Raw genomic sequence first — 144179 nt, 5'->3', positions numbered from 1 at the left:
TTCCTATAAATCAGTCGGATCTTGCAATATAAATCCCTGTGGATTTAAAAAACTAAAAAAACTTGGAGCAATGGGCGTAAAAAGATCAAAATACTTTTGAAAAATGCAAAAAATTATACTATTCAAATTTCATTTAAACATAAAAAGGGCTATTGTGTAAACAACAACTTTCTTAATTATAATTTCCTTGCTGACTGTTACCACTGAAAACTTTGTTTACAATGAGAATTAGACTTTTACTCTGATCGTTTCTGTTAATTTCAATGATTTTCTTGTACAATAATTACGCATACGTAACTGTAACCGGTTGGTTTGAATTTATATGATGAAGAAATTAATCACTGAGACAGATTTATTTTTGAATAAAATTGAGCATTTCAAGGGATTTTTGTATAAGATTTAACTTTTTTCTTGTTGCTGTAAACGTTCAGAAATGGTTATTTTACATTCTTTGAGGTCAAGTTCTGACAAAATACGATTGGGATGAGAGTCTTTTCCTTACAATGCTATGTTATGGTCCGTACGCTTGAAATGCCAAGATTATAATAATCATAATAATGTAAAAAATGTAATTAAGTAAACACACATTATTCGCGATTCACTTTTGTCACGTTTATTTCTGAGGTCTTCGATGTTTAATGAAAGATTTCTCTGTGCAAAACAAACTTAATGGGATGGACGTAGATATTTCAAAATATGTAAATTTTTTTACAAAACTTCACACATTTTATTTAAACTTAAAAATAAGGAGACGTACTGTCAATTTTGTAATCGACAAAGACTTTGGAACTAAAAATTTGTATTTGAGCTTTATTAATGTAGCCATTTGTTTTTACAATGAGAATTACACTTTAAATCTGATTGCTTCTGTTCATTCCAACGATTTTCATGTGCAATGAGTAACGCATACTTAACTGTCACTGGTTGGTTTGAATTTATATAATGAAGAAATTGATGAAATGAGTCCGATATATTTTGAAACCCTGTTGGGTCTCAAAAATTGAGCATTTACAGCATCAATTGAGAAATTGAGCAATACATCTTTTGTGTAAAATTTATTTTGATCTGCTGTTGCATGCTTGTATGGGTTACTGAAAACACTGAAAAGTACCATTACAAAGCACTGGTTCTGAGCACCAGAGACTAAACTAGAGAGTGTAATCTAGAGACAGGGCAGTAGAGACGGGCGGCGGCCGCCCCATGTTATGTCAACACGCCGACGCCAACAACAAGCCTGCCAATTAGCTCGAGGTGTCAATTGTGACTGGATTTGCATTTGAATGCCACCAATATTTACAAATAATGCCGGCCGTGGGGAGCCCGACAGCTGCATATAGACGTCAGATCTGCAGCTTCGTGGTGCTGCTGGTCCCTGGGGCATTGTCTTTGCCCGGGGCCCCGCACACATGCCCCGGTGTCCCGTTGCAGTCCTGGGGTGCCCCACACAGGGTCCTGGAACTCCTGACTCAGCTACAATTGTTGTAGGAAGAACTAGTTCAGTAATCCAGGCAACACATTGGAACTTCCAAGAGCTTTTAAGAAGATATTGAGTTCGCTTGTAATATAGAATCGATGTTGATACTATGTTTTACTATTAGCTCAAAGTTACCGTCTTTATAGACCTAAAAATGGGACCGTGTATTAGTAATATGTATGTTATTTCCAAATGAGCGAAGTAAATGAGTGAAATAGCCTTCTTTCAAATACTCAACACTGCGCTGGATGGCCATCGAAAGAAAACAGTTTCAATCCATTTTTTGAGTGTTAACTATTGAAGAATCGGCCAATTAAACATAGTTCTTGTCTATAAGAATAAATATTACCGAGGTTCAAAAATTGAACCTTTCTGAAAACAAGTGCTTTAAAATCTCTCATAGAAACTTCCGAATCAGAAATAATAATAAAAAGATAATGAGATTGTCAATAAATAAGAACATAATGTTACAGAACTTTATCTTTGGCCAAAGCGAAGAAATTAAATACTTTTCAGATACCAGAAAGTGTCAAGATAAATCATGGCGTAATTAAGGAGGGCCAAAACATCGTGATACCAACTATTCAGTCTGAATTGGCATTCTTCTGTCTTGGTGATATTAGAACGATTTAACAAAATTTAAGAAGTCAAAAGTAAGGCATTTTTAGAAACCAAGAATTTATTATACTTTGTGAAAACGAAGATAATACTATCAAGCCTACTAATAAAAATGAATCACTGTTAATTTTATATTTGGCTTTAATTATTAATTACTATAAAAAAATATTAACGGCTAACTTTGAAAATACTTTCTAAGTTTTATACCTCGTCATCAAGCCTTTCGCTTACATGTTTGCCGCAAATTCCTACAATATTTTTGTTTAATCGTACTGGTACCATGCATGCAGTAGTAGGGTTGCACTGTCCCCGTAGTCCTACATCGATCGTTCTTTTGTTTTTGTGAAAGCTACTATGTGGTCTAATTTATCTCATCGTCATCTTCTAATGTTTCCTATTTATTTGTCAGCAGAAAGAATTTCAATTTCTTTGCTCGGTGTGAGGGAGACTCTTACCAGTATTAACGGCTATCAATGTCGCGTTCAACGAAAGAAATCCCTTAAAACCCCAAAACCATTAAACATAAAACGGCTTAATGTCAAGCGACTCGGCGAGCGCGGCGACATCCTGCGACAACCAGCGTGGATGAAGACATGTCCTGGTAATCCTGGCGGCTGTATTTGCCGACAACACGGGCTGTACAAAGAGTCCCATAATCCGATAACCTGGGCAAACAGCGACAACCCCGCTACGAACAGAACACGCTTGCAAATATTGACAGCACCTAGGCTCTCCCCTTGGGGCCAGGTGGGGTCTCTACCCCTGACGGGGGTAATTTACGGAAATAACATGCGAATTGGCCATTCACTTTTGGGACGGTTTGTGGGAAAACGACGAAATAGGGGCGAAATGTGTCAACAGATATGTCCTACTAGAGGATTTACATGACAGTGGATCCTGATTTAGGGATCCTATTTAACCCACTTCAGGTACAAATGGATAAATACCTGTCAAGAGTTTTTTTTCGGAACTGAAAATTTTAAATGAGGTAATCTTTCTAATATTGCAGCCACATAGAAATTGTATTTAGTTTGAAAATTTAACGTTCCGAAGACTAACAATTCAAACTTTTAAAATATCTTCTAATATTATATATTGATCTCAGTAAGAGGAGGATGTAATAAGTTTATTACTTCAAGTTTCGCAACTTCATACTGACAGACTTCTCACTTATACTTAAATCTTACAAAGCTGATGGGAGAGGAAAGGCCAAGATCGATCCACCAGGCTAACCCACCCAAAGACAATCCAAATCTCATGTTGATAATATATGAGACTAGTCAACCGAATTCAATAATTGGATTTAAAAATTTGTTAATAGATTTCACTAGGTACGCCTACAATATGTCTTCAGCATCAAACATTTTTCTTTTAATTTTTTTCTTCAAATATTACGTCAATGATAACACTGGGACTGGCCGCCGGATCGCGGTGTAAACCGTTCTGATTGTAGACCTCCGTGTGGTTGATGGACATTGGAACATTCATTCGGGGATCGTTACAGCGGCGCGGCGCGGCGTGCACGAGGTGGCTGTCAGCGCTGTAAAGGAGATTAGCGAAGAAGACAACGGTTGTGATTGTAGACCTCCGTGTGGTTGATGGACTATGGAACATTCACTCGGGGATCGTTACAGCGGCGCGGCGCGGCGTGCACGAGGTGGCTGTCAGCGCTGTAAAGGAGATTAGCGAAGAAGACAACGGTTGTGATTGTAGACCTCCGTGTGGTTGATGGACTTTGGAACATTCACTCGGGGATCGTTACAGCGGCGCGGCGCGGCGTGCACGAGGTGGCTGTCAGCGCTGTAAAGGAGATTAGCGAAGACAACGGTTGTGATTGTAGACCTTCGTGTGGTTGTTGGACTTTGGAACATTCACTCGGGGATCGTTACAGCGGCGCGGCGCGGCGTGCACGAGGTGGCTGTCAGCGTTGTAAAGGAGATTAGCGAAGACAACGGTTGTGATTGTAGACCTCCGTGTGGTTGATGGACTTTGGAACATTCACTCGGGGATCGTTACAGCGGCGCGGCGCGGCGTGCACGAGGTGGCTGTCAGCGCTGTAAAGGAGATTAGCGAAGACAACGGTTGTGATTGTAGACCTCCGTGTGGTTGATGGAGCGGGGAAGGGGTATGTTTACAGGAGGGGGTGGCAAATATTGTGTTAGGCTGAATGGGGCTGATCGGGGTATGCGGGCTACCGACTATGGGGGCTATAGGGTTACTGTCACGGGGCCTCGCGTACAATACGCTGCGGTGGTCCTCGGTACCGCGGGCGTACCAGCGCTGTGTTCCGCTATATCGATTCTACATTTATTGCCAAATGTTCACACAATAGGTTTGAATTGAATTTCTAGGTTGTTAGTATTTATTTAAGTTTCAGTAACTAAGCTGTAAAAATGCGGGTAGAAGTAAACCCGCTGAATGACGTAGGTGAGGAGAAAAAGGATCAGAATAGCCGAGGAAATGTTAGGATGAAAAATGCACTGCAATCCTACATTTGACGCCTCATCATTTTATTTCATTTCATACATGGGAATTTTTAGAATTCTATACAATCCTGATTACCTGCAAAATTATAGATCATGCTACTTCGCTTATTCTGGACAATGTTACTCTGCTCGAAACGTCAGTGAACAGTGGTGATTTAATTACATACGATCTGATGTTTATTGTAATTTAAGGGCTGTGTTATTAGGAGGTTTTCTCTAGGTAGACTTTCAATTAAATATAATGTTCTATCTTAAATTGAGTAAGGTTTGAGCTTTGCAGATATGAATTTCTAACTTTATATATCACAATAAATATAGTATAAATTCAATATTTAAAGTATATAACATTTCCATTTACACCTTTAGAAAGCTTGTCACTTCCAACATATGTAATGCATGTACATTTTTTATGTAAATGACAAGATTTTACTGTTTTCAGTGAATTTGTCAAAACTTTGAAGCCGCCCCTAACGAGAGTAGGTGATACTTCCTTATCAATAATTTCACAGTTATTAAAATATTCCGTGAGCTAATATCTTAGGAGTATAAAATAAATACGGCTACATTTTAAATTACAATTCTTTCTCTTAATGTTGACTGGTTAAAAAATAACAATAAAGAATTACGTAATAAAAGGTTGTCTTGTTTAAATTTCATACTTGGATGGAAAGAAGCCACTGAAAATCCCCTTACTGAAAATACCTCAACGTCGATATAGAATTTCAAAATTTAAAAAATCGTAAAGTTGACATGAGAAAGACACTTACCGTCTACATTGGTGAATTCTGAGAGAAATTACAGAATTGAGTCATAGAGTAGACCACCTAAATAGAACTAAATTGTCACTTGAGCTAAATAAAAATAAATAATAATAAGAACAAGCTAATAAGAGGTTGCAGAAACTAAAACTTTTTCCATAATTTTTATCCTTCCAAGCAGTTTGAACAATTGTAAACCTGCAATGGAGAGTCGTGTAGGCCAGATTTCAAAAATCTGAAACTGTTGACATTACCTAGCCTCTACATCTTGGAAACGTGTTTTTTTTTCAAATCCAAACGCGAACACGTAAGAGGTAGTTCTTATGCAACTAGAGGCAGGGACGACTACCGAACTGGGAGACACAGGACGTTCGCTCACGAGCCTCTGACAGGAGCTCGAATTGTCAACTTGCCGAACTAGATCAAAAGTGTTCCCATGCTGAAAGCATTTAAAACTCGTCTAAAAACAACGTTGACTACACATGCGTTCTACAGTATAGACGGGTTTGTGGCACACAATTGGGAGACCTCTCAATGGGTTGACTGACTGGGGAAGTGGTGGAAAAAATTCAAATGAATGAGAGAGTAGAGAGTGAACGCAAAAATTGTACGTTTGAAGGGGACTTTGATTCTATAATAAATAGACAAATTTAGCTAAACAACTTTGACGATTGCTAGAACATATTAAAATTCATGAAACTAACAAATTTTCCTCCAGGAAATATTAAACCCTAGATAGGATATTTTAATTGTTGAAACTGATATGTATAACTTTGATTGAATTTTTAATTTTGAAGGAACAATGTATTAATCTAAGTAGCATAACGTTGTTTAAAAACTAACCATTAGTTAATAGGAGAGTTTATTAGATTAGGGTGCATGAACTAATCAACGATGCCGATTTCTTGGTATTCTGTTGTGTCACTTTCCCTGGAAGTCAACCCTACTGGATTTACTCTGGACATGTTATTTCAGCATGAAGCTGTAGAAGTGTACCCTGATTGGCAGTTCCGCAGTTCCGCCCAATGTTTGGACAACTGGTACAGTTTTAACCCTTCGGTTCCTGGCAGCAAGACGCACGGATTTGAGCACAGAATGTACTATCAACCACAGTGACGTCATAGTTAACCTTTGTTAAATCAACATCTCAAACATTAATGGCGTAAATGACTGTCATTCGAGGGTACCCTATTTCGAGAATCACTCCCGAATCGTTAAATGTGGGCAAAGAATTAGAACAGTGAATATTTGTACCACAGACTGTATGTAGGATTTAGGTTAGTGAACAATTAATAATATAAATAATGTCTGAAAATTACATTTCCTTAGCATTTTATTATATTTCATAGTTTATAGCTTCCAGGATCAGTCTGATGAAGACTAAGAATTATTTAGTGAGCACCTATTCGGCAATATGTGTGTTTATACAATATTCCTTGACGTGTAGGTAACTTGTAGTTTATGAAAACTCATATTGCAACAAATAGTGACATTCAATAAAATGAAAATGTATCTTTATTTGCCACTGACACCCACGTTGACTGACTGACATAAAAAAAACTTCTGTAATAGCCTAATTATTTACATTGTGCACTCTCCAAGAGAAAAAGCTCGCTATTATTTATTAGTACAATAATAATACGAAATTTCATAAGTATATTTTATTATTGTTTTACAACCCCTTTAGTTATGTTTGAGTAAATCTGAGAATTATTTATTTTCAGTTTTCATTGAAAATTGAATACTATAGTGGGTGGATACACATAGAAAAGTCTGTAAAAATGAGTGAGAGTCTTGGTTGTCGATTAGTTAGTTTTTTTGTCTTTAAGAGATAGGAGATGATTTACCATAAGGGTCACTCTTACACACTTAAAGTACAAAGTCGGCTAAACCGATAAAATGGGCATCTCTTCAGACCAGCAGAGATGTCTTTCGGAAGCTCTACATTCCTTGTATTTAAAATACTAAATTAGTTCTCAACACATCTACTGCTCTCCCTACCTTGACTTTTGGACGGCTATTTCAGGTTCTATTCAGCACGGATATCCGCATGTACATTCTACGGAATAACGTTAACTTGGAATAGGTATTAAGCTAATTCTCTTTTAGCCGGGTTTTTAAAGATCATAAACGTGACACGGCTACTCTACACTTCTTATAAATATCGATTTGAACGTAAAAATAACATGTATGAAGTTTTTATGGAATGGATTTTACTAAAGCATAGTTATTTTGTATTTTAGGAACTATGGGTTGGGATCTCAAGTCAATATACTCTCTTCCACACAAATACCATAAGGTTCCATGCATTTCTCAAAATGAACAAAAAGTGTTATGAACGTAGAGATTGTAGAGTTTTTCAAGCTACAGTGTGCGAATGTTGTCTATGAAGGCTGCTCAAGATAAAAAAAAAAAAAAAAAAAAAAAAAAAAAAAAAAAAAAAAAAAAAAAAAAAAAAAAAAAAAAAAAAAAAAACCGCTAATAAGGTCAGAGATAGAGTAATATAATTTTATCTATGGTAATTCTTCAATGAGGTTATGCTTTGGAGCCGTGAAAACTACACCCATATCGGTAATGTATCAATAAGGACGCAGTGATATCTCTGGGATTGGGAAGACGATAACTAGCTGGGAAATTAGCTATACAAATTAGCACATCGCCCGGCTTATAAAAATTAGCTTGAAATAAACATCACCAAGGTAATCACCATCCTTACTTTGAACACAAAAAGCGCGTTTGATTGTAAAAAGTTCCAATAATATCCAAGAATACACAATATTTCAGGGAAAGCGAAGGACTCTCATTATTCCGATTAACTAATCCTATATTTGTACACCTGACAGATGTTGAAGTATTTGCAATCTTAAATTTACATTTAATAACACACTGCACAATTAAACAGGTGGATTAAAGATTGGATCATTAGTTTGGATTAGTACGATGCAAAGAACAACACAAAAATTGGCATGAAATTACATCACCACCATAAATTACTGCAGAATAGTATGTAATGAAGTTGATAAGCGGCTCGGTCAGAAAACAGAACTGCCGCTCCAAGAATATTCTCTGTTGAACGTTGTTTTCCACAACAGGAGGCTTGTGAAGGAAACAGGACTTTTCAGACATTTGCCATCGTTCAGTGACACAAAAGAATAGGAAAACTACGTTTCGAGATCGCACTCTGATCTCTTCCTCAGGTAAATAATTAACGTAACACATGATTACAACCTAAGTTAAAATAAATAAAGCATACCAGAGCGTTGTGACACGCGTAATCACAACAAACAAGTTGGAGTGTTAACTCCATGAGCAATACATCTGAAAAAATACACTTAATAAACAAAAAATTAATTATTGAAGCCAAAATAAAGGTTTCAATAGACCTGCACTGAATGACAGATAACTTAAATTCTTTTCAACTGTTGATATAAAATGTATTGTGAAGACAAAGCCTAAGTAAATTGCCTCATATTTCTAAACGTGTACCTACTCGTATGTATGGCTAAAATTTCAATCTCTATTTATTTCAAAGAGGTTGATAAAGACTGTAATGAATGTTATTTCCGAGTACTCTGATTAGTTTAGACTGAGATTATTTGTTGGTCATACATCTAAGGTCAGAAACTCACCATTGTAACCCTTGCAATACATAACCTCACTAAATTCAAATGCTTATGTAATAACAGGTTTTGTAAATATATATGAATGCTTCTGGGCAAGCCATAGATAATTACTTTTCAATGACACAGCATAATAAAGTTACTAAACATATTTTAGCAACATCAGGTAATAAACTAACTATTATTCTGAGACAGTAGTATATTATAATACAAAAATCATCAATTCTACGTCACAACATATAACTTGTTTTACGTTTTGACGTGACAACGTCTTAAATTAGGTTGCGGCTCGGAGTCACTCATGAAAAAGTGTAACACCCGGTAACGTTACGATGCCCGTCCAGTGGGTCCGCCGCACGGGATCCGCACGGGATAAAGCAGATAAACTGTGGGTCCGCCGCACGGGATAAAGCAGATAACTATGTTTATTCGTGAAAATGTGGAGTGCTTAGATTCGTCATTTACAACAACTACAACAATAAAGGTAAATAATTGTACACTGATATTTCATTATCGTAAACTATGATTGATTGATTAATTGTTAGATTGACACAAAAGTTGAGAAACTGAGTTTATAGGTTATGTCATACTATTGACAAATGTTGATAGTGTTAAGTAAATTATTAGTTTAAATCACTCTGCAATCAATCGTAATTCAGTCGATTGAGAAGAAACAGCGCGTATTGCTAGTCAAACATTTAAAATAACAAATTATAACCTCTAACCTGTCATAACAGTGCGACCAAACAAACGAACTAAACCGACCAATCACCACGCGCGGAGTTAGAATTTAACTGTGTTTAGCAAGAATTTCAAATTCCAATTTTAGTAAATGTTTTATTCAACTTTACCATTTACAATAACAAATTTTAATTAATTTCAAATTATGTACAATGTTTTAGTAAACAAAATATATTTCTATAGTTAAAATTTGTGCAATTCTTATTTTCATTCAATTCCTTGTTCCTATTGTGCAATTTAATAATATTCATATCAATAAATATTCTACCGAGAAAAAGACGTTGTCACGTAAAATCTTCGCCCGTAAAACCGACTTTACAGGCAACCATAATTTTTTTTTTGCAAGAAATAATATCATATATTTCAGGGTCAATGGTAAATATCCCCCCCCCCTAAATTCCTGAATCCGCCCTTTTGTATATATGATACAAATAAAGTCATTTGAATTTGAATATACTCAAGAAACCGAACCACCAACATTATTGGTAGGTAAGACAAAACAGGAATTGTTGAAACTATTATTTCACACGTGGTATTAGTATCGATATACCTCGAGAATTAGAGAAAATAACGCTATCGTGGGTTATTTTTAACTACGAAAAAATGTTTTAAATTTATCGCAGACAAAATAAAATTTGTATTAGCCTAGAACTGTTTAAAAAATATTATAACAAAATCATAGAAATATTTGAAAATGATAAGAAGCAAGATAGTCCAAGAAATAAAATTGTCAGACAGAGAATTAATACAAGGCGAGGTTATTTTAAATCGAAACTTTTAGTAAAAAGTAAAATTGGTGATGGTTTACGTTACCTCCTGCTTATTCCCTTCAACGTACTCTCCTCCCCTCTCGAACCCCGCTGCATTCGTATTTTTCACTGGTGGAAGTCATGTTTTGAGAGAACCCTCAACACTCGTAACGCATTCTGTTTCACCTCTTATGTCCTATAGATGTTTTTGTCGGTAGTTGAAGTGCACGCGCGACCGAGATGCCCGTCATCTCCCACATTTTCTCGGCCTTCACGAAACCGTTTCTTGCCATTTACAAACGTTCGCCCGCGACATAGTAAAGTTACCGATCACTTCATTCAACATATTCCAACACTCGGCAGCTGAAGTTTTGACGTTTAACCAGAAACGTAATCACAACACCCTGCTCAATCTTTGCACTGATCATTTTCCCGGCAAACGATTTTCACTCGATGCACTTTTAACGACAGTTGTGACCAGACTACTGGACTGAGCGATGTTGTTATGATATCTACGGATTTATCAGTAACTGAGGAGATAATCAGTGCCCTATTTACTCGCTTATCAGCTCGCAGGTTGCAGAGATGAAGATCATCTCTTTTTCAAATAACCACGTCTGTTATGTTTAATCACTGGTATTTGCATTGTGGATTATATTCTTTTATTTGAAAATTACAACAAAATCGGGAATAGTAAGTATTTTTGCTTGTCCAATATTTATAAAATACCCTACTCATTAATGGTTCCAATTTTAACAATTTTTGAAAGGACAGTCTAAAATAGAGTTTAAACCCTTAGGGCATCATTTCTCCTACCCATGGCGTGGTTTTATGGTATGGCTATTTAAAGCATGAATTGTTCTTTTAAAGCATGCATTGTTTTTAAATCATGAATTGTTTTTTAAAGCAAGGATTGTTTTTTAAAGCCTGAATTGTTTTATAAAGCATGAAATGTTCTTTTAAAGCATGAATTGTTTTGAAAGCATGCATTGTTTTTAAAGCATGAATTGTTTTTTAAAGCAAGGATTTTTTTTAAAGCCTGAATTGTTTTATAAAGCATGAATTGTTTTTAAAGCATGAATTTCATTCACGAGATGTGATAACCGTTAGAGGCACACGATTTGCACCACTTAACAAATCTTGCTTGGATGTGAACTGTATTAATCTTTCTTTCTAACGAAACTACTAGTTTATCCCAAACTGAAAATGGTGTGAGTTATTATGTAAACATTTTGCAGTTTAAAGAATATTTTTGTGACAAGTAAGATAACTTAGGATTAAAAACTATCACCCAGAAAATGTTTATCTGTTTATTGTAGGGATTCATGTGGATTTATTCATTTTTGTACTTGAAGACTTCACCAAAATTGTTTATTATTTCAATTTTACTTTTCATAATGGTATAGAGTAATTCTATTTATTTAGGAGCTTCACCTTTTATCAGAAGAGAAGGGTGGTTTCAGTTTAATCCTGCAATGGTACCCTTTATGTTCATATATAATGGTCCCGTACATTAGTTTTAGGTGCAGTGTTTGTGTTTATGTTTTTTAGTTAGTGTAACCAGTGTTTTGGTTGAATAATATTTTTAATGTCATAGTTACGGATTGTTATGATTATGTCTATGAAAACAGAAAACATATTTTTAATAGCTCTCCACGGTAATGAAAGAGTTTTGAGAATACTCAAAAGAAATCCCCTGAAAATATAAATAGTTTGCAGTAAGTTTATAGATTATAGAATGACTTGATTTTTTTAATAAGATAGACATCACTTATACATCCTAATCCTAATAACATTATAAATTTGAAAGTTTCTTTGTTTGTTTTCCGTTCACGTGTAAACTATTCAACCGTTTGTACTGGAATTTTACATGAACATTCTTAGGGCCCCTGGTATGAATACAGCCCTATTCTTATTTCTTATTTCGGGTTACTCCCCACCGATCTCTAAAGTAGCAAAAATTCCCATCTTGGTCTCTAAAATTTTGAAATATTAATTAAAAGGGTCTGCTAAATGCAAGCAACAGTTCTGAGTAAACATTGTTTTATGACAGCACACTCGTGTGTATAATTAAGGCAACCATTATTTCAAGGTGTTTATAGTGAAGAAGCATAGAGTAACTTGATAGTAACAATACTTCTTTTTCAATCTTTTCTACAACTGCTATTAAAAAAATATCAAGAAAAAACAGTTTTAGTAAACATTTAGTTTTAACTCTAACTCTACATTTGAGCAAATATTAAATATTGGATATGAAAAACAAAGGCACTATCTAACTTTTACTATAAATTTAAAGACTATTATAAAACCCATCTTTGTTGTTTTTGCCATAAGTAGGCTTCTCAGAGCTGTGTGGGTGAATATATTTTCTTGATCGGGAAAAAGGCATTATCATCATGGTACAAAAAATACTAAGGTCGGAGTAAATGATAACGAAAAAAATATACACTTTTCGCCAGCTTTTCATGATCCTCGCAACAAGGCAAACTGAACGCAGGCGTCGGAAATGCAGTTCACCCAAACCAGCTGTGCCTATACACGTGTAAAACCGCGGGTAACTGCTAGTACTAAAAACATATAATTCTCTTTTATAATTTTGTAAACACAGTGTAAAAATGCATATATTGGGCTGTTTTTCCTTGGGGCGATTTTAATATAGTTGAATTTACTATCTTATACGCTGCAGATATTTCAACCATGGTATTTTTCACATTTTTCGTATCTGGCATGTATCCTAAAGATCTATGTCTGTAAAAGTTCAAAAATTAATGCAACCAAAAGATTTATTGCACTGCTTCAAGTACTGAAACGGAATATGGTGATTTTCAAAACTTCGGGAGCTACAATGATATACAATTAACGCTGTTGCGAGGGTTAAACAAGGAACTTTGATAAGGTTATATCAAATATCTTTCATTGTCAGACCATGTTTCACAGACTGTATCATTTCAAATCTTCGTCACTTGTAAAAACACAAAAGGTTTCTGGAACCCGCAGTCTATCTCTTCTCCCCAGCTTCCTGAGGCTTAGCAAGGAGCAAAAACTCTTGTAAATTTAAATTTCTAAATTACCTCAGTGTTAATTCAAATCAAATCTCACGCATTATCTCGAGTGTTATTAATGCCTTTGTGAAGAGAGACAGAGTATCGACCGCAAGGGTGCTAATTGTGGACATCTTGTCTAGAGGGACGTTGCGCTTCTTAATTTATGCTACAGTCTACGACGTCTATAATAAAGGCCTGAGACTGGTTCGATAAGACGTTTCATTTACAATATATTTATACAGGGTGTAAATTAAGTCCTGATACGCCCGGATATATTCCAAACGGATTGAGATATCGATGTACAACCATTCCTTACCTATTAAAATACTTTTTTGGATTTTTTGAATGATACAAAAATTATCTCCGCCATTTTAAAAAGGGAATCCGGGGGTTAACTTTAAATTTTCTAATTGCAACCCCTATCTTGTGACATGTCATTTTAAAGGTCTATTTAATAGAAACACAATGACACTAAGAAAACATTTCTACGGCGTTTCTAGTCAAAGTTATGGGTAAATAACGCAAAAAAATAATAATCTGTAGGGATAATGCTAATGTCTCGCTCATTACAACACAATGTATGCGTGATATCTTTTAGTACGACTTTGAGGTGCCCAGCTCATCCCTTTACGTAGCACTAATGTTTCTGGTGTGCATAGTTTTGGTTCTTAAATTCTTGCATGGTTTGTTTTTGGTATCTTTTTCTAGGTAGCATTACAATGTAAGGGGTTATTTGCCCATAACTTTTGCTAGGATCGTCGTAGTGATGTTTTGTTCGTGTCATTGCTTTTCGATTGAATATATCTTTAAAATGACATGTCACAAGATAGGGGTTGCAGTTTGAAATTATAAAGATACCCCCCGTACCACTCTTTGAAAACGGAGGGGGGGAATATTTATCATTCAAAAAATCTAAAAAAGAAAGTATTATAATAAGTATGGTGAACGTTGTACATCGATATCTCAATCCGTTTGAAATATATGCAGGCTTATCAGGGCTTAATTTACACCCTGTATATGAACTCTATCTCCTTCAAAGTAGTTCCCTTTTGAAGCCACATATCGCTTCATTATGTTTTCCCACTCCTCGTAGCAATGCTGGAAGTCCGAAACTGGAGTGTCTTTTATATTTTTCCAAAATGATGACCTTTGAGGTAAGTCAGGAGAGTATAGGAATGACAGGAATGTTTCTTCTGGTCAAAAACTCAGTAATTGAGAGTACAATGTGGCAAGGCGCTTTGCCATGATGGAGCATCCAGTTGTCCTTGATGGCTGGTCTCAAACGTATGACTATTTTCCGTAGTCTTTCAAGGACTTCGCGATAAACGTATTGATTTAAAGTGTCCTTCAGGCTAAAACTTATTATGGACAATGCCATCTGAATCAAGGGAAGAAATCAGATTGCTTTTGACTTTGGATTTGCTCATTCTTGCCTTTTTTGGAAGAGGTGAATTTGAAGTATGCCATTCATTCACTCTGACGTTTGGTTTTTGGGTCGAACTCAAAAATCCAAGATTCCTCACCGATGATGACGTGTTTTTGAAAATTCAGCATCTCTTTCAATCCGTTCCGAAATACCTCGATAAACTTCCATTCTGTTGTCTCTCTCACTTTTGGAACCCAAAACAAAAACTTTTTTGCTAGAAGTTTGTTGACCCCACAGACTATTGTAGAACTCACATGACAATCAATAATAGACTAATGAAATTAATACTCAATGTTTTTTTTTCTCATTTAATCATCGGCGTCTTAGCTACCTCCCCGGGATTTGACCCGTGTTCTCTCGGTTAGAGAGCCGAGACTATAACCATTAGTCTACGGAGGAGGACTTACTCAATGTTGATCATCTTTTTAGCTAAACATATGACTAATTGTCAGAATGACAGTATTTAATGACCAATTTAGAAGCAAAAACTCAGTCTCATTACTTTAATTACTGACTTTGTATGCTCTGTATTTATTAGTTTGAATAGGTAAAATAACAATGATGGTTTAGAATTACCGTCATGTTGAATTACCATGCTGTAAAAATTATAGAAGAACCGGAACTTGATAGTTTCATGTGTGTAACAGGTAACCAATTTCTATTCAACCAAATAAAACTTCAAAACATCATAGTTTATTTGACATTTGATTATACAGTATAATATTGTGTAAATGAGCAAATTTAGATCTCGTAATGTATACGACGTAAAATAAAAGTAATAAGTGGATAAATCAGAATTGTTTGGTTTTTTTTAATTTGAACTTCCATTCTGCCAGTATACAATTGCATAGGATTACATAACATACAGAATGTCTTTTTAGATACACGTGTGCAAAAATGTTTTACTTACTCTTATTTTACTTACTTTTATTTACTCAACTCTCAACTGAACCGTTATGCATTTTGTTAAAGAATATTATTTTATCAACAAGAAACAGAAGTTAGACAGAGATCACTACATTATTCCATATTTAAAAATTCTGCTGCCGGAAAAGTTATTGTAGTCCTTCATCAGTTTATGTCAAGCCACGGGAATGCTGTGCAAGAATGTCATAAGTATCTAGAACGTAGTGTAAGTATATTAGTTTATGTCCATAATTTCCTTTCAATCAAAATTTACAAGTTATTTTACGCAAATTAAATCATTCCGGGGAGTGCTATGAAATTTTGGGAATATCATACTGAATTTTAAGAATAATAAAAGTATTACTTTATTTTAAATGCTATGTGATTCGGGCAGTGAATCGGCATTTTCTGAGCTTATTGTACTATAAAAAATAATGAAAAAATATTATTCTATAAACATAGGTCTGTTTCTGAGTAAAGGCCAACAAAAGAGTTCGCCCAAAATTTAGTACCCGAGGTTAAATGATCATTTGCTGGGAGTTTGGGAAGAGGGATTTAGAGACGAATGCATATTTTTCTAATGGTTTTGGACATGATAAATTGAATAAAGTTTGTTCCATAATTGTATCACTCTTATTGTTTAAGATTTACTTTGTAAAAAAACAAAAAGAGCATTCGAGAAACGATTTTTTATGTTTAACGTATACTTAATTTGTTCAATAGGTAATAAAAAAACATAGATTTTTACAGAGAAACTTGTAGAAAATGTAATGCTGAAGAAAATTATATATAATAAGGCAATTACAAGTTTTATTTCGGTAAGTGCCACAGACTGAGTAAAAAATAAAATCAATTTCTTTGTTGCGTGCGGTAAAAAACATAGTTATTTGTGGTTGCGCTACGATCTGTATACTTACTCTATTTAGTTCGGCTCCAACATAGAAGATAAATACATATTTCTGGAGCGGAACCGCCCCATATTGTAACAATCCGGCGATCGGTAGCTCGGCAGCAGGCAGGGCGTGGCCCACATAAACCGGAAGGCACGGAAACTGCGGCCCTAAAAATCCCACTAATTGAACCCTTTCACACCCATATTTATTTCCATTTACGGGGCGATAAAACGGCTCGTCTATTTATCAAAAATCGACACGGGGCGGGCTGAGAACCGAGGCCAATATCGGCGGATGAAATATTTGGGGTAACGCCAATCACGAGCCCATTGTAGCCGACATTATTGAAAACCGTTTTGTAAAAACGGAATAAATTCCGTCCCCACAAAAGGCAGCCGGGCCATAAATTCTGTTTAATATTGTACGAGGACGCGGCGAGAGTAACCGGTTGTGCTGATGTCTTGATTTAGGGGAGCATTTGCGTGGGCGAGGGGAGAGGGGGCAGGTACCCCGGCGGTACAGATGTCACCGATATTGATCTACAAACGGCGATTTACATTAGATGGCCGTGAGTGCCCGACAACAACGATGGTGTCAGGGACACGGATATCTGCTCCGGCAGCCAGTGTCCTGAAGGGGTGCCTTGGGGATGGAGTTCAGGGGTCTGTCAGGTGGCCATACGATTTTGACACAGTATAAAATTTCCAAAGCGTCAGCAAGTTGGGAAATTGGGAATTAACACATTAATAACCACGAGTTTATTCACTCCGCCCAGACACTTCTTATGTAAGGTTCAATATGACAAAATATCATTTTAATGTAATTACAATTCACCGAAACCATCTGCCATGTTATCCGACCAGAATGTTTTTCTACTGAAATATTCTAGATTTCCACAAAGTTTACATTTTATGTATTTGTTATAATAGAATATTATTCTATATTTTTCAGTTAGTAAATGTATCACTTAAAAATCATAAACAAGAATGTATAATGAAAAGTCACCAAAGTAAACATTGTTGTTCTATACGTATTGTTTGCTTTGGAGTAAACATTCCACCAAACGATGTAATCGCTGATCAGATAGGTCTTCGCAGTCTGATAGTACAGGGTGTTATATTGAACAGCGTACAAGGGGTAGACTGAAGGCCTCTACTGTGCGAGTAGATTGAAAGTTAATTATTTCAAGTGAAAAAGATAGTAAAAAACAACTTATATGTAACTACATATATTTAAAATTTACAATTCGTTAAATAAATTAAAATTTTACAGTTAGGAAATGGAGTACGGGTTAACTTTATATGAATAAAATTTATTTAAAGTAATGATAGCTTTTTTATTGGGAAATAACAAAGATTGTAGATTTTAATCACGTTTTTTTTTAAGTTTTGGAAGAACTTGTATTAAAGAAATCGGTCTATAAATTGTATGATTGAGCATCGTTAACTAGTACGTACAATTTGAACATTTACCGTTGAATTTCGTCGATCGCCAAATATTGGTTAACTTTATATGAATGCAATTGATATAAAGTAATGGTAGTCTTTATTTTTGTTAAATAACAAAGAATATAGATTCTAATCACGTTTTTTTAAAGTTTTGGAAGAATTTGTATTAAAGAAATCGGTCTATAATTAATTGCATGCTTGAGCTTCGTTAACTATTACGTACAATTTTAACATTTACCGTTGAATTTTGTTAATCGCCAAATATTAGTTAACTTTATATAAATATAATGGTCGCCTTTATTTTTGAAAAGTAACAAAGATTGTGGATTTTAATCACTTTTTCAAAGTTTTGGAAGAACTTGTATTAGAGAAATAGGTCTATAGTTGTCGGTCTATGATTCAGCTCCGTATTTTAACTTTAGCCGACTATTGAATATATAGAGAAAATTGCTAAACTATTACACACTATAAGCTTAATCGAATCACGTTGTCAGGCCTGACTCCTGTAATGAGGGACCGGCCGCGCCGGCACAACACTCCTAGCCGTCGCCGGTTTGTTGTAGCCGAACACACGCAAATCCAGCTGACAAAATACATGTAATAGGCGAGCCCAGCCGCACCAGCGAGTGGAGCCACTCACCTTTGGCGCTCCTCCGCTGACAGACGCCTCCATTCTCGCGCCAGTTTTTGTTTCCACTTGAAGGCTAAATTAATTATTATCAGAGATGCTCTGACAGGTACCGTTTTGCAACCGCCGCCACAAAGACCATTGTCGGAGATATGACCGCCACAATTTGGCCATTGTTCGACTCAACGCCTCGACTACCGACAAAGGTTATGTCGACTTTCTTTTTAATTCGCAGAGTGATTCCTCTCCGCTCGTGTGGGAATCTCCGACCGATTCCGCGCCTTTTGTCCACTTGCCGACTTTCTTTAACTTTATCCAGTGAAGGAATATTCAATTCTACTTGATCGAAGTTCGAAGAATAATTCCAAAAATTTAGAGATTTATGGATGGAAACGCTTCCCACTTCCCGAAGAGCTTTAAAAATAAAAAAAAGTTCGTACAGTAACAATCTAGCGTGTTTGGAATAGGGTAGTTATTGAAATTTATTCCAAACCCCTGGTGAGGTGTGCTTTTCAATTACATTCAAAAAAGCTCTACAATCCAAAAACCCTGTTCTAGTGACGCTACTGAAACAGTTTTGAAAGAGTAGTACTAACACATTCACAATCCATACACCACATTGTTGGTATACCTTTAATATACGTTCCTTGAAGTATTAAAGCATGCAACAGCATTGACGGGGGAAAAGATGAATGACTATAATTCCGGAATAATACCGCATCAGAACAGTAATTAGTTATGATCTTGAGCTATTAAGATATCGCTCTGCGAATCTCACAACAATGTTATAGTGAGATTGATAATGGTGTTCATAATGTACTGACTGACATGTTTGATATCAGACCTTCTACCTTAATATATAATGCACAAGACTCAATATATCCTGGAATTTAAACCTTTCATTGAAGTGAATACGATTTAGCATTGTATTCTTTTCATTGCCTTGATAGGCTTGACACATTTGCCTGATACCATTCTGTTTCTGAAGTTTTTATAAGTCCTTTATATATACATGAGGGTTCTATAATCAAGGGTTGAGGTTTTATATGTAAAAAAAATACGTAAAAAAAAAAAAAAAAAAAAAAAAAAAAAAAAAAAAAACAGCAAACTCTGTGTTAATCTTTTTAATTTTTGGGTTCCCAGAACACCTCATTAGAAAACCAACCATCTCAAACTATAACTTTTGGTTGTTATACATAACAGCGACAATAACAACCAAAAGTTATTGTGTGTATGTATGTGTAAAATCTATCCTCTTAATTTATTTATTTTAGTGTTTGTTCTATTAATTATCATTTGCCAATATCAATTATTCATTGTTTAAATTTTCATCTGCATTGTTAATTAATGGTTAGGGTTTTTTTGCATATTAAACAATATCATAATCTATTGTACATATTTATATACGTTTTTAATGCTTTGTCCATACTGTATAAACGGAGATTTCCCTTGGAATGTAAAATAAAATAAAATGAAACCAATGATTAACAAAACAAACATAACTCCAACCAATAATAATATAACAAAAATAACTTTTCAATCAGCTGTGTATAGAATATTTGTTAATTTTAATATTGAAATGAAATTTTATTTAAAAGAAGAAAAAGGGAATCATCTTACGTTTAACCCGTCCGGTTGCCTTGATTTTAAAACTAAATGCGCGATTTCAAAATTTCATGAATCAGATTAGTATTGAGATTGGGATTTGGCTATAAATTGTAAATTCCTTTTAGGCTGAATCAATTTTCAAGTTGATTTTGATTGTGTTGAATTGTATGTGCAAATATTGGTCATTGATAATTTTTATGAACGACATCAAATCAATGAATGACCATTCTTATTCGTAATAGAGTGATGGTTTTAACGATTTAAGTTAAATTGCGTTTTTGTGGTGCAATCAATGTCACCTTTAATTGGATATATTTTTCCCATTGTACTGCTTTTAAAAAATTTAGAATTTATCTTACAAATGCCGCATCTTGGCTTGTTACAGGGGTTGTACTCGTATTTGATGTTATGAACTCTTTAATTGCCTTCATAGTTTAATTTCGGTCAGGAAGAATGTTTTGTAAACTGGGAGGTCTTTTAAAGATTTCTTTAAGGGGCTTAGAAAATAAATTTCTAGTCTCGAGTAAAGATTCCAAAATGGGGAAGAACACCTTCAGAATTTAGTTGATCTTATGAAGACAAGGGAAATATTGAATATTAAGTTTAGAATCACTACGATTAAAAAACACTGTACTTGTTTTTGATGCTCTGAGTTGTTTATCTACACAATTCTTTTGCTACCCCCTTTCAAAAAGGACATTAGAAAGTCTATTCATATTTTATGAAAATCAGATTATATTTGCTGATAAGTGAAGGATACATATACCAATAAGAATTATTTCTTAATTACATCGTTTTGGTGATACAAACATGGATTGATTATATGAATAAAATTTTGGCTTGGAGATTATTTTGCATCTGTGAACACGACCCGAGAAACTAGTTTAAACAGTAGATTAGTAACCCTGTAATAGCTTACTAGTAGTATCCGTGTTATCTCCAGGTCTTTGAACGGGACCCTAATACCTTTGTTGCGTTATTTAGAGCACCGCAACTAAGAAAAAAAGCTCTTACGGTTTTTAAGCGGGGCCTGCGGCAGCCAAAGACTTGCAAATGAAGCACAATGGCCCGTGACACCGTAAGTGCTCGAACGTTTGTAATCCGAGCCCCGTGGCCGCTGCGAGGCTACAATTGAAGATTAAATGGCCCGAAGAGCGAAGATCGGACCGCGAGATAGGCCTACGGCCTCTTCTGGAGAAGGGTTGTCCGGAGGAGAAAAAAGCCAGATTGTTGTTGAAGATAGGTATCACTGTTTTGAATTTGTAAAAATTTGTTTGCAGGGGTGCGTTTTGTTGTGTTGTATGAATGAACCTGCAACTGTTGTAGCTACCTATCTGATACAGGGATCGGGTTAAGGAGGGATCGAGAGCGAAAGTGCCAATTCGGTGCTCCGCTTTCAACTGCTGGGTGTAAACTTGTGTAACTCTATCAGCGAAGACAGCTGAAAGGGTTGAACAAATATTATTGAAGTTCTGTTTTTTTTTAATTATAAATTTCTAAAATAATTTGTTTCGCTACAGAAAAATTGCTACATTTCACACATTTAAAACTAAACTGCCTCTGATACATATCCTAATATAACGATGTAGTAAATATATAATTTATGTTTGACCAAACTATTGTTATGTAAATAAATTTATATGTAACTTTAAAATTTGTGTATATAAATAAACAATCGATTTTTAAATTTTAAATATCAAATTGTCATAGATTTTAGTCAGATCTATGAACACAAAAACAAATTGCCTATTGTTGTGTTTAAAAAATAATGTAATGCCAGTGATCTCCTTTTTATCATGCTGCAAACAATTTAAACATGTTTTTAGAACAGATTTAAAATAAAAATGACGGTTTTACTTTTTTATTGTCTATTGCTATTAAAATTCATATTAATTCTTTATATAAAAGCATAAAATAGTAAATTTACAAAATCCTTAAAATGTTCAGCAAGTTACAAATATTAAATTTGTATTTATTTAAACTGTCTAGTGATCTATTGATGCTATTTCTTCTTATACAGCAATCATCATTATAGTTATTGTACAAAAGAAAAAGATTCCTTAAAGGTTAATTTTACCTCATCCTATATTTTTATCTGTTTTCAAAAAACTACAACTAACGACTACTGTAAAGTAGTTAGAAATCAACTTAAGTAATGTGAAAACTGATTCAACCTTCAAAGTTATTTCAGTGTAGGGAAGATTGTGTTTTTTAGAATGATTTAAAGAATTGCGAATATACAGTATATATATATATATATATATATATATATATATATATATATATATATATATATATATATATATATATATATATAAACGCAGATTGTAGAGGATGACAAATATTCTCTTTATAACAAAAATAATTGTCCAAAGTTATATTTCATTTATTAGATTTAATTTTCTTAAGTCACGTATCATTAAAACTATGTCACCATTTCTAATTTTATTGTTTGCTACCACAACAAGTCCACGGTTTGTAAACGCTTAGCACAATTTTAATCTTGTTAGATATAAAGATGACGGATTTTATAATTCTAGTTTGTTAAGATCCATACCGTTAGGGTCGTCATAACAATAATGTTCTTCAACATGACCAGAAATATAATGTATAATGGACAGAGTATTTTATAAAATTGTACAAAACATTATACAGCCTTTCACTACATATTTACCACGGCCTTTCTTTATCTCTGTTTCCCTACAAAACTTTCTACACCTCTTATAATATTAACTCGCGGAAGAAACTTACACAAGTATTCTTCAGTACTCGCGTATTTTTCTTTCGATTATGGAGGAGCATTTGTTTGATGTAGCTAATCTTATTCACAATAATTCAGCAATAACTCCAGTTAATATAGCCGAACAGTTAGAAAATCACTTGAACCGATCAAATTGAAGGATTCGAACACTCAGTGATGACCGTTAAGTGATGAAATAATTTTATCACGATGACCAAGAAAGTCGTATCAGGTTTTCAGCTATTCATCAATGAAAAGTTAATGCGATATGATGTGTGCTCGAATAAGGAGACAATCAGGATGTCCTCCATGTAAGACTTAACCAAAAAACTAGGAAAGCTAAATAGTTCAAGACGCATATTAGCAAATGAAATAAAGCAAAATGAGTAAGGGGTTTGTAATTTGCACAGCTATGCCCTTTTGAGGGCTGTGTAATATATCAATAAACATGTATTACTAAACTGCTACATATGAACAATTTCTTTGTGTGCTTGGAGCTAATAAGACTTTGGTGAATGTTTCTAGCATTCAGTTTAAGGAACATAAATTATTTAAAATGATGTTCGTCTTAGGAACACATACTGAATGTCTATCATTTTACAATTTGACAGACATAGTAAAGTCTGAGTCGGCACTAACACGGCAAGTTACATATGATAAAAGAAGACAGGAGTCAAGGCTAGATACACATTTCTCTAGAGTGTTTACACTCCAGAAAAAAGCCGTCTGAACAATTGCAAAACTACAATGGAGAGAGTCGTGCAGACCAGCATTCAGAAATCTGAAACTGTTGACATTACCCTGCCTCTACATTCTAGAGACGTCTCTGTTTTTCAGATCAAAATGCGATCACATTAAAGGTAGTGATATACACTCATATGAGACTAGAGGCAGGGACAACTACCGCTGGGAGACACAGGACGGTAGTACATGAGCGTTTGCCTTCTCAGGCAGGAGCTCAGTTTGTGAACAAACTGTCAAATTTGATAAAAAGTGCTGCAATGCCTAAGGCATTCAAAACTCGTCTTAAAACCGCATTGCTCTCAGAAGCCTTTTACAGTACAGACGAGTTCATGGCACATGTTTCGGTGACCACATGATTGGCTGACTGACGCTGGTGCTAGAGTGGGAAATTCGAATGAATGAGCAGTAGGATGGATAGAACTTTCATTGTATGTATCAAAATAACCTAGATGTCATGTATGAATAAAAATTTTAGCCTATTTTCTTCATTGACAATTGCTATAACTAGGCAACTGTTCGAAAGCAATAAAATTATTATTATTATTAGATCATTGAGTTTTTCGCATAACAAATCTAACTTATCGGTTAATACACCGCTAAATTAGTAATGATAATACTGATAAGCAACGTATTGAAAATGTTAACAAGAGGCAGAAAAGATGTTTTTATTCTGAATGGTGAAAAAAGGTTGAAAGTATTCAGCTAGACTAAAAACAAAAAATCTACTATGATTCGTTTTTGCAAGAATCAAGGAATTGTCTCCTAACTTATCAAACGCCCGTGGAGTTTAGCGGCAGAAGAGCAAGTCTGAGGCCTAGATACTGCTGTAGAGCGCCGCGGAGACATTCACTTTGAGAAATTGAGACAGGCGCAGAGACAGATGGAGAAACTAACACCGATACATACACAGTATCAACAAACAGACAGACAGACAGACGGGAAACTCGATAGTTTCTACATCTCAAGATCTGGAGCCGCCTGAAGACGTCTAGGCGAAACAATGCCCAGAGAGCATCGGCGACTTGGCAGCAGTACACCATCTGCCCAGACAATAGCGCCTCCATTAGGCTAATCTTTGTTCTACTTACACTAGTTCTGCTAAACTAAAAATAACATTTCCTCCAGTATCCACACACGGACTGTCTTAAGATAATGGTGCAGCTGTTTTTGTTGGATCTTCTTCAAATTTAAAACTCACAGACCATTAAAGTAATTTCTCTTGACAGAATTCTTTTTTGACTACTCTGCGAGGAATTTGGGAAATTTTGCATCCATACCGTAATAAAACCCTGAATTTAAAATATTATTTTTACAATGTACATTAGGACCTACGTGGTTTTAATGATTCAAGACTTAAAATAAAATATGACGAATGAAATATAATTGAAAATAGCATAATTGCAGAGAAAATATTACTTAAGGAAGTTACTCTTTATAAAGAAAGAAAGTCGTTCTCTCCAATCACATTATACATATATTGTCATAAATACATACCCTTATCTTCTACAATTTTCCATTGGTCCATTTGTTACAAATTTCCTGTCTTCAGAAATTTAAAAAGGGATGTTTTAAAGTCATAAAATTAATTATTACAGCCGAAGACCGAACACATTACTTTATAAAAAGTAAAATCTGCAGATTACGTGGTGTATTTTTCAATATACTGATAATTGTGTCCTTAGGAAATAAAAACAAATCAGCACTTCACCTGCTCTGATTTAATATTATTCTGTAAAAACTGATGATACAATATCACACAATATGCTCACTGAGAGAAAGTGAAGTGAAAATTTATAACTTTTTTCTTTAACAGTTAATGAAGAAATTTTAAAGTATAAACAATAATATATGTCAGTTCTGTATATTTTGATTGATCTGTATGAAAAAAAGTATTAACTGCATATATCATTACAAAATTTACATAGTCTGATTTGTTTCATTATGAAAAAAGTTCCTTGCTTCTTATAAGAATGTAGTTTTAAGTTCCAATTCGCGCTGCATGTTCTTTTAAAGTTTGTAGAGAACCAAGGAGGAAACACACAATTGTATTATAAAATAGTTAAAATAAAACACATGGTGACATTATATATATGGGATGACCATTTCATACATACAAACAATATCGAAACATAAATAATTACGACTAAATTTTTTTATTTCAAGTCTGTTAACTACTTTACTCCATTCTAGTAAATATCAAGGCATCGCTTTAAATCATTCTAAAACAATAAAATCTTCCCTTCATTGAAATAACTTTGAATGTTGAATCAGTTTTCAGATTAGTTAAGTTGATTTCAAACTACTTTACAGTTGAAAACAGATAAAAATATAGGATGAGGTTAAAATAATCCTTAAGGAATCATTTTCATATATGTAGAAACGCAATAATAATCAATGAATGAATTACTGAGTTGCGAGTAAATTTTTCAGGTTTTGCGCGTCTAGTTGGAGTTTGCTATTTCCCCGTAGAAACTATATATACCTCATCAGTGATAAAGTGATGGGAAGTCACCTCGACGATTTTCTGCAATAAAAATTGCATTTAGTGTTTCGTATATTGCTTTGTGATTCCACTCGCTATAATCACGGACTCACTGCGCTCGCATGTTTCCTTAAATTGTTGTCACGGAGCGAATTGGTTTTTGAATCAAACCAATGTCCAGTCCATCCATTTTTGTTCTTCAGACATTGTAAGTATGCCGCTCCACAATGCCAATAACCTTCCATGTACACATTCCCAATTTAGTTCATAAAATTAAATAAATTAATTGGTCTGCCACGATGTTGAAATAAGAAATATTGTTACTTTTGTTATGCTCTCACTGTATAAATGTAAAAAAATTAAAATAGTAGTTAATTAATTAAACAAGTGATCCTTTACACATAACGGTTGAGTACATTTACCAGGCTCTGTAATTTAATATTTCGCAACTTTAAAGACCGAGATGAGATTTTTAACAGTCTAAGAAACGAGTGGGGCGTAGACCGGAGGACATTTTGATATAAGAATAGGCCTATATTCATCTTAGGGACCCTAAGAATGTAAATGCAAAATTTGAGTACAATCACAATATTATAACATTATTAGGATGTATAAATTGAAAACCACACAAACTTTCTCTAAACTGGTTAAACGAAGTTGCAGAAAAATTTGACAGTAAATGGCGCCCATCTCAGAGCGATTTTGGACGCTCAGGTTAAAATTTATGACGGTATATTAACGTTTTCGAAATTTGCCGACATGAAAGTGACTAATTTATGCATGCATCTAGAAAATGTATCCGAGCTATGACAATGTTGAATACTGCGACTGTTATTAAATTAATAATACATTTGTTTATTATCCTATATTTTTAGAGTGTAGTAAACATCTTACACGGACAACCTATTTGGAAAAACAGTAGATCCTTAAAAGACTATAAAACCGTTGCTAAAGTGAGAAAGCGCTCGTCACATTATGTAAATAGAAACATCAACAGCCACAAACATAACGACGATCATGTCTGCATGAGTGCGCATGCGTTGTGCGGGGAGCAGCTGCGTAGTCGGCGATAGGTCCCCACAATGTGGCCAAACTCGGGCCAAATTATGTCAGGATAACAAATGTTAGCGCGGCGCTTCCAGTACATTGCGCAGACGTGCGCAGTATATCCTTCAGTAAACAGCTGATTTACGTCATCACTGGTGTCATGGCGGTGTCTGGGGGTCCTGGGGCCGGGCACGCCATTACGGTAATGGTTCCTTTCCAGTTTGTACAGTATTGTGCATAATGCATACAGAAAGTAGAAATTACTAGTCACCATGACATTAGTTGGTGACCACATCATTGGTAGAATTAGCAAAAACATCCTGTATTGTCCTAAAAGAAATTTCACTGAGAAGTATCTATATGTTAATAAACTGTGGTTTCAGATTCATATGAACAAAATATTTATGGATTAGCCCTTATCAGACAGTAGGATGAATTTTGAAAATCGAAGTGAGACTTAATTTCAACGATTTCATTCAACTACGTTCTTCAGTTATAAATTATTAGTCACCATGGTGTCAGTTAGTGACCACATCATTGATGGTATTAGCTAAAACGCCCTATATTGTCCTAAAAGAAATTTCACCGAGAAGTATCTGTATGTTAATAAATCATTATGGTTTCAGACGCGTACGCACAAACTAATTTCTATACTAACCCTTATCAGTATCAAAGAGTATCACACTGGGAGTAAATACTGTGCAATATGGCACCCGTAGGTGTTACGGGTTAGTATTAGTGATGGAAGAATCGAATACTTAAAATAATAGAATACGATATATTCAAAAGCGCCCTTGTATTTAAATATTTAATGACTCTCTGAAGATTCTTCTGAAGATCTGCGTTGAGTACTTGAAACAGACAAGTCTAGACTTGTCTTACTTCTCCCCGTAATCCATTGTTTTTGGGTTATTTGGAATTGCCTTGCCAAAAAGGTGGGGTAATCCTTTGCCTTTTTGTGCCTCCTACTAACAGGTTATACCCACGATTTATGAACATCAGAAAATAAATTGTTTCCGAGCTACTTCAGTCTCGTCTAAAATATTCTTTTCTACTGCAAGTTTTGTCAACAATGATCGTAGAAATAGAATGAAGCCAAAAACCTTAATAATATTTTGTTTTTACACAAGAACACGAAATAAAAATTCATTTTGTCTCTTTTGTTTACAAATGTATTTATTAATTGAATATGTGTACAATCACGTCAAGTTTAAACCTTTTTAATTACTTATTCCAAATTATGAATCTCCCCTTATGAATTATTCTTTTCATAGTCTATATATTCATCTAAAAACCCTCCAATGAATACTTGTATACAAATACAGCTTTTGAATATTTTATTTGAATACTATTAGTCCAAACGAATGAATAGTGTAGGTTTAAGTTCGAATCTTCCAGAGAAATTGTATTCATTTCAAAAGGTATTCTAATTCATTTAGAGTTATTCGAATATATGAATACTCGGGCTGTATTCGAATACCATTCGATTCTCCCATCACTAGTTAGTATAGACTGATTGTGTGATGTTGCCTAAAACGCAATATAAAACTATTCAAATTTCTGACATAGACGTACGGTATTCAACCAATTATATGTATTTTATATCAAAATGGCAGTATGTTTAAAACACGTTTAGTTTCTGGAGCAACTCAGAAAGGTTTTCAAAACAGTTACACCATCAGGAACAATGCCTCAGTTTCGTGATGATTTTTTTGAGGAATGTCCTCTCCGCATCCAATTGTCAGTAAGCACACCCGATTAAGTTATTGTAATTGGAATAAAACCCCAATCCTTCAATTTACATTGCACTAAAAACTCATGGACTTCAGAAACTGTATCATCTACTACTGATTACATCAGGAACACAGTGACACAACATTGAGATTCGTACATCATCGCAAATTGTGAGACTAATTGGGTGGAGCACAATAACACAAAACCAAAAAAATAAAATATTCTCTCAGAGAACATCCTCAATGTGTAGTTATTATTGTAAATAGTTGTGTTCAGTAGTTCTAAAGTCTCTGAAGATTTTTTTATACACAGAAGAATGATGCATGGAACCATAGAACAAGATTATTTCATAATGAGACCAAAGACACATAGTAACATTTGCATAACATGATCTACTTTTATTACATGAAAGCCTAAAGGGGCGGAATCCTAAAATCAGAGAGGAAAATATTGTTGCTGAGAGCAAGCCCTTTAACAACGTGCATACTCGTAGAGTTCGGTTCTGTGTAGAGTTTGAAATGCCGTATCATTCAGAAACGGTGCCCGGTCTCGTAGATTTTCACGGTAGGAAAACTTAATTAAATTGCTCATGACCCAAGGGTAACCGAAATAAAACGTTACTAGCTTCGTCTTCCATTAGGTATTCGTAGATAGCTTATTGGATTGAAAAGATTGATGGATTTTCACAGTTGGATTTCGAAATGATTGATTTTCCTTTTTCAATTACAAATATCTCGTGGTGAGTAAGGAAGAGTAAGATTAGCTTACACTTATTTGGCGTCAAAAATATACATGAGGTAAAATATTTGGAAAATTTTCCACCTTCTCATCGTCTTTCCCTAATCGTACGAAATAATTAACCCTTAAAATTATTGTTTACTACATTTCTCAAGCCCAACAGCCTATCTTACACCTAGACCGAAATATCCTTAAGCATTCCTGAGCCAGTGAAAATAATAGGAATATTCCGAAACCTCTCCAAATCCTATTTTGTCTTTATACGTACAAGACCTGGAAACCCAGAGGCACTACTGGAACTCCATAATTAAACAACATTTGTAATAACAATTTGATAACTGAGAAGAAACATAGATTTCATGTGGTGAAACTTAATTTGTTCCATTTCTATAGATATAAAATGGCAAAAGTGTGGTAGATCTGTACTCCTTTTATTGCGTATTCTCTTACCTTGTACTTTTGAAGTTTATTTAAAAAGCACATTTTCTATTTAAAAAAATGGGATTCAAAACTAGTGAAAGCCATTGGGATACATGAATATCTCGATAGCACATTGATGATGTCATCAGCGATTGACTGATGGGAGCCGGATGGGGGTCAGACCACAACACTATCAATATTACCTCAACTACCCAAGCGTCGAAGTCTCCGCCCGACGGGCGATTTTTCAGCAGCCGAGAGATTGTTTTGACCGACCTCCAATCTGTTGCTATTCACGCCTTCACACATCTGATTATCAGAACGATTCCTCATCTCATCTATCCGACAGGTTTTTATTAGTTGTGATTTTTCATCGTTAAATTAATTTTGGAGAGTGGCCTTTTCATAATTAATTGTGAAACAGAAATTTGTTAGGACACAGTGGGCAACATGCCAAGTTTTTAAAATAGGTTCACAATTGGGAGCGACTCATTTAAAGGCGGTAAAGCATTAAATTCAATAGTTTATATGATAATATTAGGATAAATTGTATTATGGTAATTTAGGATGGTTTCAGTTTTATTAGTTTATATTATCCACCCGTAAACGCGATCATATAATAATTAGGCACCCAGCTATTAACTGTAATGATCGTGTTGATTTCAACAGAGGAAAATCCAAAATTATGAAACTGTTTGTTTGTCTTGTATTAAAGCTGGATATACTCTTGTTTTGTAGATCCAGTGGATGGATAAAAACAAGCCTTGCTAAAATAATGGTCGTTGTTGGAATGGAATTACCAGAATAACAAGATTTCGTCATCAAAATTCTAAACGCACATTCACAATCTTCCCAACTCCCTGAAGTGATTTCATTATAGTGTAAAACAAGAAGTCGTCAAACATGTATTGGTCGTATTTTATCATCAAGAAACATTCCAAGTGAAAAAACAAATCGATCAATGATATTCGCGTTATTAAAGAAAATAAATTACAGTTAAGTTACTAACATGAGACAAAAATACGATTTTTGCGATAAAACATTATTTTATAAGAATAAAATCACCGCATAAAATAAATTTTTTGTTGGATTTCCAGAGGAATAAATCGTTATTATTGTTTAATCGGTCTTTTACCTTAATACTGTACATGTTGGCTAGCGGGTAAACGAAGTTGAAATTGGAAAAAGTTATTCTTCATTTTTAGCTTAGAATCACACATAAAATCTAAAAATGCATAGCCAGCCCAACCTTTTTGTTACACCCTGTATGTTTGAATCTCCTTTGCAGACTAAAAAAATTTGTCAGCCTTCTAAGTGATAGGCTTCAATGACAGCCAAATTCCTTGGTTGGACATACACCATCACAGAACTCATTCTTGTCTATGAATAAATGAAGATTTATGCCGAATTTAAAGACTGGAGATGATCTTGATGAAGATAACTTGCCACATGATACATTCACATGTTTGTTCATTAAGTTAGGTTTCATAGCAGTGTTTAAAAATAAAGATTCCGGTGGGGTAGGGATGGTACTACAACGCAAAAGTGCGCTCCAGTCAGATATGGATGATCATTTTTTTTCCTTTTTACCGTATGAATAATCTAAATGTGTTAATTTGTCACATGCTAAAGTCTCGTATCAATGTACTGAGTTTGTTTACAAATTTAATTATTCTGCTGTTTTCTCGTTGTTATCATCACGGTTACCCATAAGACCAATTTAAAAATATTCGCTAACGCTCAGCCAGAACCTATGGAGTGACATGCGCCATCATCGAACTCAGTATGCCTGGTATATAAATGAAGCTTCATGCAATCTTTCAAGTCTATAGGTTAGGTAGTTTTCAAGATATTATGCGGACAGACAGAAATGAAAATTGTCCTGTCTCACGATTGATAGGCTTCGCTAACGCTCAGCCAATTATCTTCTACGCAGTCCAGTTTTCACCAATGAAGAGCCGAGTTTACATGTGGACACCATGACGTTAGCCCCATAATGACAATGTTAAACAGCAAATACTTTCACAGCCCTATTTGTGGTCGTGAACTTCTGAGAGATGTGAGAAAAGTAAAAATGATGACAGTGAATTCAAAGAAATTTTATATGACTGCAGCCTGCGCTGGAACATCATGTGCAGAACCTTTACACCATTTAAAAATAAAAATAGTCTACCGTAAGTTTTGAGTTTATCGTAAAATACTAATGTAATATTAGTAATAATATTAACATTAAAATATTACTTAATTTATATAAATGTTACGTTATATTTTTAGACTATAGCAGTCTCACTGTTTTTTTTTAAGATCTACAATCTACGAGTACATTTAATACTCCATAAATATATTAACTAAAACATGTAATTCACATCAAATTAGATCTAGCTCAATATCAGATCGTATATTGCTTTATATCGTACATTCCTTACGCAATGTTTGGCGGATAATTTAAATTTCGGGGAGATTGGAGTTGTTGGTATTAATTTAATTTCTATTTTTGTTTGCAAGTTAACAAGAGCAATTAAAACTGGTGGGTTAACAGTTGTTTAAATAAATGAATAAAAACGATTATATTCAAATTTATTCTTTAAAGAATGAAAAATAAAATAGTGGTTTACTGATTTTTGCTACACGTTATATAATAAATACAAGTTTTATATGTCTGCTTCCAAATTTATTAGTTTCGTCGATTTCTCTTCTGACTACGTGCAATGCATTCCGAAGATATTCCCATCAAATACAGAGCTATCGTTGCTAAAAGAGAAAATAATTTACATACAATTTCAATGGCGAGAAAATTACTCACTCCATCCCAATAATAAAACTTCATTAATTTCAAATATTTTTTTTGTTACCTCGGGAAATATTTTTGCAAGAGATGACAAATTTGAATTTTTAATTGTGTTAGTTCATTTTTCGAAGTCACATACATCTTCCGCGAGGATAGACAAAATATTTTTTTAAATGTATCAATTCATGGGGGATTATACTGATGTACGAAATTAAGGAAAAAATCTAATGAATCAGTTTTGATTATCTGTATAATCTTTGTAATATAGTCTGGTTATTGTTATAAACATGATGAAAAACATTGTCCTAATACTGCTCTTTATTTTACTAACTATATTTATATTTATCATTTATCCTTCTTAATACTATTGTATATTTGTAAAAATCTTAGCTGACGCCACTGAGCTAAATGCTTTAGTTATTATGTTACTGGACTCTTTCTGTTTGTCAACAAGTACACTTTTTATTTTATTTTTCAAATTAGCTGCCATATAACTTGATAACGCGACAGTTTAATTTCTAAGACATGATTACATTTGTCTTGCTTTTATAAAATTGCATTATTTTCATTTATTTTCAATTTTGTAACCAATATTTTTGCAGGCAGGCACCAGCAAAAAAGATTGAATATAAATGTGCGAAGTGCTTACAGTATGTGTAAGAGCTATAACATTTAGTGAACGAGTCATCGTGATTTTTAATCAAAAATGCCAATTTTAATGAAACGTAATTAAAAAAAGCTACATGTTCTTAATGAAACATTAAAAAATCAAATTTGTTGCAAATTAAAAGCATGTAATTCGTGCAAATCATCTTTCCAATACATAATGTAAATTAGATAATCTTACCTTTTCGGGCCCGATAAGATGGCCATATAACTATAAATGCCTAAAATGTCTCTTTGAATTTTCGCAACATTTTTTAAATATTTGTCTTGTTTCCAAAAATAGTGTCTTGAAGGACTGTCATTAAACATGTTTATTTAATTAAAAACGGAATTATTCAAATTTATGTCTGATTGCATCACATTAAACGTCCATAAGGTTATGAAATCTAATTTACTCCAAAGCGTTTTCCATACACCTTAAAGTTTGACAGTGAATGGCTAAAAGATATTTAAAAATAATACCAATAAAATAAGTCTGAAATATATTTCAACTATGGACAAGGCTTGCTCTAATTTTTAACAGGCTTGTACTTTTTTCGAAGAAATCGTCCCCGAACGTAGGATATACAGTAGCATAAACATAAACTAAGGTTTGTCTCTAAATAAACATACTAAAATACAATTCCAATTAAACGTGAATTTACATTTAACATAACAATATCTTTTAAACAGTCAAATTTGGATAATTAATCAATCAAATATTAATGAAGCTTGAACCTTGTCTTTCGGAGCAGATTACGAATTCCCCACAGTATTTCATATATCCGTAATTATTGTACTCGAGTTAAAAAAATGGCTAATCTATTGAAGGAGCTCGAGGCGTTAGGGAAAATATATTGTTGAATAGTATTATTTTTTATCAAATATTCTAAATAATTCAGAGCTATTCAAAACCGTCAAACAAACTAGAGGTTCCCCAATTGCATTAACAGTTCTAATCTATTGAAGGAGGAGCTCGAGGCGTTAGGGAAAATATATTGTGATGAATAGTAATTTCAAATTTTACTATCAATTATTTAAATTTACCATCACAATATATTTTAAACCGTCAAATTTGCACTATTAATAAATCAAATATCAATAAAACTCATAACTGTGTTTCAAAACATCATGTATACCCCCACACTACTTCATATATTGTCATTGTTCTACTCAACTAAAAAAATGAAAAAAACAATGGTGAAAACACTAAAAAATAATTTTCTATATCATTTTTAAAAACTTTAAAATAATTCAGTGCTATTCAAAGAAACAAACTAGTTTTTCTCCAATAACATTTATAATCTATTGAAGAAGGAGCTCTTCTTGTGGAGATACAAACATTGCTGTAAAAAATACAGAATTTTCCAATAATTTGAACTTTTCGACATCCAAGATGCCATCGCCAAGCCTTGTATTGCGTATTTCTTATACAGCAATAGTTATAATCTGGTTCATATTAAACTCGTTTCCCTTTATCTCCTTCCCTTGATCCCTTTAGGTTGTTCTAGGACTGTAAACCCATTGTGGCACTCTAGAAGTAGGCAGACTGTGGCAGATTAATGACCAGATTGTAACGGCCGCGCCCCGCCTGGACGCGAAGGTGACGATACTATCAGTTACACCGGCTCTACAACTGTAACCGCACGACACGGGAGAGATGAGTACCGCATGTAGATTTGTGGTTACAGCTTCACGCCCGTGCGGTCACACAATGGCCCGCTATTTGTCTTCATTGCCCGCGATTCTGTGCCCCTCGCGACCCTCCTTTGCCCCGAGGCCGTCCAAGAGCAGTTTAATCCGACTTGATTACAAGGAGTGATTAGGGATGAATTACACGCTCAAAACGTCATCCGCGGAGCGGACTAAATTTCCCCGGGATCTTTCCCGCGCCGCTCCTCAGGTAGAGAAGAAGATAAATTGATTGTGTTGGGACTTTTCCTTGAGTTATTGCCTAGGCGTCATCTCAGTATACTAACATTGCGATAAAACAGAATGTCCAATTAGGTAAATTACCCCATGCATATATTAAACTTAGATTCGAAGTCCTAAAATCATGTTGGACAAATTACTAACTTACATTATTAATTTTGTATCTTATATATACAGGGTGATTCGGTTAGTGCTACCGGCACTTTCTGAGCTGATTGTACTATAAAAAAAATAAAGAAAAAAGTTCATATAAACATGGGTCCGGAAATGCTTCCTTACTGGGTTATGGCCAATTGAAGATTTCACCAAAAATTGTGTGCAAGGAGGTCAAATGATGATTTGCCGCGTGTTTATGAAGAGATATTTATAGGCGAATGCAACTTTTTCTAACGGATTTTTTTAGATGAGAAATTGAATAAAGTTCATCTCATAGCTGTATCTCATTTAGTTTTTTTGTTATACTACAAAAAACAGAAATAAAAATAATTTTGAAAACACTTTTTTTTAAGGTTTAACGGACAATTATTTTGTTAAATAGGCATTGAAGACCCACATTTTTACAAAAGAAACTTGCAGAAAATTTAATTCTGAATAAAATTATGTGCCACACGGCTATTAACAGCGAAGTATTAGTTTCTGGAATTTAATTTTACAACAAACATTCTACCAAGCAAGAAATTCCAAAGCAAAGGAAAACCGCATTTTAATGACATAGAGTAGCCTACACATAAGATTTATTAGGATGCAATTTAAATTAAGTTTTAAATAAATTATTGTTTTTCATCTAAAGCTTATAATACTACGTACCACTTTCATAACAGGTGTTCAAAAATCAGTCCTGTCCTTGTACTTCAATACACTTAGCAGCTCGCTTTCTGATTGATCGAGTTATCCTCCGCAACGCTGCACGATTGTTTTTTGATTTGTGCGGCGGCATCTTCAATTCGATTTATTAACTCTTCACGTGTATTTACTTTTTCCTGGTACACCAGGTTCTTCATCCAACCCCATATACAGAAATCTAATGGAGTTAGATCTGGTTGATCTTGGTGGCCAAGTGTGGGGTCCACGCGCGACCAATCCATCGCCCGGGAAAACTGCTCGTTTAAGTGCATTGTTACATTATGGGAAAAGTGGGCAGGGGCACCTCATGTTGATAAATAATATTGCACCTTGCTGCTAATGGAACATCTTCTAATAATAGTCGTAGTTGTTCTGTAAGGAATTCTAGGTACATGCGGGAATTTAGATGTCCTCGGGAGAATGAATGGTCCTATTAATCGATCATGAATGAGTCCACACCATACATTTACACTAAATCTCTGTGTTGAAAGTTGCGCACGATTGTACTATGTGGATTTCCCTCTGCCCAAGTGTGTTCATTGTGAAGGTTGTTGACGCCATCTCGGGTAAATTGAGCTTCATCAGTGAATAAATGGTTCTATGATGTTGACGGTTTCTAATTAACCAGTTGCAAAATTCCAATCGAAGAGGAGGATCTGTTGGTTGAATACTTTGAACTTGTTGTTTTATGGTAAGGGAACATGCTATTTTTGCGCAAAGTTCTCCATACTTCAGACTGGGACACTGCGAATCGCCTAGAAAGACGCCGTTGTACTGACACCAGGACTGCGTTCAGTAGCCATGATTATAGCCTCTTCCATATCTACATTATTCTGGGCAGGGCGATCCCGATAATTATTAATACTAGGAAGTTTACCTGTTACTGTTAGGGTACGAAATGATCCACTGATCGTTTTTGGGTTTGGAACTCTGCGATTAGGAAATCGTCTTCGGTATTCTGCAGTAGCAGCGGTTGCATTTCCGTCACAAACGCCTAAGACAAAATACCATGTCGGCATATTCTTCAGTTGTTAAATAACAAAGGCATTGCAATTGTGATAGTAAGTTACTTTAAATACACTTCACTAACAAACGAGTAGTAAATTAATTGTATTAAATTGCACTCATTAAAACTAGTACAGAATTGGTAACAAATAATTTGGATTTCCTCAATAAATTGCAGTGTATTGTTGAACAGCTGATTTGTGATACCAACTTATAAAAACATAATTTACCTTCTGTAAAGCTAACGTGACAAAGATATGTAGGTACATGATGTAACCATTTGGATAGTCCTAAAAAGTAATAGCATTATTGTTTTTTAGTTGAGCATTAATCTATTAAAATCGTATTTACAATTGTATGCTAATCAATTATTTGTGTACCTTATATCATTACATTACGGTGTTTATTTACTAAATACGTATTTCTTGCTTGGTAGAATGTTTGTTGTAAAATTAAATTCCAGAAACTAATACTTCGCTGTTAATAGCCGTGTGGCACATAATTTTATTTCAGAATTAAATTTTCTGCAAGTTTCTTTGTAAAAATGTGGGTCTTCAATGCCTATTTAACAAAATAATTGTCCGTTAAACCTTAAAAAAGTGTTTTCAAAATTATTTATTTCTGTTTTTTGTAGTATAACAAAAAAACTAAATGAGATACAGCTATGAGATGAACTTTATTCAATTTCTCATCTAAAAATCCGTTAGAAAAAGTTGCATTCGCCTATAAATATCTCTTCATAAACACGCGGCAAATCATCATTTGACCTCCTGCACACAATTTTTGGTGAAATCTTCAATTGTGGCCATAACCCAGTAAGGAAGCATTTCCGGACCCATGTTTATATGAACTTTTTTACTTTATTTTTTTATAGTACAATCAGCTCAGAAAGTGCCGGTAACACTAACCGAATCACCTGTATATATATATATATATATATATATATTATATATATATATATATATATATTCGTTCAGTGATGCATTAAAAGCAGTAACACAACGTTTCGGGATCTGCAATCTGATGTCTTCCTCAGGTGAATTACAACCTTACACGTAATTTCAATCTATGTTAAGTGTACAAAAACATACTAGAGCTATATTGTGTCCATGCACACTAACTCTAAAACGTGTATTTGATCAAAACCAAACCCTAATTAGTAAAACTTAACTACAGATTACAGGTCACAATAGGTCTCACCGGTCACACTCACCGGTCAACCACAAAGAACTGTTGTTGTTTCTGACTTACGCGTGTCACAGCGCTCTGGTATGTTTTGCTTACTTTAACCTGGGTTGTACCCATGAATTAGTTTAGTCTTTGACCTGAAGAAGAGATCAGATTGCAGATCTCGAAACGTAGTGTTACTGATTGTATTTTATGACTGAACGATGGCAAATGTACGGAAAAATCGTATTCCTTCACAATCCTGGACTTATCCAGAACCATTCCATAGTTATCCAGAACCCACAGGAAGCCAAATGTGTGTGCTAAGTTTTATTCAAATCAATCAACTATTTTTGGGATTTTCGTATCCCAAAGAATTCCTTCAGCCCAAAATAAAACGAAGTGGTGTACGTTCATGGAATAGATATGGATACAAAATCGCACAGTTTCAAAGTTCTAATACAGGCTACATTATAACTTATTGTTTAGATTTTTAAAATTTAAAAATTGCATAAGTGCAATCGGACGCAAGTTTGAAAAAATGTGCTAGATTACAAACTTGTTTTAAGACATGTAACTACAGTATCTCGTTCAGGTACCATTTAGAATTATAGCAGTTTTCATGTTAACTCGTAAAGCTATTGTACTATTGTTACTGAAATAATTATCAGCCAATTCATTGAGTCCTTATAAGTTATAGACACTCGTTTGTTGTAAATAACTATAATTGTACAATAAATGTATATAATTTTTGTTATTTTCTCACAATTGTTATTGCAAGTGTTAATGTATATACGTCTTGTAATGATAACAGTTTTGTCATATCTAATGTTTCTATCTTTCTATTTGTATCGATTTTACTTTTATGCACTATTGTAAACTGGCGGTAGTCGTCGGAAGAATAAATAAATAACTCAAGAATTATAAAGTAGAACATTACGGTTTTGCTCCACAACGTTTTTACCTGAGATGAAATCGTACCTTTATGTTTTGAATCACAGCATACTGATAGTTTTCTTCAACCTGAACTACACACATACAGTATATACGAAGCATAGTATAGAAGTATGAAGAAAATATTATAAATGAGTTACATAAATAGAAAATATAAACTGTTATGATAGTCTATAAAGTATATAATGAGTTTGCAACGGATTTGCTACACAAGGCAACATTCCTATTCTTTAAATGCCCCTAGTATCACCGGACTGACGTAACATCTGAATCAACTTGTAAGAGAACCCATCCCCATCAAGACTCGCCCTACATGGCTGACAGCTCGCCGGACAACCCTCTCATCTCAACCCTCCTCGTCCTCATCCCCAAGTCGGCGACTGGTACTTAAAATCGACTCCAAAAGATAACAACTTTTTCAGCTCCCATTACCCGAGCAAATTTCCCTTGTTCCTCCCTCTCCAGTGGACAATGCAGGCCGGGCCGCAGATTCGTAAAGGGCTTGCCGCTCTCGAGGATGACTTATGCGCCGATAGGACCGGTATATCCTGACCCCTGTTTACCGTGATTTAGTGGACCATTAACATAACAGTGGCTGCGAGAGGTCGGCCGCTAATTGCGTGCTCGGCCTCTCACGCCTCCAAGAGGAAGCGGGTGTCTGTGGGGAGGTCCTCCAGCAGCTGGACAGGAAACTGTCTTGTCGACATTACTATCTAAAAAAACGTACTGAAAGAATATCACAGATAAATTTCGACCCATTTCTATAATGCCATTTAAATGAAAAAATAAAATTCATTTCACCTTTACAAAAAAGGTTATTATTTATAATTATTGAAAAATATATTTATGGGTGTCTATGGGGAGGTCCTCCAGTAGCTAGACAGGAAACTGTCTTGTCGACATTACTGTCTAAAAAAACATACTGAACACAGATCACAGATAAATATCGACCCATTTCTATAATGCCATTAAAATGAAAAAAATTATAAAATTCATTTCACATTTGCAAAAAAATATTTAGTTCATGTACGGTACATTATTATTTATTATTATTTATAATCATTGAAAAATATATTTATGGGTGTCTATCAGGAGTTCCTCCAGCAGCTGGACAGAAAACTGTCTTGTCGACATTACTATCTAAAAAAACATACAGAAAGCAGATAACATACAAATATCGACCAATTTCTATAATGCCATTTAAATGAAAAAATAATAAAATTCATTCAGTAAAGTTGTATCAGATCAATTGATTGATATGGGCACTGATTATGAACTTATTTAGTAAAGACTCATGATGTGGTAACTCTTAACCATCAATTCAGATTATTCACAGCTTGGGATTGATGACTTCACCCTGCCTTTATTCATATTTTCGATATATCCATATACTGCATGTTCTGATCAAGTACGTAGCCAGAAAAAACTTTTGGAGGGGGTCCAGTCAACTTATATTTTTCCGTAGTGGACAGAGAGTAAGGCCCCATTTTGTTCCTTGAAAAGTTCTTCACCCCTTTCTTTGTTAAGAATCTTTCTGCGGCATATGTCAATAATGCCTGAATTGTTTAAAGTATAATAATCGTTTAGTAAAAGAATAATTGAAAACATTGAAAATTAGGGGGGTGGACCGGACCCCTTGAACCTCCTCGCTGGCTACGTTCTTGGTTCAGATAACATTTGACTCTTGGCGAGGATATCCATGGGTACATTACTAGTGGTAGGGACAACTTGAGGTTCAACAATATTGAACAAATGTCCGGAAAATTCCCTTCACAGATTGGTGTTGGACTAATCAACCTGCTTTCTGGGGATATGAAGAAAGTAGAACATTAAGAACCAATTTGAATGTTGAATTTAGCTCCAGTTCACCTTTCTTTTATTGCAGCGTCTGGTATCTGACGCTGTCTCAGACTTAACACCAGAAATCTGGAGTCATATTCGTCTGAAGAGATGCAAAGAAAAGTCGGCGACGAAGAAATTTCAAAATGAACTCGTTACATCGTTTCGACATCAGAGACACCTATAAATGGATGAAGTGGCAGTCTCATTGTCTCATCAGGTTCACAATACAGTGCATTACGGTGTTTCTGACACGATCTCTAAGTACGGTGGAGCAACCGAGTTTTCTACACATAACGTAGCTATGGTAGGAAGGGTTGATTCAATTTTAATGTTAAACTAATTTTGTTGAAACTAGTTTAGTTCAGAGGAAGTTGAACTGCAGCTAAATTCAACATTCAAATTGAATCAACCTTCCTAGCATAATTACGTCACGATTAAAAACTATTTATAAGAAAAATTAAAACACTGCTCAATGTTTTCAAGTGCCTTTTGTTCCCTTGAGGAGTTCATGGCTAGCCAATGGGAACATTAAATAGTTTCATTAGCTCTGTTGCTTGGTTTGTTAAGGGCAAAAGAAGAGAAGTCCATTTTGTGTATGAATGTTGCAAGAATGAAAGGGTAGCATAAGTAATTTATTGTTCATTTTATAAAAGATTTTCTACCATTTTCAGTTGCTATAGTAGTACAATCAGGGTGACCAGACGTCCGGCTTTAGGAAGACATGTCCTCCTGTCCTCTCGGCTTTTGAAAATTATGTACAATGTTCGCCTTTTTGGAGAACGCTTAAATCTTCGTAATAGTAGCATCACGTTTAAAAAAATTCTTCCGGTTTTCAAAGTTCCTAGATAGGCCGTGAAAAGTTATTGCAGCGCACACGTAATGCCATGGCATGTGAACTGCTGTTAGATTCAGTTGTATGTTGAGTGTTGTCTGTAGTGTCACTGACTCACTGTTGTTTCTATCCGCTCAGCTGCACTGGCGCTACTACCCCTTGATTTTCCTATTTATGTATTATAAATGATAGGTTAATTTTGTTATAATACGTTATATACTTTTATTTTACAGTTATAATTTCGTATGTATGTATGTTAGTATAGCTTACTAATAATGTACTGAATAAATGCAATAAAATTAATTCCAATAATATCACAAAATTGTTTAATTTAATATGGATTTAAATCAGTTAAAATGTATAAAGAGAAAAATTCTAACAATAATTAATTTAATCTTATGCCAAATACATAATAATATCCCCAGATAATACTGCTATCCATCAATATACACTTTATTAATATAGATTCCTCTATTTTTCCATTTATAGGTAAAAAATCAAATTTGAGTTTTTTATTTGCTTTACAAGGAATACAGTACAACTGTAATTTATAATGTGCACGAATTTGTAAATAATTTATAACGCGCGTGTTTCTTTAATAATTTACAAATAAATGTTTCAGCAAGGTTCATAGGAATATTTAATACTGTCCTCCTTTTTGCTTTATTGTCCTCCTTTTTCACACGAAAAGTACTCCTTTTTCATCCCAAAATTCCTCCTTAGGAATTTGTGTCTGGTCAACCTGAGTCCAATGTGCTTTCTTAGCAGTTATCTTTATTGGATTTATCTTCAACTGTAATGAACGTGTTTATTTATAATTTACAAATAAGTGTTTCAACAAGGTTTATAAGAATATTTAATACTGTCCTAATTTGTTTTGCTTTATTGTCCTCCTTTTTCACCCCAAAAGTCCTGCTCTTTCACACCAAAAATCATCCTTTTTCACCCCAAAAGTCCTCCTTTTTGGAATTTGTGTCTGGCCAACGTGAGTGTAATGTGCTTTCTTAGCAGTTATCTTTATTGCATTTATCTTCAACTGTAATGATCGTGTTTTTAATAATTTACAAATAAATGTTTCATCAAGGTTTATAAGAATATTTAATACTGTCCTAATTTGTTTTGCTTTATTGTCCTCCCTTTTCATCCCAAAATATCCTCCTAAGGCATTTGTGTCTGGTCACTCTGAGTGCAATGCGCTTTCTTAGCAGTTATCTTTATTGCATTTATCTTCAACTGTAATAAAAGTGTAGTTTTAATAATTTACAAATAAATGTTTCAGCAAGGTTTATAAGAATATTTAATTCTGTCCTCCTTTTTCACCCCAAAATATTCACTTTTATGAATTTGTCCCTGGTCAGCCTGAGTGCAATGTGCTTTCTTAGCAGTTATCTTTATTGCATTTATCTTCAACTGTAATGAACGTGTTTATTTATAATTTACAAATAAGTGTTTCAACAAGGTTTATAAGAATATTTAATACTGTCCTAATTTGTTTTGCTTTATTGTCCTCCTTTTTCACCACATAATTCCTCCTTTTTCACCCCAAAAGTCCTTCTTTTTCACCCCAAAAGTCCTTCTTTTTCACCCCAAAAGTCCTCCTGAGTACAGAGTGGTTTCTTAGCAGTTATCTTCATTGCTTTATCTTCAACTAATGACAAAAGCCTGACTGATCAAATGTATCCAGTTTTGTGCGCTTCAGATGCACAACGAGGTCTCACCCGACGAGTTCTAATGATCCCCTCGTTCCCGAGACATGTGACAGGGGTACGGGGGTTGTTTGTGCCGAACACTTGTCCGTCAGAGAGCGGCGGTGCGGAAGGCGACAATGCTGAGGACCGACAGGATTACCTGACCGATGTACACTCGAGTGCGCGCCAGGACAATGAAGGAGGTGGCGGCGTGGAAGTGGAAGTCACCGAAGGGGTGCAGCACAACGCCCGAGCAAACGACAGTAGAATGGGCAACGAATACGCGATAAAAGGTGCAAGCCTTGCTTTGCGCAATCCTGCACAACCTCTATAGAGGTCACGAATGCTGTGAATAAACAGATCAACTGCATTTAGGCTTTTATAGTTCTTCGGCTGCATCCTCGATTTGCCGAAAACCGCCTTCCTGAAGTGATGTGTTTTCTGTGGGACTGAAAGTCTTATCAGTACTAATTGACGGTTTTTTCAAAAACTTCCAAATATTTTTTTCTAAAGAAGGAGAAGCCGATCCCCTTTATCACTTATATTTTTCTGCCCGTCCTCATGGGCCACTGGCCTGTGCGAGGATCTTATCAAACAGAATAAGAGGGAGAGTCGATACAGTACAAGGTCGATGGTACTGACAGTGCAAGGGTCACAGACAGGATTCGAACCTGCGCTATCTCTAACTCAGACTCAAAGTCCTACAAAAATCAATTAAATTACAATTCCATAATAGATTTTTTTACTATTTTTATACTATAATATTTATACTATAATATTTTTAAAATATGATTAAAACATATACACGTCTTAAAATATAGGAAAATGTACCCACATAGGCAAGCCAGTGCGTGGGTACGAGTCGTTGAAAAAAGATAGGTCGACCCACATTGCTGATAAGTTTTAATCATATATATGACTCGTCATACAAAAACACACACATACATAAATACACAAACCTTGCTCCCTGTACAGTAGAGTGAAAATAAAGTAAAGTATCGGGCCTAGGTTGGTACAACAGATAAGGGCTTTAGGTAAAAAAAAGAAAAAAAGTGACGTAGTTAGTCACATTCCGTCATATTGAAGCTGTTAGAAGTAGTTACTGCTTATTTTATTACGAAGGGTAACCCATCGTCCTTCTACATCTTGCACATTTATCAAACCTTGATGAATCATTCACACATTTCCTTCCTTCCTTTTAGTGAACCATGAATTTTTAGCAATAGATTCGTACTTGTATTAGTAACATGTCTCTATTATAATTACGTAAATATTAGTAGTATCTCCAATTCAGTTACCTCAGTGAAATTACTTTAAAGATACATCCGCTGTTATGTCGGTACAGTACTTGAGGAGACAACTTTTCGAGAATTATTATGTACTTTAGATAAACGTCACTTAGTTAGCTACAAGAGTTTGATTTCTTTGGAAATTATTCAGTCTTGATATTTTAATCACTATCAAAAAACTATTCAATAGCTCTTCTGTGATCTGGCACACTGCCGCGAAATCAAATCGTATCCATCCAAGGAAAATCCAGAGTTGTAAGATTATCAAATTTACTCACTTTCATCACCTACCTTCAGAGTGTCCAAAAAGTCCCGCTCCATAGAGATTTTTCCATATGCCTAAAGTACGCTGGATAACAAATAGCATCCATGTAGGTCGGGGAATAAGGGTTTGCTGTTCAAAATTTTGGACAAGTGACTTTTTCATATGCCTAAAGTACGCTGGATAACAAATAGCATCTATGTAGGTCGGGGAATAAGGGTTTGCTGTTCAAAATTTTGGACAAGTGACTTTTTCATATGCCTAAAGTACGCTGGATAACAAATAGCATCTATGTAGGTCGGGTAATAAGGGTTTTGCTGTTCAAAATTTTGGACAAGTGACTTTTGCATATGCCTAAAGTACGCTGGATAACAAATAGCATCTATGTAGGTCGGGGAATAAGGGTTTGCTGTTCAAAATTTTGGACAAGTGACTTTTTCATATGCCTAAAGTACGCTGGATAACAAATAGCATCTATGTAGGTCGGGGAATAAGGGTTTGCTGTTCACAAATTTTGGACAAGTGACTTTTTCATATGCCTAAAGTACGCTGGATAACAAATAGCATCTATGTAGGTCGGGGAATAAGGGTTTGCTGTTTTAAAATTTTGGACAAGTGACTTTTTCATATGCCTAAAGTACGCTGGATAACAAATAGCATCCATGTAGGTCGGGGAATAAGGGTTTGCTGTTCAAAATTTTGGACAAGTGACTTTTTCATATGCCTAAAGTACGCTGGATAACAAATAGCATCTATGTAGGTCAGGGAATAAGGGTTTGCTGTTCAAAATTTTGGACAAGTGACTTTTTCATATGCCTAAAGTACGCTGGATAACAAATAGCATCCATGTAGGTCGGGGAATAAGGGTTTGCTGTTCAAAATTTTGGACAAGTGACTTTTTCATATGCCTAAAGTACGCTGGATAACAAATAGCATCTATGTAGGTCAGGGAATAAGGAGTTTTGCTGTTCAAAATTTTGGACCAAGTGACTTTTTCATATGCCTAAAGTACGCTGGATAACAAATAGCATCCATGTAGGTCGGGGAATAAGGGTTTGCTGTTCAAAATTTTGGACAAGTGACTTTTTCATATGCCTAAAGTACGCTGGATAACAAATAGCATCTATGTAGGTCGGGGAATAAGGGTTTGCTGTTCAAAATTTTGGACAAGTGACTTTTTCATATGCCTAAAGTACGCTGGATAACAAATAGCATCTATGTAGGTCAGGGAATAAGGGTTTGCTGTTCAAAATTTTGGACAAGTGACTTTTTCATATGCCTAAAGTACGCTGGATAACAAATAGCATCTATGTAGGTCAGGGAATAAGGGTTTGCTGTTCAAAATTTTGGACAAGTGACTTTTTCATATGCCTAAAGTACGCTGGATAACAAATAGCATCTATGTAGGTCAGGGAATAAGGGTTTGCTGTTCAAAATTTTGGACAAGTGACTTTTTCATATGCCTAAAGTACGCTGGATAACAAATAGCATCTATGTAGGTCGGGGAATAAGGGTTTGCTGTTCAAAATTTTGGACAAGTGACTTTTTCATATGCCTAAAGTACGCTGGATAACAAATAGCATCTATGTAGGTCGGGGAATAAGGGTTTGCTGTTCAAAATTTTGGACAAGTGACTTTTTCATATGCCTAAAGTACGCTGGATAACAAATAGCATCTATGTAGGTCGGGGAATAAGGGTTTGCTGTTCAAAATTTTGGACAAGTGACTTTTTCATATGCCTAAAGTACGCTGGATAACAAATAGCATCCATGTAGGTCGGGGAATAAGGGTTTGCTGTTCAAATTTTGGACAAGTGACTTTTTCATATGCCTAAAGTACGCTGGATAACAAATAGCATCTATGTAGGTCGGGGAATAAGGGTTTGCTGTTCAAAATTTTGGACAAGTGACTTTTTCATATGCCTAAAGTACGCTGGATAACAAATAGCATCTATGTAGGTCAGGGAATAAGGGTTTGCTGTTCAAATTTTGGACAAGTGACTTTTTCATATGCCTAAAGTACGCTGGATAACAAATAGCATCTATGTAGGTCGGGGAATAAGGGTTTGCTGTTCAAAATTTTGGACAAGTGACTTTTTCATATGCCTAAAGTACGCTGGATAACAAATAGCATCTATGTAGGTCGGGGAATAAGGGTTTGCTGTTCAAAATTTTGGACAAGTGACTTTTTCATATGCCTAAAGTACGCTGGATAACAAATAGCATCCATGTAGGTCGGGGAATAAGGGTTTGCTGTTCAAAATTTTGGACAAGTGACTTTTTCATATGCCTAAAGTACGCTGGATAACAAATAGCATCTATGTAGGTCAGGGAATAAGGGTTTGCTGTTCAAAATTTTGGACAAGTGACTTTTTCATATGCCTAAAGTACGCTGGATAACAAATAGCATCTATGTAGGTCGAGGAATAAGGGTTTGCTGTTCAAAATTTGGCCAGGAGTACATTTTTCATAATTATACCTTTTTCCATATGGGTATGCTGTCCAAAATTTGGCCATGAATGACTTTTTCATATGCCAAAAGTACGCTAGATAACAAATAATAAGTCGGGGAATATGAGTTTGCTGTCCAAAATTTGGCCAAGAGTAACTTTTTCATATCCCTTGTTCCCATTTACCTACAGTCACACTACTCTCCCTGAGGGTTTCTTCTAAGTGCCGTGGAGTAAATTGAAATCCCGCGCACTTGACTAATGTTAGATTCAATCCATTGACATTTCTCTCTAAGAATGAATTCAGCTGATCATTGGCCTTTCCTATTGGACATGACTCCTATGAGATATACGACTGAGAATCATCTGCATATAAAGGAGCAATGCAGTTCGGCAAACACACTGGCAAGTATTACTTCCCACTATGAAAAAATTGATTTAATAATTTTCCAGTATTGTTAAATTTCTCATTTTTAAAGTAGTGGTTTTAGATTTTACGTTTTACAACATTAAAAATAGATAACTGCAAGGAAACTTGAATTCCGAAGATCCCCTTGTGAAATCATGCAGATTGCTGCCCATTATTCTTGTGTTCTTATAGTGTGTGTAATTGGTACAGACCTAGGCCCAACACATTGGTAAGGGTCAAGTCAACACTGACTTAGTAAAACATACATGAAATATTATTTTCCAATTTTCGTTAATGGACATTATAAAACACAAGAAATTGTTCAATTTTGCCTTATATGTCTTGGAAAAGTGAATCAAGTTCCTTAACACACATAAAATGTCTGAATTCCAAATATAGACTTTTAACCACTTATGGCATAGGAATTTACAAAATACGCAAAAGTTTCTGAACTACACAAAATATTGGCTTCACTTCGTAGAATGTTTCCACGAATATTGTAACAAAATGATGCAATTTTCAAAATCTTTATAATGTCAGTAATTAAACTCAGACTGTCACACATCATACATAGTAATTTCTCCAAAATCGGGTACAGAAAGGGTTAAAAATATCGAACCACCTACACATTTTTACAGATCACAAATGTGTTATGTTGACAACTTTAAAGCGAGTGTCAAATTTTTAAATACAATTGAAATCTGCATCAACCAAGGAGGCCGAACTATTTGGCTGCGAAATGCCTCTTTCGTTCGCTGTATCTCCTTCCCTGACACTAATACAACTTTAATAAATTATATATTTTACTCTCGCTTGATTGAAAGTGTGTTACGTTAAAAAAGTGTATCCTTTTTTTATACCTCCTATTTTGATTTTCACCAAGAATAACGCGCCTGGCGACCGATTTCTTTCTTAGGGAACTTCCTGTGTATATTTTACGAAAAACTACCCTGTGGCTTAATACAATGGAAATTGTAGCCCTCGACTCCATCTAATGTATCAAATTTTGGTTCTCACATTTTATCAAACCGTGCAAGAACGTATCCAGAAAGAAACTTTGGGGAGGGGAATCAATACAACTGATATTTTCCCAAAGTGGACAGAAAGTAAGGCCTCATTTTGTTCCTTAAACAGTTCTTGACCCGTATCTGTGTTGAGAACAATCTTTCAGCAGTATGTCAGTAATACTGAATTATTTAAATAATAATAATAATCGTTCACTAAAAAAGTAATTTAAACAATTAAAAATTTGGGGGGTCCGGACCCCTTGGACCCCCTCGCTGGTTACGTCCTTGCAAAGGCGGGCATGGTGGACGTCACCTTTAAAATCACCTGCAGAATCCGAAATAACCAACCATTCCCGTTTTCAGAAGAAAGGGATAAGATTTATTTTTAGGATGAAAACAGTAAGTTTAAGGATGAAACGTTTGAATCGTGTTTATACGTTTTCTTTAGAGATATGTTTACGACGTATTCATTGAAAACCCTTCCTCTCAGAGACAAATTTCAATCACGCAAATGTATTTGTAATGAAGGTTGAAAAACACTAAACCATTATTATATTGGTCGTAGAGCTTGTCATTTTTCGTAATTAAAACCAAACTATTTTAACTAGCTTTGTTTTACTTTGTACTAGCTTCTTTCTTATTGGAAGAGATTAGGTACTTAATTTAAAACAAACAATCCAATAGTCATTCAATTTTATTTCTGGGAGAACTTTCGTTTTCAATGAATACATCATCAGACCCACTGTGGGTAATTTCAGTTATGTGGCTCTGGTGATATTTTCTTTAAAAATGAAAGACTTCAACACAGAACTTAAATTCAATGATTGTTGAAATGTTTGTTTTCAAATTAAGTAGCTGTGTTTTGTTCCCAAATGTGAAACAAGCGTTATTCAAAATGTTTAAATGGGTGGGTATTTAGACTCCTACACAACATTGTTAAATATACTTGTTTTATTGAAGAAATTGGTAATAATAATTTAGATCAAATCGTGTAATCGAGAAAGAAATAATTGAAACCTAATCCACTCATGTTTTTATGTTCATCCAATATTAAAATGCCGTTGGAATTTCATATTTGGAAATTGTATTTCAATGTGTAGATTTATAATAATCTCATTCAGCAACTATTTGGGGTTAACGCATTGTGAAGAAGTATTTAACAGCCCTTTGGACATAATAAAGGGACACTGAATAGTCTCGATCTCAAGCCTTTCCCTGCCCTCTGCTATAAGGAGTGTAAACCTTCCCTACCCTCTGTTATACAGTGTATAAACCTTTTCGTCTAATTAGATTACCGCACTAAACCTCTCGAGGGGGTGGGAAAGGTCCACTCGAGGGTCCGTGGGTCGGAAATGGGATTTGCCATATTAGGCAGTTACACCGCGAGTAGTGGTGTGGCATTGTGGGTAACTGGATTGTGTGAAGTGGACATTGTCCTTTCACAGATGGCCGGACACAGTCAGTACAGTAGTCAGCTGGTGTTGTGGGGGACAGCGCTAGCGCCCCTAGCGGCAGCTGCCTGAACTGCTACAACAATCCGGCCAAACACAGAACAACACCTTTGAGGGCGCTGCGGAATTATAAACATAAACAGAACAAAAATAAATAGCCTATAAATAAGTTATTAAATCGTATATGCATTGTATTACAATTCTATTCAATTTTTCTCTTCTTATTACTTTTTAATTATGTTTTTGTTAATTTATTTATTTTTACGGTGTATTCAAAAGCACCATTGTTATGTACATTCAAATACCTTTATCTGTGTTGATTATTTCTAACAGACAAGTCTAGACTTGTCTTCCTTCTTCCCTTAATCCATTGTTTCTTGGTTATTTGGATTTGCCCTGCCAAAAGTTGGGAAAAGTCCTTTGCCTTTTTGTGCCTCCTGTAAACATGTCATACCCATGATTTGTGAACTTCAGAAAAAATATTTCTTTACTTGCTACTTCAGTCCCGTCTGAAAAATTCTTTTCTACTGCAGGTTTTGTCACCAATGATCGTAGAAATAGATTAGAGCCAAATCCTCAATCATATTTTGTTTGTACACAATAACATGAAATAAACACTCATTTTGTTCTCTATTGTTTACAAATGTATTTGTTAATTGCATATTTGTACAATTAAACATTTTTCAGGTTTGAAGATTTTTTATTACTTATATAAAAAATATATATTCATCTAAAACCCTCCAATGAATGCTTGTATATGAAACGAATACAGCTCTTGAATATTTTATTTGAATACTATTAGTGCAAACGTATGAATACTGTAGGTATGAATTCGATCCTTTCAGTGAAATTGTATTTATTTCAAAAGTATTTAAATTCATATTGAGGTATTCGAATATGTGAATACCCGGTCTGTATTCGAATACTATTCGATTTTGTATTCGATTCTCCCTTCATAAGGTAGACTATCAATTGATTGTTGCGCCTGCCTTGTGCAACCGTATCTTCAAAGTGGTCATGCTCGCTTATTTGTTGACGGATTTCGTCGAAACAAGTACCGTTGGGATTGATATAGAAGGTTTCAAATATTTGGTATCTAATTTTTATAACCTATGTAAAACAGCTGATGCCTACCAAAAGAAAAAAGTTCTCGTACTCCCTGCTTGTGCAAGCGCATCTTTTAAGTGGTCGTGCTCGCTTATCATCACATCAAGTAAAACCCATTCAAAGACAATGGGTACACCAGTAACCTCAATGGTCCTGACACCTGTCGCTGAGGAAGAGGTGGATGGAATCATTCAGCAGCTTCCATCGAAAAGGTCCAATAATATTAATTTAAAGTCAATGTGGCTCATCAAACAATGCTCCAAATAAATTGTGAAACCTTTGACTGTATTAGATAATCTGTCTTTTAGCACAGGAGTTTTCCCCTCGCTACTAAAAATCCCAAAAGTAATCCCAATTTTCAAGAAAGATGACCCCACACTCATCAATAGTTATCAGCCTGTCTCGATTTTGCCTGTAATAAGCAAAATATTCGAAAAGCTTTTTAGCATTAAAATTATTACGAATGCTTCAGTTTCTTAACAAATACAATCAGCACTCAAACGAACAATTTGGATTCAGAAGGGGCAAATTAACGATAGACGCAGTTGTGAGTCTTGTTGAGATAATTGTAGACGGGCTAGAAAGTCTAAATCACACATTCAGTGTGTTTCTCGATTTATCTGAAGCATTCGATTGTGTTGACCATCTTACGATGCTTGACAAATTGGGGTCTCATGGCATCCAAGGCGTGCCTCTCTTGTGGCTTAGTTTATTTTTAAGCCACGGATCTCAAGTTGTCCAAATTTCAAGCCATGTTTCTAATTCGATGAAAATTATTTATTTATTTATTGAGTCCCTCAAGGATCAATTCTCAGCCCTATTCTGTTCCTGCTCTATGTCAATGACATAGAATCATCACTACCACACGGAAGAATCGTGCAGTATGCGGATGATACGACTCTTTGTTTTAATGAAACAACAAAATCAGTTTTAGAACAAAAACCATTATTGCAGTAAACAGTTGTGGCCAACATTTTCACAGGCTCAATCTAAAAACGAATTCTTCAAAATCCAATGTTCTAAATTTTGCTTTACGCTCCACAGACTGCGAGTATGGCCCGGCCATCGTGTTGGATGAGGCCATATTAGAAGAGGTCTGTTCCTCGAAATTCCTTGGAATTGACCTTGATCAAGGTTTGACATGTAATGTTCATATCGACTACGTTTGCTCCAAATTAGCCTCAGGCATTTATATTTTGAGGTCTTTAGCTAAATACTGCCCTATTCAATGCTAATTGCCAATTGCTCATTTTCATCCCAGCGGCCCATCTTAAACTCATCAACAGAGTAAAATGCCTTTGACAGTAAAAAGTAATCTAGTAACAATATTTGAATTGCTTGGGTTCATTAATTTTTTTAAGATCTCCAGGGAGGTTATTGATTATCTCGACACTCACTTGAGACAGCAAGTGTTCGAACATAGTCGTTCTATGCTGTTCAGTTCTGATGTTGTTCCTGTCTCTGGTCTCGTACTGGTGAAGTCCCTGGCCTGAACCAGTCACATTTGAATCGGCAGTACAGTGTGACATCGAGAATATAGAGACTGGGTAAGGTCAAAAATCCAAGCTCCCCGAAAGCAATTTTACAGCAGGCAATGACTTAATGCAGAGGTATATGCACCGGCTAATTCGAAATCGGTACAGCGATTCTAATATCGTCACCGGAAGATAGATATAATAAAAGGTGAACAGATGTAAATCGTCGTGTCTGCGTGGAAGACTTCGTATTCGATCCATAGCGGACGCCAACCTGGAGCGAAAAATGACTCCCATTGGGCTAAATTTTGCCATTCTCAATATCGATATAGAGATAGTAGAGGTTGAGTTTTACACCAAACTCCAAATCTCTAATTTAACTCGTTCGAAAGTTATCGTACGTATATACGTTTCTGAAATCGGAATTTGTCATAATCCGGCGGGAGGGACTTCACAATTATTGATAAATAACACGAACAAATACTACAAACTGGAACTTTGAGACATCCTTTGAATTGGCAACCAAAGTCTTAGAATACGCCCTATCAAATTGTACTATAAATATCCTTTATAGAAGATATGAAAGTGAATTGAGTTGGGAGAGAATGCAAAACCGAAAATTCCAACTGACGAACCTTAAAACGAATTTGGCATGATTACGTATGAGTTAAGTTTTTGTTAAAATCAATTAGTTTAAAAGTGGATAGCCTAGTTCGTTTTTTTGAACTTATATTTAACATTTTCAAGGTTTTAACTTAGATTTTAATTTAAACCACGTTTTGAGGTTCTAAACTCTCCGGATAAATAATAGGCCTTGTATTTTATCTTAAAGTAAATTATTTTTAATCCGTTAAAAATAATTTTGAAATCCTAAATAATCCATTTTTTTGTATTATTATAAATAAAATCCTATTAAAAATGGCTAAAACAAAAACTAACTTATATATATATATATATATATTCTAAAATAATTTTAGTCTGTAATTAATTAACAAGGTTTGTATTTCTGTCTTAAAATATTGTAACATTACATAACAACGACGTTTCGAGGCCTTAAATTCTTAAACCTTTCTAGGAGTTATATTCATGTTTTTTCCTTCGCCAAATGACTGTAGTTTTAAACTAACAAACGCGTTTCAATTATTGAAACTCTCAAAAATATCTTATGAGTAATGCATGGTTTCAATTCCTCCTAAACAACACCAATGATTTGTTAAATAAAATACATATAGGCTAATTTAAAATTTTATTTAAAATCTAATGTAACTAAGAGTGACTAAATGGCGATGTATTTCTCGTTTTTTTCTAATTTTACCAAGAAATTACGTGACATTTGGATTTTTTCCTACCAAAGATATCCAAAAAAAAAAAGTATTTCGGGATCCTCCACTTTTAATATTTTTCAAGGAAGGCTCTGTACCATCTTCTCTTCTGGAGAGGTTTTCAGATCCTTGGTAGCCTTTATTATCCTCCGCAATTATCCAATCCTGGATATGCGCGTATAATACCAGAAACCCGTTTAATTTTTTTTTTAATATTCTTTCTGAAAATAAATGTTCTAGTTAATTATATGGACATTTACGGAAGGATATACTTTAGGGAATTGAGGGTAATGTTTCTTAAGATACTCGTATCTTTTGTGTTGTAAAGAAACAAGGATATTGTACTTCTAACTACTTAAGTTTACTTACAAATACCGTTTGCTCATATCCTCAATGAGTTTAAACACCAACAATCTTCAATACAATCATAGATTAAGATTCAAATTATTTTTATTTACCCTTGGGAACAATTAAACAACAAAAGAAAGACCAAGAAAGATTTGGCAAAACTTCTATACGCACTCACAGGAAGGATTGTTATTGTTGTTGATTGGAGGTTAGTTTTTAACAAGAATTTTTCTTTAACACTAACTACAAGATAAATAAGTTAAACTGATGGTAGACTATGTTGTTATAATTGGTGTTATATTAATTATAAAGAACACTTTAATCTAATTTGCATCAGTAAAATCATCCATAGAAAGTAAATTCTAAAACACGCCCTATTATACTACACCAGTCTTATAACAAAATAGTGGGTCCACCATCAGTTTCACATATTTATCTATCTATATACAGGGTGTTCAGAAAAAGTGTTCCAATACTTTGGGATTTTATTTTACACATACAAATGAGCACAAAAATGCATAGGATACCAACTATTTAGTCATTTTTATACCACTTCCAACGGTGTTCTTTTTCAAAGAAACAGTCGACGCATAAGCACGAACACTTTATAGGTATGCTTGCACAAGCCGGGAGCAACTAAGATTTTGTCTTTTAAAAGGCATCAGCTGTTTTAAATAGGTGTTTCAATCTTAGTTGCTCTTAGTTTTATAATTGTACCGGTTGTTTTTGTTATTTGAAATTTAAACAGACGCCATTTTGAAACGGGAGGAAGGATTTTTTAAATATTTAATTTTCAAAAAGGTCTACCAAAGGTTAATACGATTCTCGGGTTTCATAACTTTATCTTAATTGGTTCAAAATATATCGTTGTTTTCATAAAAAGCACATACAGTCAGATAGACGGAAAACTAAAGGTTTTAGGACATACCTTCATATGAACTTTTTTGCTCATTTTGATGTGTAGAACTAAATCCCAAAGTATTGGAACACTTTTACTGGACACCCTGTATATCTTCTGTAATACCATTCGGCTTCAATACTCTTTCAAGTAGGTCAAAGTTTATAAAAAAACAACAAAAAATCAGCGTTTAAATTTTAATTTTCGGACTCTCATAATACTTCAATTGAAGGGTTTTGGAACCTGACAATTAAAACATGAACACTGATTTTTCTGTTTTTTTTTTTTTTTTTTTTTTTACTTCGACCTACTTGGAAGAGTATCTATACCGGGTGTCCCAAAAGTCCCCCCTTCTAACTTTTGAACGGAATTAAACAAACCAATATCCTTTGGGGGGTGGTTATATAATGACAAATGACGATTTTTGCGCTACATGAGAACTTAACCCCTCAACCCAAAATGGGGGTTGGGGGATCAAGTCAAAATTTTTAAATGCAAACCCCCATCAAATGATGCTCAAAATGGGCTCAAAATGGCCCCATTTACTTCTTGGCAAAAATAAAGTCTTGGGGCCATTTTGAGCATTTACTTTGAGCTTAAAAAAGGTTGAGGTAAGATTTCAACGGTAAGTTTAATTATTTTAAGTTGAACTTAGCACTACTTAGTATTAAGAATAAGTCTGGACAAATGAGTTAAGAAAAATAGTGTTTTTTAGCGTAACTTTTCAATAAAACTTTGACAAGCCGTTGTTTCGTACTGGATTGAGATAGAGACCTCTGGGCTATGGCATTGTTCTTCTTTTATACAGACCTTTAAAATGAAGTGTCATTTGATGAGGGTTTGCATTTAAAAATTTTGACTTGACCCCCCATTTTGGGTTGAGGGGCTAAGTTCTCATGAAGCGCAAAAATCATCATTTGTCATTATATAACTACCCCCAAGGATATTGGTTTGTTTAATTTCGTTCAAAGATAGAAGGGAGGGGTAGGACTGTTGGGACACCCGGTATATACATACCATCAGGTATCTCTCCGCCTTTCTGAGTACAAAACATACAAATCAAATAATACAGGAGTGTGAACCTATTTGATGTTAGTATTATACTGTAAGTGGTGTATTCTTTTGTGTCAAACCAGGTTTACAGTTTACACACAGTTAATTGTTGGAATAAATATTGACACAGCGTTTTGTTATGTCCACACTTGAAATGGTATACATTGTTGGAGTGGAGGGGAGAGACTTTTAAAAACTAATAAAGAAAGTCAGGACCTTACAAAACTTTTTATATGAATTATACTGAACAAAAATAAACGGGAGCCATCTTTTCCATTGTACATAGTCTACAAGTAAAAACCTTTTTACCGGTTCAGCACCTGTTTGTGTTCAAAGTTTTACAAATGTTTACATTAGAAGTGGTAACAATGATACAGATTTATTACGTCACAACAAATGTACAAGAAGTAGATCAACAAATATGGTTAGAAAACCAAAAGTTTTGAAAAAACATTTTTAAAAGATCAATGTTTTTTCTTGGGACAAGATTTCTAAGTGAGTTACCAAAACGCTTTAAAAAAGCAAATCATAAAAATATTTTAAATTGTTACAAAAAAGTGGTTACTTGAACACGAAGACATTATGCAATTATTAAAAATATTTTACAATGAACTAAAAATACTGTAAATTTTTGAGAGCTCTGTTTAAGTTATGAGTTTTTTGTTTATAATTTATTTTAGTAATATAAAAGAGGGTTGGGTGAATAATGACTACAAAACATTGTAATTTTTGTTTTTAGTTATTTAGTTTTAGCTGTGTTAAGAGTTGGGTTTGTTATTTATTATAGTTATATATTTGTTTATGTTTATTATTGTTGTTTTCAATCAGATTTTTTTCAACAATTTGTTTATGTTTTTTAGGGTAGACTATGTGTATTTGTGTTGTTTTTGATTATTCATATTGTTCTGTATATAGCTTTAATCATAATTTATGTTCCAGTACTGTTTATGTAAAAGGAGTAATAATACCGCATAAGTCCGATTTTTGTGTGAAATGTATAAAATGTGGACTCTGAGATTTTAAATTTTTGTTCTGTATTGCTAGCCTTCATAACTGGCTAAGGAAGGCTTGTATTTTCCATAATTTGCAAACTGTAATAATTGTATGATTTTTGAGATGGAAATAAATCATTATTATATGTAGGCCTATAGGCTCGGTAGGTAGGTAGGCCTATATAGACATGCTTGGCAAGTTTATCGACTATTATAATATTACTTATTGTAAATCAGAAGACCAATCTTATTTTTTTAGATGGAGATGAAGAAGAGTAATCAGAGTAATCGTATAAAGTTACTGCTTTGCCGTAACTTGAACCGTAAAACCATTTTTCTACAAATCATGATTGAAACCAATTCTAATCAAGTATTATTATGATATTAATATGATTGACGAACTTAATTAATAAGTGATTGAGAGCATAAGTAAGTGAATGAATAAATACACAACGAAATTTAATGAAGAAGTAAATTTTCAGAGCCGTTAATTTTTAATAACATCAATAAATTATTCGTTGCGTTAAAAATATAGAAACCCGAGTTTTAGTGTAAAAATACATTGATTGGTAATGTAATTGGGAAGAAAGGGTAGTTTTTAAGTGTGTGTGTGTGTATATATATAATATATATATATATTGATCACAAAAGTACTATTCATATTGAAATTAAATAAGGCTATTGCCATTTATATTTAATGTAAATAATATATATATATATATATATATATAAAAGTATATATATATATATATATATATATATATATATACTTTTCACCTATAATTAAAATACTCTATAATTACCTCAATGAAGCTACATATTTAAATTTTAATTTCGCTAAACTAAATGTCGTTAAAATTTTTGGCTTATACAGAAGCTCTAAGTATCTCTCAAAAACTAACATCATAGGAATTTTAATTTGTTTCATTATTTATTTAATTTTTTATTAAATAATTATTTATATTTAAATAGTGTTTGTTTAATCTGACAAAAAACTATTTTAGATGTGAAATCTGAACTCTAATCACTCTGTAGTTCTTTTTTCAAACTATTTGTAAAATCCAAATTCCTGTAGTCTCTAGTTATGGGAAGAATTACCATTATTTGCCATCAACGATTTATAGTTATTATTCATTTAACTCCCCGTATCCACTTCTTTCGGTCATCGGTCCCTATAATAATGTATGATAGATAACATACTATAACTATTCCTTTATTTAGCTGTCAACTTCGATTCCAAAGTTACATCTTCCTAGAAGTAAACGCTAAGTAATAATATAGTAAACTAAATTTACTACACTGAAAATTCATTTACAACATTGATTATAAGCTTATACCAACTTATTACACAACAAAGCTTCAGTTGATGGAATTACTTAACAAATAGTTAATTTTATTTTTATTATTTTAACTTTCAAGAGAAGAAGAGAAGTCTATGGATGCATTTATAGACTTTGCATCCATATGGAGATAGTGTGGCAAAAGTTTTCTCCGGTAAATGTAGTTCTGTTATTTAAAACAAATCAGGCACTACTACACTTGTTTTTTTTTCAGAATTGTAATCTTATAGCAGTTAGGTACCTCATTTTGTTAATTAAATTTAAAATGTTTGTAATATGTTATTATTGTCATTGAGTTTACTTATTATGTGTTTTTTAGTTTTCTATAATCACTGTTTCTTTATTTGGCCGCTAGATAGCATACAAATACGTTTTATCGGACAACAGATTCTAGCAATGGATGCAATATCTTCTCAAAGGCAATCAAAGTCAACATCAAAAGTTAAATGGAGGATTAAATATTAATATAATTTTGTTCGTACTTTATTTTTTGTCAGCTTTCAAAACTCATGATTGTTTTACTCTGAGGTAACTTAACTCAAACGTGTTTTATTTCAAGAACTAAAATCTTTTTGTTTCTTTTTTTAACTGTTGTTGTTGACAATGGAAGGTTTGACAGGATAACAGTATTTCGGACATTTGCCATCGTTATGAATACAAAACTATATTCTTTCTGTTCTTTATTTTTGTATGTATTAATACCTCCCTCACCTGACGAAGAGGATAGATTCCAATATTCGAAACGTCGTGTTATACCTTTTGTAATCACAACGATGGCAAATATCCGAAATCTTGTTTTTGTTGTAATTAATACAGCAATTTAAAAATGTTATTATCATTTAACTATTTAAGGGTATCTATTTTGATATTTTGTTGTACTCTGGATTTACATCCTTTGCTGGTATATGAATGTAATTCATAAAGAGCATACGTTGGGCCAAAATAATTCTGCCATAATCATTCTGTTAACAGAATAATCAAACATGGGTTCTATAAGACACCTTATTGCATGAATAACGATATTGCGAAAATTAAATTTTACCGCCTGAAATTACTAGAGTTTTTGTCACTGCACTTTGTCTAATTTTATTATTCAAGTCAATGTAATTAATTGGATCCTTGGGGTAAATAATTGGATAATGAGATCCTTGCATCTTCTCTTGCATGCCTGAGGAGATAGCATGCTTATAAATAAATGTAATTAACAATGACAATAAACAATGTTTACCAGAATACAAACCACTATCGTTAATAGTGATATATTTCTAAACCTTTATAGAGCAATTAATTGAAAATAATTTGTAAAATGAAATGACTTATTGTGATAATGCTAAAACACTAGTTTCTGGGCAATGTCCATGTCCTTTATGGTCCCCGTCTCGAGAAGCCTAGAGTATGAATTAATATTTATTATTTGGAAATTTACTTTGAAATAAAAAAAAAACTTCTCTTGCTTCTAACAAACAGTTTTATAGGATCTGTATTGGAGAATTTCAAACCTTAAGTTTTTATTTTAATTAGACATTACCATTTTAAAATTAATATTATTGTATATCAACATAATGAGAGCCTGCTTATCATTGGATAAATGCGACGAGTTAATTATTGCGAGAATAAATACTTAATTAGTTGTAACCGTGTTCAACCAAACGAGTTAAAAATTTTCAAGATGAAGAAGGCTTTGCTTATTTCATAAAACGCAAATACGAATAAACACTTTAATGCATTGTACTAAAAGAAACACTGTGGTTAATAAAGAGCAGTTTATGCTAGAGCCGTCTCGTTGGTGAAGGGGTTCTATAGGGCGTTTTGGGAACCATTTGATATGAATCACCTATAGATAAGTAGAATACTATCCTAGATTTTCCACATAAAAAATAACGATTTTCCACATAACGAATCCGCCTGATAAGGAAACCTTCGGTTTTGAAAGGCCTCGCACGAAAAATAAACAAATTGGAAATTATATGTATTATTTACATTTATTAATATTTATAAGTTTTTCCAATTGCTCCAAGAGTGTTCAATGTTTCTAATGTTTTTCCCCTACTAAAGGATTCACTAGATGCATCAGTATCGTTTTATTTATTTATAAATTTTAAATAGTAAATCATTATCTTTTCCTGCAGCAGTAGCTGTATTTAGAAGTCTGTAAACATAGTCATGTGGAATTTGGTCTACATGATTTTTGTGTAAGAAAATTGTCGATTAAAAAATCGGATGATGTGTAAAGCAAGCATTGCAGTTACGCATTTCTTAGAATAACCAAGATTTCTAATAGACATTTCTAAGAGCTGTTTTTAAAATTCTTTGTTATGATTTGAGCCGCAACGGAAAGAGGGTGGAGACTCAGGAACAGCGTGTAATCTCCGCCGCGCGTACTAATTCAAGTAGTCATGAAAACCAACCGACTTGGTTCACTCTTACTGGAGTTATTCCTCGAGAACGCTCGATCTTCAGTGGGCGTGTAATGCGCGTTTTGTTTACGTTCAACAGTTCTTTTATCTCAAGACTCACCTAACGCCTAGAGCAGCGCAGCGCAGCGTGTGAGAGAAAGAGCAATGGCCCCAAGAGCGAACCCTGTGGACTGCCCGTTGCCCGGTTCCACTCTCTGCTCAGTCAATTACCTCGGCCGCCATTGTCTGCAAGCTTATAAGGGCATGTTTTACAACACGGATTACACAAATAAGGGCACAAAGGTCTAGCGCAGGGCTAATGGCAGCCTCAGCTCCGGTTTCCTCTCCTTTGTCCGCCATCTTTGATCGCACCGAGACTCAGACACCACCCCTTTGTCTCGCACTAAATAGGCTTTACAATGCTTTGTCCGATAAGTTATTTACCAGTTCACACGCAGGACGTGGCCATGGACGTCTTATGATTGACGCACAACAGGTCTCCAGGATCCGGCCGGCACTTCTTTGGAGGTGTTTGGAATTAGGCACGGCCCTTTCGTTTCCGTCCATAAAGAACTTGAATGCACGATATTGCACTTTAATAACTCGATATACCGTTATGTGCCCTTTGTTTCTGTCCACAACTAGCTTTAATGTAGACACGACACTGTGATAGTTCAAGTAAAGCTTGACTCTTAGAAGCCCTTGATGTACTCGTATTCGTTAGAGTATATCGTATTTTATTCAAACCAAGAATCGAAGATCTGCGATGTCGATTCACGGCTGATTAATTTACTTAATATATTCAAGTTCTCTAATTAACAGCGATTCCGAACAAAATCATGATGAAGACGTTGGAAAACCCGTTGTCATTAATATGTTGACATAAAAATTGAATTTAGCTCTCTATTGTCCTATTGAGTCCCTATTGACTGGATGGAGTCCATTTGAGAAATCATTTGACTCTTCCATATCATTTTCCAACTTTTGTATACGACAACCGTCTGCAGTAACAACGCTTGGACTAAACTCCAAGCAGCTTTTGGGTATGTTTGAACTATTTTCTTTCCCTTCTTTACCTCTTTCTGTTCGTTATTTTTGTATGTATTAATACCTCTCCTACCTGACTAGGGATAGATTCCAATCCTCGAAACGTTGTGTTTTATAACCTATAACGATGGCAAGACAGTGTCCGACGTCCTGCATATCAAATAGTTATTATTAAACTTCAAATTATTTGAAATCACGAAATTTCATGTATAATTTCTATGAAGGACTGATACATCAAAGCATCTGGCATCGCGGGAGAGCATAGGGAAGGGTGGCCGCAAAGTAAACGCAGTTAATTACTTGGTTCCAAACACCACCCACCCCACAGAGCAGCGCCTCTACAATAAGGGTTGTTGTTGTTTGTTCTGGACCAGCTGTCCGGGAGTGTCGCCAATATTTTTACACCCCCTGGGAACCGAGGCTATTGGCTCTTGCGTCAACAGGGGAAACGTCCCGTTACCCCTCTCGCCAATAGCCGTGGTTGTCTTATTACCATAGTAACCGAAAACAAACAATTATCGCTGTATTGTTGTAGGGCCATATCATCGTGGTAGGCTGACTAGTAGACAACACCTTAGGCATATTTCCCACTAACTAATGTTTCGAGTAGAAATTTGGCGTTTGGAATTTTAGAGCACCACAGAAATAATTGTTGTGTTTTAATATAACATTTTTTCAAGATTTATTTTAAAATTTTAATTTGAATACTTTTACGTTCTAGAATTTTGAGGTTTTGCACACAATAATTGATGTTAGTTTATCTGCTTGCAGCTAAATTCCTGTGCAGCTTCAAAATTTGAGCATATTCTGTAGGTTTTCCATGAAAATTACTGTAATTTGTTGTAAAGCTGAATTAACGCACAATAACTACGACACACATCAAGCAGATATATGTTGGGAAGGGTTGATGTAATGTGAATGCTGTTTAGCTCCAGTTCACCTTTCTTTTGTTCCAGCGTTTGCGATCTGACGCTGTCTCAGACTTGACTCCTGGAATCTGGAGTCATGATCGTCTGAAGAAATCCAAAGAAATTCGACGACGAAGAAGCTCAAAATGAAACAATACTTCGTTTCGACATCAGAGACACCCATAAATAGATGAAGTGGTAGTCTCATTGTCTCATCAGATAACAGACGCTGTAATAAAAGGAAGGTGAACCTGAGCTAAACTCAAAATTCAATTGATTAAACCCTTCCTACACGTATAGCTACGTATTATGTTTTGTTGGTATTATATGACGCTGTACTAGACTTGACTCCTGGAATCAGGAGTCATGTTGGATCTGAAGAAAGTCGATGACGCAAAACAAAACATTACATTGTTTTCACATCAGAGACGTAGGTGAAGTTATAGTCTCATTGTCTCATTAGATACCAGACGCTGCAATAAAAGTAAGGTGAACTAGAGCTAAACTCAAAATTCAATTGAATCAACTCTTCCTACCATACCTAAGTTTTATGGTTTGTTAGTAAAAAAATTTTGTAAGCTTTAAATTATTTCCCATTCTGATTATAGTTGAACAGTTTATATTTCTGAAACACAAGTTTACCTCAAATTCGAATGAAAACAAACCAAGTGCATGGGTGAGTTGAATTGCCACGGGGTTGGTGAAGAAGAGCTGGCCTGTCGCTATTGTCTACTACTTCAGGGCTATAAATTCTAGCAGTCCGAGGCTGTAAAACAGTCAAAAGTCAATCAGCAACCTGGGCGTTCTGTAAGGCCTGCACATAACGGGTTACAGAACAGTTGACCAAACACAAACAATAGGATTATAGTGTCCCTTACTGTGCTGGGCGAGTGATTCATCGAGTTACAATGGGATACGTGAGGGTCACAACTACCCGTGGAAATTTTTGGCGAAGGAGATATTTTTAGAAATATTTAGTTTGACAATGCGGAAAATATTCAAAATTTATTATTTATTACAAACCATTTACAATATTATAAACCGTAACATGGTACAATACGAAGAAATGCAAAATAATCACAACTTTAAATACTTTAATAAACAAAATAAGCAAGAACAGGGACCAAACAAAACTAGAACACAAGCATTTGTATCAAATAATGAAACAGATGACAATAAACATTTGCAGTAACAACGAAAACGTATCAATAAGAATAAACAGTATATCATATAACAATAACAACAAAAGTGGAAAGCAACAGCAGTAACAATATAACGAATAACAGAATGGAATATAAAAATAATAAATAGTAATATAAACGGAACCATAACTAATTTAAAACAACCGGTAAAAGTCCAGCCTGGTGTTTCAAATCAAAATTGACCTGACTCTGAATATTTCATAAACTTCTAATTTTTACACTTAATCTTTTGTGATTATTAGATTATGGTAAATTAATCTCTTTTTATAAACCACTTTTCATAGAAAATCTATATAAGATTTCAGCCTATATTTATCGAAATAATGCCTCTGAAATTCCTTTTTGACCGTTCCTTTTCAGACCGAAACATAATTTTTTAATACACTGGAACAGTAAATTCTAAGGAGTGACTAGCACTCTACTTACTATATTTTGTTAAAAATGCATTACCACAAGATGAGTACTCTACACCAAGTGTCGCGTAAAAAACTCAAGTTACATACAAAAATTCAAGTTTATTGCTCATTTTATTAGGCTACCTGAGTTACTAAATTAAAATGTCATACGATTGTACTCAGATTAGTATGATGTTTTATATATATATATATATATATATATATACAGTGTGAGTTAAAAGTATGGATACAATCTGTTTAGTTTTTGATAAATAAAGATGGAGGTCTGGAACTCGGAACACTTTTTTGGAAAATAGAAGTGAACTTTATAGTCACTGTTACAACTTTGCCCATTCCCCAAAATGGGATTTTGGGGATCGGCTCAAAATTCTTTATTGTAAAGACCCATTAAGTGATCATCATTTGAGGGGTTTTGATAAAAGAAAAACAGTGGAAACTAGAGCTTTCTATCTCAACCCAGTACAAACTGGCAGCTCATGAAACTTAAATTAAAATTAATTGAGGCAAAACTTAGGCTAATGAGTGTTTACATTTAAACATTTTGAGCCTCCAAATCTCACATACAGGGTGTAAAAAAATTTCCATTGCGGGCTTGATAAGTTCCGAACTATTATATATAAAACAATAAAACTTGGTACATCATTACTATACCTATAAGGAGGATGGTCTATCAAGAATTCGGCAAAAACTTTAACGGAAGCATATACCAAGATATACATTATTTTAAACTAAAAGTATTCTATGTAAAGAGCCAATAATTACCTTAAAAATATTTCTTAAGTCCACCTAGAACAGGGCTTACACTGTAAATGTCTCAAACTTTAAACCAGCGTAATTTTTTAAAGGGTGAACTTTTCAGGTCGGACTTGTGCATTGTATACTACTCGACCTATGCTCTAATTTAAGATTTCCTTCTGACTCCTTGCGGACCATCCTTCTGACATGACAAAAAATGGTAGTTAATCACAAAGTAGATTTATAGGTGCAATAAAATTGTAGTTTTATTACTTTACTTTAATTAATCGGAAGTGATCAAGCCGATGCGGGACTTATTTTACACCCTGTGTACATAAAGCTTCATTGAAATTTTCAAGAAACAACATACTTCTTAGGCAACGTCATGTTTGATAATGACCATGTCATGTATCTCTATGTAATTTTGTTGAACCTAACTATCCAAAGATATCTCAAGAACAACTTCATCCGTAGATATTAAATTATTGCATTAAACGTCATATCGAAATATACAAAGGATTACGTCGATAAAGCGTTTGTTTGTGTACAGGATTTGACTGAGCGTCATTGAAGTCTATCAACTCAGTAGGCTTACAAATTTCTGTTTTTCTCTTTATCTGCGGGCTGTAAACATTAATTTTCTTTCCAGATTATTTGTAGGCCTATGTTCGCAGAACACCCTGGAAATTAAATGAACTATAACCTAAAACTTTGCATTCAACTTTAGCGAGGCCTGTTGCGCTACAAGTTGTGTGGCGTACTCATATTTGGTCTAAGTTGAAATTGAAAATGCTCCAGCAGAATTTGAAACGGTGCAAAAAGGAATGCTACATGGATGCCAATGTTGATTATTGCCTGAAGTGTCATCGACCAATGGATTAAGCGCCAATTGAAACATACCGAAGTTTACAAAAATTATATCGTCTCTTTATATTTTAAGATAGGCTAGATTTAATTTGTAGGTACCTAATTTCATAACGCTACTATCCTAAGCCGATCATTCAATAATAACTCTAGAATAGGATTTTTATGGTGGTGAGGTTTGCATCATTCTTTCTTCCACAATTTGTGTATTCGAGAAAGTAATCATCCAATCAACTTTAATTTGCATTGGGCAAGTTTATAAACTAAAAATATTTTGCTCGCTCTATTTATAGATCGAAGGCGATTGTAATAGGCTCGGTTGGCGAGTACAATATTGCTTCCACAAAGGGTTTAAAAACAAATGACTTATGGTAGCAATTTAAAAAACACAAATTAAGAAGTTTTCATATACTCAAAAGATACCGTAGTTGTCAAGAAGGTAAAGTCTTAATGCAATCTATGTAATTTGAATTGAATCTGCCTCTTCATATTAGTTATCGCATACTTAATCCACCTCTGGTGTACTTACGTGTCGCTAACAAAAGTTACAACTCAACATATGCCTACTCATGTGGTGATATTGTTGCAGGATGTCCAAGCTCAGTATCTGGTAGCCACTAAATAATTACATCCGGATTACCTGCACGGTCTCGCTCTGCTAGATCCGCTTCCGGTCACTCAGTCCGCCTCTGGATTATCCGTCATTCGAGCCAGCAAGACATATGTCTAGCCTGAGCTGCTTCCTTGTGTCACCCCACCAGGAGGTATCAAGGTCACAGACTATTCCATGGGCTTAAGCATTATGATCACTCTGAGCACTTGAAAAATAGTTGGCAGAAATGTACTTAATATACTATAAAGCATAAGTATCTTGACTTATTAACATAACAGACCATGACTTATTAAATCTCTATGTATTGAACTATCTGGCGTATGCAACACTTTGATCTCTGAATTGTCCCTACTGAGGAGTAATCAAGGAGCAACTGGCCTATAAGACCAAATAGCTTGTCAGCTTCTTGCTCTATTTGGCTTCTTCAACTATTATCACGAAGATCCATATCTGAAGAATGCAGCAAGCTCTACAACATTATAGTCTCTGGGCAAACTGACTTCTGGATCCACCAGAAATTGAGAAGACGCAAGCTAAGGAACGCCTGGTCTCCGGGAGGTACTACTCTCCGGAATACCTATCCCATAAGGTATTGATTGGATCAGTCATGGCTCTAAAAGACTCCACGTCCATTATAAGACTCCTCTAAGTATCTAAGTTAGGTCACTGTACGACTCATATCTACGCATATTCTAATCTAAAAAGCACCAGGAATTTGGAAACATTATTCTGGAAGCTTCCTTATAACCAAATGGCATATAGCAGTCACTTTTCTCTGTGCAGCCATCTATATGGCATCTAGGAGTTTCCGACCTATCGGCTCACACAGTCTTCTGAATAATGTGCAATCTTCTCTGAAAACAAGTGATTTATATACGCTCTTGCCCCTGGAAAATTATAAGGAAGATTACGGCATGTTAGTCCCAACAATCTTCAGGAGCTCTTATACTCATCCGCCGTCTTTACATCTTTATCTGGTCTTTTAGAGTATTCGGGAAACTTGACTGTACTGCTCGTATGTCTAGATTAAGATTTTCTCCAGTATACATGGTGTCCATAAATTACTCTATCAAACTTCACCATTTGTTTTTTCAGGTCCAACTAAATATGTAAGCAATGTCATATAACGTATAGCCCTATCTTGCTTAGTTTACCGTCTGATCGTCTTCTGCCTGTTTGTGTTTTGAGGGACAATATTATATATTTAAATTGTACAAAGGTATAAAGTTACATTTTTCGAAATGTTTAGTCTAATTCAAACTTGAGTTTAAATTATTTCATTCAAATTTTCATATCAGGTTTCAAAACTTTCAAACTGCAATAAATAAAAAACGGGAGATACAAAAACGGGTTGTACAAAAGGTTTATAACAATAGTAAATTATGGAGAACCTTTAGATGTATATTATGACATATGTACACTAAGCAAGATAGTACCATTAAATCAAATGGTGGAGTAATTAATTTATGGATATCATGTATAGGAACCATTTATTTCAAATAGAACCCAATATTGTGGGATGACTACCACAGGAACTAAAGTAATTTTGTCGAACCTTTATTGAATAAATGATTATTATTTACTTAGATAATAGAAAATATTTCTTAATCGATTAATGAAATAGCTGATTAGTATAACCAGATCGTTATTTTCAACTCGCCAGAATAGGCACTTCGCTTTCTAAGGCGTGATACATTTGCTTCATGAAGTTCGAAGTTCAGACATATTTATTAATAAGACTGTTCAAATATAATAAGTGCGTGTTGAAATTGAATGACTTATATAAAAAATAGGGTTTGGTGAATCAATATGTCCAGTATGTAATTTTAAAATTGATGAGTCGGAGATTGAATAAGACGTTCAACAAGATAAATAAATGTAAAATGCAGTGTTGTAGGCATTTGGTTTATTTATTCATTCAAATAATAACTTAAATATTAAATATAAATTTATTTTACCTTGTCCTATAGGCTATATTGAGTCCATAGAATAAAAAAGGAAAAGGTTTTTTGTTTTGCATTTAACTTTACGACATACAGTAGATATAAAAGAAAAAAAGACAAAAGAGTGGAAAGTCAGTGTTGAAAGTCTATGACAAGATTTTTTTTTTTTTTTTTTTTTGACTTTAATTTATTTACAATCTGTTTATATACAACAAACAATAAGTAAATTTGATGATAAATCTTAAGGACATGGTTAATCAAAGTTCATTAACCTTAATTAACATAAACATTTAAGAGATTGTTCATCTGTTAAAATCGATCAGCTAAGTTTAAGAAATCATGTCTTTTTAGCCGAAATTGATGGTCACTGTTGTCCAGCAGATTAATAGCCACGTAGTTAGGATGAGAGTTTAATTTGTTTTGATACTTGATGCAGAACTTTGGAATTTCTTCAGTAACAAAAGGGATATTCGTGTCTCTGTGAATGACTTCATTACGAACATACCATGGGGCCTGTAATATCTTTCGGAGAACTTTAGATTGGAAACGCTGTATAAATTTCAAATATTTGATGTAGAAGCAACTCCCCACAGTTGAATTCCGTACGTCCAGATGGGCTTTAGAACAGTCTTGTACAACAACAGTTTGCTTTCTATTGATAAATGGGATTTGTTCCCAAAAAGCCAATTTAGTTTTGAAAATTTTGAATTTAATTGGGAGCCTTTTGTTCCATATGTGTGGTTTCCAAGTCAGCTTCCTATCGAGATGTACACCCAGATACTTAGCTTCATTTCTTTGAGGAATTTGAATGTTGTTTAAAAACACTGGTGGACAGGTGTCATGTTTCAACGTAAATGTGACGTGAAACAGATTTAGTTTCATTCACTTTAATTCTCCAAGTTTTAAGCCAAACTGTGATAGAATTTAAGTTAGTTTGTAGAATTTGTGATGCTACAACATGGTTGGAGTGGGATGCCAGTACGGCAGTGTCATCGGCGAATGTTGCTGTCAAAGAATTTTGATTAGTTGGAATGTCTGCAGTGAAAATTAAGTACAGCACTGGTCCTAGTACACTTCCCTGAGGTACACCAGAGTTTATTTCATTCAGATCTGAAAGACAATCATCAAACTTGATTTGAAAATACCTTCGTTCTAAATAAGATTTTTATAATGTTGTAAACAGTGTGAGGTAGATGACTTTTTATTTTAAATAGAAGCCCTTCATGCCACACTTTGTCAAAGGCTTGACTCACATCGAGAAATGCTGCAGAACAAAATTTTCTTGATTCCAAATCTTGCCTTATTATATTAGCTACTCTATGGACTTGTTCGATAGTGGAGTGGTGCACTCTGAAACCAAACTGATGATTGGGAATTAAATTGCATTCAGTTATATAAAAACCTGAAGTCGTTTTAAAAAAATAACTTTTCGAATAATTTAGAAGGTATAGGTAGTAGACTGATTGGCCTGTAGGACATTACTTCGTTTGAGGTTTTCCTGGCTTAGGAACAACAATAACTTGAGCCACCTTCCATTGTGATGGGAAGTATTCAAGCCTCAAAATAGCATTAAATACGAAGGTAAGAAAGAGTATGGCTTTCCTAGGAAGCTCTTGTAGTATCTTACCTGTTATTAACTCATAACCAGGGGCCTTTTTGGGATTAAGATTTTTAATCTCATCATATATTTCAGATGGTTTAAAGGAGCCAATAGGTAGTGAGAGTTGGTTAGGTGAATCAAGAAACTACTCCTTTACAACATGTCTATTATCAAAGTTGTTATCTACAGGGTATGGTTTGAAAAACATTACTAAAATATGCAGCAAACAAATCAGTTTTCTCTCTGTTACTTTTCGCCCAAGAACCATCTGGTTTAGATATTGGAGGAATGGGCACTTGCGGTTTCTTTGTGCTTTTTGTTACTTTCCATAAAGAATAGTCTGTTGCTTCAGTTGGGGAGAGATTTGAAGTGAATTCTTGAAACCATATGTTTTTTAAGTTTTTAAGCAAAAATCTTTAACTGTCTTGATGCTCTGTTAAACATTGTTTTATCTCTTACATTTCTAGAATTTTGCCATATTCTTCGTAAGCGACGTTTTTGAGCAATGTGCTGCTTAATATATATTGGGTAATGATATTGCCACACGTTGTATTATTAAGTTCAGGCGTTGCACTCCAAGCAGATTTCTGAACAGTATAATTAAAAATTTCCACAGCGTTGTCTATTTCCTCTCTTGTTTTAAGTGATATATTAAAGACTTAAACTGTCATTTAACGTTTCACGAAACTTCACCCAGTTTGTGCCTTTATTCGATAAGGACGCTGCCTTTTCTTTCAATACAAATGATGAACTTATTGATAGGATGACCGGAGAGTGATCGGACGACAAATCAAGAGATGAAACAGCCTCCATATAGTTAGGAGAAATACCTCCCGTAACAAAGAAATCAAGAAGATCTGGAATTTTGTTGGGATCTGAAGGCCAATAGGTTGGTTCCCCTGTAGATACGTAACTCAAGTGATTGTCATTCATGCAATTTAACAAATTTCTACCTCTAGGGTTAATCAACCTTGAACCCCACATGACATGTTTGGCATTAAAGTCACCACCTGCTACAAAACGAGGCCCTAAAGTTTCGAAAAATTCGTTGAATTGAAGTTTGGTAATATTGTGCCTCGGGGGGGCAGTAAACACCAGAAAATGTAAGTGGTCCCATCCAGTCCTCAACCACTATGCTTGTAGCTTGAATATGATCTTCTTGAAATCTAGGTAATTCATAATGTTTTATTTGTTTTCTGATTAGCACAGCGCTACACTCCATGCGCCGTATTGTCAGGGTGGTTTGTAGAATAAAAAGTAAAATTTGGGATTTTGAAAAAATTTAAGTTTGTAAAGTGGGTCTCAGAAATTAACATAATATCTATTTTGTGTATTGAAATAAAAAGTTGAATATCTTGGCTATGTCGGGGCCAAGCCATTGGCATTCCAGAGTCCAATCCTATAAAATCTATTCATTTTAGTTTTGATATGACAGTTGTCAATAGGTTAATTAATGTACCTATTTGCTGGGCTTGTTTGAGACATCATCATTTCGAACTTATTTAAAAATCCATCAATTATTTGATTCAGATTGTGATTTGCTTCTATATTTGATTGACCTGATGCCACTCTAGCATAAGATAAGGTTGGTGATACTGGTTGAGACTGATTACCTGTTGAATTTTGAGTACGAACAGATATAGGTCTATCTACTTCTTCTCGATCTTGCACTGGAGGAGGAGTGTCTTTTTTTAACGCTGGTCTTAGAGGTGGAAAAGCCTTTTTCTTAATATCTTTGTAAATAGAGCAACCTTTATAGTTGGCTGGGTGCTCACCACCACATAATACACATTTGGAGGAAACATTTACAGATTTATTACAGCTGCTAGTATCATGATCTGAGCCGCATTTTACACAGCGGTTTTGGTACCAGCAGTAAGCCTTTGTGTGCCCATATCTTTGACACTTTTTGCACTGCACCACATCATTACGTTTGTAAGGGGGCTCAAGTACAATTTTTGGCATTTAGTAGGAATTCAATTTTAAAAAATGTCTTTGTTGTTTGATGCTGGCTCTAAGTCTACAAAAAAAAAATTGACAGTGGATCTTTAGATTTGCTACTTCTAAGGTTCGACACATTCCTAACTTTGTGGTTATAAGCTTCTATAGCTGTTTTTAATTTTTCCTGGGGTTCCGTAGAGAAGTGCATATTCTTAAGCACTACTCTATAAGCTCTGTCACCCTTTATTTGGTATGTATGGAAGTTTACTTTCATGTTAGTTAAATGTTTGACTAATGCGCGGTAGGCTTCAATAGTATCAGTGTTAATTTTTACTTTATCTCTAGCTATGCATTTAAAATGAATATGACTCTTTTTTAATTACTTGTTCAATGTTTACCATCATTTTACTTATGTTGACAATGTTGGGGACAAATATAGGTGGAGGCCTCACCTTCGTCCTACATTTGTCGTCATTCATCGTTTCTTCTTCAGAGCCTAGGTTGGCGTTACTCAGCATTTCAAATCTGTTGTGCAATTCAATAGGTCTAGCAGTTTTTGCAACGTACTCTGTAGGTCTACAAGGTTTCTTAACATCTGAAACGTTGGCTGTTGACAAATGTCTTTTGTTTCTAGTTGTTTCGATTTGCCACTCGTTTTGATTATTGACATCGTCATTAGAAATAGTTTTTCCTGAAATGATATTCATTGTTTGCTTATTAGAACAATAATTGTGATCATTAGTTATGGTATCAAAAATCCAAACAGTTTGAGTTGTTTGAAGGGGCAAATTTTAAGTTGTCCATTACCTTCTCACTTGAAAAACTACTAATAGTAAACAAACACTGAAAAACAATTAAAGTTAACGGGTAAGGTTAGTTGTAGGAAAAAGTACTGGAAAAAAAAGATTACGAAAAAAATCTAAACATTTTTATGTAAATTATGAACAAAAATGTTTTAAGAACTGTTTTATATAGTTTTAACCACTAATTGGGGTAAAAAAAAATACATTTTAAATTAAAAATAAAGGACACAACACTGAAAACAGCTGACTTGACAAGATTTGATTTCAGCGCACTCTTGCGTTATAGAAATCTCCCTAGCTCACCGGAAACGAGATGTAGTTTCCGGTATCTATCTGTGGTGCCAATTTAAAATTATATAATACTATATTGATCCTATCCCACCACTAATTACCGTACTTTTATTACTCAAATGTGCAGATGTTTTGTATAAATAACTTATTAGATACTGTGTTTGTGTTAAAAACCTGTAATTGTTCTTATTGTGGTTTAAACATCTAAGTTTATCCCAACGTTTCATATGTTGAGCTATAAACTAAAGAGATGAAATTCTCTGTATTCATTCAAACGTCTAAATTGTTGATTTTATTTATTAAACTCTTATTTTACTTATAATTGCATGACTACGTAGTTTGTTGACTTAATAATGCGAAAAAGAACCACCAGCATATACGTATAGTTGAACAATACGATTTAAACTGTACTTAAGAAGCATTAAAAAGTTTGGTATTATTCACCTTTTAGGACTACAAAGATTTTGGGTATTTTTTAGGTACGCATTTTTTGAACTGACCATATTTCATAGTGGCCATACCGAAGAAGACGACGGTGAAATTGGGCAAAATGCAGTAGTTTGATAAATATATTATAAGTCCATTATTATAAATTGTGCTTACACCACTTTTATCCACATGTACATAATTAAACTGTCTACAATATGTTAGCATTTATTACTATTTATAATAACCAGAAAAATTAAAAATGAAATAAAATTTTAGAATTTTTATTTTTTTAGTTCGGCTTCAGTTTACTATGATAAAAAAAAATATTTTTACTGTGTGAACTAATATTACTACGTTTCTTACATAGTTTTCAGTTTAAATACCAAATTTTATTAACATTGGTTAAGAAATAATTGTTTGGCCTACTGTCAACATTATCAGATTCGCTGTCAGATTCATGTGAAGGTATACTCATGGGTAACCTAATATTTTTGGGTGGGGATGGTGTGGGGTTAATAAAATCTTCAGAGTCATAAAAGTATTTCAGTAATAGTATGCTCATTTAAAAATATGATACAATCCCTATAGCCATACTATTTTAAAGTTCATGTTTGTACAGTTACTCAACAATATAGACAGTTTTATCATACACAACAATTCAGACAGTGTAACGATAATTATATATCTTTCTAAAAACACGCATTAAATAAATTGGAATGTCTGGCGTATTATAAATCAAGATTGCACTTATACATTATTTTCGACTTTTATAAACTATGTAGCCTATATAAAGCTAATTTACATTACTGAATCAAAAGAAACACACTAAGGATTTCAAAATATTAAAAACAATTCTGTAAATATTTACAGCGATGTCTGAAAACGTGAGCTAAAACGTTAAAAAAGTGTATTGTGTTTACAAAAAGTGTCTCTGGCCTTAACATAACTTAAATTCTAACAACACATAAAGTGCTCTGAGATTCTACTGCTACCCTAGAAGCTCTTTTCGTCTCTACAAATATTTGTTCTAGCATGAAAATTCTTCTTAGTGGCATTTTGTAATACCTAACAAACTTGCTGCTCTTTATATTTTTACAGATGAGCTTGAGGGGATCGTCAACTCCCATGGCTCCAGGACATTATCATTTTAGGCGACTTCCATCCTTGATTATGGATCCTTCTGAAGAATCCATAATCGAGGCTTCCATTTACCTAACGTAGGCTGGGCCTTCTCAGATGTGAATTGAGCTGGATCCTCGCAGTCCTTGTAAAATATGGTGACCTTTTTTGTTTTTCCACAGGCGAATCTTATTCCTGCCCATGTAGGCGTCACACTTGATCTAGTCTTTTCTTCTTTTGATATGATAAAACTACGTCGCGTTTCTTATCCCCTGTTTCCTGAAGGGACCATCGTCCTTCACTTCTATTAAGAACTTCAATACCAAGGTCGTCTTACACAAATGTTACATAGCACACCAATGTGAGAAAGCTAGGGTGTCCACCTGCTTCATGTAGAAGTCTTCTGCAGGATGCTGACGTGTGCAGGATGGTTCACAAAGTCTTGACTCTTAAGGCGACTTCTAGTACTGAGTACCTGAATAAGAGACTAGGTTCCCGGTAAGAGGTCGCTGAACAATGCGTCTATCAGTGTGGAAGGTTGCACTTTCCTAGAGTTAAGCTAGAGGTTGGCTATAAAAGCTTTTCATACGTTGGACTACCCTTTATAATGATCTTCCCGAAGATACTTAATGTATTGTAGCTTGTAACGCCTAAAACAAATTTACACAAGTTTAGTGGTTTTTAAATCGTTTAGCTGTTTAAATAGTTAATTAGTTTTAATTTAGTTAATAGTTTTAAGCTTAGTTTTAATGTCACTTGTAACTAAAACAGTGAGACCCCACACTTTGCCCTGTAGAACGCTATGATAAAAAGGCAAAGCTTCTGAACAGCCATCTTCGACCGATACATTCTGCCAACGGCCAGTTTGCTTAGAATTTATTCTCTGATTGTCTTATTGCCATCATGGTTACCCATAAGAGCAATGTAGAATGTTATCTGACGTTCTGCTAAATCCCATGCAGTGAAATGCATCACAATCGTTGATGCATATGTAGAAATGAAACTTCATGCAATATGGCAAGACTATCAGTATATTTTCGAGATGTCGTGTGGACAGATAGATAGACAGACATAAATAAAAAGATCCACCCCTTTGAGTGATTCAAATCCACAGAGATCACGCATTAAAATCTCAGGGAGGCCAAACATCATCAGACATGATTAGCAGCATACTTAAGAAGTTGGCGTAACCAAGAGCTTACACTTAAATTGAGAAAAAAATTCTTAACCACAACCATGGCACAAGTAATAACATAATGTAGGGAATGCTTTAAAATCAAAAGAGATAGATGGATGTAAGACAATAGTTTAATTTGTCAAAGACACTAAAAAGGACATTTAACAACACAGAAGTAGAAACGTGTTACCTGGTTTCTTCATTAGTATTCAAATCCTCTTCGGACTAGGCAAACTTCGGATCCTTTACCTAAAGATTCCATTCCAAAAATCTCATCCAAATTTCCTCCTACACAATTTTTGAGAATATTTATACTAATTGAACATTTTAGGAATGTTAGGACATTGATGATTTACAAAAAAACCAATGATAATAGTAAGAATATGAAAAAAATAAAAAAAACGGATCAGTAATAGACTAGTGGTTACAAAACCATACTTTTTTATAACACGTCAAGCGAAGCAACCCTAAAATACGGAACGGTGAGGTTTCACGAGATTTTTAATTCAAGCCAGTCTATGAGAAAAAAAGGAAAACGAAAAACCGCGAGAACTCCGACATCAACATGTTTTGATTTTTTTGTTGTTGACTTCCGTTTGTGTGATGTTCGTAAAATTCGGCGTGTTTCATAGGTTAACTGGTTAAGTTATTGTTAACCTAACTTCTTTTATGCATTATTATTATTTTGAACAGTTAAATTATCTGTTTGTGAAGTAAATTGTTCTTACTTGATTTCGCAGTATAATTTTTGTTTATGTAGTAACTAAGGCATAACCTAGCATTAGAAAATAACTCATTACGATTTATTTTATCAGGAAAGTATTTAGTTAGGATTAATTTTTGTATACTAAAATGCTAACACCTTCATTTAATATTTCTCAAACCAATGAACATTTGATTATCAATATCCAAGCTCCTTACACTCAACTAAAGAATGTTGAAATCAATGCTCTGGAGTCAGAGTTTTGGTTTTACTCTTCACCATATTTTTTAAGGTAAGAAAGAATTTTTCAACCAATACATGTATATTAGGGGTAGGGTACGATAAGCGGACTTGGTTTCAATATCAAAATTGGCAAACGATATTACTTAATCATAACCATCGATATAATCAATCGATACCGATTAATTATTTTGAACTAGGCTATTAACTTAAATAATCTATATCAACAGCTGTAAACACTTTCAAATAATACACGTAGGGTAATATTTCAATTTTACATAGTAAGTAATTTTGATTATTAAAAGCGGCAGTCAATTTTAGAAAACTAACACAACATTGCGTTGAAAGATGATAAGACATGTTTTTTGTGGTTTCAACATGTTGGACTCATACAGAAAAACCCATTATGTGAAATTTGTGGGAAAGAAACAACTGTAACTGTGAGAGGAGCAAATGTGGTCGTCTTCAGTTTTCCTAATTTTGGTTATAATAATTTCTTTGATCACTGTAAATATTAAATTCATAAATTTTAATTGAAAACATACAATTGTTATTGAGGACTATAGATATTTTTATATCAGTTGATAGTCTAGGATTTGAGATTCGAATATTAGGTATCGATGACTACATTCTTCAATATAAAAAACTGGGTTTGCTTATCGTATCCTACCCTGTATTAGCACTCAGTACACAAACCCACAGTTGTTTGCCAGGGTATAGTACGATAAGCGAACCCGCTTTTTATATTGAAATTATCAAATGATATTTAATTGTTATACACATCAATACAATCAACCAATAGTAATTAATTTGAATAGTAACTAAATTATCAGTACCAACTGTATACAAGCATTTTCCTATTCTAAAGAAGATTTTTGTTTTGTTGTTACATTTTCATTATTATTTAAATGACATTTTCCCGTCACCTGTTTTCATTTTATCGTTTGATTAATGGTTATGGTTCCTTAATTGTTTATGACATTACGTAATTGTTTAAACTATTTCTATTAATTTGAAACATGTGACTAATTTAATATTTTATATATGTTGATTTCGATTCATAGTTCTGTTAAACCGGGTCCGCTTATCGTATTCTACCCGTTTGCCATTGTGCAGCTTGTTATGAACACATTTTTCACGATGCCTGATGTGTTACATTTTGTTGCATAGTATAGTTGATTTGAAAAGGAAAACGTTCAGGGTAGTGTACAATAAGTGGACCCGGTTTTTATATTGATTAATATAATCATCTAAATTTGTATTTATATATCTAATACGAGTATATCAATCGTATCAACATATGTATAAGAACAATCATATTTGAAATTAAACTTAATATTATACACATATTGACAATCTCATTAAAATAAAGGAGCTACTGTACGCTATAACAATCAAACAAACAATTAGAACAGGAAAAATAGAATATTTCTATTTGTCAAGAGTTCTCCAGTTTGTGTACAATTGTTTGTACGAAAATCAATGAGATAGGCTACCATATAGGGCTAGTTGAAAATTAATAAAATTACTCAGGATTCCTTTTATAGTGGTCTAATAGAACTCTAATTTATCTCTCAAAATCTTACAAATTAATTCATTCTACGCAGTGAATCAAAATGGTCCATTTTCATATGCTGTCAATTTTTACCATTAAAATAAACCTGAATTTTTGATATCATGTGTTTTAAATATTAGTTTATTGACTATGTATACAGTATGTCTGGATAACACTTGTGCAATTTTCAATGTGTCTTAAAAGAATAACAAGATTCAGATATTTACCATCATTATATATTAATTAAAACACTAAGCTAAATTTTAAGATTTGTCTCCTTTCTCAGATGTCCAGCAGTCTTTATTTACTTGTTGCAATGCATGTATCTTGTTTTTCTGCAATTTGTGCTGTTTCTGTCTTTGTTTGCAGCAGCTTAACAGGTATATGTTGAATCTTCTATGTCAACAACTTTTCTGCTTTCTATACGGTATGGCTTCAGAATATTCATCTACATGTTTTTTGTTGGTTTGTTAATTTACGTAAGAAGAAGGGCAGGTCTCAAAATATATTTTTTTTAGTATATTTGCTACATAAACTGAAACTTTGTAAACACCGTTTGATGTTTATACAGCAAACTTGTATCTATATTACTACTATAGGTTTTGTTTTTTAGGCTTCACTTCCCATGTGAAATCATCAGTGAGGATGAACCCCCAGCATCATTTAATGCGGATAAAGGAGAATTCGAGATCCGTCTGTGTAAGAAAGTAACAGGACAACATTTTCCAGATTTAGATCTCTTAGGAACACTTTTAGCTCCGAAAAAACAAGATAAGAATATAAAACCATCTATTGAAGTTGTGTCAGGTAAGTCTTGCTCAGGTTGAGGGATACTTTGTGGCTAACATAGTTGAGATCAAGGGATCATTTAAAAACAACTTAGGCCTTAATATTATAATGTACTATTAGAATTATTCTTAATTTGTTTCTATGCATTAAACTCTAGAACCAGTACACAATAAGTTATATTTCTGTTTAAAAACATTGTTTCAAAGTACAGTCCAAAATAGGCTCTACAACAGGCTTAAGCAATAATGCAAAAAAAGTTTTTAAACAATAAACTTTAATTGCTTGGGCACCACTAAAAATGTATGTCTAAATTACCCAGTAATAAATATGAATTAAGAGTTAACACAAACGAATTCTTTGTATTCAATGAATGGTTTCTTTCTAAGCTTTCTATACAAGAAGCTCAATAATCCAACAGTGGCTAGTACTGAAATTTAATGGTGTCATAGCTGTAAAGGAAACAATTATCTAAGTAAGATACAATTACAACGTGTCATATGCTTTCATATTCTACCAGGCTTCAGCTAAACACTCCTACTTGTCTCAAATTAAAATAGAAGACGGTCACAAAAAAATTACGGAATATTTTATATACAGACAAATTAGAAACATTCTGTACCTTCAGCTGGTAAGGTTTGAAATTTCTTATTAATTGAGAATAATAAAGAGCATTGCATTATCTTGTAACCTATTTTCAATGTTAAAATTGTTACAACAGTGTTTTTACTTATCAGGATGCAAAATTTCACTTCTGCACATAGTTTACTTAACTACCATCATACAAAGTTACAATAGAAAGAAACAGCATTAGCAAAAACAATCACTACAAGCAGAACAAGCATGGTCAACAACATAAGAAACAATGAACTGCCAATGAATGCTGCTGTTTGCGCATTTCAGGAGAATTACATACTATGAAAGTCCAGCCCAGGCATTGCTATTACTGATTGCTTCCGAATATTTCCAAAAAAGAGTTATTTTTTTACAAACTAGCATTCTTTATATTGGGTGTTACTTGTGCTACTATACATTATGGTATTTTACTCTGGGGTAAAAGTAATCAAATTAATAGGATATTGCTACTTCAAAAAAAGGTTGTTAGAGTAATCACAAACTGGACCATTGCAAACCTCTTTTTAAAAAATTATAATTTTCACCTGTCATAACTCTTTATATTTTACATGTACTTATCAACTCATCACTTACAACAGGACATCCACAATAAATTATAATACAAGGAATGATAAATGTATTTGATACACCTTTCAGACTGTCAAAATCTCAAAAAAGTTCCAAGGTACTAGGTGTGAAAATGTTCAACAAACTCCTTTCAGAAATGGCAGAACTACTCATAGTTTTATTCAAGAATAAGTTACATGGGCTTTTGGTTAGTTTACCATTTTATTCTATTCAGGAATTCTTTAAATCCAAAATACTGTCAATGTGATATTTTATGTTTGTTATGTTAGATCAAGTTATAGATTGGCCCTTTGCTATAGTTACCACAGTTGGTCTAAATTAAATTATTTTGTCTGTCTTTTAGAATTTTTTTTTTATTTTCTGGATTTTATTGTAGTTGACTTTGTCCTAAGTTATTAGTATAACGGATTTGACTTTGTCTAATGCTTGAATGTGCTTGAAGCTTAATGACAATAAAATTCTTATTTATTTAGGTCAGTATGTTTAATGAGAAAAATTAAAAATATACCCGTTATAAAATTTTAATTGTTTATATATAGTAACTATATGATAAAAGAGACTTAAAGTTAAACTATATAAAAAATGCAGTTTTTCTATATTTTTGCCATGATTGAGCATAAAAGTTAAATGTTTCCTAACTGTGTAGGATTTGAATTATCATGCTGATTATGTTGTATTATGTCTAATAAATTAAAAATTAAATAATTTATTTAGAATCAGAAATAATTAGATTCAACTAGAGAATACAGTTGTCAAAGGTTAATTGAGTGAATGAAATATATAGTAGTGTGGTAGTTACTATCTGTATTAAATTATAGGAAGTCCAGAAGAAGAAGAAGATGATGATGAAGATGTGGACGAGTGGCTCATTGACCAAGAACTGCCACCAACGCAGGCGGAAACTGAACTGTTGTTCAATGCTCCAAAGTATGGCTTCGGAAACTTAACTCATGGAGTGTTTAGGCAAGTTAAGGTATTGTATTTTATTTTGTGTATTATAGCTACAGAATAGATGTAAATATTAACACTTCTAGGAGCAGTCGTTTTATTGCTGGTACAGTAGAACAGCATAGAAGACCAACCAGCTATATCGTAATGCTACACTTTTCTCTCCAGACCGCCTCACATGGTCGAAAACAGGAGGAAAGCAGACAATTTCCAAGCAAATTTTAGAAAATTTGTAGTCACTACTAATTTTAATCTCCCTTTTTGGTTTAAAACTTGTAAAAACGTTTTTCTCTGTTTGCAACTGATCTTAAATCCATACTTATTTTTTTTATGAATCCAAAGCTCAACAAGCTATACATGGTTTTAGAACCACGGTTTGACTGATACTGCATTCGTCTGATACTTCTCTTTTCGTCTTTGACCTTTAAAGATGAAAATCAACACCGTAACTGCTAACGCCACTAAATCAAATATTCCTTGCCTAAAAAATACTATTATCTCTGTAAAAATTATTGACTTCATATTGATGTTTGTTCTAATCAATTCAGGTAGAAAAAATACATTACTCATATTGTGTCAGGAAGCAATACGCAGTTGTTTGCAGTATTGAATCACTGTGCATATCATCTGTTCGGTATTTTTAGTTTTTAACTACCGTTTTGAGGAATATATCACTGACAACTAAATGGTAATCAAATTCATCGTATATAGCACGAAACCATACAAATGCTGTTTCGTCTTTGCATTGAATATATTTATAAATAGATGACAAACAACAATAGTAATTAATTATACTGGCACTGATCTGTAAGGCATTTGTTAGAACAGTTGTTTATTCTATTATTCCATCCTAAATATCTAAACAAGCCCAAAAACGGTCATTTTATATTTTGTTAACTAATTTTTGTTATGTTTATGTTTGTTTGTATAAAATGCTTTTTTATATTTGATAAATTTATACAATACAATATTAAGCAATAGCAATTAAGCATAGTAAAAATTATTTTCACAGTAAACAAGACATTGATTTCCTCAAAATAAAACAATATAAGTTTAACTCGATAATTAAAGTTTTTTTATAATGTCAACAATTTAATATGTCCAAATAGGTAATCAGAATTTTGGGAAAGCCAAGATTAATTTTTTAAGGCAATCCATTTTTGCACATTTTGGCACTAAAACAGCTTTATAAGTTTATTGGGCTTCTAATTACGGTTTTTACAACTGTAAGAAACACCTGCTAATATAGCCTATCTATTTAGTTTAGGAACAAATCTGTAAAAAAGTGGTGTGCAATTTTGGGACTTGATATATTTTTGCTCTGGTCCAAAAATGATTTTGTGTAATAAACATATCAAAGCATCAATTATTGTAAAAAATGAATTATTTTATTTAAAAAATTATAGTTTTTACAGTAGCGTTATTAAAACAGTTAGTTTGTCATTACACATAAGTACTCAAGTGAAAAGCCATTTAAAGAATGTATTCAACCCATTAAGTTTCAAAACAGTTTACATAAATATCTAACTGACCAAAACCTTTAGGCCAAGAAAATAGTTACTTGTGATATTCTATATTAATTTATGAGTGTAAAATGTAGCTTATACTGTTCACCAAGCTAAGTCAAGACATCTGAATATCTCATGACCTGACCTTGACCTTCCACCTGAATCTTTTAGTTTAGTAGTTGAGAGCCATTTTGCATCTTATGTTAAACACACAACTTGATTTTACAATATTTCAGTAGAGAATCATACCTTTTATATGATGTACTGACAGTCAGAAACACCATTTTCAGTGGCCTTGAGAGTGAGATAATTGTAAAAATGGAAAATCTTTTCAAAAATGTTTATCAAACACTTTTAAAATTCACCGAAATATATTTTCAAGCCTGAAATATATAAAACCAATCATCTACTGCGAAGATAATAGTGGGATTTACATCAGTCTAAGGGTTAAATATCGTGATTTTATTGATTTTTTTGGTATCAATTTACAATATCGTGACCATGGAAAGGTATGTTCATTTTTTTCCTGAAAACTACAATTTTTCCTGAAAACAATAGTGAAGAAAAAATTCGTCGGCAACGAAAATCAAAGGAGTTACGATTTTTTGAAATTCTCTGAAAACTCTGTTTTTGACAGTACCTCTGGCAACACTATCCATATTTGACAGTTTGGTATTACTCCGCAGCTCTCTCAAATAAAGAAGGGACGCCATTTTGAACTATTTTGTTCCTCCGTGTCTATTCTTAACCTCCTTATTTGACAGTTTGGTATTACTCCGCGGCTCTCTCAAATAAAGAAGGGATGCCATTTTGAACTATTTTGTTCCTCCGTGTCTATTCTTAACCTCCTTATTTGACAGTTTGGTATTACTCCGCGGCTCTCTCAAATAAAGAAGGGACGCCATTTTGAACTATTTTGTTCCTCCGTGTCTATTCTTAACCTCCTAGTTCAGTAGTGGTAATGGCACACCTTTGTGTTGGATGTTCATTAAGGTAAAGTGATAAGTTACTGAAATTATGCTGACTAGTACGTTAATCCTGTCAACGATGCCTGCCCGCTGCGCAGTGCTGCGCACTGCTTGCTCTTTTAGAAAAAAAATTAACTCGAGCTTGCAAAAGTCGAATCCCAGATCACGTGATGCCCCTGCTCCTTAACGCAATAATGCCCGAAAGGCATCAATATAATACAATAATATTCTTTCCCCCCAGTTTATATGCACCTGTGATAATAATACTAAGCTATAAATGCCCAACCCATGAAAAAAAAGTCCATTTTCCATGGTCACAGTATTGTGAATAAATACCGATTTTTTTTAATACGTTGTCTATTTTATTACACTATATATGTCCAAAACACCTTCCAAAATGCCATATGATACATTTGATGGGGCTCTAGAGCCTTACACTGGGCTAAGGCAAGGTCCTCTAGAGCCCCACACCGGATTTTAAGAATGAGTGAGAGGGCCTCTAGAGCCCCATACGGGGGCATGGTCCTGTAGAGCCCCACACTGGGGTATGGTTTTATAGAGCCTCAAACCGGGCTTTAAGATGAGTGAGTGGGTCTCAGAGCCCCATACTGGGGCATGGTCCTGTAGAGCCCCACACTGGGGTATGGTTCTATAGAGCCTCAAACCGGGCTTTAAGAATGAGTGAGTGGGTCTCAGAGCCTCATACTGGGGCATGGTCCTGTAGAGCCCCACACTGGGGTATGGTTCTATAGAGCCTCAAACCGGGCTTTAAGAATGAGTGAGTGGGTCTCAGAGCCTCATACTGGGGCATGGTCCTGTAGAGCCCCACACTGGGGTATGGTTCTATAGAGCCTCAAACCGGGCTTTAAGAATGAGTGAGTGGGCCTCTAGAGCCCCATACGGGGGCATGGTCCTGTAGAGCCCTACACTGGGGTATGGTTTTATAGAGCCTCAAACCGGGCTTTAAGATGAGTGAGTGGGTCTCAGAGCCCCATACTGGGGCATGGTCCTGTAGAGCCCCACACTGGGGTATGGTTCTATAGAGCCTCAAACCGGGCTTTAAGAATGAGTGAGTGGGTCTCAGAGCCTCATACTGGGGCATGGTCCTGTAGAGCCCCACACTGGGGTATGGTTCTATAGAGCCTCAAACCGGGCTTTAAGAATGAGTGAGTGGGTCTCAGAGCCTCATACTGGGGCATGGTCCTGTAGAGCCCCACACTGGGGTATGGTTCTATAGAGCCTCAAACCGGGCTTTAAGAATGAGTGAGTGGGCCTCTAGAGCCCCACACTGGGATATGGTTTTATAGAGCCTCAAACCGGGCTTTAAGATGAGTGAGTGGGTCTCAGAGCCCCATACTGGGGCATGGTCCTGTAGAGCCCCACACTGGGGTATGGTTCTATAGAGCCTCAAACCGGGCTTTAAGAATGAGTGAGTGGGTCTCAGAGCCTCATACTGGGGCATGGTCCTGTAGAGCCCCACACTGGGATATGGTTCTATAGAGCCTCAAACCGGGCTTTAAGAATGAGTGAGTGGGTCTCAGAGCCTCATACTGGGGCATGGTCCTGTAGAGCCCCACACTGGGATATGGTTCTATAGAGCCTCAAACCGGGCTTTAAGAATGAGTGAGTGGGTCTCTAGAGCCCTACATCGGCGTGTGAACGTGTTAATATTTTATGAACAATTAGAAAAGTCTTGCAAACAAAGTATCTGATGTTTGCTGTTGTTTCAAAGTTTTTGCAAATAGTAATACACATTTGGAATTAATTTTCACTGTCGAAGTATCAATTTGTCATTCATTACAAATCTGAATTTGTTTCATCAGATCTGAGTTCATTACCAAACGTACAGTACCAAGATTTAATAAAAGTGAAACGGATTTTGTTTCAGACCAGATCCTCAAAGAAATTCCAACCCAATGAAACACTTAAGAGTTGTATAAATTGCTACTTAATATATTATTTTGGAATTTACATTTGTTATACCCATTTGTTAAGTGCCCATGACTAATTTCTGGCCAAAGTAAAAGACTTTGTGTTCTTTCATAAGAAATATATGAGATGTTGTTAAATAAACTGTTTTGAATCTTCTCTTATAAACTTAGCTGTTAAATTTGATTTCATACGTAGAAATTATTGAATTTGAATTGACTCTATTTTCTTCTCACCTGATTCGTTTCTTTTCAGTCAGAGTTCCAGGAAATAATAGATCTCCCAGAACCAGATACCACTCCAGCAGCCCAGAGAGAGGAACTGAGGAAAGAGGAGGAGGACAGGAAGTTCTGCAGTGACCACTACCTGGCAGACTACATGGAATCTGACGTGCTGGAGGAATACTTGGCGTACTCTCCTCCGTGGCTCAGCAAGGCCTGTGGTACTGGTACGTCAGGCTGTAGTTTCTGTTTCATGCATCATACGCTAAGGTGTTTTTTAAGCCTTATTATGTCTGTCCTTATGGACTACTGGCCTGTAGGAGGATCTTATCAAACAGAATAAAGGGCAGTGTTCATACAATACAAGGTCGATGGTACTGATGAAAAGCGCTTTGGTCATAGACAGGATTTGAACCTGCGATGTCTTTAACATATTCACTGCTGACCATATCATCTACACCTACACCGTTTGCTGAAAATATAAAAAATTAAATTTAGTACTTTTAATTGCTTATTAGTATTAAAAATGCATATTGATAATAATTTTTAGTCAAAATTGATAAAAAATAATAATGACGCCCATGGGCGTCGTCAGCACATAACACAACATTCCTGTAGTGTGTGCTGATGACGCCTATGGGCGTTTGATGTATTTTTGATACAGTACATAATACAACGATTTTATACTGTACAAATGTTTATTATAATAAAATACACACCTGTATAATGTCTTCCAATATTAAAATTCACAAATAATAGTCTTTTATACCACATTTGTCATATTTACATTTGATATTATTGTGGTGTGTTTTGATTGTGTTTTTACGATGTATAACATGTAATAAAAAATTATCAATAACACCATGTAATATAACCTCCAAATGTAATTTTACAGTATCACTGGTAACAACTGACTGACAGGCTGCACCAGAATATGGTGGGAAATAAGTGCACGCCATAACTGGTGTTTGACGCCGAAAGGCGTCAGCCGCACACACCATAAGACCGGCACGACGCCTAAAGGCGTTGTCAGCAGTGAAAGTGTTATCTCAGACCCAACGTCTTAGGCCGCTCAGCCAACGGCTCTCCCAAAAAAATCCATTGAAATTCCTATTTTGATATGTGTTACTCTGTGATAAACTTCAAGAATCTTTATATTTAGTGATAACTCAATATTTCATATCAGTGTCTTGGTGGATGCCCATAACTCCATACTCTGCAGCTTCAAAAACCCACATAATTTGAACATTTTGTTACAGCCAAAAATTAAAATGTTTTATGTTATGAACTTTTACTCCATGGTGTTGTGACACATTTCAACTGTAAATAGTATTGCCTATTTACATGTTGGAAAACAGTTTTGATTACTACTTAGTTAGATGGAGATAAATAATAAGATGTACCTTTCTATTACCTACCAGAAATAGGGTGTACCACTTCAGTTCCTCCTTAAAGTTTTGGATTTCCTAGATATTTGCTTTTTGGTCAGTATATTGGTATTGGAGGGCCAATTGTATTGTCAACTCCCACCCTCAACTTTAAATTTTTGATTTTTTCAGTAATTTCATTAAATATCAAGTATATGTTTCACCCGTATCAGACAATCGTTCATCAAAGCCATTTTAAGAAATCAAATCTGTGCTGTTGTTGCAGTGTTTAAGCACTATTTCCTTGAACAAGACAAACTGATTTCTGGTGTAATATTTGACATATCACCAATGGTAGGCACAAAAAATAACATTGTGGTGTTAAACCAGACGTGTTTTTGTTAAACAAATTACATTTTCTGTTTTCAAAATTTCCATGGTAAAATTCCTTTTTACTTTTAAATTGTAAACTTTCTTATGATTAATTGTATATATTTAACTATTGTTCTATTTCATATATTTGTCGGCCTTTATAATTACTTACGGTATTATAATTACATTTTTTTTATTTTACAATTGTAAGATTAACTGAAAAGTAACTGTAATTTATTATTATTTTGCTACACAATATTTGTATAGCAATAGGTCAGAGATAAATGTCTTAAAAACATGGAACAGATTTGAAAAGGTTAAGAATTAGGTAGTTTTGCACTTTACCGTAAAATACCTTAAAAAGTCTTTAAAGTATTATTTTTGCAAATTACTAATAACATTAGTGTTTGTTTTGAAAGTATATGAATGGCAATAGAATTTTGTAATACAAATAAAAAATGGCTTCATTTGAAAAACTTTTAAGGATTAAAAATGCAAAACCTAACTTTTTTGTTCTTTGTAAAGACTATGAAAAAACATTTTTATTCATCTTTTAATATTATTTACGCTATACCTGATCACAAGGTTGAGTAATTAAAATCACCGAATATCAATAATTTGTATATTTTGATATATACTGTTTATTCAACCATCCACGAGGAATTTATACATAAAGGGTCATCACTCTTTATTAGAATAATCTTCTTAAATCTATGTAAGAAAATAAAATATGTATAACTCATCATATGCTTGTTGTTGATAGTGAAACTGACGGATGTTGAGAAAGAATCGTTGAAGAAGCTTGGCAACAAGGAATTTCTACTTAGTAAGGAGGACAAAATGTCTGTGTGGCTGTCGTTGGTTGATATCGTGTTTGCGTATGCGTACAACCATCGCACTACACTTGGTGAGAATACAGTAGAGTCTGCTTGGACCATCAACAAGCTGAGTGCTACGCTCTCTTGGTTTGCTGTAAGTTACCGCTTAACTATTCTATTTTATTCTCAAAATATGTCTATACATGCAGGTGGTTTTTCTGTGTATTAATTTCACCAGTATGATTACCGTCCAACTTTCTTGATTTTTCAAGTAAATTTGTTCTCTTTTCCTTTTTCGAAGAAGTTTAAAATCTTTCCTATATACATTTTTGTAGAAATAGTAGATTTTCAATGAAAAGTTAATATATGAGTGTTCAAAAAGTCGCTCATAAGTGCAGTGCATCGTTGGAGTGTTGACCCAACTGGGAATAAAGTGGGAATTTAATGCACAGGAAAAAAAATCGGGAGTAAGCCGGGAATCGCCTTGTAGAACCGGGCAAATCACAAAAATAATATTCTTTCTTTGGAAACTTATAAAATCAAGAAATAATGTAACAGGTTCTTGAATCAAGAGTTGATTAATCCCAAACACGTATTTTACGTGACGTGATCCTTGAAACTGTGTGTACAGATCGAAGGTATTGGAGAAAATATAATGGAAATTTTTAGTCACTGTTTCAATTTTGCTCATTTCCTCAAAATGGGATTTTGGGGGCAGCTCAAAATTTATAAATGTAAAGACCCATAGTGACCTCATTTGAAAGATTTTGATAAATGAAGAAGAATAGTGGAAACTAGAGCTTCAACCCAGTACAAAATGGCAGCTTATTGAAATTAATTACGTTAAAAGCATGAATGGATCTTGCTCAACCTACAAGGACAAAGATAGAAAATGAAACTGTAGACAGCCAAAATGGGCTCAAACATCAGATTAGGATGAAAAAAATGAATTGCACTTTAAACTAGTACACACATTTTTAGCGTAAGACTTTTTAAAAAAAGATAATAAATGAGAAAAAGGTACACAAAGTTTAATAAATTAGCATTAAAAGGATAGGCCGTACCGAACCTCCTTAAGCACTGAGAAAAGTGTGGCTGCTAGTTCCAATGTTAATACCAAATACTAGACTTAATATTCGTAGGATTTCTGTTGCTATCTAATAAATTTGTTTGTGCTCACTTAATTAGTTAACTTTGAAATATTTACAGAACCACTCTAGTATTCATGGTGTGGTGGTCAGCTGTTTCCGTCGTCTGCTTACGTACTCTCTCTACAGGCACTGGGATCTGGCACAGCTGGTTCTCAAGGACACAATATCAATCCTGAAACTAGGTAAGGTTACCTCCTCGTACAATTGGGATAATCGTGATGAAAGAAATGCTCAGCCCATTTAAAAACAATTTCCATCTTCTATAAAAGTTTATTGCGAAGAATAGTGAAACAATTTATAGAAGTAGGGGTTCTTTTAGCACCTCTGGTGAAATTCTTCACCTAATTCTAAAGAAAATATGATTAAGTCAGTAACATTTCCATAACTAGAAAAAGTAGTTTTTCTCATAGCCTACAAAATGTTCTTCCACAGCTGTTTGAACATCTTCACCTGCATTAAATATTATCCCATGAAGGTCAGATTTCAACTTTAAATAGATAAAAGTCGCTGGGAGCCAGGTCTGAGCTATAGATTGGATGAGTGATTTCTTGTAACCTTGAAACCAATGTTTTTGGTCAGGTGCATTGCCGTGAAGAAACTGAAGAAACTCAACTTTCCTTGCTTTTTCTCTGTGATTTCATTATCATTACGCAAACTGTGAATTAGGCTGCATATACTTTCACCGTGTTGTTCCTTTCTTAGATATCTATCAGCAGTATCTCTCTACAATCCCTTGACTCAGTGACTTTTCCTGGTCTTCTCCATTCCATGGAATCATTTTTGGGAGGGTCATAGCATACAACCATTGTTTTACAACCGATTCCAAGAAAGTCTGTTGCTATTGGATTCATTTAAAAATGAATTGGAGCAATGTACAATCTTTTTGAAAAGCAGTTGAAAGAACTTTTGGCACTCGTGTTTCACTGACCCATATGCAAATGTTCTTTGATGATTTTCTAAATACTTATTTTTGAAAGCCCAACTTTACAACTATTTCTTTGGTCAGACAGTATTTCAGCTTTCACAAGTAGGATTGTTTCAGTTGTAACAGCTATCACAGAGTGACCAGAACATTGGTCATCATCCAGACTTTTTCTTTTTAAAATAAACACTTTTACAATAGAATATGATGAGAGCCTGCATACATCATCCAAGCGTTCTTTAATTTGCGCAGGGGTAAGGACCTCTTTACACAAGAATTTAATCACTGCACGGTACTCAACCTTGAGCATTGTCAGATAGTAATATTTCCTCCAATGTCAAGAGACAGACTGATAATCCTGAAGAGACTCAGGCAAGTGATAAGAAGTGTACAGGCATGGAAAAGCCAGAAACTTACAGACCTTACCTCATGAGTTTTTATCTCCATAAACATTATGAAGTCAATCTAACTTTGCAACAAAATGTTAAATTTTTGTCACGTTTAAATTCTAAGTATTCCTGATTTGAACCGATAATATAATAATACAATTGCTATAACAACAATACAAATTTGATAATTAAAGAACGGCTCTAGTTTCTGAGACAAAAAGGTTCTAATTATAAACACTCAGATATAGAGTTGAAGACCTGTATATAGCATTGTACCAACATTATTTATGTCTATAAGCAGCTGTTGTCAGGTTAGGTTAGCTAGACAAGATGGCAGTGACAGTGTAGCCCGATGTTACAGGACGCAGACAGGTGCTGAAATGTTTGTTGGAGGTCCACTCTCTATTCAACCACAGCGAGCCCAGATACCTCCTGAACCAGCTATACATCTCAGACTACTGCATATGGCTGCAGAGGGCCTCGGAGAGGAAACTTGCTAAGTTCACAGAGGCACTAGAGCAGGTAATAGATGGTTTATTTTTTTTCTCTCTTAAGACAAGAAGCTTATAAATTGCACTTAGTCCTGTAAGAACCTTTGCGCTGCTTCCGGAGTGACGGGACATTCAGCCGCCTCCTATCGAGATCCATGAGGAAGAATTAGGACACTAATCTCAAAGTCATGTCGCCATGGAAGAAGGGGAGGCCACCTCTGAACCAGCCTCTCCAGTCAAAGCAGGCAGGGGGTGGCACAGCCTAGTTGAGGCTAGCAAGAACCTATGATACTTAGGGAACGAACCCCACCAAAAACTCCAACAGTCATCTCCCGCAGCAGACTAGACCTATCGAATTACCCTTGCTCCCCAGAATCACGACATTTGCGGTTAGTCATGTGCCACTCCTGGACATCCATAAGGTTGCGCCCAGATTTAAGTGACACATCAGTTTTTGCTGTGTCCAGTGGTAGGTTCAACTGGAAAGTATAAACCAGCCAGAACTGATCCCTGCTGGGTAATAGATGTTACATTTTTTAGGAAGGTCAATCTCAAGCTGATTTTATTACAGGCAAATATTTTGATGTTCAAGGAAGAGATCACTGCAGCAACTGTGAACGCTTCCTTGTTCACAGACGTATTAAGATTACTCTACTGACCTACATTATCCAAGAAATAACCTGGGCTTGTGCGAGATCACCTCTCACCATGGTGAATGCCTTTTCAAGAACCTCATGGAGTCCCCTAAATGATGGAAGTTAATATTATTAACATTGGATGGTTACATCTTTTTAGTATACCCTGTTCATCACATGTGTAATACAGAAAACATCATCTTGTATTTTATTGTAAATACATGAAGCAGGTAATACAAGTCAGTTACTACGTTGGTGTAAAGTTACGTTTACACTTGTGCGTTTTTCAATTCAACAATCCTTTCATCTTGCCTTTCAACTTGTCTTTATTTGTATGCATCAACGCATGTCCTTATTGAAAGAATTTTCTGTCTACATTTATTCATCAGTTTCGTGCAACAAACGCAATGGATTCGACTAACTTGAGTGAATTTCTCGTAATAAGAAGAAGAGAAGATTATGGATGAAGGACTATTTCAAGAAAAGGAGCACTCAAATTGTGGGTGAAATGAGTTTGGATAAAGTTTGAATGTCGAGTTTAGCTCCAGTTCACCTTCCTCTTATGTGCAGCATCTGAAATATAATGCTGTTGCAGACTTTACCCCTGAAATCTGAAGTCATGTTTGTCTGAAGGGATCTAAAAACAGTCGGTGACGAAGAACAAAGAAAACCCCCCACACTGATTGGGACATCAGAGACACCCAGACTACAAAAAGTAGTGCATTTAGGTGAAGAGGTATTCTTATTGTCTCATCAGGTGCACAACTGATGTATTTTATAGTCTGGGTTTTTCTTATAATCATCAATAAATCTTAAAGCGGCCGTTTCACTCTCTGTTAACTCACTCATTACACAGCTATGCAAAAGTCACATTTAAAAAGTCTGGAATGTTTAAACTTTACAATGAGTTATGCTATTTTATTAAAATAAATTGCTGGGAAAGATAAACTGACTGGCAAACTCAGATGACGCACGAGATAAACAGAAAAATCCCCGACTGGTTTGGATTCTTGTCCAACACAGGTTTTAATATGAAAATTCGAGCCTGCCACTCGTAAGATGCAAACAATAGCGCATGCTTTACGTGCCCTAAACTTTCAATATTACGCATGCAAGAAACTCAATAAGTGTAAACATAACTTAAGGGATGTTCTGTGACGGTTTTATTAAGTATAGATTCTAAACTTTAATTGGATATATAATATGATCGGAAGTCCATTTAAGACAATGGTATGTATGCTTTTTACAGTTACGCATTTTAACTCGCTGGCTGTAGTGAAAGTTACATATCCCAATATTAGGGGTGAACTGAAGCACAAATATCATGCTAATCTTGTTAAACCTGTATTGTGCAAATGACAGTGCCCAAGTTATACAATCCTAACTTGAAGAAGGGCAAAAGGTTGAAACTATGTAGAGAGCGAAAGAAAATATGCAATACAATAGAGAAAAAATAAATTATTAAGTACTTAAATATTTCCAGATAAACATTCTCAAGGTGTCCTTAATCACATATAAACCTTAACATTAAATTGTATAAGACCTGTTTTTCCAGGTAAACGTTTGTAAAGGAGATATGGGATTTGATCTGGAAGAGCTGGAACAGGCTGCGTTACTGGTACAAGAGGAAGAGGAGTCTCTTGCAAAGAGAATGGGGCATTTAAAGCTGGAAAACAATAGTAGGAGGTAAGAGCAATAATTATTCCTGTAAGGTTTTGCTTTGCGTATAATCTGTATTAGGCTCATACAGTTGGTCTTTGTACTATGTGAATTGCTTGTGTAAAAGTACGACATTTATATAATAATTTATTCTCTCATGTAAATTTTTGTTTTGAAGACTATTTCATTTCATTTTAATAGATAGGGTAAACTATTAAGCTTCTTATTATTGTTGAGAGTTTCACAGTTTTATTAAGAACCCGAAAAAGTAAAACGTTTAAAATACTTGCAGATTGATACATAGAAACTCAGACTGTCATCTTGTTTTCTACACTTTACTAAGTATGGTGGTAGTTTGAATTTTTACGATTAAATAGGGTGATAAAATCATTAAAGATTTTTCAGACCATCCGTTCTTTTTAACCAAAAAAGTAAAAAATCGTTGAGTTTCAAATTCTGTATTAAATAAACAAAGATTACAGAAACAAACATTTGGTAAGGATGTGCCTTATATCGAAATAACAATTTTTATTTAAATCAATCAGTTTGGTCTCAATCATGTTCATATTGAGTTTTCTAATTTTAATTACAATTTGCTTTTGTGGAACTGTAATAATGAAAATATTATCAGTCACTAAAGTAATTTTTAATCAAATTGAATTGTTTTGTCATTTTCTATAAAACTTCAAAAAATACAAAATTGCTAGATGTATTTTCCAGTGACTTACATGTGAGATTTCATCAATATCATACCACTTGTGCTGCCTGTAAAAGTTACCATGGTTTTACACATATGAATTCATACAAGTAGACCTTTTGCAAGACTTACTCCCTTTGACTCGTTATATTCCAAAATGAATGTAACACAATATTTTCTGTTACAGGAAAAAATGTAATTAGTTTCTCAGTAGTAAAAGAACTAACTCAATCAAATTAAAATCGTTTATTCTCAGAAAAATTAACAAAAGACATATATTAATATATTCATTGTCTTAAAAATATATTATTACATTTAATATTTGGTTTAAAGTATATTGTGTAAAATAAATTTATATTTCTAGTTTCATTATTTGAGAAATATTCTCACACAGACTACTAAAGCCTGTGCGTGAGAACAAATCACCACAAAGTACTTAGTTGGTATTTCAAACCGTAGAAAATTTTAGTATAATTTATAGAAAATAAAAATAAAATTCAAGTCAGAATTTATTTAGATGAAGTAAGTGAATGGAAATATTATTAAAAGAAGAAAACTACCAACTGTCGGAGACCAAGAAAACGGAAAGGATTTGGTGCAACTAAAAGGTGATTTTTTTATTGGTGCGGGTTCAAAAACAACCTGCATTGACATAAAAATGCATTTATTTGAACTACAGTGTCATGACATTAACGTTTAAAAATTATGTCTGGCATATGGGCTCCATTTCGTTCGCGTAGAAAGCCCAACCGAGAAGTCCAATTTTCGAATACTCTTTCCAGCAGCTGTGGTTGAATTCCACCAATAACTCAACGAATGTTAGCTTCCAAGTCATTTAAAGTTTGTGGCTTGTCAGCATATACTTGAGACTTAACATATCCCCACAGAAAGTAGTGGCGTGATATCACACGACCGTGGGGGCCAGTTGACACTACCTCTAAATGAGATGATACGTTCACCAAATGTTTCTGCCAAGAGGCCAATTGTGTCGCTTGCCGTGTGGCACGTCGCGCCGTCTTGTTGGAACCAGACATTTTCTAAATCCACTTCAACTTCGTTTAGCTGAGGAAAGAAAAAGTCCCGTAACATTGCCCGATAGCGTTGACCATTTACTGTAACAGTCTGGCCAGCATTGTCTTTAAAGAAATAAGGGCCAATAACACCACCTGCCCAAATGGCGCACCAAACGGTAAGTTTTTATGGATGAAGGGGCATACCAACAAATTCTTTTGGGTTTTCATCACTCCAAATCCGACAATTCTGTTTGTTGACAAAACCGCATAACCAGAAATGAGCCTCATCACTGAAAAAAATCTTGCCTGCGAAAGCTGGGTCACGTGTTATCTTATGTTGAGCCCATTCAACGAAATCAAGACGCTTGCGATAGTCTAATCGTTTCAGTTCTTGCACCAACTGAATCTTGTATGGATATAGGCGTAGATCCTTCCGTAAAATATTCCATAGAGTTGAGTAGCAGATCGCTAATTGCTGCGCACGATGACGAATCGACACACTTGGATCCTCTTCAACACTATGAGCAACAGCATCAACAGCTTCTTCGGTCCTTACTGTGCGGCGTCTCTGCCGATGCTTGTCAACAAGAGTGTGGGTATTACGAAAGCGATTAACCAAAGCTCGAATACCTGACTCTGATAGACGATTATGAGGTCTGTAAATCGGACGAAGAGCTCGGTAAGTTGCCCGAACTGAACTGCGGTTTTCAAAATAAATTTGCACTATTCGCAAACGCTCTTCTTTTGTAAATCTGTTCATGGTTACTATACAATAATACGCACTAGACAATACAAATATCGAAATGACATAAGATAATAAACAAAGATCAGCTGTTTTATTCAAATTTAATTGTTGTGTTTAATAGTGGTGCCAACTTAAAAACCACACCAATAAAAAAATCACCCTTTATTTGTTCACAGACGGACATTGTAAAACTACGTACAAAATTCACCGTTCCTTATCAACGAGGGTTGTTATCTGTATTTATAGCATCAACGTATTAGTCGCACATGACCTCCCCCAGAAGACACACACACTCAAATTCACATACACAAACACACACAAATGCACGCACACAACACACAGACAACACACACACACACTCGCACATTATTATTTATATATTTTTCTTCACGCTCACTATATTGCCTGTTTCCTAATACATACTTTACGAGCCATAATACATAAAATCATATTAGTTATATACTTGACCAAACATAACCCATATGCTTACAGTGTATTTATAACATACCCACGCAACTAACACACACTCACGCAACTGATATTATTAATAGATCAAATGTTCATTTTGTGAGGCTGGGGTGATTCCTGGTAGGAAATGATGTACTGCAGATCTTGTCACAGACACCAGTAACATTGTCACCCCTCCTAGGGGTAAAAAAAAACAATTAAATATTAATAATTGTATTCCTAAAATGTTTAAGGTCTTCATCCAGTGGCAGCAGCAGTTATGAAACAGATTCCAGTGACAGTGAAGATAGCTCCAGCTCCAGCAGTTTGGATTCAGATGATGACAGCTCTCCAGAAAACTCATAATTGTATAATTTGTAAATAACTACGTCTGGTATAAACCCATATCATTGAAAACATCAAGAAATCAATAATCCCATGAAAGAGATCTTTCAGTTTGTATTTAACCATTTCAGTGCTGAGTTATGTTTATGTATTGTCTGTCAAGTGATAAGGTTTGTGACAGGGTTTATTCCAAAAAATCAAAACTGTAAATAGCAATTTTGTAGAATTCTACTTGAAAACTGATGACATGAATGTTAAGACATTTGCCTGATTTTTGTTTTATTTTATTAGCAATAGTTTATATATAATATAAAATAATTGTTTGCATAAAAGTACCAAATGAGGTATTATTTTGTTAATATGTACATATTGTGTATATATAAAATAAAAACTGTTGTTTTACAGAAAAGTATGTTCTGTATTAATTTCCTCACTTTAGACCGATGTGGTTTTAATGTGGTAAAGACATGTGTTGGTACATTGTATTGCAATGTGTTGTTTTATCAAATCTTAAATATTTTAATTCACCTAAAACATCAACAAGAACATGTTCATTCTTTCTGTAACTGATTGAGTGAACACATTACAAACCATAAAACACTTGTACATTTTCAAAATTACACGATAAGCTTCGATTGTTTTTCATAAGCAGATTAGACAGCATAAGTGCTCAGCTCATAGTTCAAGGGTTATCCAGAAAGTAAATTCCGTTTTGAAATAAGAAATTAACCAGTAAAAATATTAAAATTTTACTATACTATATACATCTAAAAACGATAACGGTTTTTCTGTTTTTTTTTTTTTTCAAATTGTCAACAAACAAATTAAAGCTCTTTTTTATCTTAGAAATATCCTTTGCACAAAAATCTGCCACCTGTGAGTGTAGCCAACACGTTATGTTGTTTTGAAGCTCTGTAATCAGCAAACCACTGAGATGCACCACAGCTTTATGTTCGGTAACAGGTGAGTCTATAGCAGACAAGTCTGGGCTGTACAGGGGATAATAAAAAAAAATCCCACTCAAACTTAGTCAAAAGCTCATTGTGTTATCGAGCTGTGTAAGAGGGAGCATTGTCGTGCTCAACAACACCATGTGTTAGAAGGCCATGATCGGGTATATGGCTGCTCCTAACAGTATGGGACCAGGCATATTGAATATGGGGTCAGCCAGGATGCAGAACTTCATACACCGGAAGACTTCCGGGAAAATTTGAGCGCATGGTAGATCAACAGAGATTCTTTCCAAAATATTGAGAAAGTAGTTAGATACCAATATACGACCAGAGAGGGATTCCATTTGGACTTCCAATAAACCTTTTATACGGACAGAAGTTAGGGAGAAACCAACAGCAGTCAAGTGAATAGTGCATACGATGTGTGCCTAACAGCTGTGCAGCACACTCGCTGATGAATTCTGAAATGCTGTCAGGGTCAAGGAGAGCACGGAAAACGTGAGTATTTAGTTTTAGAGGCGGTGATCTTAATTAGCGCAGTGCCCAGAATCACAGTAGTATGGTAGCCACTGTTAGAGAAAAAAAGCGATCCTTACTTTGAGAGGGGTTGGGCTCTGCAGTGGTAGGCCTAGATGCCTGGGAGGAGTCCTTTAACCTTGGGGGATAATGTGTGTACCAAAAGATGAATCACAACGGTTATTGGCCCTTATGATACTGTGACGTTCACGAGGGGTATGAGTCCTGAACACAGAACAGGTGTACACTCAGTGGCCTGGTTTCTTCATGCTTACAGACAAAGCAGGAGGGAGGGGCTATAAGAGACTTCTGTCTTGTGAAAACTCCACTGAGTGGAAGTGGAGAGCATGATCACATCTTGAGTAGAAAATGGACCTTTTGAGGAAAGAGCGGTTTAGCCCTAGAATAAGAACCTTTGTTATCATGAGGCAGCCTACAGGTATTCAATGCAGGCAGCTCATTGAGTAGGATATTATAGATCAAAATACACATATAAACAAAATAATCTGAATGAAATTGTATTTTAAACTAAAGAAACCAAGTTGTAAATATTATACAATTACCTATATAAATAAATTACCTATATCAACTACTTTTAAAAAGCAAAATGTTCTCTAACAAGTATGGTATTTAATTATCTTTTAACTATAAAATATTAATATTTAATATTATTATAATATAATTTTATAAAAAATTATACGGCTGAGCGTGTTTATTCCTGTTGCATGAAGTGGAGCGGTCGAGCGGGACTTGTGACGTCACAGAAACACGACTCCGGCCTGTATTAAAGTTTGCCCTTGCTTGACCTCAAGTTTGTTAAGATCAAACAACGAAATGTTTTACAGATCTTTTAACAGATGTTTCAGATGGAACACAATGGAACTAATAGCTAATTTTTACCACTCCTGAGAATATCATATCCGCACTAGTAGTAATATAACATATTGCACTTGGGTGGGATAATAACACTGGAGGGAACAACTAGTAGGGAAAATGGGGGTTTTGTATTGCGAATGTTGACGAGCAGAGGAAAGAGACATTTTCCCTCCATAGAGAAATATGGAGACTTGTGTTGAACATTAAATGTATTACACCGACAGTACGTTGATAAACTGCAAAGTTATCCTTTTTTGTTCTCTTAGGACAAGAAGCTTATAAATTACACTTGGTCATATAAGAACCAAGCGCTGCTTCCGGAGTGACAGGATATTCAGGATGGGTAAGGTTGGGGGGGCCGCTTCCTATCAAGATCTATGAGGAAGAATTAGGGCACTAATCTCAAAGTCATGTCCCCCCTGAAAAAGGGGAGGTCACCTCTGAACCAGCCTCTCCAGTCAAAGCAGGTAGGGGGTGGCACACCCTTGTTGAGGCTAGCAAGAACCTCTGATACTTAGGGAACGAATTCCAACAGTATTCTCCCGCAGTAGAATAGAGCTATTGAATTACCCTTGCATTCCAGAATCTCGGCATTTGCGGTTAGTGATGTGCCGCTCCTGGACATCCATAAAGTTGTCCAGATTTAAGTGACACATCGGTTTTTTTCCGTTCCTAGTGGTAGGTTCAACTGGAAGGTACAAACAAGCCAGAAGTGAGCCCTGCTGGCAGGAGAGGTTATCTTAGATTCTTTGAAAATTAATATGGTTCACCTTCAATAAATTCTACATTTAATGACAGTCTGAGTTTAACATTCTCTGAAATAGCCACTTGAACAATATATTACCGATTAATGTTGAAACACATAAAACATGAAATAGATATAAAGGTCTTTTTGTTGAAAAATAAAGTAAATTTAATTCTGAGTACTTATTTTTAATAAAAACTCATGCATTATTTAATTGTTGTTTGTATTCAACTTTTTATTTGTACTACAAATGCTTGACATAATCCTTTGTATTCTACCTGAAATGTGTAGTGGTTTTGTAAGAATATTTTAACAGAAATAGAATCTTGAGGTAAAATATTCTGAAATTCAAAACGAATCTCCTTGTTACATGGCAAGCTCTCGCCGATTCCAAAGATTTGATCAGTTTACGACTTTAAGAAAATTAATTTACTGAAATATTAATATATTTAATTTTTGTAATAAGAATTCCCCCTGTAACGACCAAACCTTTAAACTTGCTAAGACTTAACATAGTTCTAGTATTATGAGTAGAGGAGAGGCAGTTGATAGTGTATACAGATAGATCCACTGTAGGAATTATGTTGATGCCAAACACATTAATTCATATTTTCTGAGAAGGGGGTTATATATTAATTAAAAAATATTATTTATTAAAATTGTAGGATGTTTGGAAAATGTGGACTACAAAGTTTAAATATATTCACAGATTTCATTACACAGTTACTGTATAGAAATAAAACAGCGTATTTAACCATTGTAATATGTACTCATCACGGCTAAATAAAGTATGGATCTATGTGACGATGGAAAATTTGAAATAAAGCAAATGTGTAATTTGTCTAATCTTGTACAAAATCGGTATATGTCACAAAAAAACTTAATAAAAATTTTGAACAATATTTCAAATAAATATTTTGTTCATTCTCGATGTATAATTTGGACAGATAGAAAGTCTGACAAACAAATAGAAGATGCATTTTACCATTTTTAGGAGTGATAGGCCTTGGTGATACTCTGTCTAATTCTATGAAGGTACTTGCACATCAAACTCCAGTTTGTTGAAGTAAAATTTAAGTTTCATCAAAAGTTGTAAGTATACAGCTGAAACAGTTCTCAAGATACTCTGCTAAATGTTAAGCTTCGCTAACGCTCAGGCAAATTCCGTGAAGAGGGATGCATCATTATCGAGTGGCACACTCACTTCTCTGGGGAATGTCCGAAACACCGGAGAGTCGGCGGTATGGAAAACCCTTGACGTCATCAAAAGATTATGCCTTTAAATGGTTGAAGGTTCAACTAAATTTGAAGCTTATAAATAAATTACTGTCTGACATATAATAAGACAGAAGACACAATTTTACAATGAGCTTTGATGACGCTCAGACAACCAGTGACAGTCTGCTGGGAATAATCCCAATTGGGTTCTAACTATAATTAATTTCGTACGATTAATACAAGCAAGTTACATCAATTAATCTGGTAATGAATAAGGCTAGAATAAAATGTATATCTAATATCTAGACAACCTTTGTCCTATGTCTAGACAATTTTATGGTATTGGCAAACATGTTTATAACAAAAGAAAATTTGGTTATAATCGAAAAAGTAAATAAATGAAGAGTCCTAATAATTACTGCCTTAGTATTTCTGAGTGCGAGTATGACCACCAAGCCGCGCCACGGGCGCAGAGTCGATCGTTATGTGAAAACCTCCTGTAATCAAAGTTGTTTATTCCAGCTCAAAATTATGTTTTTTCGATTCCAATATACATGTGAAGTAATTTACTGTGTCTAGTTTTCTTTTTATTTATATTGGCTGTTTATTATACGACCAATTCTAGAATTTTTAATGTCATGAAAAATCAACGTTTTTCTTATGTTTAGTACAATATAGAATAGAGTAAACAGATTTAAGTAAGTTTTATCACACAATTATAGCACGTTCAGCCCACAGAAAATTTAAAATTATCAGAAAAGTTCATGTGTTTTTTTTTAGTTTAATAGAGCTGGAATCAGAACTGTCGATGACAATCGCCTTGAGAGTAGAATTTTCACAAAAAATGGTAGATATTGAAAAAAAAAAAACTAGCCTATAGTAGCCGAGCGAGGTGGTCTTATTGCAGCATCACTGCATCAGACGGTAGTCTTGTTTCCAATTCTTAGATGAACGAGGGAAGAAAGTAGTCCCTGTAATAAAGCAGGACATTTCCTGAATCCATCAGATTTGTGATACAATTAAACGGTATGAACTCTCGATATATTTAAAATCGTGTTCAACGGCATCCCATGAGGCAGCACGGGTTACAAAGACCTATAGTCACCCCTGACACTTATAATTAACTATCAAGTATAAATTACATTGAGCATACCAGAAGTTGTAAACCTTCATATAGTAGCTAATGCTAATGACTGTGTTGGGTTATCTAGATAGCAGTCAGAAAATGTATTGATTTTAGCTGGTGTCTGTGTAATTATTATGTCAGCTGTGGTTCCCGATAATCATCCGTCAGCTGTGTGGCGTCTGTTCGTGTTCGTTCACAGTCTTCGTTAGATATTAGAGTATAGTGTAGATATAAGTAATTTTTGCAAATTCGTCCAACGAACTTTACCATTAACTATGTTAATGCGTGATTATTATCAGTTATGGACAAAATAAACTGTGATTGGTCTTGTTGTACTCATAAATTGGACAAAATGTCTCTAACTATGGAAATTGAGTTGCACCACTGAAAGTTGACAGATCACCATTTTAGGTATGAAAGCAAATTACAATCTTAATTAAAATCGAGAGGCAATAAATAATATATATAGAAATTAGTTTTACTAATCGTTTTCAGAATCAGAAACTACAGTTAATTACTCTTTTATTATTATTATTTTTAATGTAAATATTGTACATGTGTTTGGAAAATTTGTTATGTTTATAGATAACATACTGTGTTCTGGTATTTATATTATATATTTATCACGGCAAACAAAATTTAGTTATTATGTAGTAAATAGTAATTAAAACTGAAATTTTCAGTGAAGTGTATTCAATAAACTATTTTGGATGAATTTGAATTTTCATGCAGTTAAATTTATGGACAAGTTGGCGAAGAATTCAATTAAAAATAGGTAGGATTTATAATGTTCATTTGAGTTATTGTTACATTTTTAAAGGTATTTGTTCGAAATATCACGATAGCAGTGTTTAATTAACAAGCAGTTTTATAACTGTTTATTGTGTTGACTGTGCCAGACAGACACACAAGTGTATACTGGATGGTTTAAATACTGAAGAATACGCAGCAAAGAACTGCAGTAAGTTAAAGGTGTTAAATGTGATATGTCTGTGTGTTTATTTTACTCTGTTAAAAGAAAATCACTGTAAGAGAAATAAAAGTACTCATCAGTGATACAATATATTCATCTTGAATCATGAATCAAGATGGTTCATTTGGGTAAGCGGTCTACACTAGTTATTCGATTGCTATTATCGAATGGTTCAATTGTTTTCATCCGAAGAAATAATTCAATATTAAAATAGATTTAACTTAGCATATTATTTCAACTTATTAATTAATTATAGAAATTTTAATGTAAACAACAAACAAGAAGTAACTAATATTTTGAAACTTTGAAAATAGCTTTGAGTATGAGGAAAATATGTGAAATATTGGCTACAGTATAATGAGAGGCCATCACCACAATAGAATCATATTTATGATTATCTAAACTATAGAAATAAAAATGTTGACACGAATTAGGTTATATAAAAACTATCTATGTTGTGTATCTATAAAATGTAACAAACAAAACAGTTTAACATTTAATTACTTTGTACTGTTTTTAAGGATATACTATGATTCTATTGTGGTGATGGCCTCTTATTATACTGCAGCTGAGATATTTCTCACTAGTAACTGTTTAAGTGGCTTCGGAATCTCTCTTCTAGATAGTAATGCACTATCATGTTCAATAAGTAACTAAAAGGGTGCTGTTCAAACAAGTACTTTTCTTCTGTAACTAGGCTACTAGGCCTAGTAATTGAGTTTTAGGCACAGGTCTAAATGTCGAAATTAGGTAAAACAGCTGTTTAATTTACTTTTCTGAAGTTAAATGTCATTCTTTTTAATCTAGGATGTAGGCTAATCTATTTTAGGACAAATATGTTTCCAACTGGAATTTGTGGTACAGTTGATATACAGGGTGTTACAGAACTTCTACGTAGAACATTGCAGTCACCTGCTACAAGTAATGAATTGGTTTTACCTACAAGTGTTATGTGTAGTGGGTGTTCAAGTTGTTTGATTGTGTTAGAATTAACAATTCAGAAATTGTGTTGTTTTTAGTTCGACATGGGGTTTAAACATTTTTTTCTTTGTGTATAAAATGTGGCACCTATTATCCTCTAGCTGAGGATAAACTGTTGTTTTAGAGCCAAGTTATATTCTCTGTTTAAGTAAATACTCCGTAAGTTTCTATTTTTCTTTTTCTTTATTATTTAATTTTAGTTATGTTTAAAATTGTATTACTTTAATTCTTTTATTGGTCGGTTGGCCACTTATCGAACATCAGATCACGTACGAACTTTGGATAGAACAGAAACAAGCACTCATGTGATATGAGCTTGTATTTAGGTAATATCTCCAGGACATATTCCTTTTTTTGTCATAACAGCGGGGTGGCGCCAAAGGCAACAACGAAGCCTACACTGATGGCCAGGGACATTTCCAACATAATGTAAGTTATTATTTAGGCTTTCCTCCCTTTTATATCTATTGTACTACTCTCCAATACCTTAGTGTGAAATAGCTAAAGTAAACAATTAACCAAACTGAACAATTTTTACATTTAAACATCTTTTCTATACCTAACAATAACAAAATTGTAGCAAATAAACTATTACTATTAATGGGTACTGAATGAAAATATTTTCTTGTTACAAGTAGTGAAGAGGCTGAAGAATAAAATAAAATATTTAAAAAGCTGTATTCACTAGTTAAATCCACTCCATTTCCTTAAATACAGTTTATTTGTCACAGTCTCTAATGGTTAGTATTGTAAGACCTTTAATTTGGGTGACGTGGAAGCACCTCTTTACCATTAAAAATTTTTGGGTTAAGGGCATTTTTACATTTTGAAAAAGAAAATCTTACCGTAGTAGGAAAAAAAAATACATTGGTATTATCCGAAGGTCACTAATTTTAGAACCAGTTTTTTACTGGGTATCTAAAGAAAACTACATTATTAGAAAGAACAGACTTTATTTAACTTATTGAAAACATTACATATTACATGACGTAACGGTTCTTGTTTTCTGCTTTCCAAAATGAAGTGATATTGGCAAGAAGTAGGGCACTCTATTCCTAACTAATTTTTGTAAATGATATAAGTAAGTTTAGATTAGATTATCATAAATATGTTACTAGAATTACGAAAATTAAAGATGACCTTTACTAGCGCTAATGTAATCTGGCTTGAATTTGGGTACTATCCCGAGGGAAATATTTCTTTATTCCCCAGAAGTGCAGTGTGGCGCCATCACCAAAGCCTGCACTGATGCCTAGGGACATTTCTGATCGGTACTTTCCCAACCTCACACGTTCCAGATCATCTAACTTTTCCAACGTCAAATCATGTCGGGCGATCTGGCACGTAATCTCAGGTCAGGAAAGTGCTGATAGGAAATGCCCTTGGCCTTCAGTGCCACCCCGCATTTCAGGCAAAAACTGAACACCACTTTTTTTGAGACACTTCCTAAATTCAAACTAAATGAGCACTCGTAAATATTGACTAACTTTTATGTTTCTAGTATATATAACCTGTAACAAATAGTAGATAGGGACAGAGTAACCACCATCTCACTGACATTGCTTCTTTTGTGGAGGCAGAAAAAAAGAACTGATTGTCATAAAGACATTGTCTGTTATTTCTAATAATGTAGTTTTTTAGGTCCTCCGTAAGAAACATTGTAAAATAGTGGCTTTCGAATAATATAAAATAATCAGAAAAATTGTGTATAATATCACTATGAAGAGTATGTAAGATCTTGTATCATGAAAAATAAAATAAAGTTTATTTTGGTGTATGTTTGTTTAGTTGGAGTTGCAATAATTTTAAAACAGCAGCACTATTTTCTATACATTTTCGTTTGAGATTTGAACGTCGGATCCTTTATTTTTGGGACGCCCTGTAATTTTGTGGAGTTTAAATTATTTTAAAATTAATTGGAGTCGATTTAGCAGGCAATTTATTTCAACTGAGCCTTTACAATTAATTACCCGGTTGATTGTTTCACATTTGAGATCTGGTGGCCTGAAACATAATCAGTAATTAATAATTAATAATCAGTAAAAAAATTTGGTACTTTGGGATTATACCGACCACACTAGTATGAAGAACACAAAAATAGAAATTTATAGAAACAAACATGATAGAACGAAAAAACAACTCTTCAATTACAAAATTACAAACTTACAAGCATTTCCAGGTATTGTGATCGGTATTGTTGTCGCTGTTATCTTATCTTTCTCGAGAATCCTGATTACGGCAGGCCGCGCGGCATCACGTGATTTGCACGGTACATAATTGCCTTTCCATTACAATTCAATTTATATTTCTGATTAGCCCCTCTAGAATTTGATATTTTACTGATAGGTACTATCTCGAGGGATGTTTTTCTTTCGTCGACATCAGCGCGGGGCAGCACCGAAGGTGCTGTCGAAGCCCGCGCTGATGGCCGGAGGCACTCGCATTTTGGGTGGCGGAATGTGATCAAGAATAAAAACAAGTTTTGAGTGTTTTTTTAATAAAGAGTTTAGTTTGGTAAATGTTTGTTTTTGTTAAATTTTTGTGTTTGGAGAAATGTAGAGGTAAAACACGAAAGTACAACAAAGCGATGCACCAGCTGAACGGGCGGCGAGGCTCTGCAATCACGTTATCTACTAGACGCTCGACTTTGACCTCTGTCTGAGGATGGGGAGGGGTTTGCGATAAGACAATTCCTGTTTTATACTGACGAAATATTGTTCTACGCTAATCTAGTAATCAGTAGAAACGAAATGTGAAATAACGATTCATGTCTGGGTGTGGTCGGTATAATCCCAAAGTACCAAAAATTTTAATGGTAAATTTCTAGATTAAACTAATTTAATAAATCTAGTAACTACTTTTTCTTCAAAACAAAGTATTGAATTAAATTTGAAGTATTTTTAATTTTATTATTTTGGCATAATTTAAGTTTTTTGGTATTGTTTTATTGTTTTTTTAAAGAATTTTTTAGTAACATTCACCACTTATAGTAAAAATATATTTTTGGAATAAAACTTTATGACTGTAATTTTTACACAACAATATTATTGAGCTGTCCCTGGTATAGCTGAGTGGGTAGTGTTTTCCCAGAGTCCTAAATTACCCCTGAAGTTTGCTGATATTGTGGTCATTATCCTCAATTACCAAAAGTCAAAACTTTAGGTCAGATTTGACTGAATGCATCACCCATTACTTGCAAGTTTTACACAGCAATGTTATTGAGTTGTTCATGGTATAGCTAGGTGGGGTAGTGTCTCAGGTTGTCTCCTCAGGGATCTGGGTTCAAATCCAAATTTAGGCATGGAATTTTTAAATGCTAACAAATAAGCATTACAGTATAGTTTGAAGTAATGTAATAAATGATTGAAGGATCATCCATGAAAGATTGCGTTATTATAGGGTGGTATGAAATATTGTGTTATTATAGAGTGGTATGAAAGATTGCGTTATTACAGGGTGTAATGAAAGGTTGCGTTATTACAGGGTGGCATGAAAGATTGTGTTATTATAGGGTGGCATGAAAGATTGTGTTATTATAGGGTGGCATGAAAGATTGTGTTATTACAGGGTGGCATGAAAGATTGTTTATTACAGGGTGGCATGAGAGGTAGGGAGGGATGCCCAGTAAACCGGTAATGGTCAACACTACTGGTTACCTACCACTCAACTACCGCCAGTCCAAGGGGTTTGTGGTCCGGATACCATTCGAGAAGCTAGCCTGGAGTACCTGTCTACTGCCTCTCAGCAGCTTCGTCTTCTGTGTCATCTGGTCACTGCTCTACAACTTTGACGACTCCACTTTTACACATTGCAAGGTGAGGCGCGAACGAAAATTAATATAGTAGTCCTTACGTGACTATGGGTTAAGTAATTTGTCAGTTTTCTTAGCTGAATAAATTTATGTTAAAGAAAGAGAAGTTGAGCCTAGTTATGAGATTTTATCCATTAAAATCACTGTTTAGAAATATAATATTCAATATTTTTTTCTGTATGTTCTTGACATTTTCATCCCTACAATAAGAATCTGATCTCATACAAAGCAAGCATTTTACCTGTTATGTTTGTACATTTTACTATTACATTATGTTAAATGTCAACTATGTATACAATATGAATTTAAAAATATTTTTGGAACTTATATGTACGGTATTTAGAAAATAAATTTTAATGCAATATTTAAATACAATCAAAATTTGTTTGGCCAATTTCAAAATTTTGTAGAGGTTAATGTTTAAGTCAGGAAATGTTCCTGGGAAATTCCTATAAGTATATCCTAGCCCTATAATAGATTAATACAGAAATGTTATAAATGTCTACAAAATTCAGCTCTAAATACATTATATACTCCTCTAAATAAAGTCTTAAATTTCATTTCACAATACATATATATATATATATATATATATATATATATATATATATATATATATATATATATAGTTCTACTAGCTGTTTCCCGCGGCTTCGCACGCTTTTCGTAAGTTTTGCCCGCGTATGAGCATTTCTGGTTGAAGTAAATTATATTTCCAACCCCGATGTAGATTTTACCTTGATGTCACGATCAAGAAAATATGTCAAAAATGTATTGTACGTGCATAATGTATTTTATTACAAAGTGGTCTACCACTCAACCTTTAAGTTCAACCAAAAATTTAGTTTAGACAATTATACATCATAACTTAGCGCCTTCAAATAGTGTTTCACTGTTTAATATACGTATCTATCTCGTAATTGCAGGTTATAATGTGCAGGCGCTTTGAAAACTTTTCTTCATTTTATTCGTTTATATTCACGACATAAGCGAATAATTCAGATAATAACTATCCTATCTTCTAAGTTAGACTAAATTACGGATACATGTGAAATTTGATTGAAATTGGTTCAGTCGTTTTTGAGTTTATTGGCAACATACATCGTGACTCAAGATTTTTATATATATACTAGCAGTTACCCGCGGCTTCGCACGCATTTTCATGTTGAAAACTCGGAGAGTATATATATTCATGTATTCTTTATCTATGACATAATAAACACTCCTGAGATAATCGATAGTCATTCAAATCTATTCCAATTTCCTAATCTATTTTAGATTTAAGTTTAAAGAATTTGGGGTCCTGAAGTCGTAAAAAGAAACAGTTTTTATAAGATTCGTATTCCCTCCAACATTCCATGATAATTTACTGAAGTGCTCCTACGATTTCAGTAACAATAAGAGTTAGCCGTTTTACCCCAATGACGAAAGTGTATCGTCCAACTAAAAAGTTGCTGCGGTCGATATGAGTCTGTTCTGGTCGTTTAAATTCACCCCCGGTCTAATCTATTTACAGTTCCACAATTGCTTTATGCCGTTGCACTAACCAAAACAACTGTCTCATATGTTGGTTTCGGGTTCTAACTTAGGTTAAATTTTGATGATTAAGTCATTTTGATATTTTTACCGATCACTAAATATGTATTAGGGGTGTATATGCTTAAAGTATTAGGGCAAGATTATGTTATCTCCATTTGCTTTTCAATAACTACAGTAAAAAGGCCATACACTAAAATTTAAATGTAAACGCATGTTTCTGCCTCTTTGATGAACTTCAGCTGAAAGTGTTTAACAGATGTTAAGTATCAGTTAAATTTATATTACGTGTCGTAGCGCAATCTGCCAAATCCAATGTAAAACACTCCAATAGCAACAACAATTTGTAAATAAAAATGTAATTAAATAGACTATTTAAATAGGACCAAATTGTGAATATAAACCATTCTCGAATCCCCTTCAACACACAGACAAAATATATATATCTTGTGTTCGTGTGTAAGTGACTGAACTCCTAAACGACTGGACCGATTTTGATGATGATATATGTCCCGCGGCTTCGCACGCTTTTCGTAAGTTTTGCCCGCGTATGAGCATTTCTGGTTGAAGTAAATTATATTTCCAACCCCGATGTAGATTTTACCTTGATGTCACGATCAAGAAAATATGTCAAAAATGTATTGTACATGCATAATGTATTTTATTACAAAGTGGTCTACCACTCAACCTTTAAGTTCAACCAAAAATTTAGTTTAGACAATTATACATCATAACTTAGCGCCTTCAAATAGTGTTTCACTGTTTAATATACGTATCTATCTCGTAATTGCAGGTTATAATGTGCAGGCGCTTTGAAAACTTTTCTTCATTTTATTCGTTTATATTCACGACATAAGCGAATAATTCAGATAATAACTATCCTATCTTCTAAGTTAGACTAAATTACGGATACATGTGAAATTTGATTGAAATTGGTTCAGTCGTTTTTGAGTTTATTGGCAACATACATCGTGACTCAAGATTTTTATATATATAAGATATTATATATTTATATATTTTATATATTTATATATTTTATATATTTATATATTTTATATATTTATATATATATATTTATATATTTTATATTTTATAATATAACATATATTATATATTTATTTATATCATATAACATATATTATATATTTATTTATATCACAAAGTGATAGTTGTTGTGATGTCTAAAACACTGTATAGTGGAAAACAAAATGGTAGCAAATAGTAAACAAAACATTATACTGCTAACACATGATAATCAGCAAACAAAACGTAGGAAAATCAGTATTTTTGTTCTATTTTTCAACCATTCAAGATAAAGCCAAACTAATTACCAAAACACAAAACGTAGGAAAATCAGTATTTTTGTTCTATTTTTCAACCATTCAAGATAAAGCCAAACTAATTACCAAAAAATTTAGTTCTTAATAGAGGTATTGGTAAATGTAATGAAAATTATATCTTGCTACTTGAATTTGTTATGTTTTACAACTTAAAAATATCGTAAACTTGAACTATTTAAAAAAATTTGGAATACGCTCAGAAGTTACAACTGTAACATATTTTTAGAAACAATACTTCTTTCCAATCCACAAATGTTGAATTTTCTGTTTTCATCTTGGTTCATTGTCATAATCCAAATGTAATCTTGCTTAAAAATAGGAGATCAAAATAAAATCATAGTTTTAATAAATCAATGTATTGCAATAAAGATCCAACAGTTGGATCTGTAACACATATCTATATTATTACATTAGAGCAGGGTTTAACAACATGCAATTTGGATTTTTAATTCAAACTTTATACAATTAAGTTTTAGTTGTTCTATTATAACTACTCAAGCAAGGTACTACAGCACACGTTTAATGGCTTGTGTAGTAGGTGGTTAAAAGTCAAGTGATTGTAATGAAGATTAATTCAATCATGGTGGAGCTATATTTGCATTGTCGTATCTTTGTCCTTCTCCCTGCACCTACATACATTTCAAATTGCATAATAATCTGTTAACTTAAAATACATTATATTACAATCCATATCATATTTTAAATTTCATTTTAAGAAAAATAAAATTTAAACTATTATTACTTGTGAATGAGAATATTTATAGGGTGATTGAGTTTCTATCAATTCGTTAAGCATCTAATGAGCATTAATGAAAATTAGAAAAAAATTACTTCAACCATTTTGACTTACACTAGTCAATTTTTGTAGTAGTCTATCCTATGTGGAGCTTGTGAGATGACAAGTTTTACATGGGAACTAAACGTGTTTCAGGCCTGACGACAACACAACAGGAGCTCGCTCATCTGTAACAATTTTTAAGGAACAAGTTCTTTCCACACCCAAACTCTTGGGCTCACTAATTTATACAATATTGTTTTCCAAAATGCTCCTTTCCTTCCTTCATAAAAAAATGTAATTAATTAAATAGTACACAGAGTGATTTAATTTGGTATCTTAACTCAATTTTATTTTATTCATAAATAGAAAGAGTTTATTATTTATTTGAATAATTGTATTGAGTTTTGATCTCTTTGTCTATAGTTTCAATACAACACTTTCAATATGATCTGTTTCTTGTGTTATATATTATTTTATGTACAAAATTTTGTTCTTGTGTTGGCATTATGAAAACTTATTGCCGTGCTAAGGTCTGTGACTCAAAATTCTGTACTCCATGGAGGTACAGACAGTGTCTTAAAATATAACATATCCATTGGTTAAAAAATACCTCCAAAAGACTTGAGATGATTGGGAAGTATGACGATTATAGTACATTTTTTATGATCTAGCGCAAAAGTTAAATCATCGAGAAAGTTCATAATAGTAAATTCAATAAAGTCAATGTTCATTACCTTCCTCACCTAACTTATCTGAATGAAAGCCGTACACAACTCGGGTGCATTCAATATCGATACCTCGGCTGTTACAGGGATATAGTTTGAACATGGTTTGAAAAGTTAGAAGTATATCAATTGATGAGTGAAGGTAATCGTGGTCTCTTTCATATAAAAATACAATTACTGGAAAGACAAGTCCTGAATCCCCATCAAGCAAACTTCTTGTTATTTCTATGATTAGTATTATATTCTATATTCCTTCATTTGCTTTAAATAAGTCCTTTCTGAATTCATCCTGAATTTTTTACTCAGTTTTAGAATATTTTAGTGTACTATACTTTTTAAGAAGTTCAGTTTCCTTTGGCTGTAACTTACAATTTTTTACTTTAATCACAAAATGTCACTAAAGTTAACATTTTAACATGAATTAACAATAAAAACAATGTTTGAAAATTTATTTGAACTACACAATCAGTGAATAGGTTCGGGAAAGTAAATAGTGTTATCAGAACCTCTTTTGATCCCAAACCCATAATGCAGGACTGTACAGGATATAAAAATGACTGCCCATAGTATCTCCTGTCAGTATGAACCTGTTGTTAAATTCAAAACATGAAATCATATGAATTCCGAGTGTCTTAAGCTTAGGACCTAGCAAGCACATAATTTTAAGATTGTGTTTAATCAATTCATGAAACCAATTTTTTGTTCAAGAGTTAATTCAGCTCAAATTTTGCAATAGCTAATTGGACTTGACTCATGAACCGACCTAACATAGCACAATCAAAATTATGCACGGTGTAATTCAATTGGATTTTGAACTTGCACCACTGCAGAGTTGAACAATTCCGACATGATATATATCAGCTGTTAATATAGTTACACAATAAAGATACCCTGGATCCTCATAGTATGGTTTTCTGTGTTGATGCAATGGCTAAACGGAGAAGATGATTGTGCTGAACGGAGGAGGTTTATGTGTTGCATCACCGCTTTGTACTGAAGCAGTATAACTGATACACACATTATCTAGGCCACTTACAATTATGTAAATTAACTTTATAAAATCCTGGTGTAATTTACGAGATAACTAATCTTTAGCCAAAAATGTTGCTTAATATATATTATAATTGAATTGGTCATTTTAGAAAACAGCATAAGTCAAAAAATCGAACTTTCGGAAAACGACAAAAAACTGTTTTAGTTATTTGCTGTCAGTATGAAAATGTGTTAAAAATTATATTATTTATCTTTGAGTTAATTTAAACACAACTTAGTAAACAAAATTTGTTTTAATTTTGTTTTGTAATAAATGAAAAATATTTTAAATCATTGACTTATGCTGTTTTTGATTGAATTGAGGTAAAAAAAAAATAATAACCAACTATTTTGTTGATTAATAAAGTTTTATTATAAACATTAAAGCTTATCAATATCTAAACATTGTAAAACATTTTAAAAGAACTGTAAATAGATTACACATCAATTTGTTCATCATTTCCATCGTAAGTCTCCCAGGCGAATATTGCTTCAAAAAAAGATTGAACTTCCTCATTTTCAGGTATTTAAGGTCAGAATTTTAAGATATCATTCATTTTCTTTTTGTTTATAGGGATATACCCCTTAGAGTAAATTTTTCCTGAAGGCAATAACAGGTTTCTGTTACTGTTTCTTATGAGGAAAGTATGACATTGAATGCCGTTAATGTACTCTCTTGCAAGAACTACTTCCTGGTTTTGGAATCTGAGTGTGTGAAGTGCATAAACTTTGAAATGCCAAATGGAATTTTGTTGTCTCTTGGAATATCTTTCCCACGGGTTTCTTGAGATATTACATTTTCTTACAAACATTAGGCCACCAGCCTTTTACATCAAGAATATCATCAGAATCTGGTAGCGTTACTAAAAATGAATTTTTTCGCTGATGATTGTAAAATCAAAGCAGCAAGTTCTTTCAATGTGAATATTCTGTCAAACTTTCTAAGTTTTCTTTTGACCACTGCAAAATCACGGTCACAGGGTAAAAATGAGTGACCCCTCATGGGGAAACATTGATCAAACACTTTTAAATTGATTCAAAGACAGTAAGGCATTAGCCAGTCGGATCAATGAATGGTTTTTTATTCTGCCCCCCGCATCCGTCTGAGAATGTATGAAGATTTTCAACACCTGCCATATGTTCTTCTAGGTAATTAAGTATAAAGTTGAAGACTTTGTTTGGGCTTTTCCCGGCAACACCTTCATAGTACATATAAAACACAGCAGTGTTGTCTTTCAAGTTATGTATGCAGAACAAACTCACAGTTAACTGCCGCAAATAGAAACTTTCTTGTATCGGGAATTGTAGGCAGTTGTATATTCTGCATAAAATCAATGCATATATCACCAATTTTGCCTTCAATATTTTTCACTGCAGTTGTAACTTGCTTGATTTGTTTGGAAAAATTTTTAGGCTCGCCTAATTTGGACAACTTTTTTTGCAACAAAAACATGTTTTGCAGTTTCATTAATGAACTTACTTTTTATTTTAACATCAAGTGCTTCACAGGTGCAGCATGTGTCTACCTGAGGGCGTCCAAAGTGTAGATTAAAGTCTTCTTTGAAAATTTTAAGATAGTACTTATAGCCTACATCAATATCTGGGTGTGCCTGCCTGAATAACTTGATCATTTCAAGAACATTGAGCTGTTCATTAAGATGATATTCTTTAGAGCTGTAGTGAGCGATCTTGACTGGGAAAGATGCAATATGTGATTTAATAGCAGAAACCACAGTTTCTGGTTTGGCATTTGCAGAAACATGTTTTCCACATCGATCTGTTTTCCTGTGTGAGAAACATAAGCCGAACCAGTCACTCTTGCTCTTTTTATAACTTCAAACTTGTAGTTTTCTTTGTGTCTCTTGCCCCTTTTCCTTATAGTAATACTTCAATTTTGACTTGTTACCGGTACTTCTAAATTCATCTTACAAACAATAAGTAATAATGACAACAAAGTCAAGCTGACTGTGATTCACATTCACATTCACTACAGCTAACCTCTGCAACTAACTGTAAATAAATGGCATCAGCTGTTGGCTGAGAACAGCTGACTGCTCGGTTCATCTGATTCTAGCAGAAACAACACAAGTCACTGTACTTATGCTGTTTATGAAATGAATTAAAATTTCTATTCTGCTAATAATAGTGGTAGAATACCGGACTTGTGTTGTTTTTGAATGGAAAACATGTATCTACATATGAAGATGTAAAAAAAACACTGCTAACTCAATTACACAAAAAAATGACTTATGCTGTTTCTAAAATGACCAATTCAATTATTCATTCATAATTGTGTTTATAATAAACCAGTAATACAAAAATTACAATAAATAGGGACATTTACCTGTCGATAAGTAAAACAAAAATCGTATAAAAAATACAATTGATGGGATCTTGTGCTTCTTTTGTTTTGTAAACAATTGAAACATTACAAATAATTACCAGCATCTCATGTCAGAAAATTTTTTATTACATAACTGAGTATTTAATCAAATAGTTTCTGTTACTAGCACTATTGGTTAATAATAATAATAATCTTTATTTGCCATCAAAACGTTATTGAGAAAGTCATGGTATAAAAGAAAGAAAGAAACACTTCTTTATTGAGGCGAAATTAGGACCATATGGTCCTTTCTTACATTTAACCTCTTAAAAATATGTCTTAACAATGCAAATTAAGGCTACACAGCTAATTGGGGGTAATTTGGGGGTTAATTGGGGGTATACAGCTTATCAATACAGCCAAGTCATTAAGTACAAAAATTAAAATAGATACAATGCAAATACAATTAGATGTATAAATACGATGTTTTGTTTATCAAAAAATCGTTAATAATTAAAAATCCATATTTTTGGAGCTGAAGAATTCATTTAAATTATAGAATGGATTCTTCAAAAACTAGAAATGGAACTTATTTTTAAAAATAAGGAAAGTAGGCAGCATGTAATTTAATGCAACTGAACTCAAAAAGTACTATTAAGTTTATTTTATTTTGTTAAACCTAATCACACTACTGGACATGTGATAAGGCTATTCCTAAGATTTTATTTGTGTAATGTTTTTGTACTTTTTTTGAAGGAATAAATCATTATTCTCATTAAAATATCAATGGGATATGAGCAAATATTTTACTTAAGAAAGTTATTACACAATAATATGGCACAGATAAGGTTTTTACCTAAACGAAAGAGTCCAATTTCAGCATTATTTACATTAAGAGCGTTGTTTTCATGAATTTTGTATTTACCAATTACAAATAATGTGTACTATAAAAAACACATTAAAATTATTCAATATTCTACTTTAGCTTTCAATGTTCAAAGTGCTAATTAGTTAAAATAATACTCTAACTTGTAATTTAACTCTTAAAGTCAGGAACTAAGCTATATATATATATATATATATATATATATAAAATTTCTTTCTAAACAAAACATTTTATAAACCACAAAAGGTTGGCATGTCCAAATTTATAAAACGGTCTCTCAACAGTGAAGCTAGTTTAAGTTTAACTAAATTAAAAATATTAAATCATTGATGTGCTTTTTGTCTCTAAATTACTTTGGTCATAGATAAAAATATTGATTCGTCCAACTCCAATGTTTTATTTTAATAGCATTATGGGTGCACACCAACACTACTGAGTAACAAGATTTTTAATGGCATATCAGACACTCCTGAGATCATTAGAAGATATTCTAGCATAAACATCCAAACTATCACATACATATTTACAATTAGTTTAATTCGCTGAAAGGACACATCTGCTGTTCACAAGTAATTCGGTTCACTGTCCATTTACATCTTTGCTTAAATTTGTTCTTAGGAAGTATTAATATCTGAGCCTCGATACAGTGCAGTGTATTTTTTGTCCTTGTTTTCCGATCTCTGTCTGCTCTATTATCCTGAGTCCTAGGTTCATATTAGGATTTGTATAAGTTTCATATACCTAATCAATATTGAATCCCACCTCAGTGCAAAAAAACCTGCTACTCCTGTATGGTTTCTCGGCCCACAAAATTGCACGTTTTGTCTGGTGCATTGCTTTTTGATTCCATTTTTAGTAGTTACAGGCTCGATGCGCTTGGTTTTTTCATCAATTTTTTGTAATGAAATGAATAATTTTTTGAATCACGTTAGTGTCAGCTACCTATGTTTATGTTTCTTCAGCTACTGTAAACATATCATCCCACAATATCCAAGGAAGCCAACTTCAAGTACTTAACGTGCACAAATTCACAATTTCGTTCGTTGAATTGAATTTTTAAGGAAAAATGTTCCGAATAAATTGAATGGTTGTATATGTCACTTCCGCCACCTATAGTAAAATTTAGTATTAATACTACCGTAGCTATTTACAGTATATTGTAACCTTGTGACAACTTACAATTTTCTATTTATAGAGTATGTACTTTTGAAATCTGTTACAAGTAATTCTGTTGTTTATTTATAACAGCTTGTATTTTATCCTGCAAATAAATAATTCAGTAACATTGCCAACATCTGGATAAAATTTTAAAAATAACAACTGGATAAATATTTAAAATTTTGGCCATGTTGACAGTAATGTAAATTTCCAATTACGTTTTAAAAATCTTTTTTCTTTAAGCAGATGAAGCATTTGAGAAATCGGTTGGAGGGTTCAAACAGGTGACAATAACAATAACCGTCTTTTGTTAAAGTTAGTTTTAAGAACGTTTAAATAAAAATACCTTTCAGCATGTTTCTGAGAACCAATACATTTTTATATTGTTGGAGCCTTACTAAAATCAATCTGTTACGTGATAATAATTTTATTAGGCTTTTGATATAAGACTTAATACATTGTAGTTAACATTGTCGGTAACAGATGTGTGTTATGTGTATGACATCATGTTGACATTATTAAACTTTAATTTGTTTATTAAGACTGAATATCAAGTACCAGTCAACACAGTCTGTTTGTGCTATTGTGCAATATCAATTTGGGTAATAGAAAGGGTGTTATAACAGGGTGGCCACCCAACCGGGAGTGAGCTGGGATATTCAACGGACCAGGAATAAGCCAGAAATCTTCCTGACAACCGGGAAAATTTCAAAAACATTGTTTCCGCTTCCAAGAACTTAAGACGAATAAGATTGTTTTTGTGTCTCAGGTGCCCAACTTCTTGCCATCGATCTCAGCAGCGATCGGAAACTACCGCACGCAGAGGTTCGTGTGGGGTACAGCCATCGCTGTCCATGCAGGACCCAGGTTCCTCTTCACATCCATGTACCGTCAGTACTACAAGGACATACTCAACAATGGAGCCCAGAAGTTGGCGTCTGTCGCTTGTTTCCTCAATGTCGTCGAGAACGTTGCACTTATTGGCCTAACATTTATTCCATCTGCTTATAATTACGGTGAGTCCCCCATGTAAGCATTTAGTTAGTGCTTCATATCGTACTTCCAGCTAGGGTCAGTATATGTGAGTGATGTGTATAGAATAGTTGTATAAATATGTAATATTAAAAATAAAAATTAAAACCCTTTTTAAACATTATGTATTATAGGCATGTGTTTTGGCACTAAGCCATCCTCAATTCTATGAATTGTTTTTGTATTTAAATCTAAACATTTTGATGATTTAGCTTTTACACCATGTTTTGCAAATGAAAATTTAGAAAATTTACTTCTTAAATAACTATTAAATGATCCGCAAGTATCTTTTTAAAATAATTTACCTCCTAAAATTCTAGAATCTGTTATTTTAAAACTCATACTATTGCAAAAAAATCTGTAATTCTCTAAAGTTTATTCTTTTTTTTTTAATTTTTGTTAAGGTTTACCTCCAATATTAGTAATTAATTCATTATTAAATAAACTTTTGTTTAAAAACCATAGTGAAAATCTTTTATTAGTTGGTTTCGTTATATTTCCTAAACGTTAAAAAATAACATTTTGTATAAGTAGAAATTTTATTTTAATTTCTTAACCCTTTGCACGCCAACGTATCTATATTACGGCCGTCGGCTACTCAACTGAAAATCGCCGACGGCCATAATATAGGTTCGTCACGATTTTCGCCTGTAATTTTCTTATAGGTCATCTGATTGCCGCGAAATTTTGACTAATCGATAGTCGATTAGTTGCTTGGAAACCACAAAGTAGTTTATTCCTTTATGGACTGTTTGTTTGGTTGTATTTGAGCTTCGCAGCTGTTGGATTGTTTGGTCGAGAGTGAGGTTACGTTCGTGTTGCTGTGCGTTGTTTACGTTTGTATTTCTCTTATTACTTTTGTTGTTAGGGCATTTTTATTATGCCCCTTTTATTAGATTTGTTGGTACTTTGGGATTATACTGACCACACCCGTACCTTATTGGTACTTTGTGATTATACCGACCACACCCAGACATGAATCGTTATTTGACATTTTGCTTCTTCTGATTACTAGATTAGCGTAGAACAATATTTCGCCAGTATAAAACAGGAATTGTCTTATCGCAAACCCCTCCCCATCCTCAGACAGAGGTCAAAGACGAACGGTCTAGTAGATAACGTGATTGCCTCGCCGCCCGTTCAGCTGGTGCGTCGCTTTGTTGTACTTCCGTGTTTTACCCCTACATTTCTCCAAACAAAAAAATTAAACAAAAACAAACATTACCAATCAAAAACTAAACTCTTTATTGAAAAAAACACACAAAACTTGTTTTTATTCTTGATCACACTCCGCCACCCAAAATTCGAGTGCCTCCGATCGAAGGTGCTGCCGAAGCCCGCGCTGATGTCAACGAAAGAAAAACATCCCTCGAGGTAGTACCTATCAGTAAAATATCAAATTCTAGAGGGGCTGATCAGAAATATAAATTAAATTGTAATGGAAAGGCAATTATGTACCGTGCAAAAAACGTAAATAATCATGTGATTGCCGCGCGGCCATAATCGGGATTCTTGAGAAAGATAAGATAACAACGACAACAATACCGATCGCAATACCTGGAAGTGCTTGTTGATTGATGGAATGTTAGTTCTGTTACTCTACTACATCGTTTTGTAACATTCTAAGTTCATTGAAAAACGTTTAAGCGTTGGGGGCATATAACGGAATCTGACCCCATTAACAATTGAAAATCGTTGTAAGTTTGTAATTTTGTAATTAAAAAGTTGTTTTTTCGTTGTATCATGTTTGTTTCTATAAATTTATATTTTTGTGTTCTTCATACTGGTGTTGTTTGTATAAACCCAAATTACCTATTTATTTTATTATAGTGTCAAATATTGATTTGTGAATATATTGTAACATTACATACAACGTCCGTGCAACTTACAAAAACTGTGCCCGTGTCACATTTAGTGAAAAAAATCATAACTGGACTTCTATATAAGATAGGCTTTTGAACTTTTGTAATTAGGTTAAGGGGTATATATAGTTGACTAGGATATAACAGGAAATCAGCATACATTATTTTTTAAACCACTTATGTGTGCTAAAAAAATTTTTTTTGGAAATTTTAATTTTTTTCTTTTTAAATTTAAATTTTTTTTATAAGTTTGAATTACTTTTATGCAACTACAATTTACCAACTGAACAAGGGCATTTAATAAGAAAAATAATGGTAAAGAAATCATTAATATCTGTTCAAAAATAAAAAAGTTATGATACATTTTGTGAAAGCTTGCAAAACTGCTGAAAATGCCCTTGGCGTTTCTGGGTAGTACTTTTGGAAAATAGGCTGGCGTGCAAAGAGAATGACATTTAACCTATGGTTCTGTTGCCTTGTACAACCATTAAGAAGTTATCGCTTCTTAAACCTAAGTATTAACTTCACCACTATATATATTAAAATTAATCTTTTCGGAAAATGGTGCCACAAACGTCCGTGGCTGGTGGTATTAATCATTTAAAAAAAAATTGCACAAACATAGGTTGAAAAGTGTTTTGTTAGCCACTGGTTTCCATTTTGTATTATTTATAATAAAGTTATCTCTAGAACTGGAAAGCTACAGATACCAAAATTTATATGTGGGTAGTTATAAATAAGAGGAAAATAAAAAAATAGTCTGATTTACTTTAATATAAAAAAATGGTGCCTATTGAAATTTTTATAAGTGAAATAATAAAAAAAACAGTAGCAGTCGTGGGACTGCCGATAGAAGTGAAAACGGAACTATTAAGTTGAGAGTAATTAAAACTATATGCAAAAATTATATGAAATGTTTTATGTTTTTAAGTTGAACTTCCCACGTGGCCAATTTAACTTTACTTATGTATTCTACACTCTAATACTTAATGTACAACGCGTCACATTTACAATTACAGATGTACTGCTACTATAACATATTGTTGACGTGACTCACAAAATTATACTTATCCAAAAAGCGTCCAACGCGCACATAATACAGTCAGAAATAGTCTATGTATTAGTGAAAGTTTTATAATAAACATCGGTGATTCTGAGACCAGCGATAGTGAAGAGGATAGGGACGCCAGTGATGTGGAGGAACTCGCCGCTCCATTGTAAAAAAGTACTGTAGGTATTAAAGAATATTATTTTAATGCAAAAAAGTTCAATGCAATCATTATACTTGTTGTAATTGCTCAATATTAATAGTTAGTTAAACATAGAATACAAGTGAGTTAACACCGTTGTAAATAATACAGTTATTGCTACGGATAAAGTATATAATTGCAATAACAATTAAACCCACAATATTTTTAAGACTAATAAATTAGTTAAATTAACTTGGTTCTTTCGTAAAGGTATTTTTATTGCACAATAAACTAATTTATTGAGTTAATACGGTATCAGTGAGCCAATGCGCCAACTACAGTTCCGGCAGAAACGTTCACTCATCACTTCATACGCTACTACAGGCTAAACTAAACTTCCAATAAAAAAATGATAAATTACAAAAAAAATATTCATCTATTTTCACACAACTTTCTTGCTGACAAATTTTGTCTAACCAAAAAATAAAAAAAATCCTTGCTTACTACTTTTTTCTTGTCATTGTAAACGCTATGTAAAATGTAAACAATAATCAAAATTATTTCGAAATTTTTTAAATATTTAAAAATGTAACCAATAGATTGCCAATATTAAGAGCTTTAATTTGACGCATATTACAGAATTGTACGACATTGGCTTCACTTTTAAATCGCGAGAGGAAGCCGTAAAGGTCACTGATTTTCGCAGTCTGTTTTCATACTCCGCCGGGACAGTTTTAACACAGCGAGACTGACTTTTTCATGCAGGTTAGTATCATTAGCATGTCGGTGACGCGAACCGAGGATTTTACCCTCTACCAAAACGCTCAACGTGCCTAAAGAAGTTTTCACTTCAAAAATGTTTTTAATTTTTTTTTACATTGCAAACCAGATTATTTTTTATGAGTAAATTCTTCAACGTGCGACTGTTAACAAAAAATGTCATAACTCAGTTCCTTCTCAAAGTATTTGTATACAACATATAATATTTGTATTTGGATATAACATATCTTATATTTTATTTTAGCCAAACAAACATACTTACTAAGGGTATATTCAAAAATTACATAAACATAAAGTATAAGTGAAAATTTGTAGCTTGTTTCTGAATTTTGTTACAAAATATTTTCATTTTTCAACAGATTTTTTTTGTAAGCTTATAATAAAATAACAGCTTATAATTTAATTGAAAAAGGTTTTTCATATAAATATATAGTCACATTTGGAGGTAAAAAAATGAAAAGCCCAAACCCCTGTACATTTTTGTACATTTTCGCTTTTGTAAAAAAAGTGCAAAATTACAATTTTTGTTTAATAGAAATTTTTTAATATATTTTCTAATTTTGCATAAAATTCTCTACATTTTATACATTTAACATTTTGACCTTACTGTAATATTTCAATACCTTATTGAGGTCCAAACTTGAAATTTTCATATAAAACTTTTTGCAATTTCTCATCATTTTCATGAAAATATATACTAAACCAAAGAATATCAAAACATTTATTCCTTTTTTCAAATAGTACAACTTCTGAGAAGAAATACGATATATAACAATATATGTTTTCTTGATATTAAGTATTTTTTACGTATTTAAAACAAATCCTTGCACACGTCAAAAATGGACTGAAGTTTTATCTTTGGTAACATGGACACACTTCTAGGGTTAAAATTTGTAAACAGAAATTCTAACAATCATTGCAACACTGTTTATTGTTTCTATGGTAATTTAAAATAAAAATTTATTCTAAATTCAAAAATTGAAGTGTCAACATGCTAAAATGTTTAGGTCCTATATGATGATTTTCTTAATCCCAGCTGTGCCCCAATTATTTTAAATTGCCCTCCACAAGAATGATGAACTGTCACAGAGCTGATATTAGACTGTCGTTAAGTGAATACCCCATTTTAATGGGCCAAGAAGAAAGTGCCACCTCTGGTTCAAGATGGCCAGAGGTGATTGTATGGTTCCACGATGGAGAGTGAACTATAGAGAAGAGTGGAGGATATGAATCATACTCCAGTGTGCCGCTCTGCTGGTCCAAGACTCCATGGAAGACAGCGTAGCTTAAATTCGTTGTGATATGCCCCTGGCTGTGTGCCGCTCTGCTGGTCCAAGACTCCATGGAAGACAGCGTAGCTGAAATTCGTTGTTTGATACGCCCCTGCCTGTGTGCCGCTCTGCTGGTCCAAGACTCCATGGAAGACAGCGTAGCTGAAATTCGTTGTTTGATACGCCCCTGCCTGTGTGCCGCTCTGCTGGTCCAAGACTCCATGGAAGACAGCGTAGCTGAAATTCGTTGTGATACGCCCCTGCCTGTGTACCGCTCTGCTGGTCCAAGACTCCATGGAAGACAGTGTAGCTGAAATTCGTTGTTTGATACGCTCCTGTCTGTGTGCCGCTCTGCTGGTCCAAGACTCCATGGGAGACAGTGTAGCTGAAATTCGTTGTGATACGCCCCTGCCTGTGTGCCGCTCTGCTGGTCCAAGACTCCATGGGAGACAGCGTAGCTGAAATTCGTTGTGATACGTCCCTGCCTGTGTGCCGCTCTGCTGGTCCAAGACTCCATGGGAGACAGCGTAGCTGAAATTCGTTGTGATACGTCCCTGCCTGTGTGCCGCTCTGCTGGTCCAAGACTCCATGGGAGACAGCGTAGCTGAAATTCGTTGTTTGATACGCCCCTGCCTGTGTGCCGCTCTGCTGGTCCAAGACTCCATGGGAGACAGCGTAGCTGAAATTCGTTGTGATACGTCCCTGCCTGTGTGCCGCTCTGCTGGTCCAAGACTCCATGGGAGACAGCGTAGCTGAAATTCGTTGTGATACGTCCCTGCCTGTGTGCCGCTCTGCTGGTCCAAGACTCCATGGGAGACAGCGTAGCTGAAATTCGTTGTGATACGTCCCTGCCTGTGTGCCGCTCTGCTGGTCCAAGACTCCATGGGAGACAGCGTAGCTGAAATTCGTTGTGATACGTCCCTGCCTGTGTGCCGCTCTGCTGGTCCAAGACTCCATGGGAGACAGCGTAGCTGAAATTCGTTGTGATACGTCCCTGCCTGTGTGCCGCTCTGCTGGTCCAAGACTCCATGGGAGACAGCGTAGCTGAAATTCGTTGTGATACGCCCCTGCCTGTGTGCCGCTCTGCTGGTCCAAGACTCCATGGAAGACAGCGTAGCTGAAATTCGTTGTGATACGCCCCTGCCTGTGTGCCGCTCTGCTGGTTCAAGACTCCATGGAAGACAGCGTAGCTGAAATTCGTTGTGATACGTCCCTGCCTGTGTGCCGCTCTGCTGGTCCAAGACTCCATGGGAGACAGTGTAGCTGAAATTCGTTGTGATACGCCCCTGCCTGTGTGCCGCTCTGCTGGTCCAAGACTTCATGGAAGACAGCGTAGCAGAAATTCGTTGTGATACGCCCCTGCCTGTGTGCCGCTCTGCTGGTCCAAGACTCCATGGGAGACAGCGTAGCTGAAATTCGTTGTGATACGCCCCTGCCTGTGTGCCGCTCTGCTGGTCCAAGACTCCATGGGAGACAGCGTAGCTGAAATTCGTTGTGATACGCTTGTATACATGCACAGCTGGATCCACCCAAATTCTCTATCAAAGAGTCGTCTCAGTTTTGTAACACAAGACTGAGGGGTGGTGGAGGGTTGATGTTTATGTAATTAAGTTTAATTGATACTGGAATTAAAATTTGGAAGTCTGATTCTTGTAGTTTATTAATGCGTAACTTCTAGAATTAAAATAGTTCTATTGAGTAAGTAGAGGAATAACTAGGTCCACACAGGAATGTTTTGAAAATGTAAGAACAGCAATCTTGTCTGAATCAAACTGGAATTTCAATCCTCATTTTGACACAAAGTTGAATATAAATTGAATTTTTCGTTATTTGTTAATCACAGCTAGGTTTGAAAGGATAATGCACAAGGAAAATTTTGAATAGCCTAAGGCAAAGGTAGGAGAACACAATAGTGTAGTAAATGCAATAAAACATTTTGTAAATCAGTATTTTTGGCATTTCTCAACCATCCAAAATAAAGCTAAACTTTAAACTAATTATTTTAGTTATTGAGAGAGCTATTGATATGTGTAATGAATGTCATACCTTGGTATTTGAAATATTTTATGTTGTACAAGTGAGATGAAATTTGAATATTAAAAAAGGGACAAATATGACAGTTGTAACTTGTATTAGAAAGAGTACTTCTTTGATAACCTTGGTTAAAAGTTTGGATTTGATAAAAGGTTTAATGAAGTTACAGTAAAAAAAAAAAAAAAAAAAAAAAAAAAAAAAAAAAAAAAAAAAAAAAAAAAAACTGTAAAACCGTACAATTTTGACATTTTTTACTACTCTGTGTATATAAGAAATGAAATAGATTACAAACCTTTATTCCAAATGATCAGTGAGTACAGAGTATAACCTTTAAAATGAGGTACAGCTCGACCAACCTTCACATTTGAAAATCTTTCAGAAATGACCCCTACAAAGAAGTGGCACTTTTGGGGTATTTCTAGTTGTTCAAAATTATTTTCCTGAATTCTTTGGGGTTGAAATAAGGGAGTTTTCGCTAAACGAAGAAGATAGGTTTCTCGATTCAGTCGCTGTACATTGAGGATGTGCGGTCTACCTCACCCTGTGTAAAATTACTAACTAATCTTATAACAGATTAAAAATGAAGATCAATCAATAGTAGTGGTTGGTGGTACAGTTTTTGAAAAGGTGTTTAAAATATATTTCTTAAAAGATTAGTCGCAAGATGTCAAAATAATTTACAATTAAAGGACTAAGGAAATTTGCCATTGAAAAAAAAAATTAGCCGCTGCAGTGCCTTTATTTATATTTAAAAAGTAAACGGCATCATCAACTAAAAAGCCAATACTTGCCATTTGTAGATGTCTTAGGACTAAGCCTAGCCTGGCCCATTCTCTTAAAATTGCACTAAACTGCACAACGTTCAAAACTATTGTCTTTCCACAGATTTATTCTCACTGCACTAGACTATTCTTTACTTCACTCACTGACCAGGAAAAAGCCACTAAATCTACTTCACACAAACGGTGAGCAAACATAGTATCAACATAACACAAACACAAAACATAACCTAATTGCACATGACTAGCAGAAACTGTTTTGACCAGTCGTCTTTGCACACAACTGGGGACAGACAAAAAGGAACAAAAACAGACATGCTTGCACGTATACTTTCATAACACTGCACTCATAAGAATTACTTTTTAATATCAATCCATGTTGATGTCATTTATATTGTTTTTGTTATGTAAACGTTATATTATATTAAGTTCTAACCTCATTCATACAATTTCCAAAGATAAATAGAAACATGATGCCTGCCCTAAACTACAAATTACTCATTAGCATTTTGTGAATAAGCGATACAACTTAGAGACATTATTATCAGTGAAAAGAGAACAATAGAAGTAAGAAAGTATCGCTGGACCTCGCCGACAAGATTTTTGTAACTTGGCGGGGCCAAACTATACTGAATATATAACGATATTTCGGCGTGTCCACAGAAATATCACTGCGGCCAACAACACAGCCTGACTTTAAGCAACAGTCTCCTGATACGTTCCCTGCTATAATACGTAGATTTTTAAAACAATTCATAAAAAGTTTTAGTTCAGTAACTTTCTGTTAAAATGGAGTGACACCAATAACTGGATTCCAAAAACGTAATACTTACAGAGTACTAACTTTGGATAACCATTCATCATAGATCAATTACTTTTAATAAAATCAAATCATGTTTATTGCAGTTCTACAAATATCGACAGTGTCTATTTGCCACCAGATGGCTAAGTCAAAAGTACATGTAACTATGTACTCTTCTACAAACTAAATAATATAGAATCAAAATCATACAGAGATCCAACAGAATCATTTACAGCAACATTATATAAACTTAGTGGTTTGAGACGTTTTTTTAGTACTTTTGGTTTTTTTAAACAGGCTGCATTAAAACTGATAAGGCATTAACAATTGGAAAAGGCAACAAGATTATAACAACATGTATACAATTTTACAAAAGTCCCCACTAAATATAAAAATCATTAATAGGTATAAAATTTAACAACAAATTAATATAAAACTCATCAATAAATATAAAAATTAAGAATCAATTAAAAAAATATAACAATCAATATATAAAATTTAACAATTAATATATAAAATTTAACAATCGATATATAAAATTATACAAATACAATTACATACAAAAAGCTACAAAAGATTAGAAACATTTTATTCATTTGTAGTGAGAAATTCCTCAAATAAATAAAATGGAGATGTTAAAAACCAATTGTAAAATTTATGTTTAAATGTTTTTACAGAGTATTTAAGAATGAGATGCTCCAATTTATTGTAAATCTTAAGTGAAAGGATTGAGTGACTATTGCTTGGTTTTCCCAATCTGTGAAAGTTAATTATTGTTTTATTTTTACTACGGGTTTTGTTTGTAACTATGTACATCACTGGCAAGTGTTATTAACTGTGGGTTTCTCATTATATATAAAGTAAGATCAAATATATAAAGGTTTATTACATTCACCAAACAAGAAGTTGTACAAGACCAGAGAGTTCCAGGGAGGGGACTCCAGGATCCAAACTGACAGAATAGACCATATAGGCTACACGGGCACAGGGTGGTTTGGCCTTGGTAAATTAAGAATCGTTATTTTAGTAACAGCTAATCTTTCTCACTCGCTAATTGGTTAAATTTAATATGTTTAATGAAATAAGATTGCTAAATGTACTTAAAATTAAACACTGACATAGACCAGTGACATTCACTCAAACAAGGCAGAGAAAATTATTGTGTCCATCATCATGGAAGGTGGTTTTTGGGCACTAAGTATAAGAAGTTGGAGTCAGACCATTTTTTTTTGTTCTCTCAGGACAAGAAGCTTATAAATTGCACTTACTCCTTTAAGGACCTTAGCGCTGCTTCCGGAGAAATAGGATATTCAGGATGGATAAGGAGCCACCTCCTATCGAGATCTATGAGGAAGAATTATGGCACTAATCTTAAGTCATGTCCACTCAAAAGAAGGGGATGCCTGCTCTGAACCAGACTCTCCAGTCAAACCAGGCAGACACACCTTTTTGAGGCTACCGAGAACCTCTGAAACGTAGGAAACGAACTCCAACAGTCATCTTCCACAGTAGACTAGACCTATCGAATTACCCTTGCACCCCAGAATCTCGACATTTGCGTTTAGTGTGTGCAGCTCCTGGACATCCATAAGGAGATTTAAGTGACACATAGGTTTTTGCTGTGCCCAGTGGTAGTGATCCCTGCTGGGTATGTCAGTCAGAATAATAAATTAGTAGGCTCCTTATCAGCTTAAAAGTCCAGAGAATTCCAAATCGCTTCCACTTATAAAATAACCGTTGCAGTCAAATGCATTTGATTATGTTGTAAAGTTCATTGAAGGCCAGTGGGAATATTAAACCAAAATAATTGAGTGGTCAGAAACCCCGAACCTTATATAATTATAAAACATCTTGTAAACTACAGATTACCAAAACACAATCTATCCAATGCGATGTAAATTGTAGAAGTGTAATAATAAAATTATTATTAATGAGGCTATTAACCCTTGAACTGGTGATGTCTAATCCTGTACTGGTGATGTCTAATCCTGTACTGGCCCCTGTTTTCATTACACTGTTATATACCTCTCAAAATTGTTTGAATATACAAACTTTTACTAATACTTGTGTTTTCAGAATATTCCAAATAATAGTAAGAAATTATTTTCTTATTTTCAAAAAAGATGTCGGTGTTTGAATGTGCTTGATATTATTTAAAGAAACTTTTTATAACTTTGTACTATCTCATCATGTATGTGTGAAAAGTGTATAAATTCCAAATTATACAAAAGAAGCACAATGTTGTATTTATAAAAATATTTATAGTTTTGGCGCTTTTGCTTAAATGTATAATTTTTTTAGCAATTTTTTAACCTTTAAAACACTTTGAGTGCTGGCCCTAAATAACATGCAACTCTGTAGAATGCTGGGTGTTTTTGGTGGTTTTCACAAATTTATTTAAAAAAAAAAGTATTTAAGGTATAAGAAAAATATTTACATGCCTTAATTCAGCTTACTTTCGTCTTTATTTTAACGTGAGATTGTTAGTGTTTTTTTTCAAAAACTACACATAAAAACTTTTTTTGAAAAACATATTTTTGAAAAAAAAACTATATGCAAAAATTATATGAAATTTTTTATGTTTTTAAGTTGAACTTCCCACGTGGTCAATTTAACTTTACTTATGTATTCTACACTCTAATACTTAATGTACAACGCGTCACATTTACAATTACAGATGTACTGCTACTATAACGTATTGTTGACGTGACTCACAAAATTATACTTATCCAAAAAGCGTCTAACGCGCACATAATACAGTCAGTAATAGTCGATGTATTAGTGAAAGTTTTATAATAAACATCGGTGATTCTGAGACCAGCGATAGTGAAGAGGATAGTGACGCCAGTGATGTGGAGGAACTCGCCGCTCCATTGTAAAAAAGTACTGTAGGTATTAAAGAATATTATTTTAATGCAAAAAAGTTCAATGCAATCATTATACTTGTTGTAATTGCTCAATATTAATAGTTAGTTAAACATAGAATACAAGTGAGTTAACACCGTTGTAAATAATACAGTTATTGCTACGGATAAAGTATATAATTGCAATAACAATTAAACCCACAATATTTTTAAGACTAATAAATTAGTTAAATTAACTTGGTTCTTTCGTAAAGGTATTTTTATTGCACAATAAACTAATTTATTGAGTTAATACGGTATCAGTGAGCCAATGCGCCAACTACAGTTCCGGCAGAAACGTTCACTCATCACTTCATACGCTACTACAGGCTAAACTAAACTTCCAATAAAAAAATGATAAATTACAAAAAAAATATTCATCTATTTTCACACAACTTTCTCGCTGACAAATTTTGTCTAACCAAAAAATAAAAAAAATCCTCGCTTACTACTTTTTTCTTGTCATTGTAAACGCTATGTAAAATGTAAACAATAATCAAAATTATTTCGAAATTTTTTTAATATTTAAAAATGTAACCAATAGATTGCCAATATTAAGAGCTTTAATTTGACGCATCTTACAGAATTGTACGACATTGGCTTCACTTTTAAATCGCGAGAGGAAGCCGTAAAGGTCACTGATTTTCGCAGTCTGTTTTCATACTCCGCCGGGACAGTTTTAACACAGCGAGACTGACTTTTTCATGCAGGTTAGTAGTCCGCGGCCAAGTCTACTATTATCATTAGCATGTCGGTGACGCGAACCGAGGATTTTACCCTCTACCAAAACGCTCAACGCGCCTAAAGAAGTTTTCACTTCAACAATGAAATGTAACTATGGATATTGTTATGTATTTAATTTTGCAATAGAATGAATTTTTAGCATGTCGGTGACGCGAACCGAGGATTTTACCCTCTACCAAAACGCTCAACGCGCCTAAAGAAGTTTTCACTTCAAAAACACCAGTATTGTTATTAAAATGTTAAGTATAAAAACTATTTTGCAAATTTTATCACAATTCCAACAATAGTTTTTTTAAACGAAACTTGTTTACAAATTAAACAAGCTCGACTACTTTAAAGGTATGTTTGCACTAGCCAGAAGCAACAAACATGTCAAAACAGTTAAAGCCTTTTAACTGACAAAATGTTTTTGTATTTTTCTCTGATTTATCTACATGCAAAGCATGCTATAGCTTTACTAGTTCTAAAGATAAAAAAAATCAAAATGGTGGTTAGTGGCTAAATAACATTTTTCTCAATCTATGTTTACAGGACATTTTTTGTTTGTAATGATGATGTATCACCGATAGAAGTTTGTGACTCCCTTTTTTGAACACACTGTATTTAAATAAATATTAATTTGAGAAATCGCCAAAAAAGTGCACTATGTTCTAGAATAGACATTTCATCTCTCTGAGATTGGGAGTTACAGAAATAAGTTCCCAGTTATTTGTATAATATAATAAGTCAAAATAATCTTTAGCAATGACTATTCTCCAAAGATTGAGGCCATTTTTATTCAGATCACATCAGAACTTCTTCTAGTATCCTTCTTTACCTTAGGCTTCTTTGTTACATATACAAACATTTTTTTTAATATGTTATTTCTCTGCTACTGAAGTGCACCGAAGATCCAAACATGTCTTTTAGAATATATTCTTATGTCCTCAGTTTCATATTTTTAGAAGTTGATCATTGGTTGCAGCAATCCATGAGAAGTGCTTTATGACGTTCATGCTGACATCAGAGCTGTACATGGTGCTGACTTGTGTTCTGCTGACGAGGTACAGAGCCCAACCCCCCTCCAATGTCGAGAGCAAGTCTCTACGTCTCAAGTACCAGCTGTTGGCCATCAACATGGTCTCTTTCGCTCTAGCCGGCTACTTCTTCATCCGGCATAACCTCTACTGTGAGCCTGGAGGTGAGTGGTTCTAACCAGTTAATGTGGAGGCAGAGAGAAGTTAGCTAAGTATTGTAATCGCTATAATGAAAAATCACAAGAATTTTTAACATTTTTTTATCTACAAGAAATTAATTAAATTAAATACAAAACGTAATGTGTTCCATCTTCAACATTACCAGGTAAGTATATTTATATACAGTATGCTTGAAAAGTCCTGGAACAGTTTAATAATTTTTTTAACCATTTCGTGTAAAACAATGAGACTTGGTATGCTAATAATACCCATAAAAATCTCATTTTTATGCGATTATCAGGTTTTTATCCCATCAGGGGACGGCACGGAGTCTGACAAAAATCTTAAATTAGAGCGTAAGTCGAGATGCACATAAAATTAAAGGTTGTTTTTACTAGAACACAATACCACAAACCGGGCCTCAAAAGGTTTACTCTATCCAAAATTGCAGCGTTTTAGAGTTTTTTTTAACATATCTGAAGGAATTAGCAGAGTATTATCATTGATGCGATGAATTAGTTCTTGTGTTGGCAACAATGGGATTTCCAAGATAGTGTACTATTCCTGAAAAGTCATTAGTCTTTACTTCGTTGTGAGTAAGTGAAAGTTGTTGATGACATTCCTACTGTTATTGCAACATTAAAGTGATTCATTATGTGTATTTTTCATGGAACTAATTTTACATGTTTTAAATTAAAAATTGAATGAACATAAATTTTATTTTTTCTTCCAAGTTTTTGTACTTTATTTGATAGCTTCTTCCCATATCTGATTTTACAAGGCATATTCATAAAGTAAGGACTGTTTGGTTACAGGAACAAAATAAACTCATAAGAAACGCATTTTATAGGCACATTTAGTTAGTGAAAACTTACTTCACTACTCTACTTAATTGCCATTCACTTGTAAACATTTTTCAATACTGGTACCGCGCTGCACCAGCTTCTTTAATCTCTCTGCATAGAAGCTGTCACTGAGAGTTGAATCAGTAAACAACACTGCTCTTCAGTTCCTCTTTGGTTTCAAAACTAGGTCGCTAGGAGCAAGGTTAGGACTGTACGGTGGGTGGTCAGTTCCTATCGAAAATCTTGAATTTTATACTTGGATTTGACTGCAGTGTGTGGACATCGTTATCACGAAGCAGGATCACGCCAGATTACAGTTTCCCACGTCACCACGTCATTTGTTCTGGATCGCATGTCTCAGTTTGTTAAGTGTTTCACAGAACACCTAAGCTGTAATTGTTGCCCCACATTCCATAAAATCTACAAAAATAACACCCTTTATGTCCCAAAAAGGGTAACCATAAATTTTCGACTTGTGTACAGAGTTTTGTTAAACTTTTTCGATTTAGGTGAAGATAATGTCGCCACTGCATCGATAGCTGTTTTGTTTCTGAATTGATGTAGGATATCCACGTCTCATCCCTGGTAACATTGCGAGAAAGCAATCCTTGTCATCTTGTTGGTAACGGTCCAAAAGTGTTCGTCCACTGGAGATTCTTTGCTCTTTGTGGTGGTCGGTCAGCATTTTCGGTACCCACCTTGCTCACAATTTGTGGTATTCAAGGGTTTCCGTGACAATATTTGAATAGTAGTCAATCCAAATGTTCGGCCAGGCCATTAATCGTCAATCGATGATCAGATTGCAGTTATCCACTTGCAAAGCGATTTCGTCAGTTAGGATACTGGGTCTTCCACACCGTTCTTCATCATGGGCATTTGTTCGTCCATTTTTAAAGTCATTTTTAACCATTGTCTAACCTTTCCTTCAGTCATAACTGTAAATCCATAAACTAGGCATAACTCTTCGTGAATTTCAGCAGCTGATAATCCTTTTGAACACAAGAATCATTTTACAGAACGCACTTCACAGGTGGTGGGATTAACAATTATTACAGACAATGTTGTTTGTATGCACGGACGAGCAGACATCTCCAGAAACAAAATAAATGCTGCTACAGCTTTGCAGAGAATCAGTAGATGGCTCTGCAGGAGTAAAACTGTGTTCCTAAGTGCTAATACTTAAATATAAGCAAACGGCCCTTAATTTATGAATATGTCACGTATTATATCCGTGTAATACATTACGTACATACATATTACAAATATAAAAAAAATATATATTCGAATTTGGGACAATGTTTAAATGGTTTTATTACTTACCATTACAAGTCCAAAGATGCATATTGTGATCCTAGATATACCTTTAAAAGTCAATAGTGATTTAATTTTTTTCCTATATAATTTTCAACAGTGATCTTTATTATTCTTCTCCTGTTTACAGTGTACTCGCTGTTTGCTTTGTGCGAGTACGTGGTGGTGTTAACCAACATGGCGTTCCATATGACAGCCTCCTGGGACTTTCATGGACGACAGATTACCATCGATCAGTACGGGCTGGACATCAGCTGACGGGTGCCACTACTGGGGCCGGAGTCGGGATAACAGACAGCCTCCTCCGGGTATGTCAACTTCCATCTGAATCACGTTCCATATTATTTTAATCAGGTTACGTTAAGTTCAATATGACAGCCTCCTGGAACTTCCATAGAAGACAGATTACCATCAATCAGTATGGGCTGGACCATACCATTAGCAAGACCTTTCTGGGGATCAGCCGATGGAGGCCACTAGTGAGGCCAGAGTCAGGATAGCAGACAACCTCCTGCTGATATTTCGAGTTTCATATTAATTTACTCAGGTTAGATTACATTCAATATGACAGCCTCTTAAGACTTCCATGGACGACAAATTACCATCAACAAGTACTTTCTGGGGATCAGCCGATGGAGGCCACTAGTGAGGCCAGAGTCAAGAAAGCAGACAACCTCCTGCTGATATTTCGAGTTTCATATTAATTTACTCAGGTTAGATTACATTCAATATGACAGCCTCTTAAGACTTCCATGGACGACAAATTACCATCAACAAGTACTTTCTGGGGATCAGCCGATGGAGGCCACTAGTGAGGCCAGAGTCAAGAAAGCAGACAACCTCCTGCTGATATTTCGAGTTTCATATTAATTTACTCAGGTTAGATTACATTCAATATGACAGCCTCTTAAGACTTCCATGGACGACAAATTACCATCAACAAGTACTTTCTGGGGATCAGCCGATGGAGGCCACTAGTGAGGCCAGAGTCAAGAAAGCAGACAACCTCCTGCTGATATTTCGAGTTTCATATTAATTTACTCAGGTTAGATTACATTCAATATGACAGCCTCTTAAGACTTCCATGGACGACAAATTACCATCAACAAGTACTTTCTGGGGATCAGCCGATGGAGGCCACTAGTGAGGCCAGAGTCAAGAAAGCAGACAACCTCCTGCTGATATTTCGAGTTTCATATTAATTTACTCAGGTTAGATTACATTCAATATGACAGCCTCTTAAGACTTCCATGGACGACAAATTACCATCAACAAGTACTTTCTGGGGATCAGCCGATGGAGGCCACTAGTGAGGCCAGAGTCAAGAAAGCAGACAACCTCCTGCTGATATTTCGAGTTTCATATTAATTTACTCAGGTTAGATTACATTCAATATGACAGCCTCTTAAGACTTCCATGGACGACAAATTACCATCAACAAGTACTTTCTGGGGATCAGCCGATGGAGGCCACTAGTGAGGCCAGAGTCAAGAAAGCAGACAACCTCCTGCTGATATTTCGAGTTTCATATTAATTTACTCAGGTTAGATTACATTCAATATGACAGCCTCTTAAGACTTCCATGGACGACAAATTACCATCAACAAGTACTTTCTGGGGATCAGCCGATGGAGGCCACTAGTGAGGCCAGAGTCAAGAAAGCAGACAACCTCCTGCTGATATTTCGAGTTTCATATTAATTTACTCAGGTTAGATTACATTCAATATGACAGCCTCTTAAGACTTCCATGGACGACAAATTACCATCAACAAGTACTTTCTGGGGATCAGCCGATGGAGGCCACTAGTGAGGCCAGAGTCAAGAAAGCAGACAACCTCCTGCTGATATTTCGAGTTTCATATTAATTTACTCAGGTTAGATTACATTCAATATGACAGCCTCTTAAGACTTCCATGGACGACAAATTACCATCAACAAGTACTTTCTGGGGATCAGCCGATGGAGGCCACTAGTGAGGCCAGAGTCAGGATAGCAGACAACCTCCTGCTGATATTTCGAGTTTCATATTAATTTACTCAGGTTAGATTACATTCAATATGACAGCCTCTTAAGACTTCCATGGACGACAAATTACCATCAACAAGTACTTTCTGGGGATCAGCCGATGGAGGCCACTAGTGAGGCCAGAGTCAGGATAGCAGACAACCTCCTGCTGATATTTCGAGTTTCATATTAATTTACTCAGGTAAGATTACTGCATACTGAAGACTATTAAAGTAGGTGGACATCCATGATCGTTAATAAGTTATTAATTTATTCAGTCTTATTTCTCCGTATCTGTTTTCATTTGTAGTGCTAGTAAACAAATAGCAATTTTATTTACACATGTATTTTCTTAACCCTCTGATGACTACCCAATAACGCCAATTAGGCCAAGGATATCACGCTATTTTTAATAGATTTGCATATTCTTATGAAAACGGTTATATTTTAAGTAAAGTCTGATTCTGGTTCATTTGATTTTGATTTTATCATATTCTATACTTTGGATTTGTATTAGATAGACTACAAAATGGGCTTCCTTAATATATGTCTTTTATTAATAACTTTGAAGAAATTTTTGTATGCATTTGAATTACTTTGTAAATATTTGAAAAACAAACTTTAAACCGCTGTTATTTATGATTTAAAAATATTAATGTGTTTACAAAATACATTTGTATTTTTATAGAGGATATATTTATATACAAATAAACAAATTATGAAGTAAATAGTTTTAGCAATAATATTTTTGGTGTTGAGTATCTGACATCTGTCCATTGGTGCTGCAAACTCCCAGTAATGGTCGATGTAAACCATTTATTGAGTGACTTAGTTTATGTCTGACACATTATAGGTCCTTCTCCTTTAATCTCTTAAGGTAGAATTCTCCAATATATAGGTAATGTTATATGATTGTGACATTGTTTGTTATATTGTGCTTACAGAAATTGTTTTATGATAATTTACAGTTTTCTTAGTAATAGTTTAAAGAAGGAAGAGTTGAGTGCCAGAGAGACCTTACCCTAGTTTATCTAATATCTATCTAATCACTCTCCTGAATTTATAACTCTACTTTAGAAATCTTTTCATCAAATTGAGTGTACATGAACATATGAGTAAGTCATCAAACCATTCAATGCTATGGTATATTATGTCAGTTACTCTTAATCCTTCCTACGCCGTAGACGGATATATCAGAATGGTAGACTTTGACCAAAACGCCAAACACGAGTATATCCGATATTAGACATTGTGTCTCTTGGAGAGTTCACAAAAGACCTTTGAAATTGCAGGTGCTTGCTCTGTACCTGTCATGGTTGGTAAGGAAGTATTTATAGACGACCTTCACTCCACGGCAGGGGGAGGGGGTGCCCTTTGTCTATCACCCCACCTGCTCCTCTATTCTTTGTGTCCTACAGAGCTATAATCAAATATATCTGTTGTCTTCCCAAATGATAAGATAACTTGATCTGTGAAACCTTAGATAAGGAAATGCTCTAATAACTAATAGTTTATATAATTTATAAGTTTGTACCAAGAATTTGAATTTAGATCAAATTCACAGGTTCATTCATTTTAGATTTTTATCAATAAATATACTAATTTTAACTAAAATTCCCTGTTTAATATTTTCTTGCGTTTACCTCTTATAGCATATTTATAGTAAAAAATTAGTTTTGAACTCAAAGAAAAATATATTTTATAAGATTTCTTGGCGTTATTGGGAAATTAATGGATTTGTAAGCGTGCAAAGGGTTAATATTTGAGTAATTCCATAGAACTAAAGAAATGCGCTTGGTACGTTAAAGGTCTGAGACATCGTCTAACCCGGACATCTCGCCAGAGAGTGTGGCCGGCTATGACCCGGAGTTTGTGAGACTGCCAGAGCAGCGTCCACGGGTGCTCGCCAACTATCCTGCCACTCCGGACATTTATGTCACTTTCCTGGACCCTCTGCAGTACGGTCTGCCCGCCACCACCGCACACGAGTGGTACCTGGCCCACCCGCCCCACCCCCACCACTGGCCGTACTACTCGCAGAAACATTTTGTCATCTCTGTACTTAACTCCTGATATTGCCCCTTTGCCAGGGAATACGGTGTCATGCTTTGAATGTAGGCTTGACTGTTCCACGTTTAGTTCGTTCCATCTTGACCAACAGGCTGTAAGATTCTTTTGTAGTCCTGTAGATATCTGAGAATTATTTATTTTACTACGAGTATTTTTCATATAAAATTGAACTAAGGTATTGTAGTTTTACGACTTTGGAAAGTTCAGTATTCGTGTAGTAGATTTAGTTGTCGAGAGAATAGTGTTTAAGTCAATGTTTAAAACTTGATTTACTTCCATGTTTTTGGGTCGTCTCAAATGGGTCTGATTTTTAAAATGGTGAATAGTTTATTATTTGGACCAATAAATACAAGCATTGATAAATTAAAAAATAAATGGTTAATTTATTATTAAAATTCTGCCATGGGTACATTCTGTTTGTTGAATGGATACTTATTGTTTTCACTGCATAACATTTATTTTTATCTTTCTGATTCAGATTTTACTTTAGATGTTAGTATAAAGACTTATTATAAGAATTACTGTACTAAAGTATTTATCCATTGTCTTTGTTTCTGTTCTATGTTACATACACATAATACTGTGTAATTCTTTATATATCGCCTGTATAATTAATAAAAATCATAAATAACAGGAACTTACTATAAATAGTTTTCAGAATGGTACTTAGGATGAATGGCATTCCTGATTTTAAAAATCTCAATAGTTTTATGCATGGACTGTAAAAACAATTAGTGTGGTTGTAATAAAGTACGACATAAAAATGTTGTGGCAAATATATAAATTTGTATTTGATGTCAAATTTCTTTCAATTCAGTTGAAACTTCTTTATTCGTGCAGTGACGAAATTTACGTTATCTAAAAACAGCTTACCAGTTTGTATTACAGGATTTGGTACCTCAAAAGATTTCCAGGGAATATAAAATGCAATTTAATAAACTCTAAGGAACCTGGTTTAAATAAACCTACAACGTAAATTATATAGAAATAAGGAATATTGCATGGAATATACGTCCTTGTTTACTAATTAACTTTATATTTAAAAATAATATATTGATTTGATTTCTGAATCAGAAAGAGGCAAGTATTTTTAATTTCAAATTATGAAATGTTCCAAAAAATCCGTCATTGAATAGCATGTAAAAATTAGTCCAAGTAAATGTAACTGTTTGGGTTGTTTTAAAAGTTTCAAGTGTAAGTAAGTATAATCGTTTGCGAGCCATAGTAAGGGTAAGGTAATGTTTTAAGATTATACAAGCAAAGTAATCAATATTATACATAATTCTATATAACCCAATTGTATATTTATTGGTTTAATTTACCAATACTCTTTTAGAATTTGTTTTCCACGGTTTGTTACTCATTGCTCATTTTATTCTATGCCAGTTGTTGTCTTCCAATATTTTAATCGTAATAAGTTTCGCTTTGTATAGGCTAACTATAACAGAGTCGTCGACACTCAGTTTCACATGTGATGTGGTACAGTATGTGATAGATTGTCCCACCTGCAGGTGGGGTGTGTGTTCCTTCCGATTGCGTATTGTAGATTTGTAAGTATTTGCGAGTGATTTCACACTAAGCAGACAGATTGCGTTGGTATTTGTTTCGTGCTGTATTATAGTGTTATATTTCAGTGATGCCGGAAGCCTGAGGGTTTTTTTTATTAATAGTTATATTTGTAGAGTGCAATTGTTTTTTTTCTACTGATTGTTACGAAGGATTCCTCGAAGGAATCACTTGATGAAAATGAGGGGTTTTCACTAAAATTTGGTAACATTGTTTGTATGGTTGTTCAGTTTGAATAAAACTTTGTGCTACTGATACACACTAGTTGTGGTTAAAATATGAAAGGTTAAAAGATGAAAAATCCAAAATTACACTTTACAATTTTTAAAATTTGAAGTTTTTTAAAAATATATTTGAATGGAGTTTGAAGTTGAAAGTTTGCTGTTTGTTGAATCTAAAAGGGGACTACTAATTAATTTAAATAAATAATGAAAAGGCTACAAAATTTAAAGATTTTTAGTTTCTATTGTCAAAAAAAATTACAAACATTTTGATTTTGTTTTCTTTTTAAGTGAGGAAGAGCCCTCAAAATTTGAAAAAGTGATTACGACAACCTGAAAATATTCCAAATAGTTCAATAGTATGTATACTATCTCATTTTATCACAGATTAAATATTGTTTTATGATTTTTAGCAACATAATCCTATAGTCTCATGTAGATAGTGAGAAGAATCTTCATAAAATAAAAATGTTCAGTACAATTAAAAGCAATAAAACTACAGCTCAGTTTGTAATGATAGGTTCTGATAACCATTTATGTAATTTGGTTTAATGAGGCCAAATTATTTGATGTTGTACGTGCTTTCATATGCAGACAAAATACCATCAATTTTTACTCTGTAAGAAGAAAAAATTGGTTTAAAAAACCAAATTGATTACTGCGACTATTTTTTCCATAAGCAATTAGCCCTCTGATCAAAATCTACCTCTTATGGAAATAGAATAACCTAATACAATTGAAAGAATTGTGTTTACACTTCTTCAAGTAATTTCAGTTCTTAATGGCATATTATTTTCAAGTAATGTGCTATGACATTTTTGATAAATAAGAATAATATATGTATGAAATAATATGTATTCATGTTCACAAAGAAATTAAGAATTTTGTTTTGTTTCACAATATTAATTGTTTATTTAAATAAATATTTTGCATTATGTAGGAGCATAGAAACGTTATAAATTGTGATGAGACAACATGTGATAAGTTGTGTAAAAATGAAAAAAAAAAACTATTATTAGTATACATCCAGAAAGTGTCATCGTCAAAAATATAATTTCAAAAGAAAAATTGTCACAGAAAAAATGGAATTACAATAATAAACAAACAGTAATAACAAATAAAATAACGATCATAACAACATGGCAGTGTGTATATATTTGCTGGCAAAGAAACTAGCTAAACCAAAATAAAGTGACACAAACAAAGTTAAATGCCATTGGTTGATTATGTGAAGAAATGATTGCCAACAGAGAAAGAAAGTAGCTAAATATGTCACGTTTGAATGTTCCCAATGGTTCTTCAGTCACATTATGTTGACAGGTCTTCATCATATCCTCTCTGAAAACAGAAAAACACTGAAAATTTTTCATCATTCCACGAGAAATGTATAGGCATTTAAAAATAGGAGTTTTGTAACCAAGCCCATACAAAATCAGCTGAAGGTAAAAATGTGAATTTTTACAGGATGTATATGAATTAATTATAACAGCAGCAAATTTTATTTTTAATGATTTTTTACTTAAAGAAGTGAATTTTTTTTTTGAAGTGTAATATAAGGAAATGAGATGATTTTTAATAAAATTTTAATTCAAGAAATAATTTTTTATCAATAAAAACATGTTATTCCTTCCATCATCTTTTATTTACATACTGTACAAAATTCATATCTGTATCCTTAGTTCTTTTTCTTCGGACCTGATTATAAAATGCTCCTAAACACTACTTTTGGGGGAGCGGTAACATGATTATTTTTTGTATCAATAAATCCGTACAAGTTTCTCCTTCAAAGTTATAACTTTAGTAATTTTGAGTGCTCCTTCATTTTGAAGTAAAATAATATTTACAGGCGTTCTTGAACGTTTTGCATGACTAAAGTAGAGCTACGGCTGCAGTTGTTCACGCGCTGTGTTTAGTCCCTAAAATGCAGTTTTTAAATTGTAGGTACACTTTTCTCAGGAACTATTCAAGCTATAATAATGCAATAATGACACATATTTTAATGTACATTTTATACAAACAGACAGAGGTTTTCCTTAAATCTTAACATTTTTGTCTTATAAGTATTTTTATTGATGAAAAAACAAAATTTTTTGAAATATTTTTAAATTTCATATCTTTGATACAAATATTATTTTACCTTCTGGAGTAAAAAGAGTAACATAAAAACTATGCAAATTTTCAAAGTCATATCCCTAATACTTCAAGAGAAAAATGTACCTTAGTTAAGATGGCAAAACAAAAGGGAACGTTGCTCCCCTTATGTGCCTAAATTTTCAGGAAAACGTAATGGGCCCTAGGGTTTTTTTTTTTTTTATTTTAATTGCATCACCTTAATATTTTGCAATACAGTGGAACCTTGACAAATCTCAATATATAGAATTCTTTGTGATTAAGTAATCAGCTATGATGAGGGTATATATTATTATTATTTGGATTCACAGGTAGTAAATATTTGTTTATACATTTTCCAGCTAATAATTGTAAAAGAGGAAAATGAAAACAATTATTCCCATTCATCCACAAAAACCAAATAAAGTGATGATGAAAGCTCTTAAAGCAATAAAACAGAATTTGTAATTTACAAAGGGCAAAAAACAGTGTGAGTGTAAATGAA

General features: G+C 34.1%; 2 protein-coding genes across 3 annotated transcripts; both read left to right on the top strand.

The window, feature by feature from the left end:
• The first annotated feature begins 77476 nt into the window (after window positions 1-77476).
• On the top strand, window positions 77477-98374 carry LOC124356635 (protein SHQ1 homolog). Its single transcript, XM_046807752.1, has 9 exons — window positions 77477-77881; window positions 79998-80191; window positions 82192-82346; window positions 86982-87174; window positions 89450-89658; window positions 90714-90837; window positions 92328-92488; window positions 94648-94778; window positions 97908-98374. The coding sequence occupies exons 1-9, from the start codon at window positions 77739-77741 to the stop codon at window positions 98017-98019; spliced, it is 1422 nt and encodes a 473-aa protein (XP_046663708.1). The 5' UTR covers window positions 77477-77738; the 3' UTR covers window positions 98020-98374.
• A 5227-nt stretch (window positions 98375-103601) lies between these two features.
• LOC124356634 (post-GPI attachment to proteins factor 2-like) lies at window positions 103602-142551 on the top strand. Of its 2 annotated transcripts, none has more exons than XM_046807750.1 (6): window positions 103602-103843; window positions 108981-109201; window positions 119745-119991; window positions 133337-133552; window positions 135834-136011; window positions 139517-142551. In XM_046807750.1, exons 2-5 carry the CDS (start codon window positions 109004-109006, stop codon window positions 135959-135961), a joined length of 789 nt encoding a protein of 262 aa, XP_046663706.1. In that variant the 5' UTR covers window positions 103602-103843; window positions 108981-109003; the 3' UTR covers window positions 135962-136011; window positions 139517-142551. The 2 variants fall into 2 exon arrangements, with proteins under 2 accessions (XP_046663706.1, XP_046663707.1); XM_046807751.1 differs by lacking the exon at window positions 103602-103843 and adding an exon at window positions 105019-105815.
• The last annotated feature ends 1628 nt before the right edge of the window (window positions 142552-144179 follow it).

The sequence above is a fragment of the Homalodisca vitripennis genome, chromosome 3 (genome assembly GCF_021130785.1).
Source record: "Homalodisca vitripennis isolate AUS2020 chromosome 3, UT_GWSS_2.1, whole genome shotgun sequence".
NCBI lineage: Eukaryota > Metazoa > Arthropoda > Insecta > Hemiptera > Cicadellidae > Homalodisca > Homalodisca vitripennis.
The sequence above is the reverse complement of the archived record's forward strand: the minus strand, read 5'-3'. Positions and strand labels throughout refer to the sequence as shown.

Bases quoted from the DNA above. Each gene is read 5' to 3' on its own strand.
- LOC124356635 (XM_046807752.1), top strand. From the start codon at position 77,739: ATGCTAACACCTTCATTTAATATTTCTCAAACCAATGAACATTTGATT. The intron at 77,882-79,997 runs GTAAGAAAGAAT...TTTGTTTTTTAG, and splicing joins TCTTCACCATATTTTTTAAG to GCTTCACTTCCCATGTGAAA. The intron at 80,192-82,191 runs GTAAGTCTTGCT...ATTAAATTATAG, and splicing joins ATCTATTGAAGTTGTGTCAG to GAAGTCCAGAAGAAGAAGAA.
- LOC124356634 (XM_046807750.1), top strand. From the start codon at position 109,004: ATGCCCAGTAAACCGGTAATGGTCAACACTACTGGTTACCTACCACTC. The intron at 109,202-119,744 runs GTGAGGCGCGAA...TTTGTGTCTCAG, and splicing joins CCACTTTTACACATTGCAAG to GTGCCCAACTTCTTGCCATC. The intron at 119,992-133,336 runs GTGAGTCCCCCA...CATTGGTTGCAG, and splicing joins TCCATCTGCTTATAATTACG to CAATCCATGAGAAGTGCTTT.